The sequence below is a fragment of the Haliotis rufescens genome, unplaced genomic scaffold, assembly GCF_023055435.1.
Source record: "Haliotis rufescens isolate VD_foot unplaced genomic scaffold, xgHalRufe1.0.p SCAF_5, whole genome shotgun sequence".
In the NCBI taxonomy this organism is placed as follows: Eukaryota; Metazoa; Mollusca; class Gastropoda; order Lepetellida; family Haliotidae; genus Haliotis; species Haliotis rufescens.
In genome coordinates, this window is record NW_025964223.1 from 47,297,128 (window position 1) to 47,415,334 (window position 118,207).

The 118,207-nt window shown below is 39.5% G+C and overlaps 5 protein-coding genes across 10 annotated transcripts; 1 reads left to right on the forward strand and 4 right to left on the reverse strand.

Moving 5' to 3' along the window:
• Positions 1-8,415: 8,415 nt before the first annotated feature.
• Positions 8,416-15,997, reverse strand: LOC124137134. Its single transcript, XM_046503314.2, has 8 exons — positions 15,131-15,997; positions 13,296-13,589; positions 12,147-12,464; positions 11,589-11,849; positions 11,035-11,157; positions 10,720-10,803; positions 10,215-10,299; positions 8,416-9,175 (listed from the first exon to the last, which is right to left on the reverse strand). The coding sequence occupies exons 1-8, from the start codon at positions 15,198-15,200 to the stop codon at positions 8,416-8,418; spliced, it is 1,995 nt and encodes a 664-aa protein (XP_046359270.2). The 5' UTR covers positions 15,201-15,997.
• Positions 15,998-33,704: 17,707 nt separating this feature from the next.
• Positions 33,705-48,653, reverse strand: LOC124137135. 3 transcript variants are annotated; one of them, XM_048384428.1, is made up of 9 exons: positions 48,146-48,653; positions 47,018-47,317; positions 44,252-44,566; positions 43,594-43,743; positions 41,485-41,562; positions 39,916-39,978; positions 34,939-35,008; positions 34,463-34,785; positions 33,705-34,402 (listed from the first exon to the last, which is right to left on the reverse strand). In XM_048384428.1, exons 1-9 carry the CDS (start codon positions 48,198-48,200, stop codon positions 34,203-34,205), a joined length of 1,554 nt encoding a protein of 517 aa, XP_048240385.1. In that variant the 5' UTR covers positions 48,201-48,653; the 3' UTR covers positions 33,705-34,202. The 3 variants fall into 3 exon arrangements, with proteins under 3 accessions (XP_048240385.1, XP_048240384.1, XP_048240383.1); XM_048384427.1 differs by having other exon boundaries at positions 33,705-34,785; XM_048384426.1 differs by lacking the exons at positions 33,705-34,402; positions 34,463-34,785; positions 34,939-35,008 and adding exons at positions 37,448-39,332; positions 39,542-39,623.
• An 11,119-nt stretch (positions 48,654-59,772) lies between these two features.
• LOC124137133 (cell wall protein IFF6-like) lies at positions 59,773-86,927 on the reverse strand. Of its 4 annotated transcripts, none has more exons than XM_048383701.1 (8): positions 86,471-86,927; positions 85,535-85,834; positions 82,143-82,457; positions 81,427-81,594; positions 72,964-73,041; positions 71,754-71,834; positions 62,856-62,925; positions 59,773-62,691 (listed from the first exon to the last, which is right to left on the reverse strand). In XM_048383701.1, exons 1-8 carry the CDS (start codon positions 86,538-86,540, stop codon positions 62,109-62,111), a joined length of 1,665 nt encoding a protein of 554 aa, XP_048239658.1. In that variant the 5' UTR covers positions 86,541-86,927; the 3' UTR covers positions 59,773-62,108. The 4 variants fall into 4 exon arrangements, with proteins under 4 accessions (XP_048239658.1, XP_048239659.1, XP_048239656.1 ...); XM_048383699.1 differs by lacking the exons at positions 59,773-62,691; positions 62,856-62,925 and adding exons at positions 64,579-66,456; positions 66,650-66,731; XM_048383702.1 differs by lacking the exon at positions 71,754-71,834.
• Positions 86,928-89,172: 2,245 nt separating this feature from the next.
• Positions 89,173-97,044, forward strand: LOC124137186. Its single transcript, XM_048383571.1, has 7 exons — positions 89,173-89,302; positions 89,610-89,687; positions 90,282-90,353; positions 90,838-90,894; positions 91,325-91,381; positions 94,182-94,275; positions 95,347-97,044. Exons 1-7 carry the CDS (start codon positions 89,233-89,235, stop codon positions 96,086-96,088), a joined length of 1,170 nt encoding a protein of 389 aa, XP_048239528.1. The 5' UTR covers positions 89,173-89,232; the 3' UTR covers positions 96,089-97,044.
• A 6,024-nt stretch (positions 97,045-103,068) lies between these two features.
• LOC124137185 lies at positions 103,069-107,700 on the reverse strand. The gene is made up of 4 exons (XM_046503384.2): positions 107,604-107,700; positions 105,666-105,735; positions 105,345-105,420; positions 103,069-104,904 (listed from the first exon to the last, which is right to left on the reverse strand). Exons 2-4 carry the CDS (start codon positions 105,727-105,729, stop codon positions 104,367-104,369), a joined length of 678 nt encoding a protein of 225 aa, XP_046359340.2. The 5' UTR covers positions 105,730-105,735; positions 107,604-107,700; the 3' UTR covers positions 103,069-104,366.
• Positions 107,701-118,207: the final 10,507 nt, after the last annotated feature.

Genomic DNA, 118,207 nt, shown 5'->3' on the forward strand with positions numbered 1-118,207 from the left:
TCCCATTCCCGAGAGGATTCACAAGACGATAGACATTCGTCCCGGTATCGACTCGCAGCACGCCGGTGCATGTTATTCAGTGCAATCATCGGGGCATCGGCATTCAGACTCACCCACCATCGAAGTTTCCTCGTACTTCCGAACCTTGAACCTCCGAACACCGAACCTCCGAACCTGGACCCTCGACCTTCCGAACCTCCGAACCTCGAACCTACAAACATCGGGCCTCCGAACCTCGAACCTAACCTGAATCCTCCGAACCTCCGAACCTCCGAACCTCCGAACCTCCGAACCTCGAACCTACGAACCTACGAACATCGGGCCTCCGAACCCCGAACCTCAAACCTCCAAACCTCAAACCTCCAAACCTCGAACCTCCGAACCTCCGAACCTCCGAACCTCCGAACCACCGAACCTCCGAATCTCGAACATCCGAACCTCCGAACCTCCGAACCTCGACCCTTCGAACATCGGGCCTCCGAACCTCGAACCTCCGAACCTCCAAACCTCGAACCTCCGAATCTCGAACATCCGAACCTCCGAACCTCGACCCTACGAACATCGGGCCTCCGAACCTCGAACCTTGAACCTCCAAACCTCGAACCTCCGAACCTCCAAACCTCGAACCTACGAACATCGGGCCTCCGAACCTCGAACCTTGAACCCCGAACCTGGATCCTCCGAACCTCGAACCTCCAAAGCTCGAACCTCCGAACCTCCGAATCTCGAACCTACGAACATCGGGCCTACGATCCTCGAACCTTGAACCTCCGCACCTGGATCCTCCGAACCTCGAACCTCGAACCTCCAAAGCTCGAACCTCAGAACCTCAGAACCTCGAACCTACGAACATCGGACCTCAGAACCTCGAACCTCGAACCTTGAACCTCGAACCTCCGAACCTCCGAACCTCCGAACCTCGACCCTCCAAACCTCCGAACCTCCGAACCTCGAACCTCCAAACTTCCAACCTCCGAACCTCATCGAACCTCCGAGTGAGTGAGTGAGTTAAAGTTTTACGTCATATCGGCAGTATCTCAGCCATATAGTGACGAGAACAAATTGAAAGATAAATATCTGTCACAAAGGACAGTAAAACATTAGCCTGGTATCACAGATTGAAATCTAAAAACTAACAAATTCAACACTAAAACTTCTAACCAACATATATACATCAACTTAACATTTCATATTTTTAAAATACGAGCTATATACCACCAGTAACTAAAGCCAGACCACCTTATTGGGGACCATGGGGACTTACAGTACTTTAGCTACCTGCATGAATCCCCAACAGGGTTTAAGTCATAACTCTAGTCACTTGTAGGTGTAGACAATACTAAGACACATTCAAAATATGAAATCTATTAAAATTCTAGTTCTCTGCAATGTATTAAATATTATGCGGATTTATGTCACTGTCAGGGGACAATAATTTTACTGTACTTCAAGCACATTAAATGCCACAACCAGAATAATATAAGTTATCAATTCCATCTAAGTTAAAACACATTTATTCAAAAGCTACTTATCAATTAAAAATCGATAATTATATGAGAAATGACTTTGATAAAAAGATCTCTTAAGTTTGAAACGTGATATAAAGTATCCCTTGTGAGAGAAAACTCTACACAATCAAGTAAAACGTGCTTGACAGTGATTCTTTCATCACAAAAACTGAAAAATGGAGGATCTTCGCCTTTCAAAAAATACTCGTGAGTATAACGACTGTGGACAATGCGACATCGTTGCAGAATAACTTTTTCATGCTTGACTGGCAACCCAAGAAAGTATAGCCTATTGTTGGTTTTATCTGGTGAAGTTTGTTTGCAACTAACTGGGTATTCCACCTTGTCTGCATTAAGTGCCTGATATAATTGCTGATACAGGGTTTATAATCAGAATACGGTATCAGAAGGTGGGAGACAGATTTATCCAGAGCTGCTTTAGCTGCAGCATCAGTTTTTGTGTTTCCGGTTATGCCGACATGACTCGGTAACCAACAAAAAAACAAACGATGTCGTATTTGCCAGTAGAAAGATCATTTCATCATCGACGAGACAAACAGGTTTCATGTGAAAGTGGCACAACATGATACAAGTCTAAACTAGACCTTATAGTGAGTGAGTGAGTTGGGTTTAACGCCGCTTTTAACAGTATTCCGGTTATATCGCGGCGTGTCAGCTTAATGTGGGAGGAAAGCCCGAAGTGATGCAGGTCTTCTCGTTTACCAGTTCGGTGAAATCCACGAGCACGGGTATGGTGCTGACAAACCTAGAAACATAATCGTGGCGAACCGGGGTTCGAACCCACAATCATAGGTCTCTGGCGTGCCCAAGGGACGCAACTCTGCACAGCGCATAAAGCGGTATGAATCATACATTACATACAGTGAACTACCTGAAACAATACTTCAACTCACAGCAAGCACCATACGAGTGATTATGAAGACAACTTATTACAAATCTCTCCTATTAAACCCGTCGTTTTACCCGTTGTTTATTGGACATAGGTCTAATTTTATAGAAGCGTGATACGGTATTTAATCGTGTTGAACATTAAGTTGCAAAAGCAGTGTGAAGGGAGAAATATTGAATGCGCGTTTCATGCTTGACCTGAATTCCTCGTTGGAACCTTTCTCGCGGGCTCCCTGAATATCATACGATACATTCATTGCAAAGGTCGTGCGCAAGACAGCTTATTCGGGTAAGGTAATCACTCACTCTCAGTGATACAGCTTGAATAAGATAGGATGTACAGCATTGCAAGGTCAGTGTGTGATAAAGCTCTATACAACGCCTATAGCTTAAGGAGATAATCGTTCAATGCCTAAAAGTTTATTCTTACAAAATATAACCGTTTAACTTAAGCGAAAGGAGATATATTTCCCCTAAACATTTTTACCTCTTTTAAAAACAAAAATGTGATATTCGTGTCACTGGCGTCCGTGAGTCCATTGTTTCCCCCGGGTCCATATTTGAAGATGTTTTACACATCGTAATGAACTGACGTTACAGGATGAGATGAATTGCCATGCAAATTCCCCCTGTTTGGCTTGATTATCATGCTGCAGCAATAAAGATTTTACACTATACACTTTTCGAAATTGCTACTCTCGATAGATACGTCTTAGGGCAGACAGCACATCAATGTGCCATAGTAACACTGTTCCTGACATATAAATTAAAAACATAATAATGTTCTCACAAATATGCGATGAGGACTACAATGATCAGCACCAGAATACCACACACCACAGCTAAGGGTATCACAATATCCCCACTGTTGTCTGAAACATTATATGTGTATTGCTACCCGTTTAGCATAATATTTCAGTTCACGCTGCTAAACCTCCGATGCACCGTTTAACGTCACTGGGAACAATATGTATTACAGTGTAGCAGCCAAGTGTGGGTGTGAACAAATCTAAAAGTTATGAATGTCGTAGACGATTACAGTAAAACCAAGGAACATAATCCGGGCGAATCTTGCGTTCGACTGCATGTCCATCGGATGCTGACTCATCTCTACACAGAATGTTACAGTGCCATAACCCACTCAATAAACGCGTACAAATACCAGGAAATAACTACCCGTTGATAATGCCTATAGTTGTACAACATGTCATAGACGTGACGTTAAATAGAGAACGTCAATTGAATTTTAATATATTAAAATAGGATATTAAAATACAATACTGGACAAAATGTAGGACCGCATGAAGAGAATAGAAAAAGCAGTGGTCGTGACATGCATGGTTAACATCAAGGATGTGATGGTAAATAACGATTGTGACCCCAATGTAAAGCAGTAGTAGAAAACCGGCCTTTAGCACATATCATATAGTATCAGTCTAGTATCATATGACCACTGATAAGACTTTTGGATCATGTTGCTATGACAGCGTGGCGGAAGGTCAGAGATCGTGAAATGAGTTTATCATTCTGTGTATATTAACAGTGTAATTTGGTTTTAAAGTGTTCATTTCACATTGGGCGTTCTCAAGTTTCTTGGATTATTTATTCGCTATCAGGAAATAACTATTGCCAGCTGTAATTTATTTTCACATTATTGTATTTCCATGGCAACATAATTTACTTTTATGATCCTGCGCATACAATTGTCTCTGTCATACGATAAAGTCTAGGGGTATTTATATTTAGATTGTAAACAATTGCTTTAGTATAACATCCTGATTATTTGTCGGACCTTTTATAAACATACACTTCATACTGTAATCAAAGGTGTTTATAGAAATATGTTCACTACGTTCAGCACAATGTCTTTCCTCCCATATTAAGCTGACATGCCGTGATATAACTGGAAAACTGTTCATAGCGGCATTAAACTCAAATCACCTTAGCACAAGGTATATGTACAATGAAAGTAATGGCAAAAACAACGCTCGAAGAAGAACATTAACAATTTTATCGAACAATTTTCGTGAAAGTGGCGATATCTTGCGGGTTCATTGGCGTTATCTTATGGGTACATTGGCGATATCTTGCGGTACATTGGCGAATCTTGCGGGTACATTGGCGATATCTTGCAGGTACGCTGGCGATATCTTGCAGGTTCATTGGCGATATCTTGCGGGTACATTGGCGATATCTTGCGGGTACATTGGCGATATCTTACGGGTACACTGGCGATATCTTGCGGGTACATTGGCGATATCTTGCGGGTACATTGGCGATATCTTGCGGGTACATTGGCGATATCTTGCGGGCACATATAAATGTGCATGCAAACATAATTGAAATGTATTGCGTCTGGACCGTAGAGATATGCTTATTTTACAGTATAGGCTTACATATGTGCATAGTAACAATGTGAAGACTATATATAGATTCAAGATACGATTGCTATGATGTCAATTATTGCTTGTTTCTTTGTAGACTATACCTACATTAGGAAGTAAAAAGTTTGATCTAATTAATCGTCTACTGTTATTACAATACACATTTGTGTGCGGTATGCATGCAGGGTAACAATAAGTATCTTCTTGATTGAACCACCTACATTCCGTTCTCCGGGCCGACGCCCTATCTTCTAGGCCACGGAGGCGTGCCGTCATAAGACTCATCATTAAGCGTGGGGTGGGGGGTGGGGGGTGGGGTAGTGTGTGTGTGTGTGTGTGTGTGTGTGTGTGTGTGTGTGTGTGTGTGTGTGTGTGTGTGTGTGTGTGTGTGTGTGTGTGTGTGTGTGTGTGTGTGTGTGTGTGTGTGTGTGTGTGTGTGTTCTGCGATTGCTAAGAATAAGGTTAGGTGTTACACATGTTGTGATCGAATGTCCAAAAATAGCAAACAAATAAGGTGTGTCAGACTAACGTTTTCTGGAAATTCCAATATACCATGGGTCGTGGAACATTCACATACTTATTTATGGCTTTGGGGTCTAATCTCTACAATCATACATGTGGGTTTTATTGTATCAGTGGTTGACATTATTAAGAGTAACCCATGTTAATGCAAGTATAATTTACTTCAGCAGCAGCATCTATAAATTACTGTTTTTTGGGGGTGTAGCAAGCACAACTTCAGTTTAGTTCATGTTCCCGTTACAGTTGACGACCATGCTATTTAGGCTGCTTGTGTGGAACCTAATACAAGATTCAGATACCAGGCGTTTCAAACCAAGTCAATCACCTTCGGTCATTGAGATACACTGTTGCAACCCGACATAGATCCATTCTCTGTTGCATCCATTAATAGTTCTAAAAGTGGCAGGTGCATCAATGGTGATGTGAAGTCGCGTCCAAGATTATTGCTCTTATAAGTGTGTGTGCTGCTTGTACTAGTCCAGACTGATGCTGATTTACAGTGCTTCTGAGTGAGCGAGTGAGCATGGTTTTACTCCGCTGTTAAGCAATATTCCAGCAATATCACAGCGGGGGACACCACACAATCACACATTGTACCCATGTCGGGAATCGAACCCGGGTCTTCGGCGTGACGAGCGAACGCTTTAATCACTTGGCTACCCGACCGCCCCTATAGTGCTAGGCTACTGAGATACCATGCCTCAGTTTAACATGAATACCCCACTCAGACACAGCATACTGACTCCGAGCCGACCAGTCCTTGTTTTAGCCCCTTAAAGTCGAGCGCTAAACAGGTTAACAACAAGTACCTTCTTTTAAGGTCTTTTGGTATGACACGGCTGGGGATGGAACCCCGGACCTTCCGCTCTCAGGGCGGACGCTCTACCACCAAACCACAGAGCCGATCAGGTGCAATACGTGATTAAGACTTAAACGTAATTCGGTGTGTCTGTCTGTCTGTCTGTCTGTCTGTTAATGCAAACGTTATCGTTAATTTCCGTGCTAATCTGTTTTTAGGTTTGTTCACACACCTAGAGGTCACCCTTGAATGCAACTGTATATGACTGTGCCAGCCTGTAGCATAGATATTCTAAATGTTAGTTTACGCAGTGTATCACCATACTGTTACTTACTAGTATTTTAGAACAGGAAAAAAATGGAAGTTGGAATCAATAACTGGAAGTTTAAAAATAATTATGTAATTTGACTGTAACAGAAAAAAAAAATACTAGTGGAAATGTTCGATTACACTCAAGTGAACAATGATAAGCGCAGGTCACAAATTGGCGGTTGACTCACTCAGACATTGAGTAATGGAAATTTTCCTTTCATAGGTCTACGCTGCATACATGCAACCATCCCTGATTTACACATTGTGACAACATGGCTGTAAGACAATGTGCATGATGATGTGATGATTCATGCGTAGTAACGATAGTACTCCCGGTCGCACTGTGTGAACAGTTGATGGTCAAAAACTGAGTCACCATTGCTGAAGAGACCAATTGTCATCGGAAACTGAATTACATCTACACACATGTAGAGTTGTTGTTTGTGTTTTTGTCTTTTAGGCTTTTAAACGTATGAGTTTTGCTGAGTTTATTTAAAACACATGCATCAGCTGCCAGGAAACACAAAACATTTTTGAAATGTTCTGATACGTGGTATTCTCGTTACAAACAGTCTACACATATCGTATTTCTTTCTTAAAACTATCTAACATACAAGGAGAGAAAATACATGTTTATTTCTCTTTGTACTTACATAGTATAAACGACAGCAACATCTGTATCAGCCATCTAACACAGATTTAGTTATTTAATCTTTGGTGAGACAATGCAAAATATATTTTGTCAGAGACGAATGTGTATGTCGGTTTGAGTCAACGAATATATACAAATAACGTGCGTAATATTCATCCTGCATCTGCGTCCCTTGTATGTGTAAATTCGTACTAAATCAATTGGTTCGGGTGGGATAATTTACATTGATTTATCACTTATAATAAACTGAAAAGCTGACGTTCATTCCCTTGCTATGTATTACAAACCATCATTAAAGGACAGTTGTTGAAAAGCCAGTAATGTATGAACGTTATAAAAACCGTTCATTTCAAGACGAAGCCATTCACTCTCACGAGTTTCCTTGGTAACGGCCCATGTTCTCGTACCATCAATCTCCTTCACTCGGTGAATTACGTCTAAAAGAAATACTCCTTCATATATTTATATTGACCTGTATACCGAGGTAGGAATAGCATTGAAACGTACTATGCTGTAAGCTGTTCTATTAGTACAGAACTATACGACACACCTGCCTGAAGGGGTACTTGGGTAAGGTACTCTTCAACCCAGTACTGGCTTGCGAGGAGCGGCTAGAATCCACTGATTGGGATTACAGCAGAATATAACCCCACCGCCCCACCCCAGACGATACGCTTCTGTATGTGTCTTCTCAGTACACGTAAATATGGGCTTTGCAACTTAAGATCTACGAATCTCTTATTTTCCTGCCACAGTAACCGAAAGCGCTATGATATAACTAAAATACTGTTTAACCCACTTCATTCACGTACCTCGCTCAATGAAACCTACGCTCGCATCGCAGATATCTATACCGTAGAATGTGCTTGCATATCCAAGTTGGTGTGCTTCATTAGGATTGCTTTCAAAGCTAACGTGATTGTCCTCATAGATAAAATGTCCATTTAAACAAATGTCACAATTAGACACGATACTGTCTTTGATGGCATGAAAATGATAACACGCACATTTAAGACACTTTTTAAACATGTCACAAATATTATTTACACACTTTGCAAGTAAAATAATTTACCAGTACAATATATCCTTTGGTACTGCTATTTATCGATTGCGAAAATTGTATTCATAATGTTGATGTCTTAATGTACATCCCTCATCATCCGAATACGACTCTGAAACACAGAGATGATACCCTTACATGTAAGGCGTGACAAGTCGTGATGATAGTTGTAATGGTAATAAACATCAAAAGATGTTACCATCGATGGCTGGATCGTCATCAACACAAGACGTAAGCTTCATCACCAATACTAGTAGACGTTTCAAGGTTTACACAAAGCTGTGGTAGAGGTCATTGGTAACAATGTCAACCTCCTCTTCTGCTTCACCCTGTGTAGTGATATCTAGGGTAGCCGAAGCAGACACTTCCTCACACTCACCACTCTGCTCTGCAACTGTATTGTCATATCCAGAACTCTCATACATATCATTGTCAACCATTCCTTCAACTGTATCGCCCCTGACTGCCTCTTCTCTTTGATACAGGTCTTCGGGCATGCTTTCTTCATCCTGATTACCGCCATCTATACTTACATCAAGGTTCTCAGCAGTAGGAGGTCCTCCATTGTATACATCGTTTTCGGTCATATGACATGTGGAACCTGTACTGTTTCCTGAATCAGAGAGACTGCTGTCCACCGATTCAAGTTTATCATTGATTATTTCGATTTCCTTGTCTTCATTTGAGCCAATCGAATTATCTGTTGATGTAATACTGCCTGGCTGTTTGGTCGTAAATGTGTTGTTGTCTTTCATGTTTAATCTATAGCTGCGTGGCAATACTGTAGAGTACCTGTCTTGTACTCGGAGCGGGCTGGTGCCTTCTTCTGTTCTTGATTCTGTATGCAATGCCACATCCCCATTTCCAGCTACGAATTCTGGATCTATGATGAAATAATGTTGACTGTCGTCATTCTTTCGTAAACCATTGTGATGTTTTCCATTGTCGACAGAGTTGAGCTCAAGATGTCTTCCAAAGCTACAGTTGCGGGGAGAAGTTACAGAACGGCGGGTTTTACTATTTTTACACCTACAATACACAAGAACACGTAATGAATTGTTTGTATTAACAATTTAAACAAATGTACATGTTCATGATCATGTCTATATAGATTGATAGAGGACATGAGAATACATACACACGAGTTATGTTGACATCACAAATAATCAGTTAGAATTCCTGAGTAATGCAGCTTACTAAACGAGTCTTAGTAAGATACCGCTTATGTTATGTGCATTTGAAAATGTAAGATACATTTGGGCAATTTCGTAACACGAAACATCCTTTGCTCGATTGACATGAGGACGACATTGCTAACGACTGTCCACTTCGTCCAAGAAGGGTTTTGTTCTCCTTTGCTAGACAAAGTTAAACTTCGTAAATAGACGCGTAAATGAATGTTGCGAAGATACTTCGACTCAACGTTTTGTGTATTAGTGATGCCCTGAACATTTGTAATGCCACGATACTTGCGCTGTTACAATGCAAGAGTTAGGTATACGCACTATATCAAACGTATTTGTTCGAGAGTCCTGAGTCAAGTAAAATACTAGTATATCAATAATACACCGACTGTTTAGATGTATGCATTGTGTGTCTATGCATTTGGATCTGGTATTTCGTACAAAGAGCAGTACTTATCGAGAGTAGATGATCCATCTACAAGCTGCATAGAACAGATGAACAGTTCGACCGGCGCTTCCATTGGAATGACACTTAGCTTAGCTGATGCCAATAATAGTTCCGTCAGCGCGTAATGTTATTAAACACTGCTAAAACTGCTTAATAAAGGTGTATATAATATAATATAATAATATGAGTACGTCGAATTACAGATTCCAAGGGGCGTACAAGGCAAAACAATGATGAAAAAAATGTATGAATGGATCACAGAAAATCAGGTAATCGTAAAAGGGTAACTAAGCATGAACTGCTCTACCCGCAATACCCGCCACTCACAAAATGTTATATCAGAATACGTTTGAAATTGTTAAAGAAGAAATCTTCAATTTGCCCAGAAGAATAATAATCTTCGTCACATGATTGAACGTGCGTATTGTGAACCTACCTGCATAGGACAACTGCGACTACAACGGCAACTATGACCGCCACCACAATAACTGCAGCGCTAGAAGCAGCCACGATAACCAGATCTGACATGTAAGTTTAAAATATAAATCAGTTGATCGTTTGCATCAAAGTGGAAATAAGTAGTTTGTAACGTTTTTCATACATTTTAATGTATATTATCATATATAAATGTATCCAAAATATACATGGATTTACCTCTGTCATAGATGGCTTGTTCTCATAATAATATGTTTGTTGTGGTCAAGGAGTTTATACAGTGCTTTGATTGATGATCATTTAGACATTGCGTATTTTTTTTATAAATGTGTTCGATTTTTGCAATCTTTTCTAATTGTGTCTTTACAAATGTGTCGCTCAAAGAAAATACTACGCTGACGCTTTTGATATACACATCGTACAAACAGTTAGTGTAACTATAATACTACGATAATTGATCAATTGAGTCATCATATCAGACTGGTTAACCAGATAACCACGTTTACCTTTATCGGAACCATCTGTCGTTGACACAGTTGTACTTTGAATATCAGTTGTTTCGCCCAATGTCATTCCAACTGTTATGTTTTCTGTGATCACGAGGAAGGGAGGGCAAACGTTGTATGAAACGACACCAGTGTTCATATCAGTATTTTTAAGTGGATTCATGGATTACCATTTAGATGAAGTTAATGAATTAATAAACGGTCGTCATATTGATGCATGAAACGCCTTGAAACTATACAAACATCTATAACACGAGTTATAACCTTTAAAACATTAAAATAATGTACATGTTAAATGTATCATACTATATTTACCTGCAGCAGAAGTGGTCGTGGGCTCAATTGTCATTGCAGTAATTGTTGTATTCGATGTCACTTCAACGGTTGCTGTGGCAATGACTGAGACTGTATCTCCACCTGTGTATGTTGCTGTAGTAACTGCCGTGCAGAAGACGTTTCATAAACTGTTACGTTGATTTTATAGAACTGGACGAGGGTTTATTTGAAACTATTCTTTTCAAAGAAGGAAAAAAATTATGGAATTTTGGTTTCGAGCCTTCGGTCAGGGGATGATACAAATGGCACGCTCTTAGTTCAAACCTTTTGCCATATCAATATGAAATCACAGTGTAGCGGCCATACATTTTCCGAGTCCCATGATGGGATTCGAACCACGGAGCTTCTGATCCGAGGTCGGACGCCTTGTCCACATGACCAAAGAGGTTAAACCCGTCAGCAAGCCGACAAGGTAAGTATGTCATTTGTGGTATAACACTACGGCTGCCAAAATAGCAATTCTGCATCTTGTATCAAACATACAATACCTCAAATCTCATCATATAAGGAGTTCTCTTATTGAATATGCTTACCCGTGGCAGGAAGGAGGGTACTTGTTGACACACTTGATAATGTTTGCGTCTCAGTGGAGGCCATTCTTGTTGACACGGCTGACAATGTTGGCGTGTCAGTAGAGAGGGTGCTTGTTGCCATTATTGGCTCTGTTTGAGACATCCATTGATTTGTAACGCCATCTAGAGGTGAGGATCCTTCAGACATAGAAACCAACGAGGTTGAAGTCTCCGATGTCACAATCATTTCTCCGTTGAAAGTTATATACATTGGACTTGAAGCTGGGAATAAAACATCTTTGAATAATTGTCATGATGGATGCCAACAGTCTTAAGCCACATATATGCACGTGTTGAAACATACAGCCATTTGAAAAATACGATAGGGGTGTGTGATCTTGCTATTCAATACAACGGGTAATAAACATTTAAATTTAATAACGTAAATTAAATTACTTCTTAACCTATACTCGCCTTCTACTTATATTTTAAAAGATACTACCCGATACAAGAAAGTCATGTGATAAAACAACAGAGATATATAACTTATCAATAAATGTGCAAAAACGGTGAACTTACCAACAACACTAATCCACACGTTTGATTTATCATTGCCTCTGTCAGTATAAAATATCCCGACTTCCGAAGATTGTTTTTGTAATTTTCTGTTGTATAGGTTGGTGTCCACATTTGACCAGTTTTGACCATTGACTGAAATGGTCAAGTTTCCCCCATTTAAACTTTGCTCAACCAGTGTTACTTGAATGTCTTTCCCCTTGATCCTCACCACACAACTGTTATTCATCCCAACACTGTCCGGGTAGCCTGGCGAGTGAAGGTACACAGATTCGTTTGTGGCTGTAGTGATGGTGTCAAAGCCACAGATGTCCATACTATCTGCAAACAAGTCAAACGCTAGATAGAACGTGGCTCAGACATATTTTGATGTAACAAATGTTATATTTGGGATAACACTTGTTCAGTAAAGTACCTTATTGGTTTGAGTCCCGTCCGACTGGGAGTTTAACATACTAATAGCATTGCTTTGATTAAAGAAGTTGATTTGACGGCCCTGTCGACATACAGAAATGCACCACCCCTGTGACAATTCTTCTCCTTCCTTAAAACGAGACTAATGTGTCTTGGTTTGTCAGCACCATACCCGTGCTCGTGGGTTCACCAAAGTGGTAAACGCTGGTACCATCTGCATCACTTCGGGCTTTCCCCACACATCAAGCTAACACGTCGGGAAATAATGTTCAAAGCGGCGTTAAACCTTACTCACTCACTTTAAACGAGACGGCAACATATTGAAGGCATAAGAACATTTTTATGTATATATCGTATGATAAGTTCAGATGTGATAATAATTCACCCAAACATATAAACGTGACAAATACGATTAGACACTTTGGTCATTGAGGGTAAAATGTATATATGTCATGGACAGCATATTATCTGGATGAAATTGATAACTAATCATCTTAATATATCTCAAAATGCTTACACAGAATTCTTATTGACAGATTTCATTTAACGGTGCGAGTAGTATTGCTTTTAAACGCGATGGCTATAATTGGGGACTAGTCATTTAGTCATTAATTGCAGGGGGGTCGAGATTAAGGTAATGATTAAGGGGGCATGATTAATGATACATAACATGGGGGTCAGCAAAATATGATCCACTCCTAAGACGAATCTCACCACCCCTCCCCTTGCATGTCTCACCATTGATGCACCTGTACTTTACTTCGGCAGCAGCAGCAGTGGCAGCAGGTTTACATTCGCCAAGTGGAGACACGGTTTCATTACATGACTGTTGCCCATCGCAGTTTACGGACAAGCCATTTATGGAAGTCTGAATGACCTCTCTACACGATCCGTTAGTTTGTAATCGACATGAGTTTGTGACTCCGATCCCATATGACTCTTCCTCTACATGTATCCTTTCATTGGCGGAACACTGAAGTTCAACTGTTATTGAACTGTTTCGTACACAGGTCCTCCCATGTTTCACTGTAACTGCAGACAGAAATAACTATGCAAAAGCAATCTCAACGCCTTTACATAAACGCATTTTACGTACATATTACCCATAAAGGTATATCGGAAAGATTGAGTGTAAATAACAAAATATCAACGCCTGAGCATAACCAGTCTCGATTATCCTCCGAAACAGATTCTTTTGTGTGTAAAATGCACAGTATGGGTAAACACAGAATGAATCGCAAAAAAAGGGCATGAGCATGTCCCGTCTTCCGGGCAGTAACCGTCACACACACAACTTGCATGAAATATCATGTTTGTTTGTTGCCTGACGTGCACGCCGCCCAGCAAAACTCCTGCCATACGACTGCGGCCTGTGAATAAACCAGGCAATCAACCGGTGTGCCAGAACCTCCAATGACACGAAAGCACATTTACTGACTTTGTTGGTTGGTTTGGTTTGTTTATTGTTTAACGCCGCACTCAGCAATATTCCAGCTATATGACGGCGGTCTGTAGATAAGGGTAATCCAGTGATTAATATCATGAGCATCTATCCACGCAAGTGGGATCGATGACATGCATCACCAAGTCAGCGAGCCTGAACACCCTATCCCGTTAGTTGCCTCTTATGACAAGCATAGTCGCCTTTTACGGCAAGCATGGGTTCCTGAAGACCTTTTCCACCCCGGATCTAGATCTTCATGGGCCACTGACTTTGTTGAGACTTAAAACAATGTGTTCATTTTGAACTACGTCTGCTGTGTACAAGTGCAGAGATCTGCTGCTTATAAGTTGGTTGTTTGTTTTTTGTTTCACGCCACACTCTGCAATATTCCAACTATATGACTGCGGTCTGTAAATAATCGAATCTGGACTAGACAATCCGGTGATTGAGCATCAACCCATGTAATTGGGACACGATGACATGCATCAACCAAGTCAGCGAGCCTGACTACTCGATCCTGTTAGTTGCCTCTTACGCCTTTTACGACAAGCATTGGTTGCTGAAGACCTATTCTAACCGGATCTTCACGGGTTTGCTTATGTTCGTTTATCAGCCCAGGTGACAGTTTTAATGTTTAATGGTAGTCGAGAACCACTCGTCACAAATTGATTTCTTCATTTTCTGGGGTAAGAGTGACACAGCCGTATGCGACACCACAATATGCTGTGAAAATTTGCGTGCCAGAAATGTCTGATCGTGGGTTCGAACCCTAGTTTTGTCCTGTATATGTTTCTATTCTGTTTCACCACAACCGTTCTCGTGGGTTTCACCAAAGTGGTAAATGTCTCAGACCTGAATCACTTCAGGTTTTTCGTCCACATCAAGCTGACACGCCGTGATATACTTGTAACCGAATCACTTTTCAAAGTGGCGTTCACTCACTCTTCATTTTCTTTCTTAAAATAAAAGGAATCAAGCATACTCGAAACTCGGAATTACGTATCATCTGTCCCTCGTGACAATTATAGAGATCATACCCATGTAATCAATTATCTAATTAATAATGCCGTACATTTCATTGTTTACATGTATTCTAAAAAAAAACATATTTTTCAATATGAATACTTACCATTTGAAGGCGAAATCAAATACACACAACAAACGAATACTGCTCCCTGAAATACAAACTCGGACTGCATAGTTAGTGTGCTTTAGGTCCAAGAAACTTTACAATGAGTGCTGCATAGTTCCGTCAGGCATTAACCTGGAAGCTGTTCATGCGATGGTAGTCACAACATCTTCCTCCGTGGTGTTGGTTTGTGTCCACTCTTGTAAGACTATGAAAACCGCCACGACGAAAGACCCAAAATATATTACACAAATAAGATTACTTTTGTATGATACGAGAACATCCAATTTGTCATCATGGAAATCAGTATGTAAACACTTGTCTTATAACATAAATCCAAGCTCCAGAGAACTGTGTATTACGCGTGAAGCTAGTGACCATAGCGGGGCTATGCGAACACGAAAGTAAAACAACGTTTACAACATACAAACAAGTATACATTATTCATCAACATGATAAGAGGCTGTAATTTAACCTCGCGCACATGGGAGACCCTCAAGAACGAAAGCATAGCTACAATGAGCAGCCAACCCTATCTCACAGGTCGTGAGAAGGAGGAAGTATGAAAAACATTTTCCTAAACTGTAAAGCCACCAACTATACACTATGACATTGCGTGAAAGGTTGATGTATATTATTATGCCCAAAGAACTATGACGAACTTGGTGAAAGGGCAGCTTCAATAACTTGATGGTTCAACACCAACGGTTTTGTGCGCCAGGGGTATTGTTCGTCCCGCTACTCACATGAACGTTTAACAAAATACCACGCCTCACTGGTGATAGCGAAAATCCCTCAGAAACCTAACCTACGTTTCATTTGTAATGCAATGTTTGTATGTGATATTGGTTGCGGCAACGATAATGATGATGTAAACACGTTTATTATTTAGGTATCGGGGTATAAGGGGATCGAACCACCGACCACCGACCTCCCCCCTTCACAATACAAAAAAGGACCAGGATACAAATAGAAATAAGCGACAATATAATAACTACGACGCCATGCTCTTTGACCAGGCGTTAGCTGAATAAATTATTAGAAAAACACCACCAGGCAATGCCGGAACACATTTTATTCCCTACCATTTACTCTTAGTTGATGATCGAACAATTTCAAGAAAAACGTGATCTTTAAACACTGATCACGCTTGAATTCAAATATTCAAGCAAATATAATTAAGTAATCGTGACTTCCTCAATCAAAGAAACAAGTGATATATTGATTCAATTTCCAGCTTCGATTTGTGCGAAAATATGTGTACGTATTTATCTTTTGTGTCAGTATTTAGCGTACAGACTTCACAACTTTAATACGAGGGCTGGGCAAAAAGACGTTTTGCTGAACATAAGGAAGACACAGGTCTAAGCCATGGATCCATTGAAACTGTTATTCATGAACATTTACAGATGAATAAGATATCTGCTCGTTGGGTGACAATTTTTCAAAATTCTGATCTAAAGGAAAAAAGAACTGACGTTGCCAGAGATAACTTTGAACTAATTGAGGAGGATTTCGTCAAATTAAAAAAAACAGTTCAGGAACGGGTAATAAAACATGGGTCTTCCACTATGATTATGGGTAAAAACGTCAATATATTGAATGGCACTATTCCACTTCTCCGGCACCAAAGAAATTCAAGTCCTCAAAATCAGTGAAGAAAGTTATGGCCACTGTATTCTGGGATACAAAGGGTGTGAACCTTGTTGATGACTTAGACTGTCAAAAAACGATTACTGGTGCCAATTATGCGGATGTGCTTCATCCCCTGAAAGATTCTATCAAAGAAACGGCGAGGATTTCTCTTGATAGGTATTGTTGACACGGCAGGCCAAGTAGCCTGAGAGGCCACAAATCATTATGAGCGTGATGGTGGTCGATTCCATCTCACATTAGTGTGGACAACAATTCTTGATTTTTCAGCACCCGTTCGTGGATTAAGCTTCAGCTTCAGGCATATTGATGATCTCATATCGTCCCTTTCAGAACTGACACACTCAATAGATGTATGAATCTTTTTAACAAAGTTACTAGTCTGGAACTACACATTTTCTGTGATACAGGAGCGCAAGATAAATATCTGCAGGATCTGCTACTTTTCGCATGTGAACAGTTACAATGTGTCAGCTGAAATCCAGGGGTATGTGGTGTCATCTACCCTGTCTGTGAGCCTATGTACCCCGAGACCCAGCAGTTAGCAAAACCCGTAGCAGACGACGCAAACGAACTGAGTTACTTCCCTTTGCCTGTCTGCATCGCGTCCACACACACAGTTGTCAATCGTATAATAGACTTGCAATCCTCCTTTACAAAGTTGTAGAAACAATTATGAGGGTGGTTACAACATAACAATTGCAAGGGGGCTTGATATAAGTTCTATGTCAGTGATTCTGGCTAGATTTACTTTATATTTAGTTTATTCTATGTGGTCTCTATCAGGCTTCATACTCGCGTAATAAAGTAACGCAACACTGGCTTTATATTCACATTTGTTTTACTTTCTCTTCAGTTCATCTATCAATACACGACAGGATCAGAACAGCCAGGCGAGACAAAATTTGGAACTTAGAACGATCGGGATTCAACTCGTTCGACTGCAAAACCGCGCTCTCCTCTACTAATGTTGAAAGTATAATTTTAAAGTGTTCGGGTCTTTGTCACACGTCCTCATAGATCATTTTAATTGGTCAGAACAATTTCAGACCATTAAGTCTTGTTTGTGACATGATCGGAAAATTACCAGAACCTACTAACCTATCTAAGATGGCTATTGTATATTGGCGACAACAACACCGAAGCCATCCCGAAATGTCCTGTCACTGTCATCGCCCTAATGAATTCCTGCTTGTTTGCGACAACACTTCGGCGTTTTAATATTATAACCATTAATTTAGGTTGACCTTGTTATAATTATGAGGATGCATTCTTACCTTATAGCAGTATTCAGAACAGTTGAATAAGTAACTAAGTTGAACAACCACTAACAAAATAGAAGTACTTTATTCAGTTCAGATAACAATGAGGAAAAATACCATAACACCATATTTTTTAAAAATTAACAGACTGACATATGTCGTATACAGTCCTCTTATTTGATAAAAAAACAGTAAGTAAGATAAATGGAAAACCAACTGGATGTTACATTCCTTATATCAGCTAAGAGTCCTGTTTGTGAAAATATGCACCAGACAAAAGATTTAAAGTCTAATCAAATCAATTTTAGGACCATGTAGACAATACAAGCAAATCAAATATGTCTTGGCATCATCTGTTGGGTATTAGAGGATGGTCATGATCTGAAATGTTATGGCGTTTTGTTAGGAAGGCGAAACATTAAAGTGTAAAACACACGGGATACACGGGATAAACGAGATTTGGGAACACTGACATGAACAGTAATATCAAGAAACATAAAATAAACATGCATAAAAGGGTATAGAGAAAAACAAATTAGCTAGTGTGATCCCTAAACTGATGTGTTACACACCAGATGAAAGAAGCTGGGAGTGATCCCTTAACTGATGTTTTAAACACCAGATGGAAGAAGCTTGGAGTGATCCCTGAACTGATGTGTTAAACACCAGATGGAAGAAGCTTGTATTGGTGCCTGAACTGATGTGTTACATACCAGATGGAAGAAGCTTGGAGTGATCCCTACACTGATGTGTTACGCAACAGATGGAAGAAGCTTTGAGTGATCCCTGAACTGATCTGTTAAACACCAGATGGAAGAAGCTTGGAGTGATTCCTGAAATGATGTGTTTCATACCAGATGAAAGAAGCTTTGATTGATCCCTAAACTGATGTGTTACACACCAGATGAAAGAAGCTCGGAGTGATCCCTGAACTGATGTGTTACACACCACATGAAAGAAGCTTTGAGTGATACCTGAACTGATGTGTTACACACCAGATGAAAGAAGCTTGGAGTGATCCCTGAACTGATGTGTTACATACCAGATGATAGAAAATAGGAGTGATACCTGAACTGATGTGTTACGCACCAGATTGAAGAAGCTTGGAGTGATCCCTAAACTGATGTGTTACACACCAGATGAAAGAAGCTGGGAGTGATCCATGAACTGATGTGTTACATACCAGATGAAAGAAACTTGGAGTAATCCCTGAACTGATGTGTTATATACCAGATTGAAGAAGCTTGTAGTGATCCCTAAACTGATGTGTTACACACAAGATTGAAGAAGCTTGGAGTGATCCCTGAACTGATGTGTAACATACCACATTGAAGAAGCTTTGAGTGAACCCTGAACTGATGTGTTACATACCAGATAGAAGAAGCTTGAAGTGATCCCTGAACTGATGTGTTTAACACCAGATGGAAGAAGCTTCTATTGATGCCTGAACATACCTGATCCCTGTTACATACCAGATGGAAGAAGCTAAACAAATTAAAATAGGTTTTATTAAAGAAAAACATATTGTACTAAACAACTTGCCCGTGCACAAGCGGTTCCCAAGGATAGGATATAGCATAGACAACACAAACATGTTTGACAGAAGACTACACGTATGCTTCACATTACAATTTCAGATATAGCACCCGTTTGAAGCATATTGGAGCTGAGAACTGAGATGCCAAGTATTACGTGCATTCACACACGAAATCAATATAATTAATGTGTGTATGCCCATTCCTCTAAAAGATGTAACACTAAAGTATTTTGAATTGTAGAAATATAGTAAATTGAAATGAATAAAACTTAGTAACTCTGGGGTGTCTCCGATAGATATGACTTTCAGTTTATTGACAGATTTGATTACAGGGGATGTAGTCACTTTCTCTAAATAATCTGCTAATTTGAATTTAATTGCCATGTAATAGCACTGTTACTTAAATATGTCTTTTGTTTTTTGTATCGGGTGTGAATAGTTGGTCGTCTAGTTATATATTTTACTATTCTTACCCAATCGAATGATCGGCACCACCAATTCCAGCAAAGATTTTTTTTTTATATTTTATTATATAAATGTGTTGTTAATTGTAATAGATACTTAAATCACTGTTTCTCAGAACGCAGAACTGATAACATCGATACATGTAATTAGTACACAGAAGATTGTTACATATCATTTCTTGTATATTTCTCCTTGAACAAAGAGGCTTGATGTATTACGTAATCGGTGCAACTTTGTGTCCACATGCACAGCCTCAGCTGGCTGACATCACATCTCCCATCAAGTCAGCTCTATATTCCAAACATTTTATAATTCCCGAAGACATTTTGAATAAAAGGAATTAAAAGAAATTCGTTTTATTATCATATTTAACAAACATACATGTATTTTACCAAATACATGTCTCGTTCAATCTATTGTATTTAACACGTGTAGTCATTGTAAAGTTTCAAGGAGTACTGTGATTGTGTGGTATTATCAATGAAATTAGAATATGAATAGTGAAAAACAGTCACCATATGGGATATACATGTGTAACTTGTTTTCCAACACCACGCTTGTGCCGACCGGGCTTCTTCGGTTGCCCCTTTCAGCTCCTTCCATAGGCTCGGCCTTCAGCTCATTCAGTGCTTTTAATCGTCAGTACTGAAGCACAAAATGAGCTGACTAGCCCCCAATTCATGCGGCAGGACACTATCTACATGGGCTTCACGATCTTACGACCAGGAGCCGTCCATTGGGATGTCCGGTCCACGACCCCAGGGCAACTAATCCCACCATTAGGTCCTCGACGTTCCTAAGCGCAGGTCCATGACCTACAGGTTACTTCCCTTGGTTTCTAACCGCGGGTCCACGACCTACAGGTTATCCTTCATATCTCACCTACCCAGGGTTGGCGACCCTCCGGCAACCGAAGTAGCCCCCTTAATTCTCCAAAATGTTGTAAATAAACATATCTTAACTTACATCATGTTTTGTTGATTCTGCACAAAATGGTGCAATTAGGGGCAATCAGATTCGCAGATTGCTCCGCGGAGTGTTTGCGTAGCTACGCAGACATTTTACTAACAGATTGCGTAATCCCCGAGTAGCTACGCAATAGTTTTCCCAACATTCTGTGTAGTCCCCGCGAATATTTGCTAAATGAAGTGAAAGACTTTTGCGTTGTAGTGTACGTTTAAGCATCTATGAACTAATATTTTCTTTCTATATTGAACCATTTTGGCTTCATTTGCATACCCGGGATCAGCAATAAAAGTCAGTGTCACCGTCGCCATCTCCCCCACAAACAATAACGAAATATGATGGTCCTCCTCTACCAGTGTCACAACAACTATCTACTCTACCTACAAGTTTGTCATACAACCAGTGTGACTGTAGCCATCTTCCCCAACATCACTGTTGCTGTATGATCATGGTCATCCTATAACTATGTTCCCCATAACCACTGTTGGCATATGACGGCCCTCCTCTACCAGTGTCAGTGTAGCTGTCTTCCACACCACCACTGTTGGCATATGAGGATCCTCCTCTACCAGTGTCAGTGTAGCAGTCTTCCCCACCACCACTGTTGGCATATGAGGATCCTCCTCTACCAGTGTCACTGTAGCTGTCTTTCCCAACCACCACTGTTGGCATTTGAGGATCCTCCTCTACCAGTGTCAGTGTAGCTGTCTTCCACACCACCACTGTTGGCATATGACGGCCCTCCTCTACCAGTGTCAGTGTAGCTGTCTTCCACACCACCACTGTTGGCATATGCCGACCATCCCTTACCAGTGTCAGTGTAGCTGTCTTCCCCACCACCACTGTTGGCATATGAGGATCCTCCTCTACCAGTGTCACTTTAGCTGTCTTCCCCACCACCACTGTTGGCATATGAGGGTCCTCCTCTACCAGTGTCACTGTAGCTGTCTTTCCCCACCACCACTGTTGGCATATGAGGATCCTCCACTACCAGTGTCAGTGTAGCTGTCTTCCACACCACCACTGTTGGCATATGAGGATCCTCCTCTACCAGTGTCACTGTAGCTGTCTTCCCCACCACCACTGTTGACATATGAGGATCCTCCTCTACCAGTGTCAGTGTAGCTGTCTTCCACACCACCACTGTTGGCATATGAGGGGGGTCCTCCTCTAGATCTACCAGTGTCAGTGTACATTGCAGCTGTCTTCCACGCCACCACTGTTGGCATATGAGGGTCCTCCTCTACCAGTGTCACTTTAGCTGTCTTCCCCACCACCACTGTTGGCATATGAGGGTCCTTCTCTACCAGTGTCACTGTAGCTGTCTTCCACGCCACCACTGTTGGCATATGTGGATCCTCCTCTACCAGTGTCGCTGCAGCTGTCTTCCACGCCACCACTGTTGATGTACGACGGTCCTCCTCTACCAGTGTCACTGTAGCTGTCTTCCCCACCGCCACTGTTGGCATATGAGGATCCTCGTCTACCAGTGTCAGTGTAGCTGTCTTCCACACCACCACTGTTGGCATATGTGGATCATCCTCTACCAGTGTCAGTGTAGCTGTCTTCCACGCCACCACTGTTGATGTAGGACGGTCCTCCTCTAACAGTGTCACTGTAGCTGTCTTCCCCACCACCACTGTTGGCATATGAGGATCCTCGTCTACCAGTGTCAGTGTAGCTGTCTTCCACACCACCACTGTTGGCATATGTGGATCCTCTTCTACCAGTGTCAGTGTAGCTGTCTTCCACGCCACCACTGTTGATGTACGACGGTCCTCCTTCAGTACCAGCAACGCCTTTGTGATCTTCCCCGACAACAGTGTTGATATATAACGGTCCTTCTGTAATGGTGTCACCATAGCCATGTTCCTCACCACTGTCTTTGCGTTGATGTAGCCTCTCGTAGTTATTACTTCTATCAAACATAACCAGATTCGAGTAACTGTTATCCTCTGTAACATTGTTATTTTGTATTCTATATTGACTTGGCGTTTGTAATACCTGTCGGCGGGTGTTTTCTGATGGGGTTGTCTGCGAATTAGATCTCAAGTTCGTTCTGTAGGGCCTGATTACCTTGCTACAAAAATGAAATACATTGAAATATTGAAATACATCCCTATTAATATGAGCAAATAATGATGTCATTGCAACGTCTTTATTATCATGATTACATTGTTTATATTAATATCTCTGTCGTCTTGCCTTAAATGTTCGTGAGAAAGGAGATACTTACCAATACACGATGAGCGATACGCAGCATAACGCCAGAACACCAACCATTACTGCTAAAGATATTATGATGTCTGAAACAAGACATGCGTTACACGTGTTCGATAATTTTGGTATGTCCTTTAGTAAATAAATGAAACCGATAATATTTGACTTTATAAGGATAGACTGTATACATTGTACAACATCATGGTTATCTGTTATTAATAACGTTTTGTATCATTTCATGAGAACGAGCATTATGTAATTTAACATTAATGTCATTTGTTCAGTAATTATAAAGCCTGTGCTGCGTCATGATTGGACTAGAATCTTAAATTCTGCCTCGTTCACGTACATGTAATTAAGCACAGCCTGATGGTTTGCTATCATTTTCCGTTATTATTTGGAAACGTTGTAGACCATTTTACTGCAATAAATTAATCATGGTCGTGTGATCCTTCTCCATACCGGTCAAATCAGACCACTTGTCTTGGTTCTTGTCTGTTGGTACAAACTATCACTGACGTTGTTCAGACCTTGATACGCATTTACCTGTCAACTATTACCACTTCGGCGATCTACACTAGTACCCCTGTAAACGTTTGAAACTCTAACAGGTGCGCACATCGGTCGGTCAATTCATGCATATATGAATGTGCAGACGGACCGGTACCAGAATTCAATATGCTATCTGTGTTCCACTTATGGAGATAATTCCCATGCAATTAGGTCAGCAAGGAAAAGGAAAAGATTGTACTCGATCAGAATATTTTGTTACTGAGTGTCTAACTATGACCATAGATACATATCATTAGTTTGTATGGCTATTTAACGAATCCAATAGAAACCTTGAGCGATAAGTAAGCATTCTATGAAAAGTTTTCATTTGATGATAAGATTGTCTAGTCACGAAAATACTGGTTTTATATGTAGTAACTACATAAACGTGAAACAGTATAAATAGTCATTATCAGGCTTTTCAGCGACATTCATTTTCCTCAGTTTTGTGTTAGATAAGCCAACTATAGTTTACATTAGCTATTCATAAAATGTAGGGGATACTGTGTAATATCATAAATTTCAAAAATTGTATGAGATATTACTTTCCAGTAAAAGTTCCATGATAACAATTAACGAATTGGGAACACATCACAACCGTAGTGAAGTATGACAGTAGATATTTCGACCGCTACAGTTGTACTTAGAATATCAGTTGTTTCGCCCAATGAAATTCCAACTGTCGTGTTTTCTGTGATCACGAGGAAGAAAGGGCAAACGCTGTATGAAAGGACACCAGTGTTCATATCATTATTTTTAAGTGGATTCATGGATTACCATTTAGATGAATTTAATGAATTTATAAACGGTCGTCATATTGATGTATGAAACGCCTTGAAACTCTACATACATCTATACCACGAGTCATAACCATTAAAACGTTAAAAAAAAGTACATGTGAAATGTATCATATTATATTAACCTGCAGCAGAAGTGGTCGTGGGCTCAATTGTCAGTGGATTAATTGTTGTATTCGATGTCACTTCAACTGTAGCTGTGGCAATGACTGAGACTGTATCTCGACCTGTGTATGTTGCTGTAGTAACTGCCGTGCAGAAGACGTTTCATAAACTGTTACGTTGATTTAAAAGAACTGGACGAAGGTTTATTTGAAACTATTATGGAATTTGGGTTTCGAGCCTTCGGTCATAGGATGATACAAATTGCACGCTCTTAATTAAACCTATGCCATATTAATATGAAATCATAGTGTAGCGGCCATACATGGGATTCGAACCACGGAGCTTCTGATAAACATCAAATAAAAGAGGTTAACCCCGTCAGCAAGTTGACAAGGAAAGGATGTTATCTACTCATGATCAACGCACTGCAACGTACACCCCCGTCAACAGAAGGCACGTCCCGAGTCGCATAGTAGGGTTATGAGACTTATTTGAATTTAATATGAACGTACTCAGCCCCACGTTGGGCGCTAATGTAGCGGCTATAATTTTCCGAGTTCCGTGATGGGATTCGAACCATGGGGCTTCTGATCCGAGGTCAGACGCCTTGGCCAAAATGACCAAAGAGGTTAACCCCGTCAGCAAGCTGACAAGGTAAGTATGTCATCTGTGGTATGACACTACAGCTGCCAAAATAGCAATTCTGCATCTTGTATCTAATAAACAATACCTCAAATCTCGTCATATAAGGAGTTCTCTTATTGAATATGCTTACCCGTGGTAGGAAGGAGGGTACTTGTTGACACAGTTGATAATGTTTGCGTGTCAGTGGAGGCCATTCTTGTTGACACGGTTGACAATGTTTGCGTGTCACTAGAGAGGGTACTTGTTGACACAGTTGATAATGTTTGCGTGTCAGTGGAGGCCATTCTTGTTGACACGACTGATGTTGGCGTGTCAGTAGAGATGGTGCTTGTTGCCATTATTGGCTCTGTTTGCGACATCCATTGATTTGTAACGCCATCTAGAGGTGAGGATCCTTCAGACATAGAAACCAACGAGGTTAAAGTCGCCGATGTCACAATCATTTCTCCGTTGAAAGTTATATGCATTGGACTTGAAGCTGGGAATAAAACATCTTTGAATAATTGTCATGATGGATGCCAACAGTCTCAAACTACATATGCACGTGTTGAATCATACAGCCAATAGAAAAATACGGTCGGGGTGTGTGATCTTGCTGTTCAATACAACGGGTAGTAAACATTAAAATTTAATAACGTAAAATAAGTAACTTCCTCACCTATACTCGCCTTTTAATTATCTATTAAAAGATACTACCCGATAGAAGAAAGTCATGTGATAAAACATCAGAGAGATATAACTTATGATTAAATGTGCAAAAACAGTAAACTTACCAACAACACTAATCCACACGTTTGATTTATCATTGCCTCTGTTAGTATAAAATATCCCGACTTCCGAAGATTGTTTTTGTAATTTTCTGTTGTATAGGTTGATGTCCACATTTGACCAGTTTTGACCATTGACTGAAATGGTCAAGTTTCCCCCATTTAAACTTTGCTCAATCAATGTTACTTGAATGTCTGTCCCTGTGATCGTCACCACACAACTGTTATCCATCCCAACACTGTACGGGTAGCCTGGCGAGTGAAGGTACACAGATTCGTTTGTGGCTGTCGTGATGGTGTCAAAGCCACAGATGTGGCAAACAAGTCAAACGCTAGATAGAACGTGTCTCTGACATATTTTGATGTAACAAATGTTATATTTGGGACAACACTTTCTTAGTAAAGTACATTTTTGGGTTTGAGTCCCGTCCGACTGGGAGTTTAACATACTAATAGCATTGCTTTGATTAAAGAAGTTGATTTGACGGTCCTGTCGACATACAGACATGCACCATCCCTGTGACAATTCTTCTCCTTCCTTAAAACGAGACTAATGTGTCTTGGTTTGTCAGCACCATACCCGTGCTCGTGGGTTCACCAAAGTGGTAAACGTCTGGTACCATCTGCATCACTTCGGGCTTTCATCAAGCTAACACGTCGGGAAATAATGTTCAAAGCGGCGTTAAACCTTACTCACTCACTTTAAACGAGACGGCAACATATTGAAGGCATAAGAACATTATTATATATATATCGTATGATAAGTTCAGATGTGATAATAATTCACCCAAACATATAAACGTGACAAAAACAATTAGACACTTTGGTCATTGAGGGTAAAATGTATATATGTCATGTACACCATATTATCTGGATGAAATTGATAACTAATCATCTTAATATATCTCAAAATGCTTACACAGAATTCTTATTGACAGACTTCATTTAACGGTGCGAGTAGTATTGCTTTTAAGCGCGATGGCTATAATTGGGGACTAGTCATTTAGTCATTAATTGCAGGGGGGTCGAGATTAAGGTAATGATTAAGGGGGCATGATTAATGATACATAACATGGGGGTCAGCAAAATATGATCCACTCCTAAGACGAATCTCACCACCCCTCCCCTTGCATGTCTCACCATTGATGCACCTGTACTTTACTTCGGCAGCAGCAGCAGTGGCAGCAGGTTTACATTCGCCAAGTGGAGACACACTTTCATTACATGACTGTTGCCCATCGCAGTTTACGGACAAGCCATTTATGGAGGTCTGAAGGACCTCTCTACACGATCCGTTAGTTTGTAATCGACATGAGTTTGTGACTCCGATCCCATATGACTCTTCCTCTACATGTATCCTTTCATTGGCGGAACACTGAAGTTCAACTGTTATTGGACTGTTCCGTACACAGGTCCTCCCATGTTTCACTGTAACTGCAGACAGAAATAACTATGCAAAAGCAATCTCAACGCCTTTATATAAACGCATTTTACGTACATATTACCCATAAAGGTATATCGGAAAGATCGAGTGTAAATAACAAAATATCAACGCCTGAGCATAACCAGTCTCGATTATCCTCCGAAACAGATTCTATTGTGCGTAAAATGCACAGTATGGGTAAACACTGAATGGACCGCAAAAGGGCATGAGGATGTCCCGTCCTACCGGCAGTAACCGTGACACACACACAATTTGCATGAAAAAACATGTTTGTTTGTTGCCTGACGTGCACGCCGCCCAGCAAAACTCCTGCCGTACGACTGCGGCCTGTAAATAAACCAGGCAATCAACCGGTGTGCCAGAACCTCCAATGACACGAAAGCACATTTACTGACTTTGTTGGTTGGTTTGATTGGTTTGTTCTTTAACGCCGCACTCAGCAATATTCAAGCTATTTGACGGCGGTCTGTAGATAAGGGTAATCCAGTGATTAATATCATGAGCATCTATCCACGCAACACCCGATCCCGTTAGTCGCCTCTTATGACAAGCATAGTCGCCGTTTACGACAAGCATCGGTTCAGGAAGACCTTTTCCAACCCGGATCTAGATCTTCACGAGCCATTGACTTTGTTGAGACTTAAAACAATGTGTTCATTTTGAATTACGTCTACTGTGTACAAGTGCAGAGCTCTGCTGCTTATAAGTTGGTTGTTTGTGTTTTGTTTCACGCCACACTCTGCAATATTCCAACTATATGACTGCGGTCTGTAAATAATCGAATCTGGACTAGACAATCCGGTGATTGAGCATCAACCCATGTAATTGGGACACGATGACATGCATCAACCAAGTCAGCGAGCCTGACTACTCGATTAGTTGCCTCTTACGCCTTTTACGACAAGCATTGGTTGCTGAAGATCTATTCTAACCGGATTTTCACGGGTTTGCTTATGTTCGTTTATCAGTCCAGGTGACAGTTTTAATGTTTAATGGTAGTCGAGAACCACTCGTCACAAATTGATTTCTTCATTTTCTGGGGTAAGAGTGACACAGCCGTATGCGACACCACAATATGCTGTGAAAATTTGCGTGCTAGAAATGTCTGATCGTGGGTTCGAACCCTAGTTTTGTCCTGCATATGTTTCTATTCTGTTTCACCACAACCGTTCTCGTGGGTTTCACCAAAGTGGTAAATGTCTCAGACCTGAATCACTTCAGGTTTTTCGTCCACATCAAGCTGACACGCCGTGATATACTTGTAACCGAATCACTATTCAAAGTGGCGTTCACTCACTCTTCATTTTCTTTCTTAAAATAAAAGGAGTCAAGCATACTCGAAACTCGGAATTACGTATCATCTGTCCCTCGTGACAATTATAGAGATCATACCAATGTAATAAATTATCTAATTAATAATGCCGTACATTTCATTGTCTACATGTATTCTAAAAAAAACATATTTTTCAATATGAATACTTACCATTTGAAGGCGAAATCAAATACACAAAACAAACGAATACTGCTCCCTGAAATATAAACTCGGACTGCATAGTTAGTGTGCTTTAGGTCCAAGAAACTTTACAATGAGTGCTGCATAGTTCCGTCAGGCATTAACCTGGAAGCTGTTCATGCGATGGTAGTCACAATATCTTCCTCCGTGGTGTTGGTTTGTGTCCACCCTTGTAAGACTAGGAAAACCGCCACGACGAAAGTCCCAAAATATATTACACAAATAAGATTACTTTTGTATGATACGAGAACATCCACTTTGTCATCATGTAAATCAGTATGTAAACACTTGTCTTATAACATTAATTCAAGCTCCAGAGAAATGTGTATTACGCGTGAAGCTAGTGACCAAAGTAGGGTTATGAGAACACAATAGTAAAATAACGTCTACGACATACAAACAAGTATACATTTTTCATCAACATGATAAGACGCTGTAATTTAACCTCGCTCACATGGGAGACCCTCAAGAACGAAAGTATTGCTACAATTAGCAGCCAACCCTATCTCACAGGTCGGGAGAAGGAGGAAGTATGAAACTAAACTGTAAAGCCACCAACTATACACTATGACATTGCGTGAAAGGTTGATGTATATTATTATGCCCAAAGAACTATGACGAACTTGGTGAAAGGGCAGCTTGAATAACTTGATGGTTGAACACCATCGGTTTTGTGCGCCAGGGGTATTGTTCGTCCCGCTGCTCACATGAACGTTTAACAAAATACCACGCCTCACTGGTGATAGTGAAAATCCCTCAGAAACCTAACCTACGTTTCATTTGTAATGCAATGTTTGTATGTGATATTGGTTGCGGCAACGATAATGATGATGAAAACATGTTTATTATTTATGTATCCAAGGTCTTAAATCCTTTTGTATTGTATCTGAGTATTAGTATAATATATTTATTGTGATAATTGAAAGGGCTAGGTCCCCCAGCTGAAAAGGCGCCGCAATTCGCTGTGCAGAGTTTAATCCCTTAATTACACGTGCCTGAACCATAAGGGGATCGAACCACCGACCACCGACCTTCCCCCTTCACAATACAAAAGGACCAGGATACAAATAGAAATAAGAGACAATATAATAACTACGACGCCATGCTCTTTGATCAGACATTAGCTGAATAAATTGTTAGTAAACACCACCAGGCAATGCCGGAACACATTTTATTCCCTACCATTTACTCTCAGTTGATGATCGAACAATTTCAAGAAAAACGTGATCTTCAAACACTGATCACGCTTGAATTCAAATATTCAAGCAAATATTTTTAAGTAATCGTGACTTCCTTAATCAAAGAAACAAGTGATATATTTATTCAATTTCCAGCTTCGATCTGTGCGAAAATATGTGTACGTATTTATCTTTTGTGTCAGTATTTAGCGTACAGACTTCATAACTTTAATACGAGGGCTGGGCAAAAAGTTCTAAGCCTGACTAACATTCAACTGGTCAACGTAGTACAATGTTTGAGTAGTTCATTCCACGTGTGCTTTGTCTGTTGAGGTCGTTTGTATATTAGTGACAGCCAGGTGAACGTGATAAGGGTCCAAATGGACACAGATATGGCAAGGAACGAGTACCGAGCAGTCATCAAGTTTTTTTACTTTAGTAAAAAGTACTTCACGAGAACTCCAGGATCGCATGGCAGATATGTTTAAGGCTGGGAGAACAAGATTCAATCAAGCAGATAGAAAAATCTTATACCGTCAGAAAGAACATAAGGAAGACACAGGTCTAAGCCATGGATCCATTGAAACTGTTTTTCATGAACATTTACAGATGAATAAGATATCTGCTCGTTGGGTGACAATTTTTCAAAATTCTGACGTTGCTAGAGATAACTTAGAACTTATTGAGGAGGATTTCGTCAAATTAAAAAAAAAGTTTAGTAACGGGTGATAAAACATGGGTCTTCCACTATGATCATGGGTAAAAACGTCAATCCATTGAATGGCACCATTCCATTTCTCCGGCACCAAAGAAATTCAAGTCTTCAAGATCAGTGAAGAACGTTATGGCCACTGTATTCTGGGATACAAAGGGTGTGATCCTTGTTGATGACTTAGAAAGTCAAAAGACGATTACTGGTGCCTATTATGCGGATGTGCTTCATCCCCTGAAAGATTCTATCAAAGAAAAACGGCGATGATTTCTCTTGATAGGTATTGTTGACACGGGTGGCCAAGTAGCCTGAGAGGCCACAAATCATTATGAGCGTGATGGTCGTCGATTCGATCTCATATTAGTGTTGACAACAATTCTTGATATTTCAGCACCCGTTCGTGGATTTAGCTTCAGCTTCAGGCATATTGATGATCTTATATCGTCCCTTTCAGAACACACTCTATAGATGTATGAATCCTTTTAACAAAGTTACTAGTCGGGAACTACACATCTTCTGTGATACAGGAGCGCAAGATAAATATCCGTAGGATCTACTACTTTTCGCATGTGAACAATCACAATCTGTCAGCTGATCTCCAGGGGTATGTGGTGTGATATATTCTGTCTATGAGCCTATGTACCCGGAGCCCCGGCAGTTAGCAAAACCCGTAGCAGACGACGCAAACGAACTGAGTTACTTCCCTTTGCCTGTCTGCATCGCGTCCACACACACAGTTGTCAATCGTATAATAGACTTGCAATCCTCCCTTACAAAGTTGTAGAAACAATTAAGAGGGTGGTTACAACATAACAATCGCAAGGAGGCTTGATATAACTTCTATGTCAGTGATTCTGGCTAAATTTACTTTATATTTAGTTTATTCTATGTGGTCTCTATCAGGCTTCATACTCGCGTAATAAAGTAACGCAACACTGGCTTTATACTCACATTAGTTTTACTTTCTCTTCAGTTCATCTATCAATACACGACAGGATCAGAACGGCCAGGCGCGTCACAAAGTTTGAAACTTAGAACGATCGGGATTCAACTCGTTCGACTGCAAAACCGCGCTCTCATCTTCTAATTTTGAAAGTATAATTTTAAAGTGTTCGGGTCTTTGTCACACGTCCTCATAGATCATTTTAATTGGTTAGAACAATATCAGACCATTAAGTCTTGTTTGTGACATGATCGGAAAATTACCGGGACCTACTAACCTATCTAAGATGGCTATTGTATATTGGCGACGACAACACCGAAGCCATCCCGAAATGTCCTGTCACTGTCATCGCCCTAATGAATTCCTGCTTGTTTGCGACAACACTTCGGCGTTTTAATGTTATAACCATTAATTTAAAGGTTGACCTTGTTATAATTTTGGGGATGCATTTTTACCTTATAATAGTATTCAGAACAGTTGAATAAGTAACTAAGTTGAACAACCACTAACAAAATAGAAGTACTTCATTTAGTTCAGATAACAATAAGGAAAAATGCCATAACACCATATTTTTTAAAACAGTAATTGTATAAACGTTGTTAACAGACTTATTTGATAAAAAAAAACAGTTAAAAAAAGTAAGTAAGATAAATGTTACATTCCTTATATCAGCTAAGGGTCCTGTTTGTGAAAATATGCACTAGACAAAAGATTTAGAGTCTAGGCAAATCAATTTTAGGACCATGTAGACAATACAAACAAATCAAATATGGCTTGGCATCATCTGTTGTGTATTAGAGGATGGTCATGATCTGAAATGTTATGGCGTTTTTTAAGGAAGGAGAAACATTAAAGTGTAAAACACTGATACACGAGATACACGAGATTTGGGAACACTGACATGAACAGTAATATCAAGAAACATAAAATAAACATGCATAAAAGGGTATAGAGAAAATGGTGGAAACAAATTGAAACAGGTTTTAATAAAGAAAAACATATTGTACTAAACAACTTGCCTGTGCACAAGCGGTTCCCAAGGACAGGATATAGCATAGACAACACAAACTTGTTTGACTGAAGACTACACGTATGCTTCACATTACAAATTCAGATATAGCACCCGTGTGAAGCATATTGGAGCTGAGAAGTATTACGTGCATTCACACACGGAATCAATATAATTCATCTGTGTATGCCCATTCCTCTAAAAGATGTAACACTAAAGTATTTTGAATTGTAGAAATATAGTAAATTAAAATGAATAAAACTTAGTAACTCTGGGGTGTCTCCGATAGATATGACTTTCAGTTTATTGACAGATTTGATTAAAGGGGATAACGTAGATGTAGTCACTTCCTCTAATTAATCTGCTAATTTGAATTCAATTGTCATGTAATAGCACTGTTACTAAAACATGTCTCTTGTTTTTTGTATCGGGTGTGAATAGTTGATAGTCTAATTATATATTTTACTATTCTTACCCAGTCGAATGATCGTCACCACCAATTCCAGCGGAGATTTATTTTTATATTTTATTATATACATGTGTTGTTAATTGTAGTAGATACTTCAATCACTGTTTCTCAGAACTCAGAACTGATAACATCGAATCATGTAATTAGTACACAGAGGATTGTTACATATCATTTCTTGTATATTTCTCCTTGAACAAAGAGCCTAGATGTATTACGTAATCGGTGCAACTTTGTGTCCACATGCACAGTCTCAGCTGGCTGAAATCACATCTCCGATCAAGTCAGCTCTATATTCCAAACATTTTATAATTCCCGAAGACACTTTGAATGAAAGGAATTAAAAAGAAAATCGTTTTATTATCATATTTAACAAACCTAGTGTAGTTGTAGTGTACGGATAAGCATCAATGAACTAATATTTTCTTTCTATATTGAACAGTTTCAGCTTCATTTGCACACCTGGAATCAGCAATAAAAGTCAGTGTCACCGTCGCCATCTCCCCCGCAAACAATAACGAAGTATGATGTTCCTCCTCTACCAGTGTCACAACAACTATCTACTCTATCACCAAGTTTGTCATACAACCAGTGTGACTGTAGCCATCCTCCCCACCATCACTGTTGGCATATGACGGCCCTCCTCTACCAGTGTCAGTGTAGCTGTCTTCCCCACCACCACTGTTGGCATGTGACGGCCCTCCTCTACCAGTGTCACTTTAGCTGTCTTCCCCACCACCACTCTTGGCATATGAGGATCCTCCTCTACCAGTGTCACTGTAGCTGTCTTCCACACCACCACTGTTGGCATATGACGGCCCTCCTCTACCAGTGTCAGTTAGCTGTCTTCCCCACCACCACTGTTGGCATATGAGGATCCTCCTCTACCAGTGTCAGTGTAGCTGTCTTCCACGCCACCACTGTTGGCATATGAGGATCCTCTTCTACCAGTGTCACTGTAGCTGTCTTCCACACCACCACTGTTGGCATATGAGGATCCTCCTCTACCAGTGTCACTGTAGCTGTCTTCCACGCCACCACTGTTGGCATATGAGGATCCTCTTCTACCAGTGTCACTGTAGCTGTCTTCCACACCACCACTGTTGATGTACGACGGTCCTCCTTCAGTACCAGCATCACCTTTGTGATCTTCCCCGCCAACCGTGTTGATATATGACGGTCCTTCTGTAATGGTGTCACCATAGCCATGATCCTCACCACTGTCGTTGCGTTGATGTAGCCTCTCGTAGTTATTACTTCTATCATACATAACCAGATTCGAGTAACTGTAATCCTCTGTAACATTGTTATTTTGTATTCTATATTGACTGGGCGTTTGTAATACCTCTCGGGGGATGCTTTCTGATGGGGGCGTCTGCGAATTAGACCTCAAGTTCTTTCTGTAGGGCCTGATTACCTTGCTGCAAAAATGAAATACATTGAAATATTGAAATACATCCCTACTAATATGAGCAAATAATGATGTCTTTATTATCAAGATTACATTGTTTATATTAATATCTCTGTCGTCTTGCCTTAAATGTTCGGGGGTAAAGATAACAGGAGATACTTACTAATACACGATGATCGATACGCAGCATAACGCCAGAACACCAACCATTGCTGCTAAAGATGTGTTGATGTCTGAAACAAGACATGCGTTACACGTTTTCGATACTTCGATGTCCTTTAGTAAATAAATGAAACCGATAATATTTGACTTTATTACAAGGATAGACTGTATACATTGTACAACATCATGGTTTTCTGTTATTAATAACGTTTTGTATCATTTCATGAGAATGAGCATTATGTAATTTAACATTTATGTCATTTGTTCAGTAATTATAAAGATTGTGCTGCGTCATGATTGGACAAGAATCTTTAATTCTGCCTCGTTCACGTACATGTAATTAAGCACAGCCTGATGGTTTGCTATCATTTTCCATTATTATTTGGAAACGTTGTAGACCATTTTACTGCAATAAATTATTCATGGTCGTGTGATCCTTCCCAAGACTGGTTGAGTCAGACCACTTGTCTTGGTGCTTGTCCTGTTCGCAAACTATCACTGACGCTGTTCAGACCTTGATACGCATTTACCTGTCTATTACCACTTCGGCGATCTACACTACTAACCCTGTAATACAGTGTTATACCCAACGTTTGAATCTATAACAGGTGCGCACATCGGTCGGTCAATTAATGTGCAGACGGACCAGTATTCAATATGCTAGTTGTGTTGCACTTATGGGGATAATCCCCATGCAATTAGGTCAGCAAGGAAAAGGAAAATAATGTACTCGATCAGAATATTTGTTACTCAGTGTCTAACTATGACCATAGATACATATCATTAGTTTGTATGGCTATTTAACGAAGCCAAGAGAAACCTTGAGCGGTTAGTAAGCATTCTATTTTTGATGTTATAATGAAAAGTTTTCATTTGATGATAGGATTGTTCAGTCACGAAAATACAGGTTTTATATGCAGTAACTATATAAAAGTGAAACAGTATACATGTAAATAGTCATTTTTCAGGCTTTTCCTCATTTTTGTGAAAGATAAGCCAACTATAGTTTACATTAGCTATTCATAAAATGTAGGCGATACTGTGTAATATCATAAAATTTAAAAAAAATTCAAGAGATATTACTTTCCAGTAATAGTTCTATGATAATAATTAACGAATTGGGAACACATCACAACCGTAGTGAAGTATGACAGTAGATATTTCGACCGCTAACGATCTCGAAGGACGACAGAGGTAGGATGGAAAATTTCAAAGTTGACGGTTTTTTTATCAGAAGTGCGTGATAGCGCCACAATGTGTCAAATTTGACATTCATTACTATGTACATGTACATGTCTCCCAGTGACGATTTGAGGGAGTCTCTCCATCCCACTCCTCATGCACTTCCCGACCAAGTTCAGCCAACGTGGTCGGTGGTCTGTCACGTTGGCGAACACGTCTCCCTATCATGTCCAGACGTGATTAATTTGGAAAACGTTTGGGCCCATTGCTGGCCATGGTATTCTGTGGGTGTTGTACTGCTGGAGGTGAGCATTAACTATTCGTGAGCACGTGATTTGTCGTCATGAAAGACAACATGTCGACTAACAGGCTTTGCAAACGGGACAGCAAAGGGTGTTGGTTGGAATCCCAGATTCGACGTTATGTACACCATTGATAATGTTGTCATTGACACTGTTGGCAATATAACGATTTGTTACGGGGCAGCACAACACGCGGCCGTCGAGCATGGAGATGAGCTGCATGTAGACGATTTCGTCTGACACGTAATTCGTACTCCTGTAGACTAACGAAGGTATGCAGCAATTTAAATCGCCATTTGAGCTCGATTTCATAGAGCCTAGATTCAGGTCATCGATCCTGTACTCTTGTCGTTGACATGGCCGCCCTGAACGAGGTTGATCGTCACCATTTTGGGTTTGTTGGTACCTGTTCCATAGTCTGCGAATCACACACTATGAAACATTGGACGAATTGGCCAATGCACTTTGACTTCTGCCAGTTTCAATTATGCAAATAGCCCGTAGAAGTTCCCCGCGTTGCAGACGCCTCATTGCTAGTTCTTACACAAAGTAGTAAATCAAGTATATCACAACTGTATGAAAAGCACAATTAATAAGATTGACAAAAATAATGGTCCACAGAGATTAATCGACCTTACTTGAAAGTGTCAAAACCACAAATGAGTCACGTGCAAAATATGGGATGTGTATTGGTGTCAGGCTTTACAGACATACACGTTCTTGCATAGGACGTTTGTCGTCAACACTTATGTTTCTTCTGATATTTGATATTGACATATATATTTCATGATCCCATATTTTTAGTATTTTTTATCACGTTTATCTTCAAGCTTGATGGTGATCACTGTTTTTTTTAATATTGCGCATGAGGCAATAGTCATGGATGGAATTTGCTCAAATTATTTGAAGAATACATACATTCACAAATGGGAATGCTTGGTCGTAGGGAAGTCAATGGAAATGTGTGTATGCGGTGTGTTTGGCGTTAAATGTATCTAGTTAGGATGTATAGAATATACTCTGACAAACAGTCAAATAATGTTTATTAGCTTCCATGTGCTATATAAGTGTACATATATACATTTAACGCAATCATCCGAATTATGTACATTAGAGAAACTGGAAAAAGTAAAACGAGAAAGGGGTGATTGAATCAGTGAACAAATAATATAAACAACATAAACATACGCATGACGACATGAATATTGTTAAACTACTTCTCCCACATTTGGAAGAAGCATTAGCTCGTAAACATCAGGAAACCGACGACTTTCCATGTCATTGATACAGGAAAAAGGCATGAAATTTTCCCCTGAGAAGAATAACATCGGCCTCTTACATTCATTGTGTTCTTAATTTTATAATTATCGTGTTTCCTCGATTTATATCGTGTTGTTAAATTGCATCACCAGTGAAAATGCCAAGACTGCAATATATAGAGAATACGAACAGGGTATATATGGAAAGAGCAAATGACAGCACGAGTCAGTCGAAGTGACATACGCAGAGGCGAGGTTATTTGTTTCTTCAAATATGAAAAATCTGATGTACGAAACTATCTTAAACTGTTTTGGGTTGTAATTGGCAAAAGAACGGTATTTACTTATAATTCATTGCCATTCATAACAGAAGAGCATTGCATATTTTGAAAATAGTCTTCAACAAAACGAGTTCGGTTGCATTTGAACATTAAATATGACCAAATATGTAAAAATGTCATTTGACCAGAGAAGCAATATTTTCTGTCTAATATTATACACTTAGATGAAACTAATGTCTTTATATTTTGAGTAGCTGGACACTGTGTGGACAGTTTCTTTTCATTTGCTGCATTTCTACATATACATTCCTGTTCATGCACCCACTGATGACGTAAATGCCTGATAGCCGTTTTGTGTAAGTCTCAGATTTACATACACCCATCATTGACAAAAATCATCTTATTTTAATGACCGTAATATAATATTATCCTTATAATCATCATTTCCTGTTGAATCATCGCCACCACAGACCGTGTTACCTGCAGCATCTCTGCTGCTACTTGAAACTGTGGTAGAGACCATTGGACACCATAACGTTATCCTCGTCATCCTGAACGCTTTTATCAAATACGTTGCTGGGAGAATCGTCCGATTCGTCCTGTATAGAATCCCTTTCTCTGTCATGTCCAAATTTATCATAGAGTTCATTGTCAACCATTCCCCCACCAGTATCATCTCCCGTATCCAGTCCTCCATCATACAAATCATGTTCTGTCATATGACTTTTTTCTGTTGATATGCGTCTGCTATCATGATTTTCGTTGTCATCCATGCTGCCAACGGGGTCATTATGGGGAGGAGGCCCTCCGTCGTAGACGTCGTTTTCTATCATATCAGCTTTTTCTTTCCTGATGGGTTTCGTGTTGCTAGGAGAAACGTCCGATTCGCCCTGTACATATCCATCCTCTCTGGCATACTCGAATTTGCCATTGTGTCCATTATCAACCATTCCATCTACAGTAACATCTTTCGAAGCCACTTCTCCGTCATATATGTCATTTTCGGTCATATCACATATTGCACGATGATCGTTGTAAGCCGTGCTGGCAACAGTGTCTTTCAGGAGTTGGGGTGCTCCGATGTCGGCTGTGCTGGTTGTGACTGTAAATGTACTGTTGTCGTACATATTTACTCTAGAACTCCTAGGCAACACATCAGAATACTGATCTTGCACTGGAGTTTTATAGTTCTCAGTTTTGTGTCTAGATTCTGTATGTAATATCCGTTCACCACTTCCAGCAACCAATTCTGGATCAAGCACAAAATGCATGTTACTCGTTTCGTTTTGTGAGTGAGTGAGTTCAAAAGACCTTTCAAAACTCTCGCTACCAGGAGCAACAGGTGAACCGCTGTTCTTCACACGATGACACCTGAAAGACAATAAGACAATTATTGGACATGTTTATGTGACATTAATATTTAATATTAAGGAGAATGTATTTCAGACAGCCCTTAAGGTTGATAGTTGAAGACAATTATATGCATTATCTATTTACTTTTATTAACTTATACTATGAATATTACAGTACCACCACCCCCTCCACAAAAAGGAAGAAGGAAATAAATAATATAATATTACCTGCAAAGGACAACCGCAATCACGACAATTAAGATCAGGATAAAACAGCCTGATGCCGCAGAGGCAATCCAAACTACCGTTTCTGTAAGTGTAAGGTTAATACGATGATATACTAAGTGAGTGAAATACCTCTATCTATGTATCGTAAGCAATAATTGACTTTACATTTCCGACCATATGTTCTGTTAAGTTATTATTTTTAACGTCAGTAAGGTTGGATCAATTTAGACTGCTTCATGCACGCTGATGAAGTGTTACAGTGTGATTATGTACTGGATCAGAAAAAACCCTCAAAGGACATATGTGTGTATCCAGTGACTTTGAAAACGTTAAATTGGACAATGAGTTTTTCAGATGGATGTAAAAGTGTTTACCTGGATCAGACCCATCGCTAGCTGCCGTTGACGTGGTTGTTGAAAGTGTTGTGTCCTTATTGTCTGGAGTTACGATGAAGAATTAACAATTGTGATGTAAAATGATTACATTTCCACACATCATATTTGTACATATATGTGCATCAAAGATAATATTAATACACGGTTTCAGAAAAAAATCCAGTAATATACCTTTCTGTGAAATTATGTCAGGTAAATTGTTCTTGCTTGACAACGGTATAAGGATCTATACCGAAACGTCGCTTTTTACAGTATTAAAGAAGTTGTTATCCATAAAATTGTGTCTATCTTGTCATCCGCCAACTTCTAAGTAATGCCTATCAAACAAGAAATACAAAAAGAACGTCGATCTCAAAAGTATTAGCGCTCAACTCACATCACGAGTACAAATTTCATTAGAATATGAATTCGCCGCCATGGATTAGAATAAGGAATATTCAATTCAATTCGCTATCTTGACTTGTTCCATGAGTACCCGTGTTGTTTCGAGTGAACAGTTGCATGTGTTTGTGACAGGTGCCACCGGTGAGGCAGGATACGATCACCTTTCATTATTAATCTCATACAAATGTTATAGTCGGAATAGTACAATGGTCTCCTCTTATAAGCAGATATTTCTGTTGATAACGCAGAGGGTTTTGTCACTTTTAGTTCCGATTTTTTCCATGAACGAGCTGACCTGTACAAGAGATTGTGTGTATCGGTTAATACATCTGGTACTGACTATATTTCTTTTTGAAAAATCATAAGAAGTATAACTGTTTATTTCTACGGGCGTTTTCCGGTTACTGGTTTCAGTCAATCCTGTTGAAAGTTCCCTTTCTTGTTATTAGGCAATTATAAGACGGCACGACGAAATACAGTGGTAACAATAGTCCCTGCCACTTGCAATAGAATTACGAAATATCGCGATGATTAATGAACGAAGATAGCTGCACGTGTGCTGGTATTTACAAAGTGAAAACCAGCCTTTCCGCCTATAAGGAATATTACTACAACGTGCGATTTTCAAGAATTATCCATTTTGCTTGAGATAAATATCAATATTTAGTTTTCATCACCAGGTTACAATCCGGGTTACAAATGAATATGAATATGAATCCTATGCTTTACGCTAACATGTCCAATGTTCGTCTATGGATAAAACATGTACAAAGACGCGTACAAATATAAAAAAATACTACCCGATAAATGACGATATCTAGAGTTAACTAACAAACAATGAAACGTGATATAAGAAAAAAAATTCAAAAAAAATTGAAGTTGAATATAATGAATGTGTCTTCAAAATAATATGGGACCGTGTTACAAAATAGTCGGTTTCTAGCACAAATCCTGGACGTTCTGCGAATACCCCATCCAACCTCCTCCAGACGATCGGTCCGTAATATTCAATGACCAACAAATGAAATCCGACTAATTGAGTGCTTGAGTACATTTGTCCGTGAAAAACCGCTTCCATGGAGCATTGAATGAGACCACTACATGAACTGTGCGTAATCATTCATCATGCGATCTGGATGTTTAAATAGTTATTTATATATTCACCTGTTATAAACGAAGCAGTCGACGTCATGTTTTCTTTCGTTGTTCGATTCACTGTCTTTGCCTCTGTGGTTGATTTGTCTGTTGAGAGAAAGAACCTGTAGAACGAATACCGTAGGAAATGGACGCAGAATTGGGTTAAAATAATGTATGATTTTTCCCGTTGAGATGAATTGTGTAATATATTCATGTTTTGTTGAGGAATATTACTTAGTGTAATGACAAAAATCGCAAAGTGCGATTTTCAAGAATTATCCATTTTGCTTGAGATAAACATCATCATTTAGTTTTCATCACCAGGTTACAATCCGAGTTACAAATGAATACGAATATGAATCATTGTGTAATATATTTATGTTTTGAACCCTTTGAATTTCTATTCAGTGACGGTTGTTTTAGATATGAACAATACATGTTAATTTACTACTAATCGAAGGAGGTGTTTGGTGGCAGTGCGAAAGGTTCAAACAAATTGTTTAGTTCTTTGAAGACAAGTTTCAAGAAATCTTTTAAAAGTTTCACATACCTTTTGTACACATGTATATACATGTTGTTAGACTAGTATTACATGACCATTGATAAGACCATTAGATAAGGATGTTATGGAGATAAAAGTAGAATGTTTCGTAAGTTATTTGGTATTGTGGAAGAAAGTCATAGATACGTTCTGTAAGCTAAGTTCTTATATATAAACAGTGGGATTAGTGTTAATAAAGAAGACTTTTCATTACACAGTTGTTTTTGGTTGTTGTTTTGTTTTGTTGGGGTTTTATTTGGGGGGGGGGGGGGGGGGGGGGGTGTAATTATTCATTTTTACATTTTCACATTTTTCACATTGTGTTATTGTACCATGATGTAATTTTTCAAAGTGTCCGCATTATTGGATATATTGTAAATGCTACTGATTTTTAGTTTTAAAAAATGTGGATTATACCATCCTGTTAAGTATTCTGTCTCTCAGTTCCATACATAAGTAGTCGAATCTTACATACACTATGTATAGTAATTCAAGGTGTTCAAAGCCTATACAAATATGTCAAATATTTTAAGCACTATGTACATGTACATTGAATAAAAGCAACAAAACCCTTTCCATAATCCCAAGAAATGTCTTTTAAAAGCAGAGTCCATTGTACGAAGGCATCTAAAACGGCATAGCATAATCCCCCTGATGAACGGTATACAATATGTCACCCGAAAGTCGTCGGGTAGAAACGCTTTTGGAACAGGCGCGATATCTTGCGTTTGTATGTGCGTGCATATATAACTGAATATTATAGTATCTGTGTGGTATTGATAACATAATGAGTTTACATTATATGCTTATATTATGCATGGAAACAATTAGACGCATACAGCTGCAAGTTGACAATTATTGATATTATGTCATTCGGGAATTGGTATGCATACAATAATAATGTTGTGTGAATGTTTCCTGTGTACCCTATATCTGCACTGAAAACATTTCCAATTAATAAAGCTTCTGGTTTGTGTGTGTTTATTAGGTCACAAAAGTAATTTCACAAACACATATTACTTAGTTTACATGTACATGTGGCCTGTATTTAGTTGTTCATGCATACTGTGAGCATTCCTTTTAGGCAAGGAGAAGATATATCACAAAACAAGATGATTTCAATACGGACAGATTTACAGCCAGTTACAGCACACCAGCTGCTCTTCTCATGGTACATGTATGTCGTTCTAATCGGATGTAGTTCTTACGGATGGTAGCCCAGCAATATGTATATGACAGATTTGTTTGTTCTGTATGTTGTCTTTTTACAGCATTTGATTATTTACACACATATAAACCAGTTTATACGTGCGTGGAAAGCTGTATTGAGATAAATGATTATTATAAAAGCTAATTCAAATCCATTGCTATTCTTAAGGTAATGAACAAAGGTAATAACAATACAGACATCGACTACATTTGTTACATGTGTGTCAACAAGTATGTTTTACCCAACACAAATCTCTATATTTATACAGAAGAAAAAAAAAAAAAAAGAGTGGTAATTAAAAACATATAGTTATAACCAGCTATTAATACTGATCACTTACGTATACGTTCATGGTTATACAATATTGTCACCAGTAGACACTCACCCATAGTAGTAGAAGGTGCACTTCCTGTTGTCGCAGTTGTTTCACTGGTTGTATCTTGTGAAATAGATGGATGATGTGGTGACATGGGTACTGGTGTGGTTGATGCATCCGACATTAGTCCGTTGGAAGTTATATTCATTTGACCTGAAGCTATGCAAAACATATTTCTGCAGCAATCACTAGGCCTGCGCTACACCTTTATCTTAAGGAAGGTATGCGATTTATGGAATGAGAAACTAGCAGACCATGGCGCAATAGGTCGTGTAATTCATTTATATCTACTGAATAATTAGTTAAAATACATTTTATTATACATTATATACACTTTGAAAGCACCAGTCACGTCATAGATCATACAATTATATCACGGATCGATGTTAAAAGATGGGGGGTTTCAGTGTGGCGTTATTGCACTTTTTTATGGAACCAGTGGTTCTGGAGAGATGTCGAAACATAGTACAAATCAGAGAGTATTTATTCAGGATAGTTTGGTTAAAGGGATTCACACACGAATCACTGAAGGTAAATTGAAATTATTACATGCTTTCTCGAAAGGAAGGCAAAATTCACTATCGCCATTAGATCATATTTTACTGTTCATTGATTGATAAATTGATATGGACTTAAAGATATAAATGATTTATACACTGATACATACCAGCAACACGTATCCATACATTTGATACATTCTGATCATGGTTATCATAGACTATTACTACTTCGGCAGCTGTTCCCGGAAATACCCTGTTGTATTGGTTCACGTTCACGCTTGTCCAGAGTTGTTTCCCGTCACCTGAGATGTTAAGTAACCCTGTCTTCATCCGCTGTTCTACCAATGTTACTTGTATATTATCCCCTGTGATCCTAACAACACAGCTGCTGTTTACAGGGTCACTGTCAGGGAATCCCGGGGAATGGAGGTACACCGACCCGTTTACTGTTTTGTTGACTGAACTACACATATCCATACTACCTGAAACACAGTGCACATGACAAGTAGAACAACTTATAGGTTGGGATTCAAACTAGCGATATATCTATGGTAATAGGAACATCAAGCAAATTGATTTTTTTATGTTTGATCTTTGTACTGGCGCCCGGTTGATCAGGGCTAAAATGAAGAAAACCTGAAGCTGAATAGCTTTGGAGCACAAATAGAAGTTGGTCCAACAAAACCTTGACATGATTTTCGAAATGTGAAACAAATACACTTCTGATCGACACGTCAAGATAGACAGCTATGAGGAACAATACTAAAAGAAACATGCTGGACACACCATGTATGTGCAGTTTATTTGGACATTATATTGGGTAATATTTGGCCTTCGTCAATAAACGTAGTTAAACGTAATTAATCAGGAACACATGATCATAATGAGGCATTATTATGGACGTTTAATAGGTAATTACAGTTTCGGCACAATCATTAAATCGTGGCCTCAGGATTCCATTCATTGACCTCGAGATAAACAGTCTCGGACTCAGGATATCATGTCCTAAAGTTTCGATACGACTTTTACAATTGTCTACAGACTCATGATTCGCACATGGAACTGTGATGTGTAATTTGTATGACATAGTTTGGAGCGACTATATCCCATGATACAGTAACGGGCCTCTCCGGGCGGCCTGCAGAAACCCAGAGATGCCAAACCAGTTACGTACGCATGTTATCACTCAGGCATAATCTGATAAACCGCGAATGCTCGATATCACAGGTGTAAATTCTCAACTGAAGGTATACACGTGTTTGTTGTGTTTACAGTTTTTGCATTACATATTTGTGTACTGCATGTCAGGTGCATGTTGTCATAACGAACTAAATACATTAATCCACATTTCTGAAAATGTCAAATTTGACTTTCAATGTGATCATTTTGTCATCACATGTCCTCGTCATGATGTGAAATGGAGCTTAACGTAGAGTTCAAGATTATTGCACTTACATAGCGATGTGCATACACACGTGTGTACGGATGTATGTCGGTTTGTGGTGTCAACCCACTGACCCATCATGATACAGTTAAACATGAATACCCCACTAAGAATAACTGCATGTATACCTACCAGTCCTTGTCTTGTCGCCTTAAAGACGAACGCTAAACAGTACCGACTTTTGACGTGACGCGGGAAAGGGATCGAACCACCGACCAGACGCTCTATCCACTTGTTCACTGAGGCGGACCGCAATAAGCTTCAATGCAATCTCGGCAACTACCATATTACATTAATCATATTTTATTACTGAAGGGTATCGTAGCAAACTTTAGAATTTGTCTGGTTTAATGGCGCCTTGAACAGTATTTTAGTTATATCATGGCGTGTCAGCCTGGTAGGAAAGCCCAGAGTTATGCAGCTTTTGGGCGTGTATTAACGAGCACGGGTGGGGCCCTGGTAAATCTAGAACCCAGGATCATAGCTTCATAGGTTTTTGACACGAGAATTGCGGCGCCTCAGGCGCTAGGATCACCCGTGCCACGGAACATAAAATATATTCAGGTTAGAGGCTGCAAAAACACATTGCAGATCCTCCCCCTCACTGCCACCTGTTTTCACATTTAGGTTAATCTCACATATAGTCGCACCTATTTCACATTAGGCCGATAGAGACAGGTGCGTGTAGTGCGTCTGATTCATATCAAAATTACATTTAACACATATTTTAACCACTTTAACCACTAGGCTACCCGACCGCCCCTATTTTGTTTTAAATGTTGCCAGCAATACCTATGTGAATTATGTCAAAGCATGATATGTTCATTTGTGCACTGTTAAAGTTGTGCAGCCGATGATCAGGAAACGTGAATTATATTCCATCCTAACAACGTCGAGCTTTATTCGAGTTTAAGTCAGTGCTTGAAAACACGATCTGCCGAAAATAGTTAGGATTCCTAAGAACGAGATTAGATGTGATGCACGTCAAGTTCCAATGTCAAAGAATGGCAACCACCTAATGTGACAGATCAACGTTGATAGAAAATATACTATACTATGGTTGGTTGCAAAACATACAGTAGAATGAGTTGATGATTATGAGGTACACGCGAACGTGCAGATTATTTGCTATTAACATTAACATATTCATGTATGACTGTTATGTCATATATCTACAATCATACGTGCAGGTATTACTGAATCAGTGACTAATATTATTAAAAGCAATCAATGTTCATGGTGTCAGTTTAATCACATATTATATTTACGTCACACCTTTGATGCAGGTATAATTTACTTCAGCAGCAGCATCTGTAAAGTTACAGTTTGTTTGGGGTGTTGCGATTATGGCTTCACGGCATGACTATGTTTCGTGTACTTTTTCTTTCACCAAGGGATATGATAGGTAAAAGAGTTCCCTCATTGCCAAGTTGTCTCGAATTATAATTGATCAAAGACAAAGGCGCCATGGCTTTAACTGGCGTCTCACCTTTAATACAGCTGTAGTGTACTTCCGCAGCAGCATCTGTAAAGTTACAGTTTGTTTGGGATGTTGCGGTCACGGCTTCATGGCATGATTGTTTCCCATTACAGTTGACGACCAGGCCATTCTTGTTGCTGTTGAGAACCTTACTGCACGACTCAGCTTTTTTCAGGCGACATGTCACGGCGTCTCCATCTCCATACGCCTCTTGCTCGACATGTATCCATTCACCGACAGAACACTGAAGCTGTATTGTGAAGGTTCCCGGCAACCCCTTTGTACATCTGTTCCCAGGGCTGGTGTCACCTTTGAATATAATGTAACACGTTCACTGTCAAATATACTTGGTAAATACATCATACATTTTGGACCCGTGAAGATCCGGGGTAGAATAGCTCTTCAGCAACCCATTCTTGCCGTAAAAAGCGATTATCGGGTGGTCGGGCTCGCTGACTTGGTTGATGTCATGTTATCGTATTCCAACTGCGTGGATCGATGCTCATGATGTCACTCACTGGATTGTCTGGTCCAGACTCGATTATTAACAGCCCGCTGTCATATAGCTGGAACATTGCTGAGTGCGACGTTAAACAACAAACAAACGACATATATTTTGATTTAAGTTGTAATGAACTACTTACAAGGAATGACAGGTGCATATATGTATCACATACAAACAGGTATTTTGTCTCAAATAAGACATTACTGATAAACCCTGAAAAAATACAAACCATTAACTGTTCAGCGATTTTCTGACAAGTAAATTTTCTGATAAGCAACATGTCCCGTTGCACTTTAAATAAGTGACAAACGACTGACGTTATTAAGTCTAAGTCCCATGCAGAATATTGTATTAATGTTTAAGAAATGTTTAATGGTGTCTCAACAGAACGAAACCCATTAGAAATCCTAGTTAATTACCGTATTTCAATATCTGAAAGATTCTTTGAAATACTTATGAAACCTTCTGTGGCTATAAGATACCACTTTCTGTGTCCTAATATCGGATAGTGAAACGAACGAGAATGTCACTTCTAAAATTGAAATCTGGTGGAAATACAGTTGCAACATGAACAATGCAGCCTATCCTGAAGTACACAAAGTAATGGAACGTCTCTCTGTCTATGTACTCACCGTGTGCAGCCAAAACGAAATAAACACAGACCACAAACGCTCTTTCTGCGTGCATAGCTGTTAAATCTCAGTCCTCATAAATACAATACGTTCTTTCTGTATGTCCATGGATATACAACATATCTACTCCATTCAGACATTACATGTCGTTAAACTGTTGGATTCGTATTTAGTATGCAGAATGTCGACTCGCTGAAGTCCCAAACATTGACAATTGAATCACAGGCAAGGTACACAACTTTCGCAGGTTCAATGCATGACTGTCAGCACGTAATCACTCTCCTAAGACATCTTCAAAGTGTCGATTTCCGTGAATCTTGCAGGTATGTTTTAAATCATAGTTCTACACATATCACAGAGGAAAAATGCAGTCTTTCAATGTAAAATGAACAAGCACAAATACAAATGACATAACTAACACAAGCCAAACAAGAACCGACAATCCTCACTAGGTGGACTGGAGCTATATATAGCTTGATGTAATAGTGCCTAGTGGCCTGCGAGGTGGTGTGTGTACAAACAAGGAAGTATAATGACTACAAATGTTTAACGGGTCATAACTATATATAGTAGAGGTTATGGTGACTTACTCAATGACAATGCTGTATCTTGTCACAACTGGGAACGTCATAGTACATGTGTTTGTATTTCGTGTGCAAGATGGTGTGTGTGCAAGAGTGTGCATGTTTAGGAGGGAATGAGAATGAACAGAAATGCATGCTGGGTGATGTTCTAAAAGTGGCATGTTCTACTTACTACATTAAAGCGGTGTTTATTTCAGAATGCGTCATAAGTCCGTTATGGTATTTAACATGTAAAGGGAAAATATAGAGATTGCGATTGTCAGTGAAGTACTGTTTATGCTCAGAGCCTCTGCATGCATGGAATCATAAAAAGGGAGATAATGCAATATGGCAGATCCGGACATTCATCAAAAATGAAAAGATGAACGGCAGTTCTTTTGAAGGGGTTATAGATAATAACACAGACAGACACCAATTACACCGTAACTTACCTACCCCATTGGTCAATAGATGTAATTCTTTTTTATTCTTTCGTAAGGTCTTTTGCATAACAGCAGTACTCAAAATATATTGTGTCAACTGACGAAATAAAATCCCATAACATCTTATGGAAGTTGGATGCTCTAAATCATATCATGATAGCTTAGGGGAACAAATGCAGTTAGACTTTTCTAAGATGCAGTGAGTGATTTGGTTAAGAGCTTTAATGTTTTCATCCGTTGCTGATCATCAGTGATTTTCTTGATCGTAAATATGTTCCACTGACACGTATTTATTTGACACGTGCTATATCTGTCTTGTTTGATATATGTTATACATGTACGTGGAACGAAAGTTCAAACGTAGGGGCTACTCGCATCCACTTCATAACACATGTCAGGCTCGGGGTTGACACTCGCATTAATTTGGTGGCGCATTAATTTCACGATACAGTAATTGTTTATACTCGTAATACTATATAAATGTTTGTTTGTTTTTTAACGCCGCTCTTCGCAACATACCAGCTGTATGTCAATGTCCTGGCAGTAACCGTGATTGATATTATGAGCAATGTACCATGCCGCTGGTTTACGATGACACGCAATCAACGGTAACCAAAAACACCGAGCCTGACAACCCGCCTCTTACGACAAATATTGGTTGCCGTGGACCTTAACTCTCACCCGAAATTCCCCCTGGGGTGTTAATACTTTACAGAACACAGACAAAATATTTTGTTCTATTTAGAAGTGTATTAAAACTGTGAAAGTATTCAAATTATATCACTATATCACACTTTTGCTACATAATACTTTGATAAGTTTGAATTTAAACGTTTGAATATTAGAATTATTCATAAGTATTACAACCAAATAAAATACAGTGTTGGGGAAAAATCTTAATTCCCTTCTCTTGAATGATGACGTCACTTTGTAAATGTTGAGTGAGTGAGTGGATGTTTACATCGCAGTTAGTAACAATTCTGCTATGAGAAACAATATATGCCTTCCGAGTATAGCCTATTCACACCCAGTGATCAGTTTAGCCGCCACAAAACCGCAAAAGAGTGGGTGGAGAAATGGAAAACCGCCTTGCTCGACGAAAGGACCAACTTCCACAAGCAGAAACAATCCACTCAAGTACCTGGATGCTGTTGGCCAACTACTTCACCATGGGTAGGCTATTGCTTCATGTACAATTTATAAATAGACTCATTCATGTCCATAACATAAAATACAACTTTAATCTTCAATTCGTTCTGGGCATTCTGCATGTGTGGAACAAATCTTTACTTAGTCCAGATACATACGACGCCGTGAATTCGTTTTACAAATATATGCGCGTTGCATAGAATATTATAGACAATCTGTATGTATCCATTACTACTGTAACGTTCGGAAAATTCAGATTTGCTGAGTCATCATCGGGGCCAATTTAAAACACCTTTCCTGTTAGGTCTCTATAATAGATTTAGCCATCAAGTGATCTACCGACCACACGCATTAGATGTATTTAATTTTCCTCTTTTCAACCAGATATATTATGTCGTTTCATTATCCGGTTTTACTCATTCATATTTCAGCATTTCTTATTTTTTATGTAATGCCGCACTCACTAATATTCCAACTTTAGTGAACCGCAACAGAAACGTCACCATGGATAGATATATGTAAACATACTTTGAGACATATTAAAAAGATGAAACTTGGCAAAACTGATCATCAAGGTGGAAATTAAAGTGTCAAATGTTCTTAAAGTGACACACAACACTAGTCTCTGAGAAAATGGCATCACAAGTCAGTATCTCGTGTGTCCGCCATGTGCATTGATGACTGCCGTGCAGCGTCGATACATGGAATGGGTAAGGTGGTTGAAGAAGGCCATAGGCACTTGAGCCCACACTATAAGGAACGCCTGACGCAGTTCAGCTGCAGTTGTCGGCCTTGGTCGGACGTCATACAGCCGTCTTTGAACCTCGTCCCACAGGTGCTCAGTGGGATTTAATTCGGGACTGAGGGCAGGCCGCTTCATGGTTCTGATGCCATTCTGCTGGAGGAAGTCTCTTGTTGCTCTCGCAGTTTTGGCACGGGCGTCATCATGCTGAAACTCGTGGTTGCGGCGACGTGCCAAATGAGGTATGGTGTGTGGACTGGATCAATGTACCGAGCTGCTGTGACACCATTGCCTCTCCCTAGACCGATGTTCTGGAAGACCACAGGGCCGGCCCACACCATGATGTTCGGATCACCCCACGAGAGTCTCTCTCAACAACACAAGCAACCGAATAACGTTCCCCACGGAGTCGCCAGACCCTCTCTCTGCCATCTGCTGTTGAGATACAGTAACGGCTCTCGTCTGAGAAGAGGACTCTTCTCCACTGTTGGCGGCGCCAATGCTGGTGCTGCGTTGCCGACTGAAGACGGTCCCGGCGATGACGTTGTGTCAGAATGGGTTCTCGGTGTGGCCTGTGACAGTGGAGGTGTCTTCTCGTAAATCGTCGACGCACGGCGTCCGCACTAATTACAAATTTACGAATGCATCAAGGGATACTACATTTTGCAGACCTTGCATGTACACCAGTCACCTCATGGGAGATGGGAGTCATCAAGTAGGGATCAAGGTACTCAGGAACAGTCAACCCCGTCAGCATGAAGGGACCCAGGTATATATGCATGTAGACCTGTCACCTCCGTCAGCATGAAGGGACCCAGGTACACAGGTACACATGCATGTAGACCTGTCACCTCCTTCAGCATAAAGGGAGCAAGGTACACAGGTATACATGCATGTAGACCTGTCACCTCCGTCAGCATAAAGGGACCCAGGTACACAGGTATACATGCATGTAGACCTGTCACCTCCTTCAGCATAAAGGGAGCAAGGTACACAGGTATACATGCATGTAGACCAGTCACCTCCGTCAGCATGATGGGACCCAAGTATACATGCATGTAGACCTGTCACCTCCGTCAGCATGAAGGGACCCAAGTATACATGCATGTAGACCTGTCACCTCCGTCAGCATAAAGGGACCCAGGTACACAGGTATACACAAAAACCTAGTAACCAGATGCAGCAAAGACCTAAACACGTTAAGATGCCTAACCGGCTCCAACTGGGGGACCTCTAAAAACACCCTCCTATCACTAATTAGATCCAAACTAGACTATGGCAGTGCCATTTACGACACCTTAAACAACTCTCTCATTAGAAAACTAGACTCAATCCAGTATCAGGCCCTAAAACTAAACACACGAACTCAACATGGCACCTCCTCCACCTCACTCCAGGCCTTAACAGGAGAAATGCCACTTAAACTACGTAGGGAAAAACTTACCCTAAACTTCTGGGCCGCGTCCAAATCAGGAAAGTACTCAAAAAAAACCTAAATAAACCAAAAATACTACACCCATCCAAAATAATCGATAGAATAATTACTAAACTACAAACAGGCCACACCGAACTAAATAATCACCGTAAAATAGCTAATCTACACACAACAGGAAACTGCCCACATTGCAAACAACAAGAAACACCAGAACACGTACTCATTCACTGCAAACACTACCAAACACACTGAACAACACTACAGACCACCCTAAATCTTAAAACCGGACTTACACTAGAATAAATAATAAATCCACAAAATAAATTAGAAAAATTCAAAGCCTTAGGCATATACCTAATAAAAACAGGACTAATTAGTCGCATTTAAACCCCAAATAAAATATTAAAACCAAAACTACCATATCTAACAACCACCCAACACACACAGCTCCCTTAGTTCGTCCCCCACCCACTCTTGGCATTCATTCCAAATCTCAAAATTTCAAAATTATTATATCAGCAACCCCTAAAGCCCCCCTCCTGGGTTGCACAAACTCACTTTTCCCCTTTTTGGAAACACATTAAATGGCCTGGCCGGGCCCGTGTGCGACATACGCTTGCAGTCGGAAAGCGCACGTTAAATTTCCAATATAAGTAAGTAAGTAAGGTATACATGCATGTAGACCTGTCACCTCCGACAGCATAAAGGGACCCACACTACTGCCTAGAAGTTCATTCCCCTTACACACATGGGCAACGCGTTACGCAACCCGTGTGCACCCCGTTCGTCACTCGTGTGCAACGCGTGTCACACTCATTGGAGGGGGGAACAAACTTTTGACCAAAGGAGGACCCATGTTTAGCTGAACCTGGAGATGGTAACAAGGAGATAACGTTTTTATTTCCTGACGAAAAATGTTAATACACATTATATTATATGTACTTGCTGATGTCTCATTTTTAGATGTGATTTTGTTGGAAAATATGAGTACTGTTGTGGCTTCTACATGATGTCTTGCGATGGTGTTAAGAGAATACATGATCCTGTTAAATGCTATTGCTATTCAAATGTGATTTGACATTGAACATCTGTAGTACGACTTTCAGTGATCATGTTTATGAGGTTTGGTGGAGCATTGTTTTTATTGGACCCCAATTACTTTATGATGGTTGGGTCTCTTTGTCTCAGCTCCATAGCCGTGACGCTGAGAAAGGGCAGCATTTAATTAATGAGAGTAGGTTATATCATGGAGGATACACTTGAGGGAGAGGGTTCTACTAATTACCGTACCACAGGAAAAGACCTGTAGACGTGAGCGCGGGGTTGTGTGTAAGATGGCCGTTGCATAATGACCGCCAGGAGTTGTAAACAATGAGCTAAAGCAGGGTTGTTTAGTGGGCCTGTTGAATAAATTCCCAGCGCTGCTGTCCGGGTATGTTCTACTTGATCCTAGGTACATGTACATCATTTTGGCATTTACAATATATATTTTTCAACGTACATTAATGATTTACTAGTCATATCTTTTAGAGTATTTGTCAATTGTGTTGAGCTTACGAGCAATAATTGTAATTTGTGGTGACATATAAATATAAAACGTCTCATTGAAAACATGAAGTAAGTACGATAGTAAATAATAATATTCAAATCGCATTAAAATACAATGATAACAAGATTCAGATGTAACCCGAAAGCCAGTGTTCCACATTCATAGCCAGGAGGAAAGCTGCTGACTAAACAAAGGGAAGAAGCTTGCCCTTACATATATGTAGAGACATCATCTGAATATGACTATAGATGCAAATGTTACAATACTGTACCTATCTTCACGAATTATTAAAAATGGGCATAAAGTTCACGGAGACGAAGGCTATAGATACAATACCATATTTGATTTTTTAGATGATAAAATACATCAATTGATAATAAATTCAGTTATTTATATCTAAAATCTATTTTGCCATATTAATAAACATTTCATGATAAAACAAAATCAAATGTGTGATATCAATTCATTCTTTAGTATCCATAAATGAATTATTGATATCATGTAACGAATAAATAGTAAAAAGGCGCCCTATATATTGTTCTTTGTGGATTGTATTAAGTAACGCGATTGTATGTACCTATAAATCTTTACTATACTCAATAATGTAATGTAATGTAATGTAATGTAACACACCCCCCCCCTACCGCCCCCCCCCCCCCCCCCCCCCCGCCCCCCACCCCTCCTTACAATTAAGTATGGTGGTTTATATCTATTAAGCATATTATTTATTATTCAACCCGACCTACCCCGTTGATGAAATACAGGACTGTGAAGTTGGCGTAAAACCTAAAACTTGATGGTGATAATATATGAATGTTAATGCAACAAGCGCTGCGCGTGAAGATATATTGAATACTTTTGACACATTAACATATTTCAACACCTTTCTCAACGGTAAAATTAGATACATTTAAACGTAAGTAGCACATGGCCGTTGAAATTAAAAGGTGTACAAGAAGATGTATTCCTTATAATAGAAAGTCCATAAGGGTATTTGACCCGTGAAGATTCCGGGATAGAATAGGTCTTCAGCAACCCATGCTTGCCGTAAAAGGTGACTATGCTTGTCGTAAATGGCGACTAACGGGATCGGGTGGTCAGACTCGCTGACTTGGTTGAAGCATGTCATCGATCCCAAATGCGTGGATGGATGTTCATGAAATCAATCACTGGATTGACTGGTCCAGACTCGATTATTTACAGACCGCCGTCATATAGCTGGAATATTGCTGAGTGCGACGTTAAACAACAAACCAACCAACCATAAGGGTATTTAGTATTTCGTTATGAAAAAAATAGTTCTCTTGATATTCAATACTGGACATTTCCCCACACCCCACTTTTTGTTTGTTTATTGTAAAAGTTAATAAGAGGAGGTTTGGTGGGGTACTAGAGGTATCTTTTCAGAGGGTGTTATTCTGGCATTACCCACTATTTACTGGAGGATATTGGAAATGAATATAGACGGTCATGTTGTCTGACTACAGATAGAATTTGTTATCTTAACAATCACTGGGGGTTTCACATTAGGGGTTGTGATTTTTACAATTGCCCAAATGATCCTGCTGAGTATTGGTGCTTAGTGATGTCAAATGGAACGTTTTATTATTAGAGGACATTGGTAGTGAAAACTTAATACCATCTATACAGGATATCCTCAGGATTGTTAGCCCTTTCTTTCTCTGTGTGTAATTCTGATGGAAAGAAGTCACTCAACCAGTTCATGCATTCCATTGTAAAAAAAGATCAGACTTTGTTAGAATCCGTGTTTATCTGAGACAACAGCCCACTGGTGACATTGTTGTGAACTTGGGAAGTGGTGATGATTTTTTATATTCATATTATTATAATCTGTCAAATTGTACATAAATGTGTGTGTTCAATCATAAAATTCAAAGGGACTGTTCCCTACACCCATCAATATCATAATGAATGAACATTAGTTTATTGTATGGATTATGTAAAGCTCTCACTAAGTGTATGTTTTACATGCATGACAGATGGGATGAAGGGAGAAAGGAAATATTTTCCTGAACATTTCCAATAACTAGTGGGGGAAATTGGAAATGGCTGAACCTGTAGATCTCACAGGGTAACATTCAACAGGCTCATTACCTTGTGATCATGTAAACATTTTTTCAGTTTAATTAAGCAGTTTGGAAAAAGAGAGGATATTTGAAGTGAACTACATTGGAAAATGAGAGAAGACATTAATAGTCAATGTTTTTCTCATATAAGCTCTCTGTTCAGTAAACAACAGTTGTTACTTTAGTACTTTCAAGAGGAATCCCAAACCTTCTCTCACTCTGTTATGATATATAATGTCAACGTGAAAGCAAAAAAAAACCGAACTTGCAACAAAACATTTTCCATGAACTTGTTTATTTGCTATTTTGATAAACATGTGTTTAAATTGATTTTATTATTTCGGATGTTTACGTCTAGTACACACAAACAGGAACGTTTAGCCTATATAAGGAATGAAGCAGGCAGTGGATCTTCCAGTTGGCTAACTTACTGTTGGTAATATCCGTTTTCTTTCAGCAAATTAAGAGGATAGTTAGTTACAAAAATATACGATATACAACGCACATTTGCACAAAAAACATTCGACACTGACACCGCATCAAACACCTGCGGTAGAATGCACACAGTTATGTGCTCACCGATTAGATAACCCCTAACTACAGGGTGGGGATGGTGGTTCAAAGCGAAATAGACAACACTGTCTGTTGTGTAGTAAATGCCAATTCATTGGGGACGGGGTTTTCTTATGTATATGTGCCCAGTGTATCCACAATTAACTAGAATGTTTCATATCTACAAAAATGTATATGCGTCAGTATGGTTTATCAACACTTGTATAATGCTTATTCACGCTTGGTGTGCCAGACTGAAATTGAACATTATGATAGCGTCAGCAGGGATAATAGAGATTAGAAGATTACGTAAAGAAAACACTGAGTCGTTGCCACAGAAGTGGGCTTGCTAAATTTAGATGCGGGGTAGCCCCATTAAAGTTAGAAACTGGCCGCTATTCTAATATTCTTGCAGAAGAGCGATTTTGTTTTAAGTGTAGAGACTGTGTGGAGGACGAGATACACGTCTTACTTTTATGCCCACTATATAATGATGTGAGAACATATCTTCTTTAACGATGTAATTTTACTGATCCGTATTTCAATGGTTATTCCTACTGTGAGCAATTTACATTACTTCTATCCAGCTCCTATCTCACCTTTTACGTGGCCAAAACCTGCTATGATATTTTATTGACGCGCCGATCTATTTTATATTCATGATGTATATATTGTATGTATATTCATTTTAGTATACATGTTTGTTTTATGATCATATCGTCTCTCATAAGTCGTTTTACGACTGGCCGTAAGTTTAACGCGTGTTTTGATTTTATATGTATATTGTACAATGTACCTTACGGGTGAGACGCAAATAAATCATTGTCTGTCTAGAGGTCATAAGACGTTGCATATGAAGATCATACATAAATATGTTTAAGTTACATAGGCAGCAGGCTAGATTAGTTACAGCAATACAGTTCAAATATTGTGTTCAATAAAAGAAAACGTTTATTTTTGTACGATTAAACAAACTGTGGACTTTGACGACATTTTCGCTTATTGTACTAACATCGAGGTAAAACATCATATCTATCTCTGAAATCCACGGGCATAGTTGCTGTCAAACATAAGAACGTAATCAGGGCGGCCAGCTTTGACTTGTTATGTGCCTTAAAGTGTGTTTAAACATGTCAAAAGCGATTGACCCTACAATATAGGGTCATTTACTCCAACGTTCTAACTGTCAATCGTCTTAACAGGACCATAATTAATGTTTGTTATATTTCGACTACCTGTCTCTATGTCTTAAGTTGTTAATCGGTAACTGCGGTCAACTTATTCATCTATTGTTGCAAACTTGAGTGGTTTGTTTGCACAATAAAAATTCTAATTGATCATGCACTACTGAGGCAGTCAAGCACCTGTATAAGAAATATAAAAGCAGCCATGTTACATGTTGTCCCAAAAGCTGGCAATTATTTCGACGCGATATGACTGAAAAAATGACAATGTGACGTGACATATAAACTTACCAACAGACAATACATTTTTCCAGAGCACAATTTTATCAAAGTTTTATTTACAATTTGAAAAACTATAATAATATGTATATTAAAATTCATCATCACTTTACAAGTTTACTAAAATGTCACCAGTCGGAAGATGTCACAGATAAACAAGGATTCTAAGTTTGATCGTCACAGGTTTATCCCCATTTTGCCAGCACAATGCAGAGGATTAACAGTTACTGTGAGTGAGCATGGTTTTACGCCGCTTTTAGCAGTTACTGTGTTTATACAAGCACATTAGTCATGCCAAAAACACTCACAGTAGTTAGTGAGTAAACCCAACTGAGGATTTTACAAGTATCCATCACAACCTTTGAAAGCTAACATGTGAATAAACTCTGTTCACTGAAACTTAAATAATTAAGGCACTTGCAGTGACCAGTTAACAAGTAATCAGTGAGATAGTATATAAATACTGGGAACGCCAAACAACTTCATTGTAAATAGACAAATGCACATGTGAATGGTCAAGGTTTTAAATACCGAGTGAAACAAAGACGAGGTGCCAGCCTACACTGGAAATGCTGTATGCTGCATGTCCAACCTCCATCAACACCTCTAGTGATCTTTTCGCGATTCCGAGCCTTGCGTATAACCATTGTCATGACCTGATTGAGTGACTTCTTTCCATCAACGTGTAATAATTACCCACAGAGAAAGAAAGGATTAAAATCCTAAAGATATCCTATTCAAATGGTATAAGTACTCACAATCGGTTTCCTCTAATAGTAAACTGTCACTTTTGGTATCCCCAAAAAATACTCACCATGGTCATTGGGCAAATGTAAAAGTCACAAACCCTAACGAGATTCTGTTTACATGGTCACACCCGATGATTGTGAAGATCTAAAATTATATCAACAGTGAGACAACATGCCTGTTCAAATTCCTTTCCAATATCCTCTTAAAATTAGTGATAAATGTTAAGTCCCACACAAAGCTTTCTCTTAATAATTCTTACAAAATACCACACAGAAAGTGGGGTGGGGGAAAATGGGACATATTCCTGCGTGAAATAGTAAGACATAAGGAGTGATGACTGTGTTGTCATATTTGTACTATCTAAAGCATAAATTTGGCGAACGAAAAACGTTATATTAGCAGTCACCCTGAATGTCTCACGTGGGCAAAACTTAAAACGAATATGTCCACAATCCACAAACAATCACTTCATTAATGGCGAGCATTTACCAGCCCGCGACAATCGTATCAACTCGGGGATTCCCCTAGCAATAAAATCGCATCTACACTCAGTACTGTTCAACTGTCGGGTAGCCAGGACTCTCGTGGAATGGTTCATGCCATAAAAGTCCAGCAACCGAACACTAATTAAGACGGGCTGACCTTGTGTTCATGGTCTGGTAAACACAGGTCAATGGCCGCTCATTAACTCAAGATTCACATCTCACTGTTTTTATTTATCTCACTATTCATTTGATATATTTTCCATCTTCAACTGAAACCCGGTCCCGTGTTACACGCATGGTACATGCATGTGCAACGAGAGACTCCTTGTTATAAGTTTGGGGATGCATTTTTACCTTATAATAGTATTCAGAACAGTTGAATAAGTAACTAAGTTGAACAACCACTAGCAAAATAGAAGTACTTTATTCAGTTCAGATAACAATGAGGAAAATACCATAATACCATAGTAATTGTATTAACGTTGTTATCAGACTGACATATGTCGTATACAGTCCTCTTATTTGATAAAAAAAAAGAGTAAGTAAGATAAATGGAAAACCAACTGGATGTTACATTCCTTATATCAGCTAAGGGTCCTGTTTATGAAAATATGCACCTTACAAAAGATTTAAAGTCTAATCAAATAAATTTTAGGACCATGTAGACAATACAAGCAAATCAAATATGTCTTGGCATCATCTGTTGTGTATTAGAGGATGGTCATGATCTGAAAAGTTATGGCGTTTTGTTAGGAAGGAGAAACATTAAAGTGTAAAACACTGATACACGAGATACACGAGATATGGGAACACTGACATGAACGGTAAGATTAAGAAACATAAAATAAACATGCATAAAAGGGTATAGAGAAAATGGTGGAAACAAATTGAAATAGGTTTTAATAAAGAGAAACATATTGTACTAAACAACTTGCCTGTGCACAAGCGGTTCCCAAGGATAGGATAAAGCATAGACAACACAAACATGTTTGACTGAAGGCTACACGTATGCTTCACATTACAAATTCAGATATAGCACCCGTGTGAAGCATATTGAAGCTGAGAACTGAGATGCCAAGTATTACGTGCATTCACACACGGAATCAATATAATTCATGTGTGTATGCCCATTCCTCTAAAAGATGTAACACTAAAGTATTTTGAATTGTAGAAATATAGTCAATTAAAATGAATAAAACTTAGTAAATCCGGGGTGTCTCCGATAGATATGACTTTCAGTTTGATTTGATTAAAAGGGATTACGTAGATGTAGTCACTTTCTCTAATTTATCTGCTAATTTGAATTCAATTGTCATGTTATAGCACTGTTAGTAAAACCTGTCTTTTGTTTTTATATCGGGTGTGAATAGTTGATCGTCTAGTTATATATTTTATATATTTATATAGATTTATGTTTATACTTTATAATATACATGTGTTGTTAATTGTAGTAGATACTTCAATCACTGTTTCTCAGAACGCAGAACTGATAACATCGAAACATGCAATAAGAACACAGAGGATTGTTACATATCATTTTTTGTATATTTCTCCTTGAACAAAGAGTCTAGATGTATTACGTAATCGGTGCAACTTTGTGTCCACATGCACAGTCTCAGCTGGCTGACGTCACATCTCCCATCAAGTCAGCTCTATATTCCAAACATTGTATAATTCCCGAAGACATTTTGAATGAAAGGAATTTAAAAGAAATTCGTTTTATTATCATATTTAACAAACCTACATGTATTTTACCAAATACATGTCTCGTTCAATCTATTGTATTTAACATGTGTAGTCATTGTAAAGTTTCAAGGAGTACTGTGATTGTGTGGTATTATCATTGAAATTAGAATATGAATAGTGTAAAAACAGTCACCATATTGGATGTAAATGTATAACTTGTTTTCCAACACCACGCTTGTGCCGACCCCCGGGGTCATAAAGCTAAATGGTGCAATTAGGGGCAGTTAGTTTCACAGATTGCTCCGCGGAGTGTTTGCGTAGCTACGCAGACATTTTACCAACATTCTGCGTAGTCCCCGAGTAGCTACGCAATAGTTTTACCAACATTCTGTGTAGTCCCCGCGAATATTTGCGAAATAAAGTAAAAGACTTTTGCGTTGTAGTGTACGTTTAAGCATCTATGAACTAATATTTTCTTTCTATATTGAACAATTTCAGCTTCATTTGCATACCCGGGATCAGCAATAAAAGTTAGTGTCACCGTCGCCATCTCCCCCACAACCAATAAAGAAGTATGATGGTCCTCCTCTACCAGTGTCACAACAACTATCTACTCTACCACCAAGTTTGTCATACAACCAGTGTGACTGTAGCCATCTTCCCCACCATCACTGTTGCTGTATGATCACGGTAATCCTCTAACTATGTTCCCCACCACCACTTTTGGCATATGACGGCCCTCCTCTACCAGTGTCAGTGTAGCTGTCTTCCCCGCCATCACTGTTGGCATATGAGGGTCCTCCTCTACCAGTGTCAGTGTAGCTGTCTTCCCCACCACCACTTTTGGCATATGACGGCCCTCCTCTACCAGTGTCAGTGTAGCTGTCTTCCCCGCCATCACTGTTGGCATATGAGGGTCCTCCTTTACCAGTGTCTCTTCAGCTGTCTTCCCCACCACCACTGTTGGCATATGAGGGTCCTCCTCTACCAGAGTACATTGTAGCTGTCTTCCACGCCACCACTATTGGCATATGAGGGTCCTCCTCTACCAGTGTCACTTTAGCTGTCTTCCACACCACCACTGTTTGCATATGAGGATTCTCCTATACCAGTGTCACTGTAGCTGTCTTCCGTGCCACCACTGTTGGCATATGAGGGTTCCCCTATACCAGTATCACTGTAGCTGTCTTCCCCACCACAACTGTTGGCATATGAGGGTCCTCCTCTACCAATGTCACTGTAGCTGTCTTCCCCACCATTACTGTTGGCATATAAGGATCCCCCTATACCAGTTTCACTGTAGCTTTCTTCCACGCCACCACTGTTGATGTACGACGGTCCTCCTTCAGTACCAGCATCACCTTTGTGATCTTCCCCGCCAACAGTGTTGATATATAACGGTCCTTCTGTAATGGTGTCACCATAGCCATGATCCTCACCACTGTCGTTGCGTTGATGTAGCCTCTCGTAGTTATTACTTCTATCATACATAACCAGATTCGAGTAACTGTTATCCTCTGTAACATTGTTATTTTGTATTCTATATTGACTGGGCGTTTGTAATACCTTTCGGGGGATGTTTTCTGATGCTGATGTCTGCGAATTAGATCTCAAGTTCGTTCTGTAGGGCCTGATTACCTTGCTACAAAAATGAAATACATTGAAATATTGAAATACATCCCTATTAATATGAGCAAATGATAATGTCATTGCAACGTTTTTATTATCAAGATTACATTGTTTATATTACTATCTCTGTCGTCTTGCCTTAAATGTTCGGGTGTAAAGATAACAGGAGATACTTACCAATACACGATGAGCGATACGCAGCATAACGCCAGAACACCAACCATTGCTGCTACAGATGTGTTGATGTCTGAAATAAGACATGAGTTACACGTGTTCGATACTTTCGATGGCCTTTAGTAAATAAATGAAACCGATAATATTTGACTTTATAAGGATAGACTGTTAACATTGTACAACATCATGGTTTTCTGTTATTAATAACATTTTGTATCATTTCATGAGAACGAGCATTATGTAATAATTATTTAACATTTATGCCATTTGTTCAGTAATTATAAAGATTGTGCTGCATCATGATTGACTAGAATCTTAAATTGTGCCTCGTTCACGTTCATATAATTAAGGACAGCCTGATGGTTTGCTATCATTTTCCGTTATTATTTGGAAACGTTGTGGACCATTTTACTGCAAAAAATTAATTATGGTCGTGTGATCCTTCTCCAGACCGGTCAAATCAGACCACTTGTCTTTGTGCTTGTCTGTTGGTACAAACTATCACTGACGCTGTTCAGATCTTGATACGCATTTACCTGTCAACTATTACCACTTCGGCGATCTTCACGAGTACCCCTGTAATACAGTGTTATACCCAACGTTTGAATCTATAACGGGTGCGCACATCGGTCGGTCAATTCATGCATGTATGAATGTGCAGACAGACCAGTATTCAATATGCTAGCTGTGTTGCACTTATGGGGATAATCCCCATGCAATTAGGTCAGCAAGGAAAAGGAAAAGAATGTACTCGATCAGAATATTTGTTACTCAGTGTCTAACTATGACCATAGATACATATCATTAGTTTGTATGGCTATTTAACGAATCCAATAGAAACCTTGAGCGGTTAGTAAGCATTCTATTTTTGGAATTATAAGGAAAAGTTTTCGTTTGATGATGATAAGATTGTCGAGTCACGAAAATACAGGTTTTATATGCACTAACTATATAAAAGTGAAACAGGATAATAGTCATTTTCAGGCTTTTCAGCGACCTGCATTTTCCTCATTTTTGTGAAAGAAGTCGATTAGCCACCTATAGTTAACATATGCTATTCCTAAAATGTAGGGGATACTGTGTTATATCACAAAATTTCAAAACTTGTAAGAGATATTACTTTCTAGTAATAGTTGTATGATAAGAGCCTAGATCCATGTCTGAACGAGATCGATCGTCAACATTTTGGGCTTGTTGATACCTGTTCCATAGTCTGCGAATCACACACTATGAAACATTGGACGAATTGGCCACTGCACTCTGACTTCTGCCAGTTTCAATCATGCAAATAGCCCGTAGAGGTTCCCCGCGTTGCAGACGCCTCATTGCTAGTTCTTACACAAAGAAGTAAATCAAGTATATCACAACTGTATGAAAAGCACAATGAATAAGATTGACAGAAATAATGGTCCACAGAGATTAATCGACCTTCCTTGAAAGTGTCAAAACCAGAAATGAGTCACGTGATATTGACATATATGTATTTCATGATCCCATATTTTTAGTATATTTTATCACGTTTATCTTCAAGCTTGATGGTGATCACTGTTTGTTTAATATTGCGCATGAGGCAAAAGTCATGGGTGGAATTTGCTCAAATTATTTGAAGAATACATACATTCACATAGGGGAATGCTTGGTCGTAGGGAAGTCAATGGAAATGTGTGTATGCGGTGTGTTTGGCGTTAAATGTATCTAGTTAGGATGTATAGAATATACTCTGACAAAAAGTCAAATAATGTTTATTAGCTTCCATGTGCTATATAAGTGTACATATATACATTTAACGCAATCATCTGAATTATGTAAATTAGAGAAACTGGAGAAAGTAAAACGAGAAAGGGGTGATTGAATCAGTGAACAAATAATATAAACAACATAAACATACGCATGACGACATGAAGATTGTTTAACTACTTCTCCCACATTTGGAAGAAGCATTAGCTCGTAAACATCAGGAAACCGACGACTTTCCATGTCATTATTCCACGAAAAAGGCATAAGATTTTCTCCTGAGAAGAATAACATCGGCCTCTAACATTCAATTTGTTCTTTGTTATCGTGTTTCCTCAATTTATATCGTGTTGTTAAATTTCATCACAAGTGAAAATGCCAAAACTGCAATATATAGAGAATACGAACAGGGTATATATGGAAAGAACACATGACAGCACGAGTCAGTCGAAGTGACAAGCGCAGAGGTGAGGTTATTTGTTATCTTCAAATATGAAAAATCTGAAAAGCTGATGTACGAAACCATCTTAAAATTGTTTTGGGTTATAACTGCAGCAAAAGAACGGTATATACTTTTAATTTAGTGTCATTCAGAAGAAGAGCATTGCTTATTTTGAAAATAGTCTTCAACAAATTTAAAAGGAGTTCGGTCGCATTTGAACATTAAATATGACCAAATATGTATATACGTCAGTTGACCAGTGGGTGACGAGGGAAGCAATATGTTCCGTCTAAATTTATACACTTAGATCAAACTAATGTCTCTATATTTTTTTGAGTAGCTATGGACAGTTTCTTTTCATTTCCTGCATTTATACACATACATTCTTGATTATGCACCCACTGATGCCATGACGTAAATGCCTAATAACCGTTTTGGGTGTAAGTTTCAGGTTTGCATACACCCATCATTGAAAGATTCATCTTATTCCAATGTCCGTTATATGATATTATCCTGTATAATCATCAGTTCCTATTGAATCATCGTCAACACAGGCCATGTCACCTGCAGCGTCTCTGCTGCTACTTGAAACTGTGGTAGAGACCATTGGACACCATGACGCTAGCCTCGTCATCCTCAACGTTTTTATCAAATACGTTGCTGGGAGAAGCGTCCGATTCGTCCTGTATAGAATCCCTTTCTCTGTCATGTCCAAATTTATCATAGAGTTCATTGTCAACCATTCCCCCACCAGTATCATCACCCGTATCCAGTCCTCCATCATACAAATCATGTTCTGTCATATTACTTATTTCTGTCGATATGCTTCTTTTATCAGGATTGTCGTTGTCATCTTTGCTACCAACGTGGTCAGCTGGGAGAGGAGGCCCTCCGTTGTAGACGTCGTTTTCTATCATGTCACAATTTTCTTTTATCGTCTGTTTTCTGATGCTAGGAGAAGTGTCCGATTCGCCGTGTACAGATCCCTTTTCTCTGTCATACTCGAATTTATCATAGAGTCCATTGTCAACCATTCCAGCTTCAATGCTAGTGTCATCTCTCGAAGCGAAGCCTCCATTATATAAATCATTTTCTGTCATATCATTATGATCATTGTCAGTCGTGCTGCCAACAGGGTCTATCATGAGAGAGGGCGCTGTAAATTTACTGTTGTCGTACGTGTTTAGTCGAGAACTCCTAGGCAACACGGTTGAGTACTGATCTTGCATTGGACGTTTATAGTTCCCAGTTTTGTATCTACTTTCTGTATGTAATATCGGTTCACCACTTCCAGACACGTTACTGCTCTCATTTTGTCCCGAGCCATAGGGCACTTTTTCAATGTTCATAGAACTGAGTTCAAAAGGGCTTTCGAAACTCGCGTTATCAGGAGGATCATAAGGACGACTGGTCTTCACATCTTTTCGCCTGAAATAAAAATGACAATTAATGGACATTTTAATATGATATAAACATTCATTTTTAAAGTGTATATATTTTCAGACAGTCTTCAGGGTTGGTAGTTGAAAAAAGGTATATTCAGTTAGTGATTACTCAGATTAACTTTGACCGGAGACATGAGTCTTTTAATAAATCTATAAATAAATATATCAAATATTACCTGCATAGTACAACTGCAATCACGACAATTACGATTGTGATAATACAGCCTGATGAGGCAGAGGCAACCCAAACTATCAGTCCTGTAAATGTAAGGTTAATACGTTATATGAATATAAGTGAGTGAGTAAGTAAGTTTACTCTATTACAACACTATCACGACAGGTTACACGACTGTCTTCACACGTTCTACCCATTTGGGGAATCGAACCCAAGCCTGTGTCATGAGGAGGGATCGTTTTAGCCACTGGGCTTCCCCCCAAACCCCTATAAATTAAACATTACTTCTAGTGGAGACAGCTTGCAGCAAAAGTATTGCCGAGAAGTCCTTCGTAAATGACAGTCCTGAGCATCAAAACATTACATTAACTTTTCTTATGTTTTAACAAATCAACGAGAACAGTCTGTGACTACGATTACGTCTATATATGTATCTTATACAGTAATTTAGTTTACATTTCCAACCATGTTTTATTAAGTTCGTATTTCCACGTCAGAAAGGTTTGTTAAACATGCACTGCTTCATGCACTTGTATGTAGTCACATTGTGACCATGTAATGCTCAGAGGAATACCTTCAAATGACATATTTACCTGCATCAGAGCTTGCTGCCGTTGACACGGTTGTTGAAGGTTTTGTGTCTCCATATGTTTAATTTTTTTGCAGTTGTGACGAAGAAACGGACAAATGTGATGTAAAAGGAATAATTAGATACACAAACTATTTGGGTTTAATATATCATACTACGACGTTTTCAGGAAGAGTAAACTTTAGAAATCTGGTACTTTACCTTAATATGGAATTATGTCAGGTTGTAGTTAATATTTAATAAATAAAGTTCATGTTATTTCCATCCATTTGGGACATGGTGTAAAGCATACAAGGAAATGACCATAACACGATACGTTGTCTGATTAGTAAATACACAGCGACAACAAGATATTCAGATTCTAATCAGCTGAATTTGGAGCGCAAGCAGGGCTATTTACAGCGAGAATCTGAGTGAGTGAGTGCGTTGGGTTTAACGCCGCTTTTAACAGTATTCCCGTTATATCACGGGGTGTCAGCTTAATGTGGGAGGAAAGCCCGAAGTGATGCAGGTCTCGGACGTTTACCACTTCGGTGAAACCAACGAGCACGGGTATGGTGCTGACAAACCTAGAAACATAATCGGGGCGAACCGGTATTCGAACCCACAATCATAGGTTTCTGGCGTGCCCAAGGGACGCAACTCTGCACAGCGAAACGGGGCGCCTTAGACGACTTGGCCACCCGTGCCCCCGCGAGAATCTGAGGATATGGATATGTATATATCATTAATAATACGACGAGTTCCTCTAGCATGACCAGCTGAATATCATCTCTTTCCGAAAACTCACGATCGACAGTATTTTGTTATTCAGATACGTACATGTACGTGCAGTTGGGAAAGCTACTTCAGCGGACGTGTTCTTAAAAAATATTCAGTCATGTGATGAAATAAAAAGGAACGTCAATCTCAAATCTATAAGCTGTCATCTCACATCACAAGTGCAAATTGAAAGCTATCATAAATTCGCTCCCCGGATGGTTAAATAATACAACCTTAATGTTAATGAGTCAAACAAAAGCACACAGGTGATTGGTATTGCCATCCGTCTGTCAGTTATTAGTTTTTGAGTAACATCAATCAAAAACTACTACAGGGAAACGTCACTGAAATATACCCTGCAAGAAACGCAAAAGTAGTAAAGTCGCATATATCTGTCATAATGTTGCCGACATCCATACAGAATTAATACCCAAAATGAATTGATCATTTCTGCACGGATTGGGAATGATATGTGTGAAAAAAATTAGGTACTGCAGAAATATGGTGAAAAGATCGCAAAAACACAACCACGTGAAAGCCTGGCGCAGAAACACTCCAACGTGACATGCACGTCCAACATCACTTGTTGGGCTATGCAAACTTTGGGGGTTTTTTTGCATGCCATCGCCATCTTACAACAAGTGAACAACGAAAACATGCCACGACTGACGGAATCCCAACGCAACAAAGCCATCGGTCGACCTCAAACAGATGAATCATCTTCAGCTGTAGCCAGGTTTTCCACGTAGCACTAAGCACCTTTACAAGGCTGTCTAACCGTTGTTAGACACACAGGAGAACTCGGGACCTTCCCAGATCCGGTCGACTATGTACTAGAGCACAGGGCATTTTATACGATTACGTCACTTACGTGAAAGAACCACCACGGCCTGCCCTACAACTACGGCAATACCAGGATTAAGTAGGATATAAGCCCAGACAGTGGGAACCGTTAACGCGCTGAAGGCATTCGCCCTAGACGAACAGTTCGAGGTGTGATTTTGACGGACCTGCATCGACGGCTGCAGGAAAAAGTCGCTGGGGGCTAAGTCTGGGCTGTTTGGTGGGTGATTTAACTGTAAGTCTGGGCTGTTAGGTGGGTGATTTAACTGTACAGTTAAATCACCCACCCAACAGCCCAGACTTAGCCCCCAGTGACTACTTCCTGTTCCGGCAAATGAAATCTGCCCTACGTTGAATCTGTACAGTTAAATCACCCAGCCAACAGCCCAGACTTAGCCCCCAGTGACTATTTCCTGTTCCGGCAAATGAAATCTGCCCCACGTTGAATCTGTACAGTTAAATCACCCACCCAACAGCCCAGACTTAGCCCCCAGTGACTATTTCCTGTTCCGGCAAATGAAATCTGCCCTACGTTGAATCTGTACAGTTAAATCACCCACCCAACAGCCCAGACTTAGCCCCCAGTGACTATTTCCTGTTCCGGCAAATGAAATCTGCCCTACGTTGAATCTGTACAGTTAAATCACCCACCCAACAGCCCAGACTTAGCCCCCAGTGACTATTTCCTGTTCCGGCAAATGAAATCTGCCCTACGTTGAATCTGTACAGTTAAATCACCCACCCAACAGCCCAGACTTAGCCCCCAGTGACTATTTCCTGTTCCGACAAATGAAATCTGCCCTACGTTGAATCTGTACAGTTAAATCACCCACCCAACAGCCCAGACTTAGCCCCCAGTGACTATTTCCTGTTCCGGCAAATGAAATCTGCCCTACGTTGAATCTGTACAGTTAAATCACCCACCCAACAGCCCAGACTTAGCCCCCAGTGACTATTTCCTGTTCCGGCAAATGAAATCTGCCCTACGTTGAATCTGTACAGTTAAATCACCCACCCAACAGCCCAGACTTAGTCCCCAGTGACTACTTCCTGTTCCGGCAAATGAAATCTGCCCTACGTTGAATCTGTACAGTTAAATCACCCACCCAACAGCCCAGACTTAGCCCCCAGTGACTATTTCCTGTTCCGGCAAATGAAATCTGCCCTACGTTGAATCTGTACAGTTAAATCACCCACCCAACAGCCCAGACTTAGCCCCCAGTGACTATTTCCTGTTCCGGCAAATGAAATCTGCCCTACGTTGAATCTGTACAGTTAAATCACCCAGCCAACAGCCCAGACTTAGCCCCCAGTGACTATTTCCTGTTCCGGCAAATAAAATCTGCCCTACGTTGAATCTGTACAGTTAAACCACCCACCCAACAGCCCAGACTTAGCCCCCAGTGACTATTTCCTGTTCCGGCAAATGAAATCTGCCCTACGTTGAATCTGTACAGTTAAATCACCCACCCAACAGCCCAGACTTAGCCCCCAGTGACTATTTCCTGTTCCGGCAAATGAAATCTGCCCTACGTTGAATCTGTACAGTTAAATCACCCACCCAACAGCCCAGACTTAGCCCCCAGTGACTATTTCCTGTTCCGGCAAATGAAATCTGCCCTACGTTGAATCTGTACAGTTAAATCACCCACCCAACTGCCCAGACTTAGCCCCCAGTGACTATTTCCTGTTCCGGCAAATGAAATCTGCCCTACGTTGAATCTGTACAGTTAAATCACCCACCCAACAGCCCAGACTTAGCCCCCAGTGACTATTCCTGTTCCGGCAAATGAAATCTGCCCTACGTTGAATTTGTACAGTTAAATCACCCACCCAACAGCCCAGACTTAGCCCCCAGTGACTATTCATGTTCCGCAAATGAAATCTGCCCTACGTTGAATCTGTACAGTTAAATCACCCACCCAACAGCCCAGACTTAGCCCCCAGTGACTATTTCCTGTTCCGGCAAATGAAATCTGACCTACGTTGAATCTGTACAGTTAAATCACCCACCAAACAGCCCAGACGTAGCCCCCAGTGACTACTTCCTGTTCCGCAAATGAAATCTGCCCTACGTTGAATCTGTACAGTTAAATCACCCACCCAACAGCCCAGACTTAGCCCCCAGTGACGAGGACATAAAGGCTGCCACAGAGGCGTGGTTAGAGGGCCAATCAGCGGATTTCTATAAAAGTGGTATTAAAAGCTTGAAGGACAAATTGAATAAGTGTATTGAGGTGAATGGAGATTATATTGAAAATTAAAAGCGCAAATGATATTCTGCAACTTCGTCTTATATTGAAGTTGCAAAACTTATTGAACGCCCCTCGTGTGTTTGAGTATATGTTAATAGCGCTATCCTAGTATCTTAACTGCGTGAGTAGTTATCGAGCAGCCATATTGACGCGCGCCAAATCGAAGCGTATGTTATCATTATTTAGGTTAACAGTTGCCCTGCAATTGCATGTTTTGTAACGGGTGCTTCCTGGTAAACACCTGGTATCATCATTATTTGATATTTATCATAAACACCTCGTAAATACATTGTCGGAATCATATAAATGTTTTATATGATTACGGAAAGGGTTTTGTAGCTTTTCTTTTCCGTTCTTTGAATGGCATGTGGAACTGATACACATGAGAGAGAGAATTTATTTATGTAAACTTCTTTATTATGAGGAACACAACGTTTCGGAGTATATGCCTACTCCTTCATCGGATGAATGAATGATTTTGTGCAGCGCGACTATCATTGTTTATCGTCGTTTTTACGTTCTCCGCTTTTCAAATTTGATTTCGGTCATGTGTTTGTGATCAAGAATGCCCAAAAGTATTAAAATCACAAAATGTCTGTGTTCACTACATTATCATTGCTCATGCGATCTGTTTTAAATATGTTTCAAATATTCACCTGTATCAGGCGTAGTAGGGGATGTGGTGGTTTCTTTTGTTCTTGATTCCGAAGTCACAGCCTCCGTGGTTGTCGATTGGTCTATTAGGGAAAGGAAGCTGTAGAATGAACACTGTCGGTATTTATAGCATTGGGCAGATTTGGGTTAACTACATTGTATCAATCAGTTTTATTCAGTACTTAAAAGGCCACAGGCATATAGTACAATGCGTATCTACATGTAGGTGACGTGGTTGTTAACTAACAATTCTGTTTCTATGTGGCACAGTGTGATCAACATATGTTGACAGGTTACATAACATAGTATCATTAGATGAAGTTAAAAGATCTACAAACTTATGGACATTCGGTTGTACAGAGTAAAAAGATGGCAAATATTTATCTCGTAAATGTTTGTAAGCTTGACATACCAGAAGAAAGTGAAACTCATCTTCAATTGAATTTGTGTTACACAATGTGCATATTCTGTCTCTTCTATTGGTGTGATTATATCTACCAGTCTCTATATACAGGTTGTAAGAGGAACATCTAAATCGTGCTAGTGCAATTCTAAAAATTTTAAACTCAAGTTTACAGAGGTACGCCTCAATTTCAAAATTACTTTTCATGATTCTATAATATAAACATTTATTTGATTTGGACATTAATTCTAACCATTTCTGCAAATACATATCTTTTAGTCTCTGGGTGAAGGACACTTAAAAGAGCGGTTCTGATTCTACACACTGATTATACTACACATAAATATAATTAAAACCTGTAATAAAAAATAATTCTTTCACGTTTGTTACCCAAATTCGTTTTCCAGTACTGTCGTAGAGTTTTAACATATAGCACTTCCTAGGGTTTCTATCATTAGTCATGTTTATCATCATTACGGAAAGGGTTTGTGGCTTTTCTTTTCCGTTCTTTGAATGGCATGTGGAACTGATACACATGAGAGAGAGAATTTATTAATGTAAACTTCTTTATTATGAGGAACACAACGTTTCGGAGTATATGCCTACTCCTTCATCGGGTGAATGAATGATTTTGTGCAGCGCGACTATCATTGTTTATTGTCTGTTTTACGTTTTCCGCTTTTCAAATTTGATTTCGGTCATGTGTTTGTGATCAAGAATGCCCAAAAGTATTAAAATCACAAAATGTCTGTGTTCACTACATTTTTATTGCTCATGCGATCTGTTTTAAATATGTTTCAAATATTCACCTGTATCAGGCGTAGTAGGGGATGTGGTGGTTTCTTTTGTTGTTAGATTCGCAGTCACAGCCTCTGTTGTCGATTGGTCTGTTAGGGAAAGCAAGCTGTAGAATGAATACTGTCAGTATTTATAGCATTGTGCAGAATTGGGTTAACACTACATTGTATCAATATTATTAATCTAACACGTCCCATTTTAATTCTGGAAACCCAAAAGTCCAGAAACTCTACGCTCTTTGCCCAGTCTCGGTTAAAGGTATTTACAAAATTAAACATGCCGTTTTCATGGGAACATACCAAGGAAGAAAAAATGAAAAAAAAAATGTTTAAAAACTCAATATTTAGACTATGTCGCCCATGGGCCTGCCCATGGGCGAAGTGTGGCCCATGGGCCTGCCCATGGGCGAAGTCTGGCCCATGGGTAGGCCCATGGGCAGGCCCATGGGCGAGAATATGTTCCTTTACTTAAAACTCATGTTTTTGTTTCGCAAATACATTTAATGTATTCATTCAAGTATCATGACACAAAATTTAACTCATTTTAACTTAATTCAACTATTTTATAGCGATATTGAAATATTTCGCCCATGGGCGAGAAAAAGGTTTGGCCCATGGGCGAGAATATGTTCCTTTACTTAAAACTCATGATTTTGTTTCGCAAATACATTAAATGTATTTATTGAAGTATCATGACACAAAATTTAACTCATTTTAACTTAATTCAACTATTTTATAGCGATATTGAAATATTTCGCCCATGGGCGAGAAAAAGGTTTGGCCCATGGGTAGGCCCATGGGCAGGCCCATGGGCGAGAATATGTTCCTTTACTTAAAACTCATGTTTCTGTTTCGCAAATAGATTTAATGTATTTATTGAAGTATTACGACACAAAATTTAACTCATTTTAACTTAATTCAACGATTTTATAGCGATATTGAAATATTTCGCCCATGGGCGAGAAAAAGGTTTGGCCCATGGGCGAGAATATGTTCCTTTACTTAAAACTCATGATTTTGTTTCGCAAATACATTAAATGTATTTATTGAAGTATCATGACACAAAATTTAACTCATTTTAACTTAATTCAACTATTTTATAGCGATATTGAAATATTTCGCCAAGGGGCGAGAAAAAGGTTTGGCCCATGGGTAGGCCCATGGGCAGGCCCATGGGCGAGAATATGTTCCTTTACTTAAAACTCATGTTTTTGTTTCGCAAATACATTTAATGTATTCATTCAAGTACCATGACACAAAATTTAACTCATTTTAACTTAATTCAACGATTTTATAGCGATATTGAAATATTTCGCCCATGGGCGAGAAAAGGTTTGGCCCATGGGCAGGCCCATGGGCGAGAACATGTTCCTTTACTCAAAACTCGTGTTTTTGTAGCGATCTTTAATGAACCCGGCCTTACCTCTCAAAACGTTTTGACAGTTTATCATACGAATTCATGTGCGTGTACTCCAATTCATTGGAGTTATTTTCCACAACATTAAATTTTAGTTAGTTTCTATTTCATTTCCCGTTTTTTATGTCCCGTTGATACATCACACTGGGCAATTACGTGACACTAGGTATGCAATATACAGGTACGCGTGCGCGTATTTTAATGAAAAAAACTATTCGTCTTTTATTGCATAACCTTTGGCTGAATATCTTACATTCTAACGAAATCTCGAAATAATTATTTAATTACAAGCAGTGTCGAACTGACCAGTAGGAATTATGTTTCAATGCGATTGAGGAAAACGTGAGTGAATATTGTGACACTAAAGCAACTTTTAACTGCATTGTCACTTTTGGTATGAAAATGGTAACAGTTCAGAAAAAACAACAGCCTTCTTATGATAGTTCTCATTAGTACGTTGTATCTAATTACAGTGTCGGCCTTATTTACAGGTGATTCTACAATACCTGCTCTCGGTCAATTACGATCTACCACACCACGCGTGAATAAACAGTTATGCAGGTGTTGCTGTGGGCAAATACCTAGCCTGAAAATGTTTATTTTTTTTTAGGATACATGTTTTACAAATGTTCGTTGATATGTGGATATATTAAGCACAAAGACAAAAAAAATGTTTATGAAAGATGAATTAGTGCCTTGATATATTCATCGAGATGTGTATCATCGTTTAATGGGGTCATTCAATAAACGTATGTTTGGAGGAGATATCAAAGGAGCCGCCCAATATACACAGTGTCGTCCGGTGAACTACCACCCCACCCTGTCCATTAGAGTTATGTAATCGGTACACAAATATATTTGATGCGGTGTCAGTGCGGAAGGAGTTTGAATTACGTCCGCCACTTGCCACAGAAATCCTCAAAGTATAGAAACAATAAACAAGGTCAATCCGTACTAATTACCAATAGGGAAAATGGTGAAAACAAATTGAAATAGATTTTAATAAAACATTATTGTACTAAATAACTCGCAAAAGCGGTGCCTAAAATTGTTTGACCGTGTTATGTGTGTTGTAAACTGACGAATAGCAAGTAATTGTCATGCTGTACGCATGGTTCCATATACAAATTCAGTTATGCAACCGGTATGAAACTGAGAACTGAGATACCAAGTACAACCTGCATTCACACACGGAAGCAATATACTTGTGTGTATGCCCCCTCCTCTACAAAATGCATCACTAAAGTATTTGCATTGTAATAAATATAGTAATGATAAAACTTGGTAATTTGGTAGGTCTCCTACAGATATGATTTTCAGTTTTTTTTACACCTTTGATTGATACGGATTACGTACCTGTAGTCTAGTCACTGTCTCTAATGTATCTGCTTGTTAGAAATTTCAAATGTCTTGTTGTAGCACTGTTCCTAAAATACGGTAGTTTCTTTTATCGGGTATAAATAGTTGATTCGTCTTGTCACGCAGTCATTTTTACTTGATCGAATAATTTCCACAAAAAAATTACGGCAGAGAGTTTTGTATTTTATTCTATTTTTAGAAGATTTTAGAAGATGCTTACATCACTGTATCTCAGAACGCAAAACTGATAACATTCAAACATGTAATTAGTACACAGTTAATTGTTACATATAATTTCCTGCATATTCCTTTTTGAACAAAAAGCCTACATGTATACTGATATCGGTGTCCACTGTTAAAAGGGTATTAGTGCAGTCAGCCATGGTAAATGGAGAGACAATAATAAGGTGATTAATTATAGTCTGTTGCAGAATATGCGGTATAAGTGTAGTCATTGATACATATACACATTACACATATACAGATGAAATACACGATATGATGCAGTGCAAGAACAAATTAAGATACGGTTTCTATTAAAAATAATTATACGATTTTGGATTTAATTAGCATGTTTAAATTTTCAGGCCAACACGGCTGAGATACAGCATCGGCATACTCAACTGGAGTTGTTTTCTGCCGGTCGTAAGTTCATTGTTTGACTGAGCACACTCGTGTCGGGGTTGCGATATTTTCTTCTCTTTGTTGGCAGCCTGCCACCGGTCTGAATTTTGAGAAAGGTCTCAGCATGGGACTGTTAATTACTTCTTAATGATGTCTACAAGCTTACAAACTTGTAGATGTTGGGTGCGGTTAGGACCAAACTTTTTCAGCTCAGATTGTTAGTGGTCCTGGAACCCATAGTGTCAAACAGGTTCTGCACAAAACGTCCATCAGATTCTACTGTTCAGCAACATTGTCACTGAATTTCAGAACTCTGGCATGATATAATAATCAAGGATTTCGAAGGTGAACGAGGGGAAAGGCAGACGCACGTGGATTTACCCTCAGGTTATTATTGTCTGGAGTTCACATTTTGGGGCATTTCATATACTAATTGAACAGAGTTCACCTGCACATGTCCACTTTAGTGATACAGACTGTAACCAAAAATGCAATGAGCCGTAGCTCTTAATCCCTTATAACAACGGTAACAACAACCAGGGTGAGGACACAGTAAGGTTAAACCGTGTCCAACAGACAAACTGAGGTGGCTATCTCCCATCAAGTCAGCTCTGTTTTTAAGCGCATAGTTATGTTTTTACATATTGAAATAAAAGGAATTTAAAAAATTATATTTAACAAACCTACACATTACCAAATACAAAACTTTATAACCCTTTCTAGACTTCGTTCCAATTAACCTGGATCATTCAACTCGCTCGCGAAGGTCGTATGCGACTTTAAAGTGAATACGTCTACAGTGTACAAGTAACTTTTAACTGTATCATATATACTCATGATAAGCAATTATTTTCGTTCCTAATTCGAATGAGCACATTCTGAGGCTAAATCTGCAAAAGGACAGATAAAATATTTCTTTGTACAATGCAAACGATACAAACGTAGCGGCTGATAATAGATACAATGATTTAATAATCTGCAATATATCAAGTGTTCTCGTTCAATCTATTGTACATATTGAAGTGATTGTAAAGTTTCAAGGAGTACTAAAATGTTGTGGTATTATGAATGTATTTACAATATGAATAGCGAAAAACAGTCACCATATCGGATGTACATGTATAACTTGTCTTCCAACACCACGCTTGTGCCGAGGCCCATGGTCATAAAACTAATCGGTCCCATAAAAGGAGCAAATAGTTTCGCAGATACTTCTTGCTATGGTTCACTCCCAATTGTCAGACGACCTAATCATCAGTCAGACCAGTCAAGTGTGACCAGCGTACCTGTCTGGTTTTGGCTCCAAATTACTGAACTGCCCAATACTGTCATACTGTGGGCAGAGTAAGCGGCCTCGTTGAGTGATACAGACTAACCAGATTATGATTGTGTTTGTAAGTTGCGTTTAATCTGTGTCGGGTTGCAGTTGTTTTATTAGTCAAGACTAGGGGTAGTTTTTTCAATGAAACCTTTTAGCCGTTGAGTTTGTTTTGCATTCATTTCATTAAATACATTGTTAGGTAGAATAATAACACGTTATATGGATTAAACATCTCCCTAATCTGAGTATAATCTCACATGTACTCTAAGTACCGTACTATATTACTTTGCGGAGTCACTGAGTATATTTTTTTAGTTGGCATTGTATGCTGTCTGATGACTTTATACAAATCCCTGCATTCAATAGACCCGTGAAGATCTTCAACAAACCATTCTTGGCGTAAAAGGGCGACAGCGCTTGTCGTAAGAAGCGACTACCGGGATCGGGTGGTCAGGCTCGCTGACTTGGTTGATGCATGTCATCGTATCCCAATTGCGTGGATCGATGCACATGATGTCAATCACTGGATTGTCTGGTCCAGACTCGATTATTTACAGACCGCCGTCATACAGCTGAAATATTGCTTAGTGTGGCGTTATACAACTAACAAACAAACAAAACACAAAAAGAGAAAGTGTATGAGTACTAAAACTTGCAATAGATATGCGTACCCTACGTACACACATGAGTCCGATTCGACAGTCTACAACACACGAATAACTGTCAAACAAGTTTGGGTACCCCTTCTGTTCAGGCAAGTTATTTAGTTCGATTAATTTTGTATTAAAATCCTTTTCAATTTGTTTTCATCCTTTGTCCCTATTCCATGCATGTTTATGTTGCTACATCTTATTGCTCATGTTTCCAAGTATTGTAAAACACTTTAATGTTTCTCCTTCTTAATCTAACGTTATAACATTTCCGGTCATTGCCATCATCTAATACACAAGAGATGATACCAAGACATATTTTATTCGGTTTTATGGTCTATGCGGTCTTACAATTGATTTTATTAGTCTTTAAATCTTATGTCTAGTAAATATTTTCACAAACAGGGCTGTTAACTGATATAAGGAATGTGACATCCAGTTGAGGACTGAATACGACGTACGTTAGTCTGGTAACGACATTTCTACAATAATTTGTTGAATAAACCGTTAATACGCCAGTTGTGACAGGGATGATGGTATGGTAGATGTAGCAGACATATTGACAGCCGTTGTTACGAGAGTCACTAGGTTATTAGTACGGCATTGGCCTTGTTGATTGGTACTATACTTTCTGTGGCCACTGGCGGACGTAATTCAAACTCCTTCCACACTGACATCGCACCAAATATTTTTGTGTACCGATTACATAACTCTTACTGACAGGGTAGGGTGGTAGTTCACGCGAAACGGACGACACTGTGTATATTGAGCGGCTCCTTTGATATCGCCTCACAACATACTTTTAATGAATGACCAATTAAACGATGATACACATCAGGATCGCGGAGAAAATACAAGCTTCGTTCGCGTTGAATATATATATCAAGGCACAAATTCATCTTTCATAAACTTTTTATGTCTTGGTGCTTAATATATCCACATATCAACGAAAATATGTAATACATGTATCCACAAAAATATACATGTACAGGCTAGGTATTTGCCCACAGCAACACCTGCATAACTGTTTATTCACGCGTGGTGTGGCAGATTGTAATTGACCGACAACAAGTATTGTAGAACCACCTGTAAATAAGGCCGACACTGTAATTAGACACAACGTACTAATGAGAATATGAGAATTATCATAAGAAGGCTGTTACGTTTTTCTTAACTATTACCATTTTCATACCAAAAGTGACAATGCAGTTAAAAGTTGCTTTAGTGTCACAATATTCACTCACGTTTTCCTCAATCGCATTGAAACATAATTCCTACTGGTCAGTTCGACACTGCTTGTAATTAAATAATTATTTCGAGATTTCGTTAGAATGTAAGATATTTAGCCAAAGGTTATGCAATAAAAGACGAATAGTTTTTTTCATTAAAATACGCGCACGCGTACCTGTATATTGCATACCTAGTGTCACGTAATTGCCCAGTGTGATGTATCAACGGGACAAAAAAAACGGGAAATGAAATAGAAACTAACTAAAATTAAATGTTGTGGAAAATAACTCCAATGAATTGGAGTACACGCACATGAATTCGTATGATAAACTGTCAAAACGTTTTGAGAGGTAAGGCCGGGTTCATTAAAGATCGCTACAAAAACACGAGTTTTGAGTAAAGGAACATGTTCTCGCCCATGGGCCTGCCCATGGGCCTACCCATGGGCCAAACCTTTTTCTCGCCCATGGGCGAAATATTTCAATATCGCTATAAAATAGTTGAATTAAGTTAAAATGAGTTAAATTTTGTGTCATGATACTTCAATAAATACATTTAATGTATTTGCGAAACAAAATCATGAGTTTTAAGTAAAGGAACATATTCTCGCCCATGGGCCAAACCTTTTTCTCGCCCATGGGCGAAATATTTCAATATCGCTATAAAATAGTTGAATTAAGTTAAAATGAGTTAAATTCTGTGTCATGATACTTCAATAAATACATTTAATGTATTTGCGAAACCAAATCATGAGTTTTAAGTAAAGGAACATATTCTCGCCCATGGGCCAAACCTTTTTCTCGCCCATTGGCGAAATATTTCAATATCGCTATAAAATCGTTGAATTAAGTTAAAATGAGTTAAATTTTGTGTCGTAATACTTCAATAAATACATTAAATCTATTTGCGAAACAAAATCATGAGTTTTAAGTAAAGGAACATATTCTCGCCCATGGGCCTGTCCATGGGCCTACCCATGGGCCAAACCTTTTCTCGCCCATGGGCGAAATATTTCAATATCGCTATAAAATAGTTGAATTAAGTTAAAATGAGTTAAATTTTGTGTCATGATACTTCAATAAATACATTTAATGTATTTGCGAAACAAAATCATGATTTTTAAGTAAAGGAACATGTTCTCGCCCATGGGCCAAACCTTTTTCTCGCCCATGGGCGAAATATTTCAATATCGCTATAAAATCGTTGAATTAAGTTAAAATGAGTTAAATTTTGTGTCATGATACTTCAATAAATACATTTAATGTATTTGCGAAACAAAATCATGAGTTTTAAGTAAAGGAACATATTCTCGCCCATGGGCCAAACCTTTTTCTCGCCCATTGGCGAAATATTTCAATATCGCTATAAAATCGTTGAATTAAGTTAAAATGAGTTAAATTTTGTGTCATGATACTTCAATAAATACATTAAATGTATTTGCGAAACAAAAACATGAGTTTTAAGTAGAGGAAAATATTCTCGCCCATGGGCCTGCCCATGGGCCTACCCATGAGCCAGACTTCGCCCATGGGCAGGCCCATGGGCGACATAGTCTAAATATTGAGTTTTTAAACAATTTTTTTTTCATTTTTTCTTCCTTGGTATGTTCCCATGAAAACGGCATGTTTAATTTTGTAAATACCTTTAACCGATACTGGGCAAAGAGCGTAGAGTTTCTGGACTTTTGGGTTTCCAGAATTAAAATGGGACGTGTTATCTTAATTCTCATTAATAAGGATGTTACAGAAATGTTTTAAATATACATGTGAAATACCACACGCAAATGTTCAAAAGTAATAATATAAATATGTAAAGGTAATCAGCTGATCACGTATTCCCGGGGCCATAAAACATCGTTATCAATCGACACTCACTCATAGTAATAGAAGGTGTACTTGTTGTTGTTGCAGTTGTCGGTGTGGCCGAAGTACTTTGACTGGTTGTTCCTGGTGAACGTGATGGCTGCTGTGTTGACGGGGTTACTGATGTGGCTGATACATCCGATATTTGTCTCGTGGAAGTTATATTCATTTGACCTGAAGCTATTAATAACATATTTCTGTAGCAATCACTATATCATCGTCACACATTTATCTTAAAGAAGGGATGTAAATTCTTGACATTGTGAGAAACTAGCAGAACTATTGAGCCGCGTGTCATGTATATATTTACTAAGGAATTGGTTCCAATACAAACTACTGTGAAAACAGTATATACGTTGAATGGTTCTGGATACCAGTCACGTCAAATATCATCAAATTATCTGAGTAGATCATGGATCAATGTCAAAAGATTTTTTTTTCAATGTGGCTCACTGCATTTTCGTTTGGCGGTTCTGAAGTCTGTGTCGAAATTGTAGTTTGAAATATGATACATTTGACAAACCAGACATTAACTGTTCATGATATTAATGGAATCTAATCATTAAAAGGGATCACACTGGAAGCACTTAAAGTAAATGGAATTAATTTCACGTTTTCTCGGAAAATGAAGCAACATTTTAATCATGCTGGGAATCAGATTTTCTTTAAGCGTAAATTCGTAATTACATTAATTGATAGACATATTTTATCAAAACACTCATACGTACCCTCAACACGTATCCATACATTTGATCCATTCTGACCATGGTTATCATAGACTACTACTACTACTTCGTCAGCTGTTGCCTGTAATAGCCTGTTGTATTGGTTCACGTTCACGCTTGTCCAGAGTTGTTTCCCGTCACCTGAGATATTAAGTAACCCTGTCTTCATCCGCTCTTCTACCAATGTTACTCGTATGTTCTGCCCTGTGATCCTAACAATACAGCTGCTGTTCACACCGACACTGTCAGGGAAGCCCGGGGAATGGAGGTACACCGACCCGTGTACTGTTGTTTCTGTACTACACAAATCCATACTGCCTGAAACACAGTGCATATGACAAGTAGAACAATTTACATGTTGGGTTAAAATTAGCGACATGTGCTGTGGGTCATATCAAGCAAATTGCTCACACGCATGCTTGTTTTTGTATTGGCATCCGGTAGATCAAGGACAAAATGAAGGGAACGCGAATTTCAAATGTAAGGATATCGAATTACTTTCCTACCGGTAACAGTTAGGTGACAATCGGAATATACAGCTGGTCATGATGTTAGATAAGTGATTGGCAGCATCCTTTGGCCGGTGATTACAGAGCATATACTCTTGATGGCAATGGTGATGAAAATATGAGATGAATACAGTACAGCATTCCCGTGTATTTTGTTGTGCCATGAAAATGGTCCAATTAATATCAAACACGATTCTGAAACATGGTACTTACACACGTCTAACCTCTGATCTCCATGTCAAGATGTGTTAATGAATATTGTAACAAACAAGATGATATTACTTAGAGCCATTTGTTTTTTCGTTTCTCAAAACTAAGTTATGAGGAACAATACTAACACAAACATGGTTGCTGTTAACATAGTTATACCTTATACGTGCATGTATCTATGGAAGTATCGTGAAGACGCGAATTACACGTAATCGACACATGTATTTGCATAAGGCAACATCTGAATACGTAACTAATTACGTTACAACCATTTAAGATGTTGTCCCGTGTGACATCATTGTTGTATCTTAAACCTACTGCCACAGTATACTGTAATATTTGACTTTTTTTCAATAAACTTTGTTAGTAGCTATAGTGAACTAATACTGAGTCAGAGGCATTATTTATGTAAGTGCAGTACAGCCACAATCTTTAAATCAAATAGTGTTCCTGGCCTCAAGACACTAATCGTTGGTCTCGAGATCTGCAGTCACTGACTCAGGATATTATGTCCTGAATTGTTTATCCGATAAGACAACTTCAATTTCCTACAAGCTCACGATTCGCACATGGATGCAGTATGCAAATTGGATGATTTCGTTTGTATTTTGTTACCACTGTCCCACGATACAGTAACGTGAGGTGAGGTGAATTGGGATTCAATACCGCGTTGAAATATTAGTGCACTCTTATAGTGACGTCCCGCGACTTTTGCCGGTTTTATAGTGCCTCAGTTTTATCCCCTCAATTCAAAGCGCCAGGGTAAGCCAGACAGAGTAAGAAGAAGTTATATCATCTTTTAACACCTTTTGGAATGACGCGACTTGGGGGATGGAAGTTACGATCTCTGGGCATTCGATCTATCCACTCGACCACGAAGGGGGTCCGTCCAAAGACTAACCAGTCAGTCTTGCGATGACATCATTAGGCTAACACTACTCTTACTTGATTCCGGCAGTGTCTCATAGCAAACTAAGAATTATAAAAATGGGTTTGAGTTTGTATAACACCGTCTTGTACAGTATTTCAGTTATATCAGAGATCCTGGCCTTGGTAGTTTACCACTTCAGTGAAACCCATGAGCACGGGTATGGTTTATAAACCTCAACGCAGTCAAGGGCGAACCGGGATTCAGACGGCTGGGTCACCCGCGGCCACATAATATATAATATGTTTGAAACCTTCTGACTAGAGGCCGCAAAACACCAATGATCATGATCACCCGTACCTTTCGCCATCTCTTTTCACACAACCCGCCGTGATATTGCTGGAATATTGCTAAAAGCGGCGTAAAACCATACTCACTCACTCACTCTTTTCACACAAAAATTAAACATACATGTATTTACACTTCTTCACATAACGTTGATAGAGACAGGAAGTATACGTAGAATTTGTATTCATATCAAAACTACATTTAACACAAAGATTTGTTTTAAATGTTAACAGCAAATGTTGACAGCGATACATGTGTGAATTATGCCAAAGCATGATATGAGCATGAATGAACTGTTAAAGTTAATTTGTAGTTGAAAATCAGGAAAATTTAATAACATTCTCGCCTAACAGCGTCAAGTAAATTATCGCGTTTGGGTCAGGCAAACCAGTACGATGCTAAATCAGCCAGAATACATATTGTAACTAACCGATTTTTATTGAAGTCGGCACTTACGACCCCTGCATAAAGACATGTATTGTGTGATGTGAAGACAATGAAAAAGATTTTGGGTGATGATATGCACGTCGAGATCAAATGTCAAAGAACGGCAAACAACGAATGTGACAGATCCAGGCTTGACAGAAAATGTAATAATCATGGTTCTTTGCAACAAATACGATAGAGAGCTAATGATTATAAGGTACACGTGAACACACATACTCTTTTATACATCATGTAATGCACGTACGACTATTAGGTTTACAATGTAGTGAAACATGTAGACATTACTGAACAGTGGACCGCCTCCGTGGTCTAGTGGTAGTGCTTCCGCCCGGTTTGATCCCCGGCCGCGTCATGGCAAAAAACGTTAAAAGATAGTACTTGTCTGTCTGGCGCTCGGCATTAAGGGGCTAAAACAAGGACTGGTAGGCTCGGAGTCAGTATACTTTGTTTCAGTGGGGTATTCATGTTAAACTGCGTTTGAAATGCAACCCCGGGCCAAGTATATAATTGATACAGGACCAACACGAGCACATTTATCAATCACCTAAATGTGACTTGCACATGTTGATGGGCCTTTTACATGTATGATCAAGATAAGAGCGATTTTTTTTCTATCTGGGCGTTTCTTTGAACGAAAAGCTACCTAATCACACGTATGTACAATGCCATGGATTTCATAAAACGTACAGCATAAAACACATATTTCATCGTTCATAAATTGATCAACTATTAGTAAGTAAATATTGAGTTATTTTCATAAAGTTTCTTCTACGTCGCCGAGGCAGAAGACTACATTCGTTTGCCATTCGGTGGGGTGGTGGGAAGGGTGTGGGGGAGATTGCGGGTTCGAATCCCGCTGGCAACACGTGTTTCGTGTACTTTTTCTTTCACCAAGGGATATGATAGGTAAAAGAGTTCCGTCATTGCCAAGTTGTCTCGAATTATGATTAACAATTCAGTCAGGCAATGCCCGGTCAAAGACAAAAGCGCCATGGCTTTAACTGGCGTCTCACCTTGAATGCAGTTGTACTGTACTTCCGCAGCAGCATCTGTAAAGTTACAGTTTGTTCGGGGTGTTGGCTGTATGGTTTCACGGCATAATTGTTTTCCATTACAGTTGACGATCAGGCCATTCTGGCTGCTGTTGTGAACCCTACTACACGACAGATCATATTTCAGGCGACATGTTGTGGTGTCTCCATCTCCATACGCCTCGTTCTTGACATGTATCCATTCACCGGCAGAACAGTTTAGCTGTACTGTAAAGCTACCTGGCAACCCCTCTATACACCTGTTCCCAGTTCTGGTGTCACCTTTGAATATAATGTAACCGTTCACTGTCAAATATACTTGGCTAAATATGATGTAAAGATATTACTACAGTCAGGAAATACCATAATATTATGCATTTTTAAACAAACGAGTGCATTTATGTATTTAAGACATTCGTGAATGTACTGATGTTTCAAATACGATATTACTGATGAAATCATAATGTATGACTACCAAATATACTCTATGTGTAACGAGAGGGCTCTTAGCATATTTCATTTCCCCAAACTGGTGAGTATATATATATATATATATTGATACGTAAATGGTGCAAACGAAGTCTGACATTGCCTATTGTATTAATGGTGTAGACATTTCTAATAGTATCTCAAATCAGCATAACGTCAGTGTGTATTATGCTGATACTTGGTTGTGCAAATGAATCCCTTTGCACTCTACATAAGTGAAACACGACTGGCATTTCTAAGTCTAAGTCAGGAAAAGACTATTGTCTCAACTCTACTAACATATGAGCTCACGTAGTTTACGTTGTAAGTGAAGAAAGGCTAGTGCACAATTACATTCAGTGACACCAAGGGAGTTTGACGTTCGCACTTCTGTCAATTCAGTCATAACAAATCACTGACTAAAGGGAACGTCTATAATCTTTTACTCACCGTGTGCTGCCAATAAGAAATGTACACACACCACAAACGCTCTTTCAACATACATAGCTGTTAATCCCATTTCTCAGAAGTACAATACGTCCTTTTTTTCATCCATGGATACACAACACGTCGATCCTATTCAGGCATGACATGTCGTTCAGCTGTTGTATTCTTATTCAGTATGTAGCAAGTCACCTCGCTGAAGTCAAAAATGAATCACAATGTAAACAATTTTCGCAGGATCATTTCAACACTGTTAGCACGTAATCACTCTCCAAAGACATCTTCAAAGTGTCGATTTCCACCCCAATGAATCATGCAGGTATACCTTCAACCATAGTTTCATACCAAGCTCACAGGTAACAACATGTCATAACCAACACAAGCCAAACAAGACCCGGCAAACCCAACAAGGTGGGCTGGAGCTATTGACACTTAATGTAATAGTTCAGGGTCCCTAGTGGCCTATGAGGTGGCGGTTGTAACAAGGAAGTAAAATTACTACAAATTTCAGAATGCGTCAATGCGTAATGGTATTTCACATGTGAGGGTAAACATAGAGATTGCGATTGTCAGTGAAGTACTGTTTATACTCAGAGCCTCTGCATGCATGGAATCATAAAAAGGGAGAATAAATGTAAACAATACAATATGGCAGATCCGGACATTCGCCAAAAATGGAAAGATGCACGTCGGGTCTTTTTAAAGGGTTAAAAGTAAATAACACAGACATAATTACACCAAATACACTGTAACTCACCTATCCCACTGGTCAATTGATGTATTTCATTCAGTCGTAAGGTCTGTGGCATAACAGCAGTACTCAAAATATATTGTGTTAACTGACAAAATAGAACCACATAACATCTTATGGAAGTGCATTTGATGCTCTAAGTCACATCAGGATAAGGAAACAAATGCAGTTAGACTTTTCTAAGATGCAGTGCCACGGCTACAGTGAGTGATTCGGTTAACAGCTTTAATGTTTTCATCCGTTGCTAATCATCAGCGATTTTCTTGATTTTAAATATGTTCCACTGACACGTATTTTAGTGCTATATCTGTCTTGTTTGATATCTGTCATACTTGACGGGGAACGAAAGTTCAAAGGTATGGGCAACTCGCGTCCACCATTTTATGAGGCATGTTAGGCTAGGTATTGACACTCGTATTAATTTGGTGGCGCATTATATTCACGATACAGTAATTGTTTATGATACTGAATGTTTGTTAGCAGCATTCCAGCTGTAAGTCGATGTCCCGGCTATAATCGAATCTGGGATTTACAAACCAGTGATTGATATCATGAGTTATGTACCATGCCGCTAGAGTACGATCAACGTTGGCCTGACAACCCGCCTCTAACGACAAATATTGGTTGCCGGGGACCTTAATTCTCACCCGAAATTCCCCATGGGGTGTTAATAGTTTACAGAACACAGAGAAGATATTATTGTTTTCTATCTAGAAGTGTATTAAAACTATGACATAATTCAAATAATTCACTATATCACACTTACAAAATACTTTGATAAGTTTGAATATTATACAATTCTTCATAAGTAATACAAAACCGAACAAAATACATTGTTTGGGAAACGTTTTTATGTATTCTCATGAATGGTGACGCTACTTTGTATGTGTTGAGTGAGTGAATGGATGTTTACACTGCAGTTAGAAACAATCCTGCTAAGAGAAACAATCCATGCCCTCCTAGTATAGCCTTCGCACACCCGGTGATCAGTTTAGCAGCCATCAAACCGCAAAAGAGTGTGTAGAGAAATGGAAAAGCGCCCAGGTCGTTGACTTAATGACCAACTTCAACAAGCAGAAATAAACTCCACTCGAGTACCTGGATGCTGTTGGCCAACTACTTCACCATGGGTAGGCTATTGCTTCATGTACAATTTATAAATAGACTCATTCATAAAATACAACTTTAATCTTCAATTCTTTCTGGGAATTCTGCATGGGTGAAATAAATATTTACTTTGCTAAATATGCACCATGCCGTGAATTCGTTTTAGAAATAAATGCGCTTTGCATAGAACACCATAGACAATCTGCATGTATCCATTACCACTGTAACGTTCGGTAAATTCCGAAGTCACCAGGCCATCAAGGGCAAAACCATTTCCTGTGTGGTCAGTCTCTATAAGAGATTCTGCCATCAGTTGATCTTGTGTACCGATCACACGCATCAGGTGTATTTAATTTTCCTCTTTTACTGCAAGTATGGGTTGCTGAAGACCTGTTCTACCCTGGATTTTCAAGAGTGTTATTCACTTTCTAATGGCATCTTAAATAAAGAACATGCAATATTTAAACCCCACTGTGTTGAATGAGTCACATTATTTGACCAAACATATTTTGAGTGGTTTAATTTTGATATTATATACTTACAACGCAATGACATAGTATTTTCTTATTCCAGACTTACGTCTATCAACATGTGAACTTAACTACGTCATGTACTGACGCAAGGGAAAATATGCTAATATCAACTTCAATTTATATCCACGGTCGCGATTTGTAGTCAACACATGTTTGATTTGATACAAGATATACCTGACATGGGTTGATCAAGGAAAACGAATCGGCCAATGTTAATCAGTAATTAATATTTATGATTTAATGACGTTATTATAGATCGATTGGATTTGACGGGATAGATAGACAGGCTGGGTGTGTCATTTTGCAATACTAGCTGAGCGGAGAAAGACATGCTAGTGCAACTGTGTGGTTCTTGGTTCTCCACGATCCGATAAGAAATGGGCACTAACAGTTTTGCCTTTTGGGCTTGTTTGCTATTCAGCATGCGGTGTTTGCACATTTCCACAGGTAAGTTTGCCTGAATATTTTAAACGTTTAATTGTACAATTACGAAACTGGGTCCACAGAGATACATGCATGTCGACCAGTCACCTCAGTCAGCATCAATGGACCCAGGTGCCCAGGCATACATGCATGAAGGGACCTAGGTACACAGGCATACATGCATGCATAAGGAAGGTTGAATACAAACACGTGATTTCTAGTTCTTACTTCTACCTACCTATCTTCAGCATCAGTGATCTAGCTTATTTTTTTGTCTATCTATTAGATGCAACAATAATAAGAAAAGTAATACGTACATTTTTTTTTTCAGCCGACACCACAATGCCGGAAGGAGGATCTAGCACGACGAATCAACCTGATACATCCATCTCTGGTACCACTACGTCAGGTAATTTCTTGTCACCAAGTACAATGGTTGGTTGGTTGGTTAGCTGGTTGTTTAACGCCGCACTCAGCAATATTCCAGCTATATGACGGCGGTCTGTAAAAAATTGAGTCTGGACCAGACAATCCAGTGATTAATATCATGAGCATCGATCCACGTAATAGGGATCGATGACATGCATCAACGAAGTCAGCGAGTCTGACCACCCGATCCCGTTAGTCGCCTCTTACGACAAGCATAGTTGCCTTTTTAAGGCAAACGTGGGTTGCTGAAGACCTATATATTCTACCCCTGATCATCACGGGTCCCAAGTACAATGTACACAGTTGTAGCTTCTGCCTAGAATGCATGATATATTCCAATCTATTTGGCAAATGCCATGTTCATGTTATCATGCGAGGAAGAGAATTTTGCCATCAGTGCACATATCCTTAATGTATCCGTATATCATGAAGTCATAACGAATTTTGTACTTTTTCTAGGAGATAAAAGAGTTATGCATTCGTACATTCCATTGACGACATTGACCATATTCGTTTTGTGTGATTATTTTATACTCTTATATACATGCACATGACTTTCGATACTTTTCAACAGGTTCGACCGACAACTCAACTTTACCATTGACAACAACCCCCACAAGCACCAGTGTCCAGACGTCTCCATCGTGTTAGTAGGTTTAATCTGTCAGCTAGAGTTGGATCATGCTAGAAGTACTGAACGAAAGGCTATTCAGTGGGCACCTGTGGCATTTATAATGTTTGTCAAACATGATTGCAAATTACAAAATGATTAAGTAGTGTCATTTGTAGACATGTGCTTGTTTGAAATTATTTCATTCACACAATGTAAAATGACAATAAATGATTCTAAGCAAGACACGGTATCTTTTGCTGAACACATACATGTATGGATGGTAATTAGTACAATGTATTGTACTTCAACTTGTTGACAGTGCAAAAAGCTAAGAATTTTGAATATGATGATTTTGCAACAGAATATGTGTACCATTCAAGGCACCAGTTAAATAAATTGTATAGGGATCGTCCACTGACAAAGTCGAATACCTGTAAGTTTCATACATGGAAATTAAATGATTTTGTCATTATGGCTTACTAGGTTGTGCGTATGTTTTTTGTTTCTATCTTTTCAGCGACACAGAGAGAGACCCCAACTGACCAAACGATCATGACCTCAACTACATCAAAAGGTAACCATCAACCCATTCAACGAGTGTGTGTTGAAATGCGTTGTAGATGTAAGGAGGCTTACTAATCACAGTGTCAGTTCTGCCGATATATTGGCATAATGCTTTGGCGAACATAACAAGTACCTGAACCCCGAAAATGACTTTTTGAGTTAGTGAGTTAGTTAGTTAGTGACTGAGTGGGTGGGTGGGTGGGCACCCTGGGTTGGTGGGTGGGTGAGTGAGTGAGTGAGCGAGTGAGTGAGTGAGCGAGTGGGGAAGTGGGTGGGTGTGTGGGTGGGTGGTTGGGTGAGTGAGTGACTCCAGGAAATTAAATAAATATAATGTGAAATAAGCATTTCTTATTTACTTTGTACGTATGCACATCTCGATGCATGACAACGCTAAACACATGAAATTTTGATGTACGTAAAACTGGTAGGATATTTTTCAGAAGAAGGCCCCTCAACTTCCCCAGGCGATAAGACGACAGCTGCCCCACAGATTACAAGTATACGATTTACAACTCTTATCAACTTTCACAATCGCTTCAGTATATGACTTTAATACCATTCACACATCGAAAACTAACGCAGAACACCCATGTTCGATTCTGCATATGGGTAATTTTTGCGAAGCCCGTTCTAAAAATGCCTGCCGTTATTTGCCTTGAACGGTGATAATGGCGAAAGACCATACCCACTCGTGATAAGTATTCAATGAAACAAAGAGCATCACAAGTTATGTATCGGGGTGTGGGTATATAGAATTAAGTGATTTTTGTTTATATATACTCTTCAAAAAATGAAACGCACAGGTAGATAGAAAATTTATTGTACCTAATAAAGTCGATATATTCAAATTAATATCATAGATACAAATATGAAATTTTGGAACTCGATAGTCACATGTTGTCGTTGTACCCAGGCTTTGAAACTGTTCATTGTCATGACACATAAGGCCACAAGGTTGCGCTGAACTCAGTATCTCGTGTGACCGGCCCGGGCAGCAATGCATCTCCTCCGCACTGACTGGATAAGTGCACGAATTCTGTCCTGCGGAATTCTTGGCCAGTCTGCTTGTAACGCGTTGGCCATTTGTGGGAGTGTCTCCCAGAGGTGTTCGATCTGAAGATCTCGACGACCAGGGCAAGTCGTTGATGTGTCTTCCGTGACACAGGCTGTGTGCGGTTGAGCGTTGTCCTGGTAAAAAAGCTCCCTCTGACGGTCAATGATTGAAAGAAGGTGAGGTTGAAGAATTTGATTCATGTAGTGATTTCCTGTCAAATTTCCCTGAACCACAACCAAGTAAGATTTCGTGGTGTATGATATGGCCCTCACACCATGACACTACCGCCACCGAATTTGTCGAATTCGCGTACACAATGTGGGGCAAAACGCTCATTTCGACGACGATGAACACGTTGTCTTCCATCCTGCCGGTGAAGAAGATATCGTGATTCATCGCTAAACCACACTCGTCTCCAGTTTCTCCAGTTTCCCAAATTCCAAGGCATGTGTATGTCACCAACGCAAGCGTCGCTGTCAATGGATCTGTTGCAAAACAGGGACGATAACTGGTCTTCTAGGTCGGATTCCAGCCTTGCGAAGATGGTTCCTGACAGTCTGGTCCGATATCCTCCTCAAACCAGGGATGCGTCCTGCAGTCTCCGTAGCTGTGGCATTGCAATGACGTAGGTGGAACAGTCGAATGTAGCGATCCTGTGCAGGGGTGGTAACTCTTGGTCGGCAGGTTCTCGGACGGTCGGCAATGGAATTGAACTGTGTGTATCCGTCACAAAGGCAGCAAATCGTGCTGTAGTGGACGTTGAAGTGGCGTCCCCTTTTTGGATACGTCCTATGGGGACGTTCCGATCAGCAGCTTTGAGTCTCGGCATTTTCGAATTTGAATGACAAATTATTGGCTTATGCTTGCCTTTTTATAGCCACTACCACGAGTTACGAATGCCACAACTTGCACGTGCATTTTGCTTTACTGTTTTCCTCCATGACATTTTTGAACAAGTGTGAAAACAATGCCGTTTAAGACATTGCATATCGACAATGGCCGCGTTTTGACGCACCTTTTGTCAAATATCCGGCCACCAACATTTTCAAATTACATATATCCAATTTATATACCGTATGTTTTTTTGTAGTCAGGTTCAATGAACTACAATGAACTACATACTACCTGTGCGTTTTTTAATAGTGTATGTATATGCACCAACACATAGAGTAAATTTGCGTTTAACTCCTCCTGTGTACCATATTTCAATGAACAGCGAATCGCGGCGCCTTAGACGAAGTTTACACACCACATTTGCATCTAAATATAGTGACTTCCTGACGACTGCTTGCATTAAAAAGTACAACAGTCCTGACGACTAATCATTGTCCAAACACAAAGCAATGAGCACATTTACAATCTTTGTTAAACAATAGAATACAGTGCCATATAACAACCTATGGAATAACAATGACTGAGGTGAGGGACAAGAACATGCCCATGATATGGATATCTACATGTGTGTATGTGCACTTAATCACTCCTGCCAGGGGGGCGGTCGGGTAGCTAAGTGGTTGAAGCCTTCGCTTGTCACGCCGAAGATCCGGGTTCGATTCCCGACATGGGTACAATGTGTGAAACCAATTTCTGGTGTCCCCGCGATATTGCTGGAATATTGCTAAAAGCGGTGTAAAACCATACTCACTCACGCACGCACGCACGCATGCACGCACGCACGCACGCACGCACTCACGCACTCACGCACTCACTCACTCACTCACGCACGCACGCACTCACTCACTCACTCACTCACTCACTCACTCACTCCTGCCAGGTCGCTTACTCCATTCGTCCAGTCTGATCATTGCACCAGTGTGACGACTGCATTCCAAACTACTTTGCATGATATTCCCCAAGATGTATGCACACGAGGAGATCAACTTGACAGCAACTGAATTAGCATTGTGTCCTCGTGTCAATGGTCAAAGCATGAAATCCTTACATTCTTCTGTAAAAGCAACCCAAAGTCAAACTAGTCACGGAAATCAGAACATAATATATCCTATTCAAACAATGATCCATATGACAACTTGGATGGTATTTATAATGGTATACTAATTTAAAACAAATACATTTAAAACACCATATGCGATATTGTGTTTCACATGAAACATAACTTCTCCCATCAGTGTCAAAGTTACAGAATATGTATTTCTGACTACAAAAACACACCTGTGATAAAAACGTTATAGATTGCTTGTATAATGGCGTTTTAACAGTACATACACATTTGAAATATATAGCTCCAGGTGTTCCACAGTTGGTGTTCATTGTGGCAGCCGCTTCAGCGAGTGCAGCAGCAGTCATCGTCAGCCTTGTGCTCTTGATCGTATGCTGGTGAGTCTGTAACGATCAGTCAGAAAGAAGGAGGATTCTATTCAGTAGGGTTGTCACTTCGGGCTATTACATGTTGTGTTATTCTCAAGCTTAAGTAGTGCTTGTATTCAATAATGAGAGATAGTGTTTAAAGCCACAGTAAGAAATCTGACAACTACGTCATGGCGACCTGTAAATGATCAAATGTTTGCCAGGCAGCTCAGTGGTTGATGCATGAACACGCCGTCTCGGTACGATTCATAATAGTTAATGTCACAAAGATATCCACCCGACCCCCTTTAGCCGCCTCTTACAACAGAAACCGATTATTTGGTTTGGGACATATCCTAACCAGAAATTCTCTGTAATGACACATTGATGGTCAAGGTTCGCATTTGAAGGTTTTGATCCTGTGGACATGACGGCGTGGAGTATCTGATATCGTTCAATAATGGTCGAAAAGCCCATTCCGTTAAACTGATTTACCCATCTGAACTAGAAATAAGAAAAACCAATGAAACCGCCTCATTCGTTTCATATTAAGATATATTTATAAAGATTGAGGGTGACAAAATACTCTCCACAACACAGCATGCAAAACAAGAAGTGTGAATTTGGTGTCTATATTTCCCAACATTTGAGTTACAATAGAAGTGCTCCTTCTACGAAGATTTAAAAGATGGCCATACGACTCTATCTGAAAAGTTGTTTGACCTGGGGTACAACATACAATGGCTCAGTAAAGCTTCAAACTTTTATGGTAGAAAAGTGACAGAAAGTATGTCCCTTGCAACTCACTATTTTGACTTGAATCATTTGTTCATGTGTTTTTAGGTGAAAAATTGACTTGCCTTTGCATGTGTTTCTGACGTGTGCATCCTTCGGGAAGGATACGCTCACCTTTTCGCGAACACCTGGTATCATCACTATTTGAGAGTGATTCATGAACACATGGTTATGATATGGTCGGAATCGTACAGAAGACTCTGCTTTCAGTAGAGACATCTTATGATAATGGACATGTTTTTTCGTTTTTATTGCTATCTTTAAGAGTTTTACTCACGAGTGTCTTTGTTTTCAATTTCATTTCAGTAAAATCACGAAACACAACATTTCCCCTAACCACGAAAATGCGGATGTGAACCGTAACAAGGCCAATAAATCTAGAGTCAGAAATTCTATCAATTCTACTATCTATGAAGAGTCAGATGTGGCACGTGGACACCAGGGCACGGACAATCGAGACATGTCGCCATACAACACCAACGCTCACAGCAACTACCGTGAACATCTCCGCCAGTTGCAGAATAGGAAAAAAGTCAGTTCTGCAATCTATGAAGAGTCAGATGTTATCCGTGGACATCTTGGAGCGGAAATGCGAGAAGCGACTCCATACAAGACCGATGCTGCCAGCAACTTACACTCGGATCACCAGTTGCAGAGTAGGACAGCCGCCATTTCGACAATCTATGAAGCGTCTGACGTGGTCCGTGGACACCTGGGAATGGAAATGTCAGAACTGCCTCCATACAAACCCGATGTTGGAAGCAACTCATTATTTTATATCAGGCACTCGGGAAATAGAAAAGACGTAACCTCGACCATTTATGAAGCGCCCGATGCAGTCCCTGGGCCAACAGGACTGGGAACGCTCCCGCCCCCTTATGGCGATACTGCTTTCAGCTCCTACTCTGCCCTCCGTCAGCCGGAAAACAAGGGTGCCGAGCATGACTACTCGAAGCTACATCTGTACGATGCTGTGACCAATGAGGAACGTCTTCGAGAATCGATGCAGCTTGGCATGTACAGTGATCCAAGAAACCTTAACATATGAAAGACCGAGGATTCAGAGAGTTCCAGGGAACCATATTATGTAAAGTAACCAAACTTATGTGGTCAGAACGTTTTGTCATAACAACTGGTTTTGCCAAACATGACACTCGTCAAACAAACATTACCCACATATCAATATACATGTTGTTTCTTAATTGCACATATTTGATTGAGCTTTCTCCAGCACTCGTGTCCCCCTGGCAACCATGTTGCAAGCTTTTAGATTGTGTTTTTATTTACATGTATGTCTTTTCTTATCAGCCCAAAATAGTAAGAAAGCAAAACTCAATTAAGAGTTGTATGGATATTTAGTAGAGAACCGTATACAACTTGAGGTTTGTAAAAGAAGATAAATCTTTTCAAATGGTCCACTCCAATATGTTGACACATGCCTTTCATGGATCTAATTACTTTTTAACGTAGTAGTTAAGAAGTTTTACAAGTCACACATCGATGCTGCGCTCACATTACTGCTACATGCGTAGTAATAAGTGTCACGTGTTACATTCATAGTAACAGTGTACAAGGAAAACAGGATGAATCATACATGATGTATTATGATCACCATAACAAACGTGGAGCTTATCAACTGTAAATGCTTTCAAATGTAGTCGTGTTAGGTGCCCATTGTTAAGCTTTATAAATAGATGCTTGGCGATGCTTTTCATTGTGATATGAAAACAGACAACAATGATCGACACTTCCCCCAACTACACGTCTATTGTGATAAATCAACAATGGTATTTGCCTCATTATCATTTTCTGGGAAGACTTTATCACAAAATTGCAAAACAGTTTTCCTCCTGACAAGTGCACTTGCACACGTTAGAATGTTGCCTCGATTAGATACTTTATACTATGTTATCCGGCAAATATGTAGATAAACATGGTTTGCCGAAAGCGTTTTTTGTCAAGAGTTTTTGGTTTTTACATCTAGAATTTGATTAACGCTGTCGAACAGGATCTGAGAGTAAATTCTTCTCCAAATTGTTTGTTTTGTTTGTTTGTCGTTTAAAGCCACACTCAGTAATAAAATTAAACAAGTTTATGGTAGACAAACAACTGACTGGTCTTATGAAGAACGTCCTACACCGCCTTGTGACAACGACACGCAATCAAGTCACCGAGTTTGACCACCCGATCGAATTAGTCGCCGCTTACGGCAAGCACATGTTTTAGGTTGTGAGGGACCTGCTCTAACCCCGAATCACCACGTGGCATTGTATGGGTGAGTAGGTTGGATTAAACAGTATTCCTGTTATATAGCGGCGTGTCACCTTAATGTGGGAGGAAAGCCTGAAGTGATGCAGGTCTCAGACGTTTACCACTTTAGTGAAACCCAAGAGCACGGGTATGGTGCCGACAAACCTACAAACATAATCGGGGCGAACTAGGATTCGAACCCACAATCATATATTTCTAGGGTACAAGAGGGACGTAACCCTGCACAGCGAATTGCGGCGCCTCAGACGACTTGGCAACCGGTTTGTTTCAGACTTCAGATTGACACTGTTACTGGTAATCGTTACCAGCCTATAGATATTCTTCATCCTCTATCGGGGCGATCGGGTAGCCTGGTGGTTAAAGCGTTCGCTCGTCACGCCGAAGACCCGGGTTCGATTCCCGACATGGCTACAATGTATGAAGCCAATTTCTGGTGTCTCCCGCTCTGATATTGCTGGAATATTGCTAAAAGCGGCGTAAAAACATATTCAAACACTCACTCACTAAAACAAAATATATGTTAAATATAATTTTGATATGAAACAGACGCACTACACGCACCTGTCTCTATCAGCCTAATGTGAAATAGGTGCGACTATATGTGAGATAAACCTAAATGTGAAAACAGGTGGCAGTGAGGGGGAGGATCTGCAATGTGTATCAACCCAGGACGGCATGGATTTGACCAGTATCCATTCGTTATAAAGAGGGGCGATGGGGTAACCTAACCGTTAAAGTGTTGGCGCATCAAGATTATGAGAGACGAGTTCGATTCATAAACATGGTATAAATTGTGATGTTCGTTATAGATCTCTCTACAGGCCCATGTTTACTGGCATAATTGTTATGTAGCTCAGCGGGATACACGTACCTGGTTTCCCTCACTACACAGTGACAATGGGTTGCGTATCGGTGTTTTCAGTCAGACAAACAAAGCACATAATAAACAGGTATCAATTGATTCCTTATCTCAATAAACCTGGCATATTATAGGCGACCTTTAGTCTGAAATTTACTTTGACGTAAATTGATCATCTATTAACAAACAAAGGTCTCCTTAACGCAAAGTCCGACTCGAATTCCCATGGTTTGTTTCGTGTATTTTCACATAGTGTAATATCACTTTAAACGACGTACTTGTACGAGTACATTTGACTCTGCCTACACTTGAACGCAGGTTCTCTACACGGATATAAAACAGGTTTAAAACCAGTGCATCAGGACACGATTGTCTACCTCGTGTGTCATCCTGTAACTCAACACGAGAGGAAAAACTGCTCTACCCATATTAATTCGGCATACTTTTGTAAACGGATTTTCAAGTACTTCATTAACATAATCAGTTTTGGGAACACAAGCGAACAAAACTCTGGAGTGTAATAAAAAACGGAGTCGAGTTGAGGCACCGACTATAAACATCACCCAAACAATGAAATGAAGGTTGTGTCACCAAGCGGAGAGTAATAACGTTTTCTCATAGAAACTTGAGGCAGACAAGAATAGATCCACACGTTTCACAACAAGCCAACAGGCCGTGAGAACAAGGAAGTTCTTTGCATGTGTTATTGACGTGTGCAACCGGTGGGGCATGATACATGAATCCTCATTATTTGATGGTGATTCATAAACACAATCATGCCTTAGATTCTTTAATGGACTCTGCTTTTAGCAAACATTTCTTATGATTATAGAAAGGGTTTTGTCGCTTTTAGATTTCTATAGCCTTCTAACTAATGTCTTTCAACGTCGCATAAAAGACTAGCTATGTGTCGGAAAGTCAAGCAATGACATAAGGGAAAGGCTGCTATTCAAAGGTAGCTCATCGTCACACTCAGTAACCGCTTTATACAATCATTTGAGTGAGTGAGTGAGTGAGTTGGGTTTAACGCCGCTTTTAACATTATTCCAGTTATATCAGGGCCTGTCACCTTAATGTGGGAGGAAAACCCAAAGTGATGCAGGTCTCAGACGTTTACCACTTCGGTGAAACCCACGAGCACGGATATGGTGCTGACAAACCTAGAAACATAATCGGGGCGAACCGGGATTCGAACCCACAATCATAGGTTTCTGGCGTGCCCAAGGGACGCAACTCTGCACAGCGAATCGCGGCGCCTTAGACGACTGGGCCACCCGTGCCCCCACAATCATTTGATCTGGAACAAGAGATCAGAGATCCGGCTGTGCAAAGTTGCGTTCATAAGTCGTGCCAGGATCCGCTGATCGTTGGTTCGAATCCAAATTGATAAGGATCCTTGGTTTATCAGCACCTTATCTGTGTTTTACATCGAACCAATGTGGTAACGTCTGCGACCTGCATCACATCGCGCAGGCTCATTATGCTGAATGACTGTGATGTTATTAAACAGATGTTCAAAATGGCGTAATAAAAATTAAGGCAATTGATATTGTCACGATTTTCGATGTTAAAATATTTGGCCAACCTGTGATTGAAACTACATCCTTTTCTGTGATAAAAGAACACATTATCATTCAGGCAGGAAGGGAACCCGATTGGCCACAAAGAACATGAATAATCATTCAACTTAAACCAGGAAAATGTTGTGAAATGTTATCAGTTAATCATTTTACCCAATATTATATTTATGATCGAATAGCGAATAAGTTTTCCTTGTTGACATATGGATATTAATACCTTCAACTTTCAATTTCAATTCTATGATAGACGTTAAGGCTTAATGTATTGTGACGTGGTATTCGAGTATCGGCCCTTGTTCAACCATGTTATATATTAAACATGAGGGCAGAATAATCGTGTGTTATAAACTTTCCGATATTTACACATGTGCATTTTAGCGATTCTCAATGCTGATTGGTCAAGTGAAGCCACATGACGTCACAGTGCTTAATTGTTGAGGGAAATACCACATGAATGCATCCATTGTTCATGACGTCACATACTTATTACATTACGCCATTTGAACAAAAGGTTGCATCCAGTGAAGTTCATCTGTAGGATTGATATTCATACGTTTTTATACGCTTTTTCTTTAAATATATCTCTCAGCATCAGAACTGTCTCGTCAGGTAACCTATTCCAATTATGTTTGTTTATGGGTGAGTTCAAAATTAACGTCACATCGGCAATATTGCAGCCATATCGTGACGAGAAGTTATACCTGAATAATAAATACATTTAGACTGCATAAAAACTTGTCGACGATGGACAGTACAATAACTATACTATTTTATTTAGAGTTATTGTGAGAGCATCAAAATGTTATAACTATTATTTGACAATACACTATTTGTCAACTCTTACGAGCATAGGTTACATGAAACTAGTTGTAACGCAGGGTCGTACGGTGGTAGATGTCCGAAAAGAGACGGTAAGATACCAGAACGAGCTATATATTAGGCGTTTAGATTACGTTTTCGGTGACTAGACAAATATACTCACCGCTAAAAGAAAAGCGAAACATAGAACATATTGAGTGAGTGAGTGAGTGAGTATGGTTTTACGCCGCTTTGAGCAATATTCCAGCAATATCACGGCTGGGGACACCAGAAATGGACTTCACACATTGTACCAATGTCGGGAATCGAACCCTGGTCTTCGGCGTGACGAGCGAACGCTTTAACCACAAGGCTACCCGACCGCCCCGAAACATATTGAGAAGTATGTACGTTGAGAATAGGTGTTTCCAATTAATGACAAAGCCAGCAATGAGTCAAGTGTTACCACAGAGTGTCTTTATTCTAATCACAATATGCTGCACGTTATTTCCAAACTGTACACACTAATCCCGCACGAGGCAAATGGTACATCACGAGTCATGAATCTATTATGTCATATGTCATGCGTTCATGAGCATCGGTTCACACAACATACCAGTTTGTTCGTTTGTGCATCGAACTAATCTAATATCTCTTGAATATGAGTAAATCTTCATATATGAACCATATGGTATGCGCGTTACTTTTGGCGGTGAGTATATCAGTAATGATGTTTTAGCATTGTACGCTCTCATTTTGTCACTGTCAAGGTTATGGTATAGCGTAAAGCGTACGTGGATATATATTTTAAACCAAAATATCAACTCCATGAAAATAGTTTTCAATCATTAATGGAACATAGTTAAATGAATATGATCGACTCCTTTGCGTGATGATAAATTTATATCTAAATGTGTCTTGTGTAATGTGTACTGAACAATGTGGTCAAAACCGTTCTATGGCAAGCACGTCATAATGGAATAGTTTAGATGTAAGGTTTCAGAAGCACACGCAGATGCATAAACTGAAAACACCGTGCAACTATAGCATGTAATGTGCTGGAATAAACCACGGACTGCGACGATATTCCTCACTGCTTGTCACAGAAGCGTACGTGCAAGTATACAATGTCAACCACAACACATGTTCACACTTGCAGTAATACGAAATGCAAAGAAATTCTGAATGCAGGCACAATTCACTTAATTTAAATTGCATTTATTTTTCCCTTAACATCATTTGATGCAGACAAAATAGGAAATATGGTCAAATGCATGTTGATGCAGAAAGTTTCAAAGACAAATGTTTCCTTCGACCTGTAGCATCACTGTAATGTTGAATATTCTATTACTTTATATATGAATTATAAACTGCCGGACAAAAAAAAGTACCCATCGATGTTTTTGGTGGCTATAAATGCAACATACAAACGATAAATGGTTTATCGATAGGGATGTATTTGATACGGGTATGATAAGTTTGGATTTGATGTGGACCTTAAATTTGCACTGTTTTCAGTCTAGTAACGATTTGACAACGTTAACAATAATTTGGTCAAATCCAATTTTAAGTGTATACTTTCTTTTGTCCGGTAGCTTACAACAGTGCGTGAGTGAAACTTGATACAATTCATTGTCCGTATTATCACGATGGTCTGTATGTAATCAAACTGAATCCGACAAACTGCTTTGTGTGTACGTGTCTATAAGGAATACAGCTCGATTCGTTCTCCCGTGAATCATATCAGGGTTGTAGTTAAACCTATTATCCTCGGTGCACACGTTTCTTCACTATCATATCAAATAATGGCACGAGTCAGAGGTTTAGAGGAAAATATGTACAAAAAAATTTTAGTATTCATGTTCACACAGCTGTGTCGCTTTTAAATATTAACCATTCAACGTCCGGGTGTTCCCAATAACAGGAAAGCTAAAGGGAAAATTACAATATGACTAGTGGAGGAAAACTTACACCGAGCAGGTTTCGTGTGAAAGTTCACCCAAATTACTCTTACGGATTAAATTTAACAGGAAAGTGTATGTGCTTTCAATTTGAATTAATTATGTTTTGCAAGATACAGTGGATGTATGTGTACAAATTAATATTTTGTTTTATCATTACCAAGGCGGAAGAAGGAGGTAAGGTGAGGTGAAATGGGGTTTAACGTCGCGTCCAAGATTATTGCACTTATATATAGCGACGTGCATGTGTGTTTGTGTGGTTGCTTGTACTAGTCCGGACTGATGCCGATTTATAGTGCTAGCTCACTGAGATACCATGCATGCCGCAGTTAAACATGAATATCCCGCTCAGACACAGTATACTGACTCCTAGCCGACCAGTCCTTGTGTTAGCCCCTTAATGCCGAGCGCCAGACAGGGTAACAACGAATACCATCTTTTAAGGTCTTTTGGTATGACGCGGCCGGGTATCGAACCCCGGACCTTCCGCTCTCCGGGCAGACGCTCTACCACTAGACCACGGAGGCGGTCTGCGGAAGAAGGAAAATGACACTCAATTGCGAGTTTACTGATAACACTGATTACTATCGGTTCCACTGTACCTACCCCTAAAGCTTCCGATACAAGGCAGCCGTCGAGCGACCACTTCACCTACGGCTTGAGTGTAGGTTTTGAGTAACAAAAACACAAGGCACGATACAATGTTTATATAACCCATGAACTGTTTGTTTCGCTAGACTTATGAAGACGTTGTGATGACATGTGCAAAAAAGAGAATTACATTGCAATGTAAATAGACCATGTGTTGCTTGAGGTATTCAAGCCGTTTAGTGAGACTCGATAACTATCTTTAGTAAGTCCATTTTCTTAATATGATACATTCACATTCACATTATACAAAACAGCCTAACGTATGTAAGCCACGGATGTAAGCATAAAAGGAACATCCAGTAGATGAGTTGTCCAGGCATGCATCTTCCAAACTGTAACGCAACGTTCTATCAACTTACAGGTACATGTATAAATCAGCCGGTATTTACTTGTCAGATATACATGCACATTTACCTTCACTCTTTGAAATTATTTAACCACGTAAACATTAATGTTCTGCATGACTTTTGCAGGATAAAAGTCTTTTGGCATGATCATATGACTCTTTTCCGTAATTTGAATCGATGCCGGATGATAAACACGGGTCCATCCACAAGCATACTTGATGATAGCACGTCCCTTTGAATTAATGGGATTATGAATCATATGTATTGATCGGGAAGAAATCAAACATTGAAATATCCAGGAAGCAATGCAATAAAGCACAAAGTAGAAAATACAGAAATGTCAACACATACAACACTTTCACCCGATATTGGTCGAGTGGCTAGGCAGAGTTGACGTCCGTGGTTGAAAAGGTCACTTGTTTAAATGCATGTGTAGATTTTACAGCGTCTTCGTCGGATTTCACCGGGCATATATTTTACGAAAGGCGTTTGAAGAAGCAAAAAGGGGGACTACGCTCCACTCTGTTGTCCATTGTGAAACTAACAACTGAATGACTGATACATCATAAAATGTGATTTAGTAGGCAAAGTGGTGTTTGAAGTGGTGAATCAATTTGTCCGAGCCTAATCCCCCTAAAAGAATCAGACAATGTTGTGACATCTCGTGTCATATATTTGTCATCATGATTTACAGCTACACACTTTATCATATCCGACATCAAGAACCGTGACAATATTTCGACGAACAATTCGAAAACTTGCAACACTGTCTTGTTCAAGAGTTCCACGCGGATGCACGCTTGATGTTTTCTCTTGTGAAGGAAGACGACTGTCACACAAACCCGGCATTTCGCCTATTTCATAAACGGGTGATTAGTGAGTAATAACATTCAGGGTCTTGTTCTGGTATATTCCCTAGTTTGACAGGTGCCTCCGAGGAAAGGATGGGGTCTACAGCACTGATCGGAATGGAATCGGCGCCTTGTTCTGTGCCATGCATCTCAGATCCTTCTCCCCTCTTAGTCCATGGAACCTGCTTTCGGTGAGCATTCAGGCCAGTAGAATTCTCACAGCAAGTGTTTGCGGTGGCCGGTGTAAGCGGCCTCAGTGTTGTCTTTGTACATTCAACATCTTCATAGGGATGTGAAACTCTGTCGGTGTCATATCCTTCCAGGAGGGAGTGGTAAATGGCTTGGTCCGATGCTATGTTAGGTTTGTCCCGCATTGTTATGTCTTCATCATCTGGTATGGCAGCAATGTTATGGCTCAAAAAGTCGCCGAGATTGACTTGCGTACCCACAGTCTGCCCCATGTCCTTAATTTCACTTGGAGGTTGTGCATTAACCATCCTAAGATTGAGTCGTCCAAGTTTTGGCGTAGCTACTCTTACTTTCCATCTTAAAAGAAATTGAAACATCGAGAAAGGTGCACATCATATGTAGTAATCAATGAACGGCTATGTATTAAGTGAGGTCATATGTCACAACATCGTTTTTCTGAGGTGTCAATATTTCATATCCAAAATATACAACAACGTTGACATTAACATGGTCTTTGAATCTGTCGTATAAAGTAGACTCGATAACTTCAAATGTACGTCCTCAAAGGGACAGTTCGCTCGGGACATTTGACAGTCCTATCAAATTGGAATCAAGTTATTTTATTCATATCCACTTTATTTGTTAACTAAAATTGTGGTGTTTATCGCTATGGCAGTTGATCAATACAATAATTATGCAGAGATCAACGTTTTGATCTAGAACAAAACTGGATACCTCGTTGTGGAGCATTGTCCCCTATTAAAGGCATGTGATAGTTGAGAGGCGCAAGTACTTACATGTACACCACCAGGATAAATACAACCATGAGCAGCAGTCCAAGTAGAGTAGAGAGGCTCAACACGGTCACACCTACTGAGAAAAAGGTGGAAGACATTACAACTGTAGCCTTAGGGATCAACCATCTCTCCCCAGCCCACCCCACACCCGTACCTCTCGCTGTCTAATAATCTGTACCCGCACGCAAATTGTGTAGTCTCTAAAAAGCAAAGTAAAACTATCATGAAATGCTTTACACAACAGTTTCAGGTGTGATAATAATAGCTTCCATTTTCCCCTTTACATCTATTACCATTTCGATTACACTAACACGGTTTTACCATTTGGAGGAGAATTTGGATGACATGCTGTCGTGCCATTTCTATGGGCTTCCGTAGTGTTCATCGGATTCTGTGGAAGAAAAACGTGAATTATTACACATAATGATATTAGCACAGCCTAGGTTGACCTTGGACCACAGGAATCTATAAAGTTTTTATTCAACTATGGATTTTGAGAATATTGGTTTACGAGGTCATTTTCTCCATACATCAAATGACGTTAAAGTTTAAAGAGAGATGTATTGATGTTGATAATCATTTGTATGTAGAAAGTATACACACATATTCTAGTTTAAGTCTATACAGAATCTTAAAAGATAATAACATGTTTGAATATTATATATCAGTTTTTAGCATTGAACCATATTGAAGTATCTTTTCCCCAGTTCCGATGCTCAGCTAATGATCTCATGATTTCCGAAGGCAGAACGTTTAGCATTCCCAGATGTGAGAGATTATGTCCACTGTGTGTAATCCCTGTATTAGAAAATCAATTATACTACTGTTTATAATTGTCCTTTTAATCATAATCCCAGCGAACATATTTTGGCGACATATTATTGTAAAACCCGCCGGAAGCAAACTTTGTCTAACTGCTAACTTCAGCAAATATTCATAACGTCCAAAGTTTGTACTAGTTTAATTTCCTTGCTTTCCTTTTCCTTATAATACGTGACGCTAAGAATTGTATCTTTTTGTGAATTAAACATTACCCTTTAGTTCTGACGCTATCTTGTATGATATTATGTTATTGTATAATGCTCCGATGACCCTTTGCCAAACAAAAGCATTCATTCATTCACTTGATTGCCTCTTTGGACCCAAAATTACAAGAGTGAGTGATTGAGTGATCTCATGAGTTTGGTTTTACGCCGCTTTTAGCAATATTTCAGCAATATTACCAGAAATGGACTTCACACAGTGTACCCATGTCGGGATTCGAAACCGGGTCTTCGGTGTGACGAGCGAACGCTTTAACTACTAGGCTACCCGACTGCACCCAACATTACACGAATACTGGAGCCAGAGTCATCGAACCTACTAAAACCATACATATATGCTCCTTGTATGAGACTGGATAGCTATATTTCTAGAGATCCTGCTTTACAACACGGGAATTGTAGATTCTCTTGGTTTCGATCGGTTGGTAAAATGTGACAGCTTGATGTTGGGAATATGAGTTCCACGTGAATTAACGATTACAATCACCTTTTATTCTATCAGGGACAAGTAATCAATTCAGGGCAGGAAATTATTAACAGATGAGACTCTATGGCCACCACTCTTAATATGTCGCTATATGTATGTTCCATATTCATAGTCATATATCGATCATCATATTTGCAATGTGCATAGCTATTCGCAACACACTTTATATTTTTAGACACGATATAGCTGAATTACTGCCGATATGACTATAAATTGTAACACACATATTAACCATAAGTAACATTCTATCACATTTTTCAATTAGCAGTCAATTAATCATCCCACGTTTGTCTTTCAGAATCAAATCCTGGTAGCCTTCGCAGTATACCCCACCTCCGTTGGGAATCCGTGTTAGAATTGGTCCTCAGTAACATATGCTTGTCGCACGATGCGACTGAATTGATCGGGTGTCAGACTCATTGGAACTGGTTAATAACATGTCATCACATGACGTGGATTATTTTCATATCAATCACAGGTTTGACTGGTACAGATTTGATTATTTACAGACCGCCGCCATATAAACATGTAGCTTAAGTTTGCTCAAGCTGTATTCTGTTGCAGGTATACATATGGGGAAAACTATAGAATTAAGACAATGTTGTAATAAACATATTCGAATAACTTACAGGATATTGGACGACGCAATACAATAACGATATAGCACAGAGAAATAGCATCACTTTCTTAAAACTGACACTTTGTGATCAACCAAAGCAGTTTACTCACATCGTCTTTACACCAGCGTCACAAAGTAGCCTTTCGTAGCGTACGGTGTAGCCCTGTTACTCCATTTATTATTATGAAGCAAATGATTTCCTTGCGCTTTGGATGTTCACTTGTTTCAGATATCAAATTCGATTTCCTTCTTCGCGGACAAAATGTCAACACCTTAATAAACAAATAAGTGAATGTGCACGAAACATGATCGAATCGCATGAATAATTATAATGTAATGTTAATGTTTGATCTTTTACTTTTGCTCTGATTATTTGAATGTTTTCATTTCCGTTTTTTCGGTAACAGCTTCCTGTTTCCTTGCCTTTAGGTTGTTTGAAAATATCAGGACTGCATAACATATTTTCATTTTTCTCCCGTCCACATTTTTTTCGTTAGTTTTGTGCGATATTGTTAAAGTGACCAGGACCCTCAGTGGTAAAAATGTACCAAATTTGGGTTTATGCAATTGTCAAAATATCATACGCAATGTACACTCTTCAAAAAAGAAACGCACATGTAGTATGTAGTTCATTGAACCTGACTACACGTAACATCCGATATATAAATTGGATATATGTTATTTGAAAATGTTGGTGGCATGATATTCGACAAACGGTGCGTCAAAACGCAGCCATTGTCGATTTGCATTATCTTAAACGGCATTGTTTTCACACTGACAAAAATGTCATAGAAGAAAACAGTAAAGCAAAATGCACGTGCAAGTTTTGGCATTCGTAAGTCGTGGTAGTGGCTATAAAGAGACAAGCATAAGCCAATAATTTATCATTCATTTGGCAACATTTTTTCAAGTTCGAAAATGCCGAGACTCAGCGCTGCCGATCGGAACATCGCCACAGGACGTATCACAGTCTTCCGTTGCACGCCACTTCAACGTTCACCACAGCACCATTTGCCGCCTTTGTGACCGATACACACAGTTCAATTCCACTGCAGACCGTCCGAGAACCTGCCGACATAGAGTTACCACCCCTACACAGGATCGCTACATTCGACTGATCCACCTTCGTCATCGCAATGCCACAGCTACGGAGACTGCAGGACGCATCCCTGGTTTGAGGAGGATATCGGACTAGACTGTCAGGAACAATCTTTGCATTTGTTTCAAACAAAATGGCAGCGCCCAGTCAACACGATCTGATCGGTAATCAAGATCTATATTGTAATAAAACAGGTCTATGTCTATATTGTAATAAAAACATCGCGAAGTGCATCAAATCACGCGAGCATCTTGATTAAAAACATGAAAAGATTTGGAAACTGTCTGTTGGCGGTGCACACGCTTTGCAAATCCTGCAATCGACCGAAATCTGCATGACAGTTCACGAACCGGATTTCAATTTCGTTGCGCGATTTTGATTGGACTATGAATAGACTCGTTAGTCCAGCCAAACCAACTCCATAATACCGGAAACTGGATTCTTACAGTCAATTAACTCTCTTGTTTCGGGAAGATGCCGAGGAGATGCAGAGCCATGATTGCTGCCCGGGGCGGCCACACGAGATACTAAGTTCAGCGCAACCTTGTGGCCTTATGTGACATGACAATGAACAGTTTTCAATGCGTTTGTACAACGACAACATGTGACTTTCAAAATCCAAAATTTCATATTTGTATCTATGATATTAACTTAAATATATCGACTTTATTAGGTTCATCAAATTTACTAAAAATCTACCTGTGCGTTTCTTTTTTTGAAGAATGTATTATTTGTTATGTCAATACATTAAACACCACTTTTTAGAAATTTAAATTTAAAATTATTCGTTTAATAATTAATAACTTTACTCAAATGTATGTTTGCTTTTTTTGAACATTGTAAACATCACGTTCACGATGAAACAGTGTGCCACAATTAAGTAACGTAATAGTACATGGCAATACGGTTGTCGCGACAATGCTGTAGGAATGCAATCAGTATTATACGTGTGCTTCGGGTGGATGCTGAACGATGCGGATGAATGAAATGTCTGTTAACATTAGCAAGATGACACTTGCTTTATCTGACTAACAACCATCAATAGACCCAGATGATGCAACACACAGGTGGGTAAGTTACACGTCTAGTGAAAACGTTTATGTGATATTATGTTTCTGCCTTCTCATTTCACACTGTCATTCAAAGGCTTATGCAGATTTCATAAGGTGAAAACCTAATATGTATTGTGCGTGGTTTCAGCAGCTATTTCTTAGGAATATGGAAATGATTTTGTCGCTTATTTGTAGTTGAAAGGTCACCTGTTTCATAATGTATAGCCGGAAAGTATCGAGTGCATGAAGCTCCCAGGTCACATAATGATCTAAGTTTAATCAACAGGGCAGTAAAGCCTGAATGTATCGTTAGTACGGAGCTCCCACCCAGGTCACATAATTATCTTAGTTTAATCAACAGGGCAGTAAAGCCTGAATGTATCGTTAGTACGGAGCTCCAACCCAGGTCACATAATGGCCTAAGTTTAATCAACAGGGCAGTAAAGTCTGAATGTAGCTTGTATATGGAGCTCCCAGGTCACATAATGATCTAAGTTTAATCAACAGGGCAGTAAAGCCTGAATGTATCGTTAGTACGGAGCTCCTAGGTCACATACTAATCTAAGTTGAATCAACAGGGCAGTAAAGCCTGAATGTAGCGTGTATATGGAGCTCCCAGGTCACACACTAATCTAAGTTTAATCAACAGGGCAGTAAAGTCTGAATGTAGCTTGTATATGGAGCTCCCAGGTCACATAATGATCTAAGTTTAATCAACAGGGCAGTAAAGCCTGAATGTATCGTTAGTACGGAGCTCCCAGGTCACACACTTATCTAAGTTTAATCAACAGGGCAGTAAAGTCTGAATGTAGCTCGTATATGGAGCTCCCAGGTCACATAATGATCTAAGTTTAATCAACAGGGCAGTAAAGCCTGAATGTATCGTTAGTACGGAGCTCCCACCCAGGTCACATAATTATCTTAGTTTAATCAACAGGGCAGTAAAGCCTGAATGTATCGTTAGTACGGAGCTCCAACCCAGGTCACATAATGGCCTAAGTTTAATCAACAGGGCAGTAAAGTCTGAATGTAGCTTGTATATGGAGCTCCCAGGTCACATAATGATCTAAGTTTAATCAACAGGGCAGTAAAGCCTGAATGTATCGTTAGTACGGAGCTCCTATGTCACATACTAATCTAAGTTGAATCAACAGGGCAGTAAAGCCTGAATGTAGCGTGTATATGGAGCTCCCAGGTCACACACTAATCTAAGTTTAATCAACAGGGCAGTAAAGTCTGAATGTAGCTTGTATATGGAGCTCCCAGGTCACATAATGATCTAAGTTCAATCAACAGGGCAGTAAAGTCTGAATGTAGCGTGTATATGGAGCTCCCAGGTCACATAATGATCTAAGTTTAATCAACAGGGCAGTAAAGCCTGAATGTAGCGTGTATATGGAGCTCCCAGGTCACACACTAATCTAAGTTTAATCAACAGGGCAGTAAAGTCTGAATGTAGCGTGTATATGGAGCTCCCAGGTCACATAATGATCTAAGTTTAATCAACAGGGCAGTAAAGCCTGAATGTAGCGTGTATATGGAGCTCCTATGTCACATACTAATCTAAGTTGAATCAACAGGGCAGTAAAGCCTGAATGTAGCGTGTATATGGAGCTCCCAGGTCACACACTAATCTAAGTTTAATCAACAGGGCAGTAAAGTCTGAATGTAGCTTGTATATGGAGCTCCCAGGTCACATAATGATCTAAGTTCAATCAACAGGGCAGTAAAGTCTGAATGTAGCGTGTATATGGAGCTCCCAGGTCACATAATGATCTAAGTTTAATCAACAGGGCAGTAAAGCCTGAATGTAGCGTGTATATGGAGCTCCCAGGTCACACACTAATCTAAGTTTAATCAACAGGGCAGTAAAGTCTGAATGTAGCGTGTATATGGAGCTCCCAGGTCACATAATGATCTAAGTTTAATCAACAGGGCAGTAAAGCCTGAATGTAGCGTGTATATGGAGCTCCCAGGTCACATAATGATCTAAGTTTAATCAACAGGGCAGTAAAGCCTGAATGTATCGTCAGTACGGAGCTCCCAGGTCACATAATTATCTAAGTTCAATCAACAGGGCAGTAAAGCCTGAATGTATCGTTAGTACGGAGCTCCCACCCAGGTCACATAATGATCTAAGTTTAATCAACAGGGCAGTAACGCCTGAATGTATCGTTAGTACGGAGCTCCCACCCAGGTCACATAATGGCCTAAGTTGAATCAAGTACCCATGCATGCAATGACAAACTTTGGAATTTATGTTATCACATAATGACACATCGTTTTATGAGTAATCAGGAGAAGGGGCGAAAACAAGAGAAATATAGATACTTTATGTATAAAACACCTAATTGCATCAGTGGCAAGACAGTGCAACGTTGCAACTCACATTTTCCGTCTTTGAGCACAATATCGGCAGCATGGCACCACTATAGGTCGTTCAAGATCAGGGAGACCCCGCATCACCACAGCAGCCAAAGAAATCTGTATCCGTGTCCTTCACATTCGAAACAGGACTCTCACTGTAACGTTTGTTTCGCGTTTTGTTTAGTTACGCATTCCGTTTCTCTCTTCAAAGTAGAGATTGTCTGTATCAACGACGAAATAAGCGTTTTACCTTATGGTGTGTACATGAAGTCGACATATTCGTAGTGTCATGATGTGGGGAGCCACGTTATTAGACTCTGTGAGATGAGCTAGACAGACGTCGTCAACGCGGACCAAGGCCACAAAATCTGCAGGAATTACTCCAAGCTCCTCAGAGGGAATGGGCGGCCATTCTACAGGTCGTCAACCGCAGGCTACTCGTTTGATACCAGATATAGGCAGGGGGTGTCGTGCAGTCATTCAGGTGAATGGCGGACACACGCGGTACTAGGATTTACGACTGTCGTGCTTGAGACAACTTGGTACTCTGTTTTCAAATAAATCATGGACGGAACCCTTTGCCTCGCCTCCAACCATGATAAATTACAAGACAAGTGTACTTCTACTGTGTCTTACATCACAGATAGGTGAATATGATACTTTTTACAACACAAACATGTAAGCGCAAAACTAATTAGATATTAACATATCACTGATGAACAAAGTTTGTAAAATCTTCAACCTAACAGTTCTACCTACCTGTGAAATATTGAGCAAAAACTGCCATTCATTCTCAGACACTTGAACATTGCTTATGTTCATTACGTCATAGCTCATATCAGAAGCTACAAAGATGTATAATGAACAACCACCTATATGAGAGGACACAGTTCCCGACACATCTCGTGACCAAAACTCTGTCGATTAAAGACTCCTATAATAGCGTCAATGACCGCTATCATTAACCAGGCACGCCAGAAGATGTAGATACCGATGTGTGTCAAGCCGGGCCTATTGAAATGTAAAGGAAGCACAACGCATAAACTGGTCAAGATGCCAAATAAGTAACATATGAAATTCAAGATGCTTATTATGGCTTATAGATTAAAACGCTGAACCAGAGACAACCTCCATCATGTTTTTATGGGTCTGACAAGAAAGTATTATCATACCAAACAGTTGTGTTAAGCCAAAAAGTGTACCTTGCACTCTGTTGGACTTTTGTTCTTATTTTTTGTGTGTTTTAATTACTGTGTAATACCACAGCTATAGATCACGGCTGCCTGAAAACAGAATCGATTTCAGTTCCTAATGCGTGTTGTGAAAGTGAGAACAAAATAAACGAACCTCTCTGAAATATGAACAAATACAATGACTACGTAGTTCGACTATATCATGAGCTTGGGTTATGAATCTTTAACAAATAGTCATGATACCATGCAAAAGGAACTCCGGGATAATAACGCGGGAACATCGGACATATTTGTGTCAATGATGTGTCAAATTTTAAAATGTCTTCTTCATTTCTACCACAAAACGTTTCGAAAGCCCTACTGAGGCCTCGAATGTAACCTTGAATGTAACCTGGATTGTAAACTTGGTCAAACAACTCTAAGCAACTGTCGCATGGCGCTCTTTTAAATCTTGGTAGAAAGAGCATGCTCGATTGAACCTCAATAGTTGTAAAATGTAGACATCGAAGATTGGAGCTGCTGGATTATTGCTCGATATAAAGAGAAAGTTTACTTGGAAAGTTGAAGTCATGCAGTCTTGTGGGGAGATTTTTGTCCCGCTCATTCTTTTTGCATTTATTAATATTAAACAGATGAAGCGGTTTCACTTGTCTCTTCCGTGTTTTTAGTTCAGGCGGGTTGATCATTGGAATGAAATTGGCTATTTGAACGTTATTGAGCGATATCAGACTATCGATATACCTAAAGCTTAAGTGAAACTTCTTGTTTTGCCAGTACGAGCAGAAATTCGGATTCATACCTAACGTATAAAGAAACAGTTCAGCAAGATGAGGATCACAATTGGTGCCCTGGCAACGCCTACTTCTTGCCAAAATGTCGTACCCAACCGGTATCCCCAAAGAGACATTACTTTTCCCAAATACATTCACAGCCTCCAAAATTACACATTCTGAAGGTTTAGAAAACACATCTCTGACGTCACTATATTTTTTTAAACGATCCATTTGTTTTCACGAATGGACAGTTGGTTGTCAATAATTCATGCTTACATTATCTTGTACACTTGGAATTAACGGTACTTTCATTCTCGAATCCGCATTCTAGAATTTGTACATGCACTTGTCGGGTACGGCGACACACGATAGAACGTTGTAAATGAAGTTATTAAATATTTTCAAATATTTGTATAATCCTTAAAAGGTTAAAAACATAATATTTTTGATGCTGTGTTACATAATGTTACCAATTACGATGTTCATATTGAAGTAAAAAGTTGACCCGTTGATGAGAAAAACTTTTCCACGAAGAAATGGTTTGTCAAAGTCGAAAAGAATCAATGTATGTTAAGTTTGAGAAAGTTGGGATGCGCTTTAAGTTAAAAAAACATTATACAATTACATCCATGTCGGGCTCGGCGATGCTCTGCCAAAAAGAAACGCAGAATTGATATTAAATGTATACATTATATATCATATATAATAATCAATGGATGGTAAACGATTACAATGTTCAAAATTGACACACATCATTGTCATTGACCCAGGTTTCATATGAAACATATGGAACAGTAGATTTTCAAGGTCATCTATTCTCAATATCTTATGTGGCCACTACCAGAGTCCTAAACTGGCTGGCATCGTCTTCCAAAGGGAGATATCAGATTCTGGAGACCTGGAGACCTGGAGGGCCATGGCAGGACCTGAATGTTGTGATTCGTGTCAAAGGCTGTTGTCTTTGTCTTTTTGGACAATCATGTTCGCTTGTTGCATAATGGGATGAACATGTGGCCGAAGAATTCCATTTGTGTAACGTTGTGCCGTTAAATTCCACAGAACCAAGGCTGTTTTACCAGTTTAGGTGATGGCTGCCCACATAATCACATTTATACCACCTAATCTGTCTACTTCTTGTATGTAGTCTCGGAAGGTCCTCTGTTGTCCAGCGTGTCTGATAGCGGTTCCACAGTCTTGTAGTGGTGCTTGGTGCTACGTGGAAAACCTTGCTAAAGGTAAAGATTCTCCTGTTTGCAGTCGGCCGATGGCTTTGACGCGGTAGGCTTCCGTCAGTCATGGTATGTTTTCGCTGTTCACTTGTTGTATGATTGAGATGGCATGCAAAGAAAGCCCAACGTTTGTATAGCCAAACACGTCAATTTGGTGTGTTCGGCTCCATGCTCTCACGTGGTTGTGCTTTTTCCATCTTTTCACCAAATGTCTGCAGTACCTCATTCTTTCCCCACAAATCAATCCCAACCCCTGCAGAAGTGATCAATTCATTTTGGTATTAATTTTGTATGGATGTCGGCAACAGTCTGTCAGATGTTTACGATTGGTAGGATAGGTCTTCAGCAACCCATGCGTGCCGTAAAAGGCGTCTATGCTTGTCGTAAGAGGCGACTGACGGGATCGGGTGGTCAAGCTTGCTGACTTGGTTGATGCATGTCATCGTATCCCGATTGCGTGGATCGATGCTAATGATGACAATCACTGGATTGTCTGGTCCAGACTCGATTATTTTCAGATGACCGTCATATAGCTGGAATAGTGCTGAGTACGGCGTTACAAAACAAACTAAAAAAAAACTTTTGCGTTTTCTTTCTTTTGCACAGTAAATGTTCTCTGGGGGTGTTTAAAAGCAACTAATGCTATGGGTCGCAGTTTGTCATATGCCCGCTTATCCCCATGGTGATAAACCTGAACTAACATTAGCAAGTTTGACTAAGGTTCACCATAAAAGAAATTATTTCGAAAGGTCCGTACGAAACATTCGACATTGAAAAATAGATATATTAATATTCTACGTCCCCGATAATAGAAACAACATAGGACAGTTTCAAAACGAATGTGTTAGATCAATATTAAGCTACAAATCATGGTGAGCTAAAAAAAAAAGTTCGTAATAAAAGCAGTGTTTGGCTTTATACTGTTTCAACCCTTCAGAGGACAACTACAGACAAATGTTTTCAACTCGTCGCAATCGGTGTTCGATAAAAGTGTCTCAATTCAAACTATTTGTGGATGGGTGACACTGTGTCGTTAGGATTGATGCACTGAATTAGTTCCTCGACCAGTGTTTATTGTTACAGATTAACTTGTAAATTGTTACAGATTAACTGTGTTTTAGTGAATCTACCTATCGGCAAAGCATCCTTTTCAACACACAATATCAACTATAATTACTTAACAATTGCTACTGGCCATGTATTTAAAAAGAAGGTATTAATGCAAAGTACCAGTGTCCCTCGCCAGACAAGAAGTGGTACATCCATAATCAGCGTTAATGGTATGCTGTTCCTTTCTTTTTGTTTGGTGGTTGATAAACGCCGCAATCACATATATTCCAGCCATGTGAATACGGTCTGCAAGACATTTGAAGATGCTTCGGTAAAAGATAATAGCCGGCGACTGTACTTTATCCTCCTATAAAGTACACTTTCTGAGGTACGTCACAAAGGGCTGACGCCATGACGCTGTTCAAAGTATCACCCCGTGATCTTACGTATCCATGGTAACATTGTTCTATCATTATTGCCAGTCAAGATGGCGCATCTACATCAATTAGCGATCGGTGAAATAGTATCTTTAAAGTTGTTGAAGTTTTAAATAACAAGATGACCATATCTCATGACCGGCTTACCCCAGTCATACACAAATCACTGTATCCGAGCCACAGCAGCCACCAAGTGGTCCGAGTTGTCTATTTACGCGCCTTTCATCGATATTCTGGGTATCTACATTCTTATCCGGAATCCTAACCGGGGTAAAGGTATGCAGTCAGTGAGATACAAACTACTACTACATGTTCATTTTCCATTATTGTCCATGTGTAAATCGTTCTCTTTATAGTATTACAGTCCGAGCCATTCGGTCGCCGATTACGACAAAGCAAGGTTGCTTGGGACCTAATCCACCCCGGATTCCCTGCAGGGCAAATGTGTTTGATAAGCAATTTTATAGTGTGCTCTTAATGTCAGAGTATAAAGGTGAAAATAATCACAAAAGCAAACACTCATTGATTTCAGGATTTCGGGTCTAATTCCATTCCGGTTCTACACAACTATGTGTGTTTGGGTTGCTGTTTTCCGTTATATGTCATTATGTGCGCCTTACAATAAACGCGGTTGATTCCACAGGCATAATCAGTATCCATTATCGGTAGCCAGCAATTCCCACACCTGGATTCAAGAACTGTATTTGCACTGTGTATAATAAGCTTTGCTTTATTGATTCAACCGTGGCAATGGTTTCGCAATTGTACAGTAAATGCTGTGTTTTTGTCACGATGATCACGACCTTACTGTTTTCATTATCACCGTAACACTGAAAGTAGGCGTCTTTCAATGTATGTATGTATGTATGTATGTATGTATGTATGTATGTATGTATGTATGTATGTATGTATGTATGTATGTATGTATGTATGTATGTATGTATGTATGTATGTATGTATGTATGTATGTATGTATGTATGTATGTATGTATGTATGTATGTATCCCCATGGATATGTCATCCCCGTGGCCCTGCTGTCTAATCGGTTCTTCCAGCTCTATTGATCCTGCCCCAGAGCGATATCTCTAAATTTGACATGAGCTTCAGCCAAATGCAAACGTGGCTGCTTTGTGAAGTCGGGTCAGTGGGATGCGAATGCATGTCCTCCGTGGCCGGAGACAAGCCTCACGAAGACGATGTTGTTTGAGTTGAAACGTTCCGCAGGTCATTTCTGAGGGTGATGGCAATCACGAAGTGATGACATCCTGCTGCAGTCTAGAGAAACCTTTTTCCCGTTGTGTGGTGGAACGCTGTCGACCACCTGCATGTCGCTGGGCAGTTGACCAAAACGTTTGGTGTCGAATCCGTGCCCTGCTGATCACACTTTGGGTGACACTAAAGACGTTTGCGGGCTTGACGTTGTGTTGACACGGTTTCCAGCATGCTTATGCATCTGTCTTATTCTCCGGTCGTCAAACGACCTCTTTGACGCTGAGGTGGCATACGTACATTCA

Bases quoted from the DNA above. Each gene is read 5' to 3' on its own strand.
- LOC124137185 (XM_046503384.2), bottom strand. From the start codon at position 105,729: ATGAACACTACGGAAGCCCATAGAAATGGCACGACAGCATGTCATCCA. The intron at 105,421-105,665 runs GTAAAACCGTGT...CCTTTTTCTCAG, and splicing joins TCCAAATTCTCCTCCAAATG to TAGGTGTGACCGTGTTGAGC. The intron at 104,905-105,344 runs GTAAGTACTTGC...ATTTCTTTTAAG, and splicing joins TTTATCCTGGTGGTGTACAT to ATGGAAAGTAAGAGTAGCTA.
- LOC124137134 (XM_046503314.2), bottom strand. From the start codon at position 15,200: ATGCAGTCCGAGTTTGTATTTCAGGGAGCAGTATTCGTTTGTTGTGTG. The intron at 12,465-13,295 runs GTGAGACATGCA...ACTTGTTTGCAG, and splicing joins AAAGTACAGGTGCATCAATG to ATAGTATGGACATCTGTGGC. The intron at 10,300-10,719 runs GTAAACGTGGTT...CTTACATGTCAG, and splicing joins GACAGATGGTTCCGATAAAG to ATCTGGTTATCGTGGCTGCT.
- LOC124137133 (XM_048383699.1), bottom strand. From the start codon at position 86,540: ATGGGATTAACAGCTATGTATGTTGAAAGAGCGTTTGTGGTGTGTGTA. The intron at 71,835-72,963 runs GTGAATATTTGA...TTTCCCTAATAG, and splicing joins CCCTACTACGCCTGATACAG to ACCAATCGACAACCACGGAG. The intron at 66,457-66,649 runs GTAATATTTGAT...TTTTTATTTCAG, and splicing joins ATTGCAGTTGTACTATGCAG to GCGAAAAGATGTGAAGACCA.
- LOC124137135 (XM_048384426.1), bottom strand. From the start codon at position 48,200: ATGCACGCAGAAAGAGCGTTTGTGGTCTGTGTTTATTTCGTTTTGGCT. The intron at 41,563-43,593 runs GTGAGTGTCTAC...TTCTCTCAACAG, and splicing joins TGCACCTTCTACTACTATGG to ACAAATCAACCACAGAGGCA. The intron at 39,624-39,915 runs GTAAACACTTTT...TTACACTTACAG, and splicing joins TAGCGATGGGTCTGATCCAG to AAACGGTAGTTTGGATTGCC.
- LOC124137186 (XM_048383571.1), top strand. From the start codon at position 89,233: ATGGGCACTAACAGTTTTGCCTTTTGGGCTTGTTTGCTATTCAGCATG. The intron at 90,354-90,837 runs GTTAGTAGGTTT...CTATCTTTTCAG, and splicing joins TGTCCAGACGTCTCCATCGT to CGACACAGAGAGAGACCCCA. The intron at 94,276-95,346 runs GTGAGTCTGTAA...ATTTCATTTCAG, and splicing joins GTGCTCTTGATCGTATGCTG to TAAAATCACGAAACACAACA.